Raw genomic sequence first — 144,179 nt, forward strand, 5'->3', positions numbered from 1 at the left:
TCTCTGATAAACTGTTTTTCAACAGAGGGACTTGGCAAAGAGAATAAGGGATTCAGAAAAGCAAGGATATAATTGGTATGGTAATCAAGAAAAGCTGGCTTTATTTGCAGATGATATTATTTTGAATCTGATAAATCCAATAAAGGACACCTCAGTGTTGTGGACCATTTTGAGAAATGTTCAAGTCTTTTTAGATATAAAGTTAATGCACATAAAATGAAGGCTATAGCTGTAAATTATGTACCCACACATGAATTGGTTCAGCAATACCCATATTTATGGGGATACAATAAGATGAAGTATTTAGGTGTATGGATTAAAAAGGCTTATGCTATGGCAGCTAAGGATATATGAGAAGAGGCTAAACAAAACATAATACATAAATTGAGAAACTGGAACTCTTGTTCATTGATATTGATAGTAAGATACAAGCAGTAAAAATTTTTCAGTCCTTCTAGTTTTATATGTAGGTAAGGCATATTTTTATCAACAACTGGAGAACACGTGGACAATAATTAATAACGTATTGAAGGAGTTTATCTGGGAGGGGAACAGAGCAAGGAAAACAGCAAAGTCTAGAAGATTTAGGATCTTTGCTTGGAGGTATTTACATAGGTATTTTTATACCTCAAGTAGCCTCCAAATAATTTTTCCTCAGGTAGACAGCAAATGTTGGAGGTGTGATGGGGAAGAAAGATTTAACTGGGAACATATTTTCTGGGAGTGTAATAAGATGGGCAGACTTTAAAAGATTCCCTTCAGACTACTCATTCTGAGATACTGGGTGAGCAAATTGGTATAACTAAGGAAATGATTTTTTGAGCTATGATGCAGAATCAGAGTTGCCTAGACAAAGTAAGGCCTTGTTGAGTGTACTTATGGTGGCTGCTAGAAAAGCAATTACTAGAAAATGGAAATCAATTAAGTTTAAACCAACTTTACTAGAAGTAGTGACTATAGTAACAGAGATAAAACAACCAGAATTGGGATATTTAGAAAAGGGTAAATTACATAGGAAAAAAATGGGAATTGTGAGAACAATACATGCAGAGGAAGAATGAGGTTTAAAAGAAGGCAAGATTTCAATAAGTTATGTAATGTTTGACTGACAATGACTGGATAGACTATATGCGATGCATAATGTTTGCAACTACAATTATGTCAATGTGGTTTGTGATGTATAATGTTTGCAACTAAAATTATGTCAATATGGTTTGTTTTCATTTATATAAATGCATGATTGCCTATGCCATATGTGACAATTTAAAAAAAAAAGAGTTAAGTGGGATAAGTGTATCCTTCCAATAGAGCAAGGTGGATTACCTGATTTAAACAGATGTTTTACAGTTACACAGTTAAGACTCAAACATATATATATATATATATATATATATATATATATATATATATATATGTGTGTGTGTGTGTATATATATATATATATATATATATATATATATATATAAATATATATATATATATATATATATATATATATATATGGGTCTACTTCATTTGCCCGAACTTCCATTTGCCCGAAACCATTTGACCGAAATGTCATTTGACCGACATTTAATTTGACTTACACTTCATTTGACCAAGTATTATTGGCAAGAAAATGGGATATGCCCCTTTTCTCACTGTAGTGCGACCCTGGAGTTAGAATATATAGTTAGGGGGGGGTGGGGGCACAGCCCCCCACAATGGGGGGTGTGGGGGCGAAGACCCCCACTTAGTTTCATATTATATTGTTTAGTTTTGCTTTAATATTGCTTAGTAAAACAAAAGTAAGTGGGGGGCTTTGCCCCCCACACCCCCCATTTTGGGGGGCTCTGCCCCCCACACCCCCAACTATATATTCTAACTCCAGGGTCGCACTACAGTGGAGAAGGGGGCATATCCCATTTTCTTGCCAATAATACTTGTCAGTCAAATGAAGTGTCGGCCAAATGAAGTGTCGGTCAAAAGAAATTTCGGTCATTTGGTCTTGGGCAAATGGGTGTCGGGCAAATGAAGTAGACCCATATACATATCTATATATATATATATATATATATATATATATATATATATATATATATATAGATAGATAGATAGATAACACACAGGCAGAAGGTTATAATTCAAAATGGAAAGAGATGATGATGAAGCAGGGAGAAATTTCAAGAAATAGAAAAAGAGTGGGATTTTTAATAACAACCATACAGAATATTATATTCATAAAGTAACAAAAGTATTCTAACAACTAAGCCAACACAAGAATGGAGAAAGGAGATTTTGTCCGTAGGGATGACTGTAAGAAGATGTACAGAAAATAGGCAAGAGGGGACTGGAGAAAATGTTAAAGGAGCCAAGGTATTGGGAGCAAATAACTAGAGAGGGAAATGTAATCAAGTGGGATGAGGCCAAGAAGATGCTTGGACTGCAGGCTAGAGACTGCCCTCATTACCAGGGAATGATATTATAGTATATGCAAAGAGAAAGGGATAGGGGAATCTTAAGTGAAAGACCTGGTCTGGTAGAGTTTTAATTGAATCTAGAATAGAAGCTGCTGCTGTTTAAAAAAATGGATAATTAGTAGGGCATATAAAATATTGCATGATAACTATAAGAATCAATCAGAGGAGGTTAGAAAAGATTGGGAAGAGAGACTGGAAAAGCAAGTTACAAGGGAACAATGGGAGGATATATGTATAGCTCCAAATTATACAACAAAGTCCAGAAGGTTTAGGATCTTTTCTTGGAAATGTTTGCATAGATATTTTTATACAACAGGCAGACTTCAAAGAATTTTTCCTCAGGTAGGTAGCAAATGTTGGAGGTGGGATGTGGAAGAAAGAGGTAACTAATAACATATATTTCAGGAAAGTAATGAGTTGGCAGATTTTAAAAATCCTATACACAGTACTCTGTTAGAAATACTGGGGGAGCAAATGGCTGTAACTAAGGAAATTATTCTTTAGAGCTAGGAGACAGGATCTGAATTGCCAGACATAGTAAGGCCTTATTAAGTTTAATTCTGCTGGCTCCCAAAAAGCAATTACTAAAAAATTAAAATCAAACTCTAAACCAACTGTATTTGAACTATTGAATATTATAAAAGAGATAAAAAGAACTTGAAGATGGAGCTTTAGAAAAGGGAAGGATCGAATTAGATAGAAATAAATGGATATTGTCAGAACACTATATGCATAATAATGTTCTAGAGGAGGAGGAGGAGGAGTGAGGTTTAAGGGAAGGTAGGAATGCTGCAATTTATCAGCTGGAGTGCCTTCTGTGTGGAGTCTGCATGTCCTCCCTGCGTTCGAGTGGCGTTCGAAAGACATGCGTAGAATGGGCGTGCCTTAGTTGAAGGTTGGGCGTCGAGCTGGCACCTCGGCACCCGTAAAAAATCTACTGCCAATCATTAGCGGACCGGAGTTCTGCTGTGGCGACCCCTAACCGGGAAAAGCCGAAAGAAGAACATGTAATGTTGGACTGATATAATTACAAAGAAAGAAAGGAAGAGAAGATATGTGATGTATAGTGGATGTAAACAGAAAGAAATGTTAATATGATTTGTTTTCTTTTCTGTTGATGTATGTTTGCCTAGGTCTTAAGTGATAATTTAAAAAAGGTGTATTTTAAGATGGTTTCTGAGGTCTCTTTAAACCAATATAGTCAGTTGCCTGTCTTTTTCCTTAAGCAAGACAGTACAGACGAAATAATTTTGTGTCAAATGGATGCACACGTCACTCAGACGTTAAGAGTGATAGAACCAAATGTTTTAGAAAAACTGAACATTTGAATCTTTTATGAAGGGAGGATAGGACCATCTAGTCACTAAATGGACTTTTTCTAATTGGAAATTTTGCTGCATTACTTTTTTTTAAAGAAAAACATAACAGAACTACAATGAAAGGTTAGGGCTCATTCTATTAGATTGGCACATGCCACTACAATCTTCTACAAAAATGCATTTGCCCCAAGTGTTTGTGATGCTGCAACTTGGATTCATTTACATGTTCTCTAAACATTACAAGCATGATGTCCATCCTAGAAGTGGAGCAGGGTTTGATTCAGCTACCATGCAGGACATACTTTAAACCATCCACCCTTTGATAGTAGCTGAGGATACATTGCTTGGTACTCTTCCAACCACATTATGATTCAGTAAAAAATATGCTTCTGATGAACATAATACAGTTATGTGAGTACAATCATTATAACTAAATGTTTGTTTACAGGATCATTGCTACAGGGTAGGTTTCCTCCCTTCCCCATGCCACAGTCTGCAAACATTATAGGTCTGATGGCTATTTGCATATTGTTATTCCGTACCACTTAAAAATATATTTTTCTGAGTGATTGGTCTGATTTTACTATAATATTATTAAGCTCGACCCCGGGTTTACTACAAACTATTGTTAATTCCGTGCTTATTTTATTAGGAGGCATTTAGTGTTGTAGCACACTCCCAGAGTACAGTTTCTGATAGACACAGATTTAGTGTGTGCTTTCCTGCCTTATCTGAGGCGTTCAAGCTTCCTTAAGTCTTCTCCAAGAGCATCTGTTGATAGCATATGTCTGTATGCCATTTATCAGAATAAAAAAATCACAAAATTTAGTAAGCATGTTTCCTGTCCATAAATGGGCTCACTCCGATACAGAGCCAGATCATGGTCAGATGGGGCCCTAGGCAGGGTAATGGACCCAAGGCCCCCCCAAGAAAAATATCAATATCCCCTTACTTGCCCATCACTCCTCATTTATCATAAAACACTGTTCAAGTCTGTTTGTATGCTGTGCAAAGCTATGAGTCACTTGTCTTGTGTTCCAAAGTATCTTTTCCACCTCCAGACCACAGCAGATGAAAATCAGACCTGTTTGCTCCCTTGTATTCCGGCTCATTATTGCAAACAAGTAATAAGCAGCACATTTTTATCAGAATCATAGCTCTGCCTCTCACTAAGATCACACTTTTACAGTAATAACTATGAAGAACAGTTAATAACTTAAAAGTTTATAAAGTTAGGAATGTCCAAATTCCTGCCATTTAAATTTAGTTCTGCCTGGTCCCAGTTGTCCCTACTCCATAAAACCAATGCTTAATTTGTTTACTCCTATGCATTGCTTCCTTTTTTCATATTCAGTCACTCTCATCTCCTGTAGTAGGCTAGTAGCATATCAGAAGCAGCATCAGTGAGCTAAACAAAAAGGCTATCTGTCACTTGATCGTGGCAAAGCTCAGAGTGTATGAAACTCATTCAGTCAATGAGTTTCCCATCCAGTATTTCCTGACAAAATGAAAACTCCTGCCCTGGCTGTTGTGGGAGTTTCTTTCCTACACCGCCCTAACTTATATAAACCAACTCCTGGTTATACAACACTGGGGAAATGGGAGAAAACAAAGGATGTGGATTTCATTACTTTGCTGAGTTTCATCTGTGGTGACTTCTGCTAGGATAAATAGCCTTACACCCAAACAGAAATTTCCAAGGTAACAACATAACCATGCACATTTATTAGCAAAGGTGGCAGATGTAATTATCCTGTCTCTGACTGCCTATCTTGCAGTAACCTTTTTGGAACTGTGAGATTGCAGTAACAGCAGTCGAATAAGTCACCCAACTGAAAAAATATACAACAGTGACTAAAGATTAGTTTAGTTGTGCGTTTACATTCTATAGCTGATAGGCCTCACCTTCTTTGTACAATAAGCAGGGACAAAGCCAAAAAAAAAATGAGGGACAAAGGCACAAAATCAGAGACATATTTTAAATATATTTTTATAGTGAATTTCCAATGTCCTGAAATGCATCAGGGCATTTAATGAGTGAAGTGCTACCATGCATTATTCCACTTGTCTGAAATGTATTTATTTGGGCTTTTTCTTAATAAAAAGCTTTATAAACATTTTATTAAACCAGTCCCCAAATAACTTTAGGATTCTACCCTGACGAGACAGTAACAAGCTATGGGATGATGCATGGATAGGGAGAAAGAGACAGGGGTGGGACGCTGGAACTCTAAACTTAGTGACAGCATTTGTGTGGTGAACTTAGTGACAGCATTTGTGTGGTGACGCTGATGCAGATGTGGCTGCTTTGATTGTGATTGAACTGCAGAATTCATGAGGCCCACTAGCTAGCATCATACCTCTCAAGTGTATCTCATTAAGAGGAACGTTCCTCATTTTGGGTCTTAAAAAGTCCATGTTCCTCAAAGTTCCACATCAAAAGTGTCTGTCAAACATTCAGTGTCAGGCATTTTTTAACTGATGTCCATAGAAAATAGTACTGAATCATACTAATTTATCATAAGAACATTTTTGTAAGTATAAAGTCACATTTGGTAACCATCCTATGACCTTCCTAGTTGAAGTTGTTAGTAAGCTGGTAGAAAGCGTTTCATATTTTGCCCATTTGTTCCACATTGTGAAAGACAGTGTTCCTCATGCAGGAGATGGAAGGTTGAGAGCTATGGCTAGCATCAGACCCTATGCTTGATGGAACAAAGTGTGAGGTTGCAGTTGTGTGCCTATAAGGATGCTCGAGTGCTGAAAAAGAACTGCCGAAGGACTGATATCTGTCTTTGACTGGCAACCACATTTTAATTCTTGCAACAATGAATCTATTACTTGACTATCTTCTGTTATGGCAAGTGTAGTCACACAACTGTATTTTCTTTCTGTATTTGAATTTCTTATGTTCCACGTTTGTCCACAAATCTGTACATTCTTTCTGTAAACTGCACTGCAATTTAAATGCCAGTTTTTATACCTGTCAGCCATCCTTATGCTTTATATGTATTATGACATATTGAAACTTTTCTTCTTAGGACTCTTGTGAAGGTGTGCATTGTGGAATTTAGTTGTTTGGTTGACACCCTTTTTGTCAAGGCTAAATTGATTAGTACCAATCAAACAGATCTTTCAGACTTCACAAATTATAAAGTTCCTTAAGGTTAGTTGACCTTGGAATTAGTTATAATTAAGTGGAGAGGATCAAAAAATAATAAAGGTTGAAAACTCTTGTTGATTGGCTGCCAGCAGTCAACAAGGCTTTGGTGAACTGGCTGTTAATCAACCATATGATATATGAACATTGCTCATTTGGTCCTTCTTAACTATTAAAACAAAGTAAATATCTTGGACCTTGTTTGACAGATGGATGTAGATATGAAAGGGGTGTAGTAAGGAAAAGAAAGTTTGAAAGCAGTATGGAGGTAAATAAAGAGAAAAACAAACGTCTGTTCATATTTGAACCCCTGATCTTAGTAATATGTTGTTGTTGTGTCTTTTGGCTTTTCCCGGTTAGGGGTCGCCACAGCGGAACTCCGGTCCGCTAATGATTGGCAGTAGATTTTTACATGCCGAGTTGCCAGCCCTGACACACAACCTTCAACGAAGGTACACCCATTCATGCATGTCTCCACACAGAAGACGCTTTTGCTGAGAATCGAACAGGACAACGTCTTACTGTGAGGCGACAACGCTACCACAGCACCACCACCGTAGTTATATGAGTTCACATATGTACCACATTACATTTGCTCATTGGCAATAGGAGACAATTACCTTATCTAGTTTGCCCTTTAAAAGCATTTATATACTGGACAGATAAATGCCCTTTATGTACATTTTACACTTTGCGTCCCTCCGACTCTCTCTTTCTCATCATTTTTCCACCTTTTACACACTCTGTTGAATGCCTGTGGAGATCTCCTCTCCACTACCCACTCCAGTGGTTAATTTTATGGGGTTCATAATCTTTCGTAGGAAGAAGTGCATGTGTCCTAACAGCCTGCTGCCAGTGGCTTCTCATCTTCTCTACGTTTCCTGTTTAGGGTGACCCTTCAAATCTTTCTGACATAATCTTGTACAATCATATTAAGTTCCATGTTTCTTCTGACATCTAGTAAGAAGAGTTCCAATTCGTCTAGTCTCTGGTCATTCCCTTTTTCCTCCATCCCACACATTTCTGGTGACTTTCTTATAGAGTCCTTCCAGAAGTCTGATGTCCTGTCCCTTATATGACCTCCAGAACTGCATTCATTAATCATGATGTAATCTGACTAGAGACTGGTAGAATAGAAGCATCACTTTTTTGTGTCTGGCATCTGTCCACCCTATGGACACCTCTTGTGACTGCACCCGCAGTACAGTACTTTCACTTTGTTTCAAGTGAGATAGCCCAGGTGCAGTCAGCAGTCCAAGATCCTGTCCCTGCTCAGTTGCTATTAATCTTACTCTCTTTCAATCAGTTGATACTTTATAACTGGGTTGTTGAGGACTAACTGCAGTACTTCTCATTTGTCTGTACTACACCTAAGCTGCCATCCTGGCAAGTCTTTCTAAGTCCTTTCCTAGGCTCCCCCACCCCAATCTCAGGCTACTACATCTATTACATCTATATCTATATTATTTATATAGTGGATGATCCTGTTCTCTACAGTACATTGAAGAGTACTAACCCCACTGTACTCTGGTAGTCACTTCCCTTATTTCTGACATCATCCTTATCTCTACAACCCTCTCTATCCTACCTTCCATTTGTGCCTTAGTCCAATCCCTCATTTTTAGTTCTCCCTTCGCATCTGTAGTTTTTCTAGCAACCATTTGTGCAGGACTAAATCAAAGGCCTTGCTGAAGACTAGGCAGACCAAATTTACTAGCGTTCTCTTGCCAAGGTCACCTGTAACCCATCATAAAACTGGATAATTTTCAACTAACACTTCATTTTAACCATGACACCACTTTGTTTGTTGCCCTTCAGGAAATAACCAACCAAGAAATAACCAACAAACAATGACAGTGGTAATCTCCAAACTCAGGACCCCACCCAGTTCGGGTTTGTAAAAGGCAGATCATGTCTTCTAAACCTGATAGACTTCTTTGAAGCAGTCACCAAAGCCATAGATGAGGGTAAGGTGGTTCACACAGCCTATCTAGATCTCGCCAAGGCTTTTGACACCATCCTCCACTCTGGAATTATAGATAAACTCACTAAACTAGGTATCAATCCCTATGTCACAAGATGGGTTGCCAACTGGCTCACTGGCAGAACCCACACTGTGAAAGTAGCAGACTCCAAATCCAGCTTCAGACCAGTGACAAGTGGAGTACCACAGGGTTTAGTCCTGGGTCCTCTCCTGTTTGGTATCTACTTCTCTGAAGTACAGGCCAACACAGAAGGTCTTTGGCTAATGAAGTTCGCAGATGACTGCAAACTAGGAGCCACAATCAAAACTCCAAAAGATGTGGACATCCTACAAAAGGGCCTTGCTGAGACAGATGCCATGGCCTCAAGCTCAATGCCAAAAAGTGCATTGTCATTCCTTTTGGTAAAAACTCAGTACCCATGAACTACCACATAGGTGGTAGTCTACTTAACACTGAAAGTGTGATAAGAGACCTTGGGACACAGGTGGACAGTAGTCTCTCCTTTGATAATCACATCGCCACAGTAGTCAGGAAATCCTTCTATGCAGCACACCTCATCACAAAAGGTTTCTCATCCAGGAAAAAAGAGGTCATTGTTCCCCTCTACTTGTCACTCATTAGACCCATTATAGAGTACAATGCCCCTTTTGGTATGTACCTCACAAGACATCTACAACAACTGGAAAGGCCACAGAAATATCTCACAAAGAGGATTACAGGCCTCAAAGAGATGCCCTATGCAGACCGTCTCAAAAAACTGCACCTTTACTCCGTTGCATATTGCCTACTCAGAGGCGATCTCTGCCTAACACACAAAGCTATGTCAAACCCAGAGCTTTTAGACATGCTCCACTTAAAGAAATCCCAATCCCTACGAGCTACACGCTCTAGGGACCTAAACCTCATCACCACAATAAACAGAACATGCTGGAGGGATAGATTCCTGTCCCAGAGACTTCCCATACTCTGGAACAAACTACCTATCTATATCAAACAAAGCTCCTCATTAGCACTGTTCAAGAAAAATCTTGATGATTGGATGGGAGATAGGAAATTCACCCCGGGGATCACTTCTGTGGCTCTGCTCGACAGTGGCACAGGAAAATAATTTTCTTGGGTGGCGAAAGCCAGGGTACCTTTGGCTAGGCTTATATAGGCCCTAGGGCCAATAGCCTAGTACCTACCTATGAACCTATGAACCTATTTCTCTCTAGGTTTCTAAATGGTGACGTTCATCATTCTCATTGCTGCACTAGTCTTTAGGCTATATGGGCTGTGTGCTTCCAGGACAGAACAACTGTCCAACTTTCAAAAGCTCTGGCTCCATCCCACGCATTCACTCTAACTGCTGATTGATCGGCTCTGTGGAGGGAAATCAGGAGACTGATGCTTACTTCATTGTTTTCTTGCCTCCTCATGAAGAGGCAGCTAAGAGGCTTCACAGGAATAGAAACTGGCCTTTAGCTTTGTTTCTGACAGATAAGTTCCCAGTGGGGAACCCTTTCACACAGAATATTGAACTTTTAAGAAAAAAGGTGGTATTTTTAAATAAAGCTTTTTTAGAAGTATTTCCCCTTTAAGAAACCCAATATCCTTTCTAGTATCAGAAGTTTCCTGTCAGAGACCGCTATTTTTAGCTCTAAGCTAATTTGGAGGCTATTTTTGTAAGAAATTGTATGAGTTGTGCAAACTTTTGGTTATTTTATGAAAAGTTATTTGTGCGAAATATTTTATATGGGTAGGGGGTTTTACGGGGTATGTTGGTGCTTGTGTACCTGCCATTTTGTTCTGTCAGACTGAGTTTTTGAAAAAGGGTTTTTCTGACAGGAATTTAGTGTGCTGCTTATGCATTATTGTGACTGGGAACTGTGCATATGAGTGTAAGTATAAGTGTGCTACTTATGAATACTTTTTGACAACTTACCTTCTGACTGTCTCATTCCAACAAAGCGTACAGCCTTCAATATATCCACCTTGGTTGCAGCCTGGATACTTACCCTACTCCAACTGTTCCATCTCCCACTGTACCTAGAAAGAAAAAATAAATTACCAAACAGCCCTCACTGACACTGCAGGCTCAGTTCATGCCTCAGCTGATGATGGATGAATCTGTAGTCGCCATTAGTCATTCCTCAGATGTCACATACCTCTCTGGCTTCCTGTGGTGTTGTCCTTTCAGCCACTGTAAACCAGGGGTCAGTCACATCTTCAGCTGTTCCACTGTCCAAAATGGGCATGGGAGAACCATCTTTTCTGGGTAAGGGATACACTCCGGGAGATGTTGCTCAGTGTAGCCAGGGAAAGAGACCTCTAAGATGGGTTAGAAGTGCCTTCCCTGAGTTGGTCTTCATTTTAACCTGTAAAGAAAAAAGAAAAGGTAAAACATTGTTCATCTGATGACATGGTGTCTGTTAGAAAAGATTATTTTTCTGCAGTAGTCAGGTAATTGTTACACGCTGTTAATTCAAGTGGCCAGAAATTGTTACTTGAAAATAATGTCAGCAGAGATATTCCTGAGGAAAATAAGTCAGAGGAGTCTGACATAGACAGAGACAGGGCTTCTTCTCTTGCATCACCACTAAGTAAGACATAGGTGATCTCCAAACCCTGAATCTTACCCAATTTGGCTTTGTGAAGGGCAGATCCTGCCTGTTAAATCTGGTGGATTTCTTTGAAAACATGACCAAAGTCATTGATGAGAGCAAATTTGTGCACACAACATACCTCAGCCTGGAAAAGGCTTTTGACACAATCCCACATTCTGGTATTACTGATAAATTTAGCAAACTGAATGTAAACCCCTTCATTGTAAGATGGGTTGCCAACTGGCTCACAAACTGGACACATGCTATCAAAGTGGGTGATTCTACATCAATCAGCAGACCTGTTACCGGTGAGGTGCCACAGGAGTCAGTGCCAGGCCTTATACTGTTTGGTATATACTTCTCAGAAGTTCTGGTCAAAACTAAGGGGGTTGTGGCTGACCAAGTTTGCAGACAACTGCAAACTAGGTGCAATCATTGAATTCCCCAAATGATGTCAGTATACTCCAGGAGGGTCTCATGCAGACCAGCGCCTGATGTCTTAGTCATGGTCTCAAACTGAATGCAAAGAAATGCATCAGCATTCCCTTTGGCACAAACAATGTCCCCTCACACTATCAAATCAACAACAATACCCTAAGTACCCATGAAGTGGTAGGGTCTATATTAAAATCATGAAGTCTGACAATATTGAATACGATATTGTCAACACGAGAATACCAAAAGCACACTACATCGAATGTTTAAACGGAAAATCTCCGTAGGGGTAGATTTCCGTTTACTTCAATGTAGTGCATTCTCGGAGTTGGTATATTCAAGTAGGGGGTGTGGGGGGTGCAAGGGGCTTGCCCCCCTGCCTACACACTATTTAGTTTGTTTGTTTTTAATTTAGTATTTTTTTTTTTTGTTTCAATGCTTTAAGACTTCGATCACTAAAGTTCGATCTTTAGTGAGTCGAAGTTTTAAACCTTCAAGATTATAATATAGACCTGAAGTGGTAAGGGACCTGGGATCACAAGTTAACTGCAACCTTAACTTTGACCACCATGTGTCTACTGTAGTAAGGAAAGCTTTCTACATAGCACACTTGATTAGTGAATGCATCACCTTGAGAGCAAAAGAAGTTGTAACCCCTTATACTCGGCACTTATCCAGCCCATAATTTGGTATAACACCCCATTTGTCATGTACTGTACTAAGCACCTGCAGCAATTAGAGAGACCTCAGAGGTTTCTAACAAAGAAGATCAAGGGACTCCAGCATGTGCCTTACACAGACTGACCAAAGTCCTTGTCAGTATACTCCGTATCATATAGACTTCTTAGGGGAGACTTATGCCTGGCCTACAGAGCAGTCCAAGACCCAAACCTAATGAACTTGCTGCATATCCATAAATCAAATGGGACTAGGGTACCCATTCCAAGGACCTAAATATGGCCTGTGACTTAAATAGGACATGCTGGACGGACAGATTTATCTTCCAGTGACTGCTGCGTCTTTGGAACAGGCAACCAATTCATGTGAAACAGAACACCTCTATGAAACTGTTCAAGAGGAGCAAGGATAAGTGGATGGGGCACCATACATTCTTACTGGGAATAGAGCCCACAAACCTCCTGGACATGGGCATTCATCACTAAATGCAATCTTGGGTATTGACTAACATTTCTATGGTATTACATTGGGATGAAATGGCTAGGCTTAAAATTACCTCTGGGTTGATAGCCTAGTAATCTCCTGTGATCCTATGAACCTTAGCCCAAATCTCTTATTCAGAGGAAACATGGTCTTCACAACCCCCTTTGAAGGAATTCTCATTTCCTCAGACAACAGCCAGGATGAACAAGGTGTTTTTTTATCAGAAAAGTGGTTATTTCCCCTGAAATGAGGAAATACTGTGATATGTTACAAGAGGATATACCTCATTCTACACACATCCCTCCAATTTTGCCAGCCCAAGAGGATGTATTTAACGCAGCTAGTAATTAATAATGTTATCAAAGACAAGTAGGCTTTGCAAAGTTTCTCAAGGCAACAAACATTTGTTTTTCTACCTCCGGTCTGATCCTATGGCCATATCTACATCTTTGCCAGCTAAGAATTGACTATTGGTTTCTTCCAATCCTTCTCCTGTGCACAAAGGAGGAAAGGTATTGGATAGATTTGGCAGGATAATATTTTCTTCTTCTACTTTGTCCTATAGAATACTTAACTATCAATCTCATATGTGGACGTTCTTTCCATTTTGTGCAGTTTGACAGAATTATCTAGCCAACTTCTTACTGAAGGTAATGAGTGTCTGAATTCTATTGCTTCTAACAATAGTACCCCAAAATACTTTGATACCTTTCCTGATGTGGTCTGCTAACTTCCTTTTTGTTTATGTTTTTGGTCACCGGTTTCCTCATTCTCCTGCTTGTCTTCTTGTACGGTGTCTCCACTAATCACTACCATCCCTCTTCATCTTCTTGTATGCCCTCTCTTTTGTCTTTATCACAAACCTTATCTTCCTATGTAGACGTACCAGTGTACTCTTCTTTATTCCTTTCTGCATCTTCCTCAAAACATCATTAATTGCCCTGAGTACACCAAACCTCACCCACTTCTATAGTTTGTTCAGCCCACTTGATTTGCCTCCAGTCACTCACTAATTTTTGACCCACTCCCCAGCACAACACAGGTCACCCCTCTAAAATCCCATACCATTTTTTGCATTTCTTTTTTTTTTTTTTGTACTTTCCCCAGTATAAACCACAGAATAGAAAAAAACACTATTAGTTAATGGTGCCATTGCGTCACTATATGTTACACTGTCTATCTTGTTTAGAACCACACTCAAAATTCTGTCTTTTCACATACAGTCTCATGAGTCATACCAGCCGGATGAAACTGGCTTGATCCAAGACCACATTTACTTCTCTCTTTCTTCCCACTTTAAGGGTTTGGGATCACCCAATCCGCTGTTGCCAGATTTAAACCTTTTTAATTACAACTCTGTTATTATTACCCAGCTACTTTATTCTCTTTCTCCAGTCTCTCATCTTCCACTCTTGTCATATTCAGGGGCTAATACACTATACTGATGCAACACATATGTATGAGCCTGCATATATTTTGTTGTATTCAGTCTGACTTGTGGATGTCTGGACCGTCCTGTTTAGATTAGGTCACTTGCAAAGTTAACTAAGGAACAGATAAAATAAAATACAGCTTCACTGGCAGCACAGATTACTGATAACCAGTCTGCAGACAGCATGTAACACAGACGTTTACTACACACATGCATAAGACCGCATCCAGGGAGACTGCAAGCAGTTCAAAGAACAGTTCTGTACAGCTGCTTCTGCTTCCTCATTTTCAAAAAAAGTTTTGAAATATCCTTTTATGTTCTCATAGACTTCCTGGCAACTGCTGTCAAAATTAGACTGAGTAGCTTTGGATTAACTTTTGCACTTTTGTCCCACTTTGCCATCACAGACTTACTATTCTGCAGAATTTGAAATTTTTAATGGGACATCAGCTTTATGCATACTAACATTTTACTTACTTCATCATAGGAGTTACACCTCTCTTGCAGACCTGTGTGACCTTGTTAGGTCCTTTTGGGCCACTGTAGGATTCTCCTTTGATGGTTACCTCAGAATGAACAAAAAATGTTTACGCAAAATCCATGTAGAAGGATTTTATTAGCAAACCATGTATCATTATCTACATGTAGGTGATTTATATTTTTAGCTGAACCGTCCAGCACAGAAGAACCATTTTAAAAACTATATTGTAAGATGGTAAACTCTATTTGATATACATATGCCTAATATGAGGCAGAAATGGTGAGAACAACAAAAATGGGACAACAGAGTAAACAAAGATGGAAGACATGGATAGTAAAAATAATTGTTATACTGTAATGGTTGTAGGAGAGATATAGTTTGGCATATCACACAGCCATGGTTGCTAATTGTCACACAGCTGAAACCAGAATGCTGATAAGCAGAATTGCTTGAAAATGTTTTGGACAGTACTTTGTGAAAGGTCACTTATGCTTCCTCCTTCTCTCCACTACGCTAACCTTTTTCAAAGTGTTATGACCTCTGAGGTGATATATAACAGTCAAAAATGTGGGTGCAGCTTTAGATTTGGTGAGAGAGAGGGGGAGACCATGACCTCCAAAAGTGACCATTTCATTTGTTTGTTTTGTTTTATTTATTTGTTAACTGGGCAAACCCTTTGGACGCAAATACCCTTTTACAGGGGCAGCACAGGAGTTTGCTTAGAGTCATACTGTAGTCAAAAGGAGGTCAAACCCTGTATCTTTGACTACAGGACACAGTTTGTTAACAGCCCAGAGCCTTGATCCATTGCACTAACTGCAAGTAAGACTTGAGAAAAGCACTTAAACCATCTTGTGATCAACAGTTTAGTGTAGTAAGTAATGTTGTTAAGAAGAATTCAGTTGCGCATTTTTTTCTGTTTTTAATCAAAGCATAGTTTAGCATCTTTTTTAGGTAAACCAATATTCAAATTATTGTAAGCTGTTATTATAACTCAGACCCAGATATCAGATTTATTATGCAGAGTAGTTGGTAATGCATGGGGTACGGTGAGAAGGCAGTGAAGCTGCAGAGAAACAATTTGAACAGTCTATCTGAATTTTTGGAAGAATGGCACTCTAAAATCACTGAAGCATAGAAAAAGGGACATATGCATATGAGTAAAAAAAAATGTTGTACAGAAAAGCAGCAACAAAGATGAACTGAATGTTGTGACTCATTTCCAGATTGTCAGCTGCTTCAAGGAGGAGCACTGATGTTCTTCCACCATACCTCTCACCTGTATGGGACGTCCTTGATTTGGGGCCTTGGCACTTCATTATTTTTGATTTTGTCCAGAATTCTTTGAGCAAAGAAATTGAGAAGTATGTGTTCTACTACACTAAATCCTCTAGAGGTCATTTCTGGAGTACTGCGTGCAGTTTTGGAAGTCCTATTTGCATTTCTGGAGGGGGTCTGTAGAGTGGTAACAAAAGTAAAGTAACCTGGAAGATTCTCATTAAAAATACAGACTGATGTAAACGTGTTTGTTTACTTTAAGGTTTTGCATAGTATGATAATTGTGCATATATTTACATGTGTGTGTGTAAAGAGAGAGATTTGGATATATCAAAATAAATATATTTTTGTGACAGGAGAGTGTTTTGCTTGAAGGAATGTAATATGTCAAATGGATACATTCTAAATCTATTAGGGAGAAAAGGTTAAAAGTGAAATCAGTGACTGACTATTGTGACAGCAGTAAAGTAATAGAATCAAAAAGCAAAATAGTGCAGTGGGAGTCTTAAGTCTGCAGTCATTCACCAGGGGACAGAATCATTCTGTTGTAAGACAAAGAACACACAGGTGTGTGAGAATAATGTGTGGGAGAGTGAAGATAGGGTTTAGGAGATGGGAGCTGATGTACTAAACAGAACAAGAGACTGTTTTTTTTTCCTTAATTATTTTTGTGAGCCATTAAGGTGAGTTTGGGCACTTCAAGACCATATTCTTTGCACATATGCTCCTTTCATGGAAGGTGGTACTGTCAGTTGACAGGTTGGGCACTATTTTGTTGTTCTACTTTACTTGTAGTTTTCCCATCTTCTCGCTATGATGTGTAATAACGTCAGAGTGAAAAGTGTGCATGCAGGTTTTCATGTGATAGGAAAGCTGTGGACATCAACTACCATCTTCCCATAACACCTAAACATCATAAAAGAAAGCATGTTGATATCACCATAAATGAAAAATGCTGATCTCTGCTCAGGTTCTACCACCCTCTTACCCGACCTTGCTTGTACCTGTACTGTTCACTGGATTTCAATTGCTACAGTCATAGAGAGGAGCTCTTCAATTACAGTGGTGATCTGGACCCAGCAGGGTCATTTTTTTTTGTATGCTTATAGGTTTATAGGTTAGGGATACCAGAATGTTAATATATTACGCTTAGTATCTTCACTTACTTTTATTTATTTAATTTTTGCTGATTGGGTTTATTTCACTAGGCCTATATCCTGTGTTCAAGAAAGACCTGAGGTGGTGTTTATACTAAGTAGGTACAAATTGTTTATGATGCCAGGAGATTCCACTTCTCTTTCTGATAAGTGACATGGTATCTTTAACATCCACCTGAGCTCCATCCACTCAGACATGTGGGATATCAGTTTCATTTCACATCTGAAAGAGTATCGAAATCAGAGCAATTAGGACAAAAATATTTATCCCTAATAAAAATACGAAACATAATATTCATTTCGATCAAACATTCGTATATTAATTAAACATAAGCAGCAAAGTCAGTCAATGCTGTTAATTTAATGACAGAATCAGTTACCTTTGTTAAGTAGAATGGCTGCTGTTTTGTAAGAACTGCTTCTGAGCCATTTATAAATGTGCCCTCCACTGAGAAAAGATTTTATGTGTTGTATATGTCTATGAATATGCATGTACATGTCTAACCAACTGTAAGCATGCAGAATAGGCATTTTAAAGCATACGTGAAATAAAACCTAATATTTTTATTTAAATCTTAAACCTGAACTACATATCACTTGTTTTGCATTTTACACCTATCAGTACTCATGGATTTATTTATGCTACTTTATTCCTTGAACACAGCCCTGAAGTTAAATGGATGCTCTTAGATTTCTTCTCTAGGTTTTGTTCTTCTGGTTCACTGATGCTAATAAAAAAATGTAAGCTGGAAAAAAATAGACCATCCATGGTTCAGTTTCTAAATAAAGCCACAGCTGAGGCTAAAAATAGCTACTGAGCTTGGAGAGGCTATCCTGTTTGCATTTAAATTGCCTGCTTGGTTTAACCCAGCAGATAACCTTTTCTGCACATTCTGCAGTTCTATTTTTCCATGTAGGTACACAAGCTAAGTTATTCTAGCTGGTGCCATGTTTAATGAAAATGACATCCTGGAAAATATAAGTAGCCATTTGAGTTTTTATGTACATATTCAAAATTACTGTTTCTAGATTATATAGAGAAATGTTCTATGGATGCTGGGAAAATGCTGTAACTAAAAATGTTTTTTTTCATTAATATACGTTTTATATTAAGGATGGTTAGTTATCAGAAAGTGTGGAATAATCAATAAATCCTGAAATGAAAAAGACTGAATCACTCTCAAGAAGATGTGAATGACTTGTTTTAGCACATTTCCTAATAACTCTGATAGCCTGCTGGAAGATGTACTGCATTCTTAAAATGTGACTTTAATGTTTTCAGAAACCACCCCTGCTGATCATCTGCAAACATAGTGTACTGCACGGCATCCCCTCCCCCGCTAGCAAGTATGGATAACTACTGCTATCATCCCCAAGGCATAATAATAGAAAACATCACTTCTATTTATAGAAGCAGCACAGCTGCTTGCAACAGCATATTCTCCTCCTACAGTGAGTCTTAGAACTACACACCAGTAAGCCAAAATCAAGACTTTTCAGAGAAATACAGTATGATGTGTGTAAGATAAAGGAAGGTGGCATGGCAGGAGCTTCTAAGGTGAAGGGTGCAGGATGATCATTTCTTTTCTACAATAGATAAGGGCAAGGTGGCCTAGGAAAGCTGATATATACATTATTTACATAACTTTTTCTTTACAGTGCTGAATGTTCATTACAGAAAAAATAATTGCAATATTAACAGCAAGCCACTGAGACAGCAGCTCAGTGTAATAAACTCTGAAAAAATCCCCTAGGTTTAAACCTAACAGTGCTCTACAAAAGGTCTGTTAAGTAGTTATTTAACCAAGACCAAGCTTTGAAGCTTTTCATAGAGATGGTGATATAAATGGCAGCTGCAACATTATTCTAGGTTTCACTTGCAGAACATAACATCTACTCGTTCAATTGCCTTTCTTGAGCAGTAAATGAACAGCACAGAAGCATCATTTTAAAAAACAGTATGTGAAGCACAAAAGGGCTTCAGCTAGATCACGGTGTATATGTGTACTCTTTACACAAGCTATGCTAATAACAATGGCCCCAAGTTTGGGCAAGTCAGTATAAAAGTACCTAGTGTGCTTAGTTCTTATATAAAGCATTACTGCTAAGCTTTATCACAGAGGTTAACAAAAGGGGAAAATACACTCTAGCAAAGTCAAAATGGGTGTTATAGAAATATACAAAAGCAAAACAAAAAAGAGGGAGAACCAGTCTTAAAAAATAGATCATTTCCTTCTGTCTCCTTGCCTCTTTAAATGAGTAGCTGAGGTATATCTTAAAAAAATAGTGTATGGATAACATTCTACAGTTAGAATTGCATTTTTGGCAATTTATTTCTTTGCTACAGGAATAGGTCTGACGAATGTATTTCCCAGTCCAAAATGTAACCAGAAGCAACAGAAAGGAGGGCAGCATCTCTCTTGTCTCAGCTGGTCTGAAAGATATGACTTGAGTACATATGTTATCATTGTGTTGTCTTCATAAAAGGTAAGAACAATCTAATTTGTAGTTTTCAAGTAGCTCATGGTCTTCATAAAAATACCAAGATGACAATTTGCTGTCACCCTCACACATGTTCCATTCCTGTCACCTTACATTCCCTAATGTATTTAAACTCAGATGCAGTGTGCAAAGAAGTTCTGTTTTTTTAGTAAATTATCCATAGCCAGATTTAGTGAAGTACATTAAATTCTGTTCATGATGAACAAAAAGGAACACTAATGAATAAAACAAAGTGCATGTGTGTGTGCGCACACGCGTGCATGCATGCATGTGTGTGCGCGCGTGTGTGTGAGTGTGTATATGCGTGTGTGTGCGCGTGTGTGCGTGTGTGTATATACGTGTGTGTGTGCGCGCATGTGTGTATGTGTGTATATGCGTGTGTGTGTGTGTGTGTGTGTGCGTGCGTGTGCGTGTGTGTATATGTATGTGTGTGTGTGTCTGTCTGTATGTGTGTGTGTGTGTGTGTATGTGTGTGTGTGTGTGAATGCGCGTGCGTGTGTGTATATGTATGTGTGTGTGTGTATGTGTGCGTGTGTGTGTGTGTGCGCATGTGTGTATATGCGTTTGTGTGTGTCTGTATGTGTGTGTGTATATGTGTGTGTGTGTGTGTGTGTGTGTGTGCACGTATGTGTGTGTGTGTGTGTGCACGCATGTGTGTATATGTATATGTGTGTTTGTGTGTGTGTGTGTGTGTGCGTGTGCGTGTGTGTATATGTATGTGTGTGTGTGTGTGTGTGTGTGTGTGTGTGTGCGTGCGTGCGTGTGTGTATATGTATGTGTGTGTGTGTGTGTGTTGCTTCATAGTACCTGACATCGCAGTTTGACTCATTGGGGGGGCTCATTTATGGAGTTTGCATGTTCTCATTGAGCTCATTTGCCATGTTCTCTGGTTATTGGCACATTCTATAGATATGTTAGAAGCTGTCTGGGTACTTTGACTTAACCCTAGATGTGCATGTGAGTATGGATGCATGAAAATGCATGTACCCCACTGTCCTCTGTTAGAAAGCTATCCCATCTAGGACTGGTGCTTTGTTTTAGTTGTTTTGCAAGAAATTTCATGTCTTTGTTTCAGTATATGAGGTAATTTGGAGGTTTAATATATGAAGGAGGGTTTCTGAAATGCCTCACATAATGTAAGAGGTATATAATTACTGTAATTCACCAATGGCATTCAGTTAAAAAAACCTTTTAAAAATCTTACATATGCCTCCTTCATTCCAGCTTGAGTTTTTTTTTGGGATACCAAAGGAAGTTGAGTAATAAGTTATTAATTTTCTGTTTAATTTTGACAGGTGGGGGAATTATTAGAGCTTGGCCAATGAATAAGATTTTAGGTAACAGTATCATTTTGATTAAAGTTAGTCTGTTTTCAAATGTGAAGAAGAGTCTGTTCCAACTGTCTATTAAACTAGTAATTGAGTTTATAAGTTATTGGTAATTAGATGTGAATGATTTTTTTATAATTAGATTCAATAATGATACCTAGATATTTAATATGCATGCCCTCCCACTTTATGTCTCTTTTTTATCTAAGTTTCATAGTAACAGTTTTATTCACTAGAAGTGCCTGAATTTTGTTGTGATTGAATTTTAGACCAGAGATGTTTGCAAAGAAGTCTAGATTATGTAATAGGTGATCTACTGAATTGTCAATATCATTAGAAGTTATTAGTAGGTCATCAGCAAACAGTTCTATCTTGGGGGATAATTTGTCTGACACTTTATATCCTTTAATGCTGTTTTGATAAAATCCTATACTTGTCAGGACGAAACCGCTTACCAAGTCTGAAGTGGATTTAATAAATCTTTGTGGTTCTACACTCCATTGACTGTTTATTTGGGCTTTCATCTTGCTTCCAGGAGGTGGTTTTGTGTTTTTCTTGGTTACTTTCCACCTAAGCTATGTTTTTTTCCTGAATTAAGATGGAGTCACTCCCATTTCCGACCCGAGGGACAGCACATGGCTAATTAGCATTAGCCGCTCTCTGGACTGTTAAATTAGCACATGGCTTCCCCAGTGAGACCACTCTCTCCATGCTATGGCCCTCACCAGGGGAAAACTGTATCAGGACAGGGTCTCTAAATAGGTTAGCCTTAAAGTAATGCAGAAAGCTTCCAAGTTAAGGTTTACATGTCACAGTAAGCATTTCAAAATTCAGACCCAGGATCACTGAGATCACAGGTGAAATGATTCATACCTTACGTTTCTTCTGAGTCTGAATGCTTTGACACTTTTTCTGAAATACCAGTTACTGTTCACAAGCTTCTGACATGTTATTTGAGTTTTGTGAAAAAGGGGGTTTAAAAAAAGCTGCTAGGTTGTCCTCAATAAAAGGAAAAAGTACCCAGTTTATGTATATGCATTTGCAATGCATCTTTAACTCAGTTTATACCTGTTTTAACTTAAGTGATGCCTAGAAGACTTGTGTGATTGAAGGGTAAGTCCTATCTAGAAGATATTTAAAATAAGATTAGGACTTTCCTAGTAACTCCAGAGTCAGAGAAAGAAAAGATAAGCTATGTGAAACTTATCCACTGATTCAAATTCTGCATCTATGGCCAGGGTTAGAAGGCAGCCTTTTTTTATAACAGGAATCCTTTTTTTCTCAGAATCTTCTTTTTGTGATCAGCTATTTCATTAAAGTCCTTATGGAAGGGAAAAACAAAATACCCAATCTAAGGAGACATATCAAGAAAACTAGAGATTTAATATTCAGTCCACTCAAATCAGAGCAAATATTCAGCAATGAAACAACTCCTTCATTGTCCCTGCGTTAGCACTTTAAGAAAACACATCTTGTACCCCTTTGCCAACAGATCTCCCACACATCTTGATATTACTATTGTCAAAAGTAAGAATTCTACAGTTCCAAAAAAGGTATTTCTGAGGATTGCTGGTTGGAAGACTTGCTACAAGCAAGGTATGAAATAGTTTTGGCCTGCCTCCATGGCATAGAGGGATAAAGCCCTGACTATGACCCAGATTAACTCAATTTGTTTAGTGGCTCATGTATTGGACGAGATTGCATGGGAGGAAGTGAGTGGAGTGGATTGGTGATGCCAGGTCACCCTTCCTGGGGGATGGGTGGTTGTCCAAATTGCCATAAGGATGACATCTATCATAGGAAAAGGTGCTTTGCAAGCAACAACAATCAGGTTATTTGCTTGGTTCCCTACCAAACCATGTATGTGGTAGCCTTTTGGTGTGCATCCAGGAATGCTCATGCTTTCATGGGAAGACATTGCACATCCTTGCATCTGCAAGCATATGCACAGCCATCAAGAAGGGAGGTTAGAACCAATTCACAGAAACCACTGATGGCTGCCTAAATGATGCCCTGCTGTGACTGGCAATTGCCCTACTAGGGAAAGGTGGGTCTAGTTCATCACAAGGATGGTTGTTAGGCAGTGGGAATAAAAAGACATTTAAGAGAATGAGTTTTTGTTAGTTCCAGCACATGTCCTTTGCCTAAAACCCTTGTAACTACTCTTTTATAGGATATAGTAGCAAAAAGAGACCAGAGGGCAGCCATGGTGGTGCAGTAGTTAGCATTGCCGGCTCACAGCAATAGGTTCTCTGGTTCGATCCTTGGCTGGGGTGCCTTCTATGTGGAGTCTGCATGTCCACCCTGTGGTTGCATGGGTTTCCTCCCACATCCCAAAGACATGCTGTAGGTGAATTGGACACTCTAAATTGGTCCTAGGTGTGAGTGTGTGCATGTGTGTGCCTTCTGTGGAAGGTTGGGTGCCGGGCTGGCAACTCAACACCGTAAAACTCCACTGTCAATCATGAGCAGACAGGTGATCCACTGTGGCAACCCCTAACCGGGAAAAGCCAAAAGAAGAAGAAGAAGAAGTAGCAAAAAGAGACCAGGTTGTTATTCTTGCTTCTTTCTGGTGCCCAAAAAGAAGAATGTAGGCCTGTTCTGGATGTTCTGTATCTCTGCAAGCATTTAGCAGTCTAAAAGTTCACTTTAGATTCTGATTCTACTTACTTCACAGATGTATTGTTTGTTAAACTTGGATCTTAAGGAAGTTGGCTGGCACATTCTAATTTTTACATCTTACCGAGGATTCCCCAGACTTCAGGTGAAAAGGATCACTGCCAGGCCACATTCTTCTCTATGTTCTTTTAGCTTTAGCTCCCATATGTCAACATATGTTTAGCCATTGCCATTGCAGTCTTTGCATTCCTCTCAACTATCCAGAGTTTCACAGAATGACCAGATTTTCCCTCATATTTTTGGTGAGTTCCTCATAAAAGTTGCGTTTTTCTGGCAAACCATTGATGATTGAAGCCACTAAATAATACAATAGATATTTGTGTTTCAGATATCCTTCAGGAAATGTAAGCTAACACAAAACCAGTTAATCTAGCAATTTTCTAAGTTTGTAAGAGTAATATTTAAAATGTGTTCCTATTTTTGGGCCTTTGTCCCCCATAATTTTTGACTTTGTCCAGATTTCTTGTGCTAAGAGATTAAGAGGTATGCAGACATAGGTTAAAGGGTATTCAGGCATACATATATATACCTTGATGATTGTTTTTAAATGCCTTCTTAGACAAACAACTCTAAAGACTTATTTTGTTTGTGGTTGTATCTGCATCATCATACAGCTGAATATGTTTGTCACATGCTCATGCAAATGTATTGAGGCATGAACCTAAACATAAAATGCATTGACTTCTTATTCTTTTCTCATCTGTTTGTCTAGACAGGGTTGTTCACTGGTTCCCAAAGGCATGTAGTTGGGCTGCAGTACTGCTGATATGCCCTCACATGCATCTCTAATTATGCCATCATCAGTGAAACTCATCTATTGTTTAACAAGTGTTGCATGCAATATACTTCAAGCATTACACAGTTTTTAACAAATCTATATTGTAGTGTTCAACCTTGCATGTCCATGCATCTGAACTGTAGTTTTGAATATGACAACACACTATTTATTATGCATCATGTTCTGGTACGGGCAAGACCATATTCCCACTTTCTCTTCTGTCTACTCTTTCATATAAGTAAAATGAGATAGTGCTGCAGGGGATGCTCTTGAGTCTGTGCCTCCCAGCAGGTTCCCAATTTGGATATGTCCCTCTCTGCATAAACAGCAGCACAGTGCCCTTGCTTGCCATGTGTGTGTTACATATGCTTTCAGGACACTTGATGAACATATTTGCGAGTAGACTTGTGATGGCCATGAGTATGATATACACAGACTGGCAATTTTTACTTTTATTCTGTTTATCTTTTAACCGAGTAAGCACACAAGGCCCAGGTTTCTCTTGAAAGGAGTGACTGTAGAATGTCATATGCTTAAATGGATTTTTCAGAGACACAGAGTTTGCAAGTAGGGAATGGGGGAATCAAACCCAGGACTGAAGGATGAAGCTCACTAACATCTCATAGCCTTAAGCCTGTTTACTAAACCACCATACAATGAGCATCCACTACATGGAGGAATAACCCTTATAGTACTCATATACATTTACTTCTGAGCCTGTCATACATTGTATGTACAGAATCATGTATACAACAGATGGCCCTGAGTTTGCCAAGTAATGATACTATGCCATGGAAGGCAAGCAAGAGCTATGCATGCATGCATGCAGGCAAGTGTGTCGGCACACACAGGCACACAAACACACACATACACACACACACACACACACACACACACACACACACACACACACACACACACACATACAGAGCATATGTATGTATGTAGGAACACAGGTAGATTCAGAAGCACAGACAGTCTCTCATATATACAAAACTCTCACACACACACACACACACACACACACACACACACACACACACACACACAAAGGTATGGTCACTTTGTTGACTGTGTACAGATTAGTTGTCTGTTTGTGAACAAATGACTACACTAATGCATAAATAATAGCCTACATAATATATTTTAGCTCATCCCTTTCAGACACATACAGTTTAAATCATTAGAAGATGTGTGTGCGCATGTATGTGCATACTTTCACACACGTATATATTTATATATATATATATATATATATATATATATATATATATACACACACACACACACACACACACACACACACACACACACACACACACACACACACACACACACACACGGGTTCTTGCAACTGCTGATGCAGTTACTAGCATTAATTCTGTTTTTTATTTGTTTTTCAACTTCTTAACCATGACTTTTAAGAGTCGGAGTTAGTGAAAAGAAAAAGGAAATGGTAGCTACAGTAAAAGGTATAAAAAAGCCAGTAATACCATATGGATGTCATGCCATGAACTAGCACACTTGTTTATTACCAAGCTGTCCTGGTACATTAATTTCCCGCTTTGACAAGCTGGGTATTCACTGAGGTCTGTTGATTTTCTAAACCCATTTTCTATTATTGGTTAAAAAGTATGTTCTGTATTTCAGAGTAGAATTGGTGAGTTTTTCATCTTCTGCTGCCAGTAGGGTGACTGCTGATATTGGAGTATTTGGACCAGTCTCCAGTGTACCACATATATAGGTGTATGTGAAGTATTAGCTTTTAAGGTATCGGTGTCTTTAAGGGAGATGCAGCTAATGTGAATGGTGTGTTAACTGACCCTTGCACTGTAAGTCATTCTGAAGTAAAGCTTCTTGACTTTAACAAAAATGTTTCCGCCTCTTATTCATTCATCCTGAAAATGTGCATAACTTACATATGCATGGTAAAATACATAGTGTCAGAATAAGTGGGAAGTATGCTGTCAAAACTAAACTTATTTCACACAAGAAGCTGCATTTTTGTTTTGCTTTAAATTTTTGGCGCTTGAGGCTGTTCTGTGGTTTTACATTTTGCCAGGTAAGTTTGTACAGCATCTCATCCAAATGAAAAAGAAAACCAGTTCTGATTAAAAAAAAAAAATGATAGAAGTCACAGATATAGTCTTTTCATATTTTATATGTTCATAATTTTAACATTAAAATAGCTTTATTCCCAAATCAATCAGTCTTGAATTGCACTCTCACAAATATTATTCCACATTGTAAAGCTCTGCTTAGCCACTGCTCTTCCAGTTGTACTTTGTCAACTTTTGGTTGAAATTGTATTTACTACATGCACCAGCAGATTTGAAATGTCCTTGAAATTTGCAAAAAATTATAAGCTAAGGGTTTAAAGATTTGATCTATATGTCTCTTTGACAATGGACTTACCAAAAACAGAAAATAAACAATGTGTAATGTTGCTTCATGTCACATATGAGGAAGCAAATAAGGTAGTTAACATGTTTAACCTTAAGGAAGAAGATCGAGGAGTATATATCAAGCACACTGTGAGTGAAAGATGAATCTACCACATGTAAGGCATTGCTTCTTTAATAGAAATCAAGGGATTCAGGAGTCATTTCATAGATTCATAGTTCGCTACTTGGTAATAGACTAGTTAGGCCTTTTGATGCCTAGCCACTGTAGTCTCACTGGTACACCAAATTAGTTACTCTCCCTTTCCATCAGGAATGGTGAGGCTTGACATGGGGTAGATATGTTGATTTCCAGTCCATTCATCTAAGTTAGATTTGAACAGTGAGAGATGTGCTTTACATTACAGAAAGTAGGATTTTTTTTCAGATGTGGGGAATTCTTTTGGAGAAATATCTATCATGCCAAGAAGTTACATTTTTGTTGCAATATAGATTTAGGTCCCTTGAGCTTTTATTTATATTACTAACAGTTTTGTTCAGGTGGAGTAGCTCAAGCAGGATTGAATCATTTACGGCTCTATAGGCCAGGCATAGAGCATTGTGTAAGAGTTTGCAGCAAACAGAGAAGAGAGGCAGGGCTTTCTGATACACTGGGTAATGGTGGGGATATATACCTGAGATATTTTATTAAGTTCAAGGGAGGTTGTTTATGCTAGAACACAGCACAAGAGACTGTTGGCATCTACAAATCCAATACATTTGAAACATGCCACAAGAGTACACAAGCTAATTAAAGTAAACATCTGGGCTAGTTTTTGTTGCAAAATTACCAAAGTACAAAACACAAGTTTAAATTAGTGCTGGCACATTGTAATGCAAAAAATAATTAAAACAGTTACCTTCCAGATGTCATAGGACTGTCCTTCAAGTCAAATCAAGTAGCGGTAGCAGAGTTTGAGGCAGAGCAGTTGGGTTACATACCAGCACAGTAGAACAGTTGATGCCTATCTAACTGGTTTTAACACATGGTGTAAGATTGAGTTTGCTAACTTGCATCACTTGTTGACAATAATATAACTGTAAAAATTAAAAATGATCAGGTCAGAGGCATCTTATTAAAAGAAATGTACTTGACACTGCAGTACTGAACAAAGCACTTGTAGATAATTCCCTGTGGTAAACGAAAAAGGAGAAATGACGATCAGTGCAAGTATTGTGGTTGTTGGCTTAAGAAAGCCTGTCAATAAGCAATTAACATAATTTGTCAGCTTTATGGGTGACATAACCATTTTGCAAATATTTGTAAAAGTCAAAATAAAGTGTTGAAGCATGATTTTCATGTATTAGGGCAAAAGAGCACAACAAAATGGAAATGTCTGGGTGCACCATTTAGTTAAATATAGTCAATGCATTGCATACTGTGGACAATGTCAAGTGTTAAAATGAACGATTTTTTGGAACCAGTTGATATTTTGAAACTATTTTTGATAGGCGATATCCCCTACAGTTACTTGATGGTGTTATCTGTAAAGTGTCTTCTAGAAGGAATGATTCTTTTCCTCCCATTTTATGTAAACCTTTACCTATAAAAATACTAGAAATAGAACATTACTAGGTATTTCCATAATGCAATGTGTTACCATTTTCTACAGATAATGCTCAAATTAGAAAGATCTTGGTACATTACTGGCACTTTTCTGATTATGCTAAAGACAAAGTTGGTTTCAGCCCTACGTTCTAGTTCAGAAAGTGTAATAATATTAAACAGACATTAGAGAGAACTAAGACTATCTTGCCTGTTAATAGAGTTAATATTATATCATGCTATGGCTGCTGTGGACGATGTAAATATATCCATGAAGGTACATTTCTAATATGTAGTAACATTCAATATATTTCATGGGGCATTGCGATTGTAATTCAAAAGAGGTGTTTTATTTGGCCACCTGTTCCTCTTGCTCCAGGTTTTATGTGGGAAAAACTGTAAATAAATTAAGTTAAAGAATTTATCATCATGTATATGCCATGAGGAAGAATGATTTTAATAATACTTTGGCAAAACACAAAGCAAGTTGTAAAAATTTTAATAAGTTTACATTCTTTGTGTTGGATAAGGACCATGTTTCAAAAAGGAGTGGTGATTGGAATAATAAGTTACTGTACAGGGAACTTTATTGGCAAATATTTTTGGAAGCAGGTAGAAGTCAAGGTCTTAATTATTTTATTTTGATTTCAAGTGTTTTAGTCAAAAACAGCATGAGGGCAACACAGAATAAAGCCAGAAGCTAACACAAATGCTGTACTGTGACGGATTCACAGCAGAAAAGGAACACAAACTGGATACTTAAAATCACTCACTTTTAATGTAAAACAAAACCAAAATTGTACTCATTTAGCGCTTTCATCCACACTAAGGTGGACTTCATCAGAATGCAATAATAATTTAATTACCCTCTTATATACTACATTTTGGCGCCATAAATTATCATTAAACATTAAATTACTCAATTAAACCACTATTTACATTTAAAGTGAACCTATGCTTTAGTACTGCATTTACCAGTACTTTCCTATATAAACTTGAAAAATACACAGTGCTGTAACTACATGCTTCTATGAAAATTATGCACACCTAAAACATTTCCTCTTCATTTGACTACATGAGCTACATAAATTCATTCAAGATTTTCTAAACAATAATGAGATTATATAAATTCATATCCTAAAGTCAAATATGTCATATTTAATCAATTATGTATATACCTTTGCTTAAATGCATAATAATTAACAGTAAAACTAAAGTAAACATTTAATACACATATTATAAAAATAAAATATGAATAAACGTAACACTCAAATACCATAACACTATTCATAAATTCATACTTATCTATGCAAACACTATTGCTTCAACCTAAATCATATTTAAAAAATGTGCATAATAAGAAAATAAATTTACATGAATATATACACTATTATTATTGTAACTGTAAAATAGGTTTAATAGTGATTAACTCATTTAGTCCAGGCTCAGTAGCTGCATCAGTTAATATCTGCCATTTAATTTCTTGCTGGCCTAAAAGAGCCTTATAATTACCCCCCCCCCATGGCCCTGGACTACCCTGTTCAAGTATAGAGAATTTAAAGACATGAGCTTCACCATGTTTGGCCACATGTCAGTAAAGTGCATTGTTTGTATCATTCCTTCTAATACTGTATAAATGGTCATAGATTCTTTTCTTCAGTTGCCCCTCGATTTTACCTATGTAGTAGCTGGGGCAGGTATATCCACGTTACTATCTGGAATCTCTTCAACTCCAGAACTATGTCAGACAACTATAGGTGAAATGACTGAAGGGTTAGATGTTGTAGTCAATATAAATGATGATCTTCTAATCTGGAGAGCTACAAAGCAAGATCATGACTTGCATCTGTCAAAACTACACAGATTAGGTCAAACAGACTTGACACAGAGCAAACATAAGGGTCAGATTTGTGCAATTTCTCTGAAGTATATGGAAAATATACTAACTTCAGAAGGGCTTTAACCCAATAATGACAAAGTCAAAGTAATTGTAAATAGTTTACGTTTAAGCTCTGCGAATCCAGATTTGGCATTTTGCAGACTACAAGAGCATCAGGAAGGAGAAGGAAATACTCTAAGTGCCTCCATTTTGTTTTTTTTTTTCAGAATTTACTGCTTTCTGCACTTGTTTTTAGTCATTTTTGTAGTTTAACTACATTTATTTAAACTGTATTTGCCGTAATATTGCTACACACTCAAGTGTGCTAGCTTGCACTGCATTTAAAGTGTTTTTTTTTTCTGCTGTTTTAGCTGCTTTTCTGTAAAAAAACTAACAAAAAGCTCTAAGCTTGTTTCCCACCTTTCCGTAACTAGTCTAGTCCAGATACAGATTTGCTGTATCCAGGACTGTTTTGTAAGTTTCTGAGTCCCCCAGATCGTTCTGTGTTGGAGGGAAGCCTTCTAGCTTATCAGTGGGAGTGGTAAGCACTAGGCAGCCTATCTGTTAGAGTGTGCTCAACAATACACTAAGGCTGAAAGTAACTTTGCTACAAATATGCAACATAAATAAGATATAAGATAAAGCTTGCATAAATGTAGAAATAGAGTTTAGCAATATGTGATCAGCATCCATACTAAATGACCGTGGCTTAGAAAATAAGGAATCTGCTGAATGGACATTATTTCCTTATAAACAGGATGTATGCAAGAGCAAAAATCAAAATCTGCTTTTAAAGAAGACTGTGACAATCTGTTTCCTTAAAGACATGTTTTTCTGCATATAAAAATAATGGATACAATATGTTTCCTTAAACAACAGGACATGTTTCTGCATATGACACAATATGTTTCCTTAAACAACAGGACATGTTTCTGCATATAACAATAATGGACACAATGTTTCCTTAAACAACAGGACATGTTTATGACACTGTTACACTCTGTTTCCTTGGCACAAGAACAGATGTTCTTATACAAAAGACAAAAAACAGGATGTTCACACTGTCAGAAAAGCTGAAAAATAATATTATTAAGTCAGCAGTTTGCGTCAGCATCTGCAACAATCAATATTGTTTGTACAGGATGAGCAATTCTGCAAAATAGAATACAAAGAGGAAATGTATATGTATGTGCATGACTAAAATTGTATATAAAGATCTGTATGAATCCAGTTATGTTAGGGGTATTTGTAGAGACACATTTGTCTTGAGGTAAATGTTATATCTCTCACATCATCTGTACTATATGAGAAGTAAAGTGGAACAGTACTTTATGCTGCAATGTTAGTCCATTTGGTTTATTATAAAAAGTTATTTGTTACTGCTCTAAGTTGATGCTGCAAAGTATATTCTCTCATCAGTGTATATTCTGCAAGTTTCTGTATGTAACAGATTGTGTATGCAAATATAACCAGCCAGCAAGACTGAGTGTCTTAAAAAGACTTCAAATCCATCACAGTAAGTAGCACCATATAATTTTTCAATGGCGAGCCAGCCAGGAGTGGTAAGCCCTGCAGAGGGTCACTTCAGTTAAATTGCAGTAACTAACATTTGTACATATGTGTAAATCCTAAACAGAAGTATTCCAGTTTAAGCAGCTTGCAGTAGTAAAGTTTTTTAGACGTCTACATCCGGAGTGAGACTGAAGTTCAAGTCGCAGTGCCATAACTTCTCTAAGAAAAGGTGGATATCTACTAGCACAGTAGTCCGCTGCCTGTTGTGCTTTACCAGCTTCTCAAGTGACTTTGAAAAATTTCCAGCCATCTGCAACAACAGCCCGATCACCTGTTTTCTTGCTCACTGGTAAGACTTTTTTCTGCGTCACATTTTTTTAGTATGGATGCTATCAGGCAGAATTCTAGCAAATGTAAGCCAAGTTTTACTCTTAATGTAGCAGAACAACCAGATAAAATATGGAGTAAATTGCAATGTTGGTATACACAACACATTAGTATGTGTAAAACCTTGTTAGGGCAAGTTGACATACAGACATTATGTAAGTGGATTGTAACATTTGATTGGTATTTGCAAAAAAAAAAGGAAGTATATCATAGTAAATGTTTATTGTGTGATTCAAGAGAAAATGCATTTTGTGTAATATGCCATAAAAAAGTCTTGCATGATATTGCTAAAAAAATAGACTGTGCAGACAGATCTGTTCATGAGAAAGAATTAATTAAGAGTACACAGTTTTCATTATGTCCAGATGTAAAGCAGTTTTGTCCTGTCAGTACATTACTCTCTGAATTACAATAGCAGTCAAATCTGTTATTGACAGAGTTCCCTGTAGATCTTGTAACTCCCTTTAAAAATTATGTACAGGCATGGAATGATGCCACGGCTACACATACAGATGAGGACAGAAACAAAGCTTATGATACATTGACAGAATAATTTAATACATTTTTAAAAGAGAAACAAAGTGAGTTTAAAACGTTCAGAAATGACATCCAAGATCTCTGTCAAAAGTGCATAGGAGCCCTGCAGTCCACAGAGGAATCCAATAACAGGTATCACACATCCCTTAAACACTTACAGGTAGAAATGACAGCCCTTAAACAGCATCTGAAGGAAAAGGAAGAAGAATTAGATGAATTAACAGAGACTAACCTCCAAAATACTATTTTGATATCCCAGCTTAAGGAAGAGTTAAAAAACACAAAACCAGTCCAAATTATAGAACAGGGACAGGGAGCCATTACAGATTTATATACACAGTCTAGATTATTACAGAGTTTACCACAGTGGAATGATAGAAAAGGCATATTTTATAACATGCTTACATTTGAAGAATGGGTGGCATATACAGCAGGATCTGATATTTGGACAGATGCATTACTTAGATGTTTCTGGATTTTCATTCCCAAATGTTTTAAAACTTTAATTCAATTAAAAGAAGATGATTATCAGTTAAACACTAAAGTAGGACGTATGACAGCAGTTTTAATGGCATTTACACAAGGGCATCCTCTCACAGCCAAATTATTAGATAATTTTAAAATTACTATCACAGATAAATTAATGGAACAAAGTGAACATTTTAGACTTGCATTTCAAATCATATATCAAAAAACAGAGACATGGGAAAAAGAGACATACAAAAACAGTTAATACATTGCTTCTTAGAACAAGTTAAAGGGGTTCCAGGGGTTATTAAATGTATCTACGAAGAAAATTCTATACCCTCACTGATTTGGTACAAAAACTAATGAGGGGACGGACTATGGCCGATGATGGGACATTATACTCACACCATATCTTTGCATTTGAAGATAATAGTGAGCATTTGAAGTAATTGGTGAGGTAAAAAAACAGGGGAAGGCAAAGGTGGCATGACCAACCACCAGCAGAAAGAGCTGTGTCAGCACCACCAGCTCCTGCCTCTATGTCTGTAGTACCGGGATCAAGCACAGGTAATGAGCAAAAGGCACCAACATGCTTCTTTTGTAAAAAAAATAGGACATGTTAAGAAAAATTGTGATCATTACAAAGCCTGGCACAAAAAGAAGGAAGAATATGGAGTGTTTCCAAAAAGAGAGCAAACAAATTTACAAGAAAAGTCAGAAAAGCAGGATTATGTACAAAAACCTTACAATATTGGTAAAGACAGTTATAAGAGCTATCAATATACAGGAAAAGGGGAAGTATGCCCGGTAGATTTTCAAACAGTTTCACCTGTAAATCCAAAACATTTGATAGAACAGGCAGAAGGAATAGCTAGGCAACAGTTAAAAAAAGAGATTGAAAAACCTAAATATGTAGATCATTCAGACACAGAGGAAGATGACAAGCAAAAACATGAGGTGTGTCATATTGCATTTTATAATAAAGGAGAGAATGAGTGGATTTCCTTACAATAGGGATGTGCCCCCATACTCTGGTATCTTTCCTGACTACCTTTAAAAAGTGTCGAGATGGACGACCACTGATTGATATTTGGGTAGAGGGGGGTCACTGTGGAAAAATATCTTAATAGACACAGCAGCAGCAGTATCTGTCACAAACAGACAGTTACCAGCAAGTCCTATAAAAAAGGTTTGTATTTCAGCATTTAATGGCACAGGATGCTATGCAGTGAGTAGCCAAAATGTGGACATAAAGTTTAGTCAAGAGGGACAGATATGGAATGGTGCATTTTTAATCCATCCATCTTGCATAAATACCATTATTGGTATGGACATTCTAGGGCCTTTAAGCATAGTAATTGATTTACCTAATAAAATTCTGTGGATGGGAGACAAACAACAAAGAGAGGAAGAGCAAAATACAGGTTGCTATGCAATCTCTCTACCTGACAAACCTGAAAAGCCTACACGCTATTTAAATTCAGACAGTGAGGATGTATGGAAGCATTTACAACAGCAATTCCCAAATCTGTGGTCCAAGGGTCCCAGTGATTGTGGGAAACTAGAAAGCCCAGTAGGGGTAGGAAGTGATCAGGACTATAACCACCTTTTCAAAAACAATATCCTATTCCTAGGGAAACAGAAGAACATATGGAAAAATGTATTGCAGAATGGGAAAAAGAAGGGATTATACAAAAGGGCAACAGTCCTACAAATTCGCCAATCTGGCCAGTTAAGAAAAAATATGGTAGTTATCGTCTTGTTATTGATTTACGGAAGGTTAATCAATATACTACTCCTAGAGCACATTTGATTCCAGGAGTCCCAGAGTTGGCTGCACATATTAAGCCACAAAGTAAGTGGTTTACAGTAATAGATTTAGCAAATGGCTTTTTTGCAGTACCACTCAGGAAAAAAGATTGGCCAAAATTTGCCTTTACATTTAAAAAACAGCAATATGTCATGACAAGGTTACCACAAGGGTTTCAAAACAGTCCAGTTATTTTTCATCAGACAGTAGGATCCATTCTACAACATTTGGAAAAGGATGATTCAGTAATACATTATGCTGACGATATTTTAATTCAGTCAGAAACAGTAGAGGAGTATGTACGGCTTCTTAAGAGAGTTTTTCATACTCTACAGCAAGCAGGGTTTAAGGTTAAAAGTAAAAAAATCCAGTTTATGACACAAAAAGTTAAGTTTCTAGGTACTATTATAAAACCAACAGGAAGGTCTCCTTGCCCTATACGTGTACAAGGCATTTTACAAATGGAAAAGCCACTGACTATAGCAGACTTACATAAATTCATGGGAATCATGAATTACAATAGGGAATTTATAGAGGATTATGCAGCCGTGGCTGCTCCCCTATGCAAAATATTACAGGAACAAAAGAACTCCACCTTTTAGAGTGGGGATCTCATGAAGAGGAGGCATTTTCACAAATAAAAGTAAAACTAGCACAAGCTACAGAATTAATAGCACCCTTAGCAAGGTTACCATTTGTGTTACAAGCAGCAGCAGGGAAAAAAACACTGTCTGTGGTACTACTACAGGAATGGCCACATGGTAGTGACAACAGAATGGAAAAAACATTACGCCCAGTCACTTTCTTTAGCAGGAAGATGACTCCAGTAGAACTGGGCTACCATCCATGTATACAGCAGTTATTAGCCATTTACTAGGGTATTAAACTAACTGAATATTTGACCGTATTTTCCAGCATTATAGTACAAACACCACATCAAGCAGTAAAAGCTCTGATAGACAATTTTGAAATGAATCAAATTATAGATAGTATTAGTCAGGCAGTCTTTGCAAAATGGATGGCACTTTTTGGAATGAAAACTGTTACTATACAGACAGGGGACAAATACTATTTGTCAAACCACATGGGATATGAAGGAAAACAGCATAACTGTTTAGAAAAGATAATGTCACATGAGGTGCAATTTTTAGTATCTGATTTTGATCACTTTAAGCCATCCATCTTTGTGGATGGAGCGCGATATTCGGACCAAGGCAGATACTGGACAGGATTTGCCATAGTTCCAGAGAATCCACAGCTGGGTTCTCCTGAACTAATCAAGTTACCAGGGCATATGTCAGCTCAAAGAGCTGAACTGGAGGCAGTACTGTATGCGCTAAAGTATTACAATCCTATTAACATTTTTTCAGATAGTGCTTATGTAGTAAATTCTTTAAGACTGCATATGGAAACCTGGGTAAGATGAGGATTTGTGGATAGTGTAGGTAAACCATTACAGCATGCTGAAGTATTAAAAGACGTATATAAAGTTATAACAATGTCAAAACAACAAGGACAGTATAGTATCTTAAAAGTAAAAGAACATCAAAAGCCAACCAGTGAAACTTACAGGTTAAATGTGTTAGCTGATACTTTGGCAAAACAAGCAGCCCAAAATGGAAAAGAACTTCCAGAATATGAGTATGCCAGTGTAGAAGTTAGTGTCTTAAAAGAGTTAGATAAAGAGTCAATAGAAAAAGACCTTGTAAATATACAAAAACAACAGGGCTTAAAAGAAGAAACTAATCAATGCAGATTAGTAGGTATACCACCAAAGGAGCACTATGCATACACCACCTCCAAAGGGTTACAGTTGCCATATGTACCATTTCAGTTGGCACGCCAGTTGGTCAAGTTAAATCACCAAATACTGGGCCATATAGGAACTGATAAGTTATGGGCAGTTGTAAAAGAAAAGTATTGGGACCCAAATTTAAAAAAGGTCTGCAAACTGATTATAGAAGAATGTTTAATCTGTCTGCAGGTAAATGCTAAAAGCAAAAGGCCTCAGTTACATCGAGTACAGCCAGCGGATGGGCCATGGTATGCAGTTCAAATAGATTATGCAGGTCCATTACCAACAACAAAGGGAGGTTACAGGTATCTACTAGTAGTAGTGGACGTCTTTTCAAAATGGGTAGAAGCAATTCCTACCAAAACCATGACAGCAAAGGCAACAGCAGAAGCCTAATGGAAAAATATTTTCTGTCATTGGGGATGGCCAAGGGTCATAGAGTCAGACAATGGCCCACAGTTTGTTAGTGATCTCATTAAACAAATGTGTAATTTGTTAGGCATAAGCAAAGGTTTCATGTACCATACCATCCACAATCTAATGGCATTGTAGAACGTGGAAAAGGGCAATACATGGGTACATCATCTGCCTGGTATTTTAATGGGTATTCGAGCAACACCAAACAGCAACACAGGTATTTCCCCGTATGAAATAATGACAGGCCGCAAAATGCCCATACAATTACCATTTGACCCAGATTTACCTAATGGTAGGCCCATGCTAGAAATTAGCAAACATCAGGAATGGCTAAAACAACTTACTAGTATATGTGACTATAATGCAAGGGAGCAAGCGTTCCATTTATGGAAAAAGGTGCCAATATTACCAACTGAAGAAAACCTTCCCTGTGGAACCAAAGTATTGGTAAAAACATTCCAAATGGAAGGACCATGGACTAGCAACTGGCAAGGCCCTTTTGAAGTAGTGGAACAAATTGGATCATTAGTGTACAAAATCAAAGGAAAAAAGAAAAAGAGAACAATGTTGGTACATAAAGATCAACTAAGAATGATCAAAAATAGTGAGCAATGTAAATCTGATTAAATGTATTCTCTTGTAGGTTTCCAACAGAGAAAGCCATAATGAAATTGACATGGTTTAAAGTGCATCCTTTTGGAAATCCAGTTTCAGATGATCAAAGGCAAAATGATTCAACAATGGAATTTCTATTTAAAGGATGTTTTTTTAAATTGATAATAGCTATCATACTATTATTGTATTGCTTAGTATTAAATTATACTTACAACCTGTTAATCAAACTGTAAAGTTACATAAGAGAGAGAGTAAAGAAATGTGGAAAATTAACAAGATTGGTCACCATCTTTTAACACTTTTTTAGCAAGACAATGTTGGTATGCAAAAAGCATGAATGTTTGTAATTGCTGGGTATGTAGTTTAATATCAAAAATAACAGAGGTAATGCCTCTAACACCTATTCCACTAAATTCTCTTAGTAGTTGGAGGGTATTAATAAATGAAACAGGAGACAAAGTCATAAATGTGCAATTACGTAAAGCAAGAGTACAGTTATCTGCGAAAGTACAGGGGATCACATGTTTTCCACAAAATGGAACTGCTCCAGTGGGTAATAGCAATTGTATTCAAACAATTGAAATGATAAATTTTCACAACCACATACCAGTATGTGGAGTATTTTCTCATGGTTTTCCTATTTTAATACCAATTAAGGGTCAGTTAATATTAAGTGACACAGCAGTATTTCATTTTTCACAAAATGATAAAAATGAGTGTAAAACCAATATTACATGTTGGCGAAGTAAAACAGATAAAAACTTTACAGTTGTACATGATAAAACTCCTACTATGGGGCAAGTAAATGGCAGTCTGGTAAATAGCAGTGTTGCTCTATCAGATGGGTTATATTACATCTGTGGTAAATATGCTTATAAATGGTTACCAAAGGGATGGGATGGCACCTGTTATATAGGATTAGTGGTACTAGAAATGCATCATGTAAAAGTTACCAAAAGGAAGCATTAGAAATGCAAAAAAGAAAAGGGATCTATTACCTGTTATTGAAAGTCCAGAAAATCCAGTAGACAAAATTTTGATTATATTAAATTAAAAGATATGGATTTAGGAGATGATATAATCTCTGGAGCAGGTATTTCCCTTGGTATGGGGCTGCAAAATCCACCTGGGAGCTGAGAAAACTATCTAAACTAGTTGAGGTATTGGCAAATGCCACTTTCAATGCAGTCCTTGACATTACTGTCGAAATGACAGCAATACGAACTATGGTTTTGCAAAATCTAATGGCATTAGATTACATATTAGTATCCCAAGGGGGTACATGTGCTTTAATAGGAGAACAATGTTGTACATTTATTCCAGACAAAACAGAATCTGTAAAAGCACATTCAGAAGTGATTGCACAAGTGTCTCAGCATACTAGAAAAAACTGGAATGATGATTGGAGTGAATAGCTTAGTAATCTATTTAAAGAATGGACAGGAAAAATCACTGTATTTTTAATTTCTTTTATTGTTATTGTAATGCTTGGTTGCATATTATTTACATGTATTAAAGTCTGCTTAGCGAAAGCTCGTCAAGTTACTGTTGTTAATTGTCATAATGAAAAAGTATTATCAAATAATGCTGAATTTATTTCCCTAGTTTAAAATAAAACAGAGGGAATTGTTAGAGTGTGCTCAACAATACACTAAGGTTGAAAGTAACTTTACTACAAATATGCAACATAAATAAGGTATAAGATAAAGCTTGCTTAAATGTAGAAATAGAGTTTAGCAATATGTGATCAGCATCCATACTAAATGACCGTGGCTTGGAAAATAAGGAATCTGCTGAATGGACATTATTTCCTCACAAACAGGATGTACGCAAGAGCAAAAATGCAAAATCTGCTTTTAAAGAAGACTGTGACAATCTGTTTCCTTAAAGACATGTTTTTCTGCATATAAAAATAATGGATACAATATGTTTCCTTAAACAACAGGACATGTTTCTGCATATGACACAATATGTTTCCTTAAACAACAGGACATGTTTCTGCATATAAAAATAATGGACACAATGTTTCCTTAAACAACAAGACATGCTTATGACACTGTTACAATCTGTTTCCTTGGCACAAGAACAGATGTTCTTATACAAAAGACAAAAAACAGGATGTTCACACTGTCAGAAATGCTGAAAAATACTATTATTAAGTCAGCAGTTTGCGTCAGCGTCTGCAACAATCAATAGTGTTTCTACAGGATGAGCAATTCTCCAAAATAGAATACAAAGAGGAAATGTATATGTATGTGCATGACTAAAATTGTATATAAAGATCTGTATGAATCCAGTTATGTTAGGGGTATTTGTAGAGATACATTTGTCTCGAGGTGAATGTTATATCTCTCACATCATCTGTACTATGTGAGAAGTAAAGAGGAACAGTACTTTAAGCTGCAACGTTAGTCCATTTGGTTTATTATAAAAAGTTATTTGTTACTGCTCTAAGTTGATGCTGCAAAGTATATTCTCTCATCAGTGTATATTCTGCAAGTTTCTGTATGCAACAGACTGTGAATGCAAATATAACCAGACTTTGATTTTAGCAGAATCCAGCCAACAAGACTGAGTGTCTTAAGAAGACTTCAAATCCATCACAGTAAGCAGCACCGTATAATTTTTCACTATCTACCTCAAGAGGAGTGGTTTCTGGCCAGAAATTGCAGTTTATTGGCCGCTGGGCACTTTTTCCATCCCTTACAACTTTCTGGTTTAAAAGTCTGTGTTTGCACGGGTTGACACGGGTTTGCACACCGCGCAGTGATGTTCAGCTGAGGTAAACTATTACCGGTGCCAGAACGTCTGCTCTTCAATTTTTCCCTTAGAACATGCTTGTTCTTTCACTTCTTGCACTTCAATTAGCTTAATCAACTAGCACTTTAACAGGCTTTAGTAGCATTTATTGTAGCACACTTAGGTGCTATCAGCACTAGCTGTTTCTATGCAGTAACAGCACCAGTACTTATTAGTTATGACCACCCCTCCTGTTATGATTGTAGGGCAATTTTCTGTGCTTTCTCCTGCTAGTCTGGTGCACTTGGGCATTCTGAGGCAGTGTAGTAACTGTCTCATGTACAGACAACCCTCTCCTCTTACCTCCCAACACTCATACATGTGAGAGATGCACTTATATCACTAAATTGGAAGCAGTGCTCCCTCCAGCCATGACTGGACTAGCTGGTCAAGAGGAGAAGGTCCACACTTGCAACTCACTATAGGGAACACACAGCCCTCCAAACCACCAACCATCACAACTCACAGATAGAAACACAAACCATACACCCACCTTTGCGGAGGCTGAAATAAAAATTTACCCAAACAACAGAGACCCCCAAGACAGAAATGCACTCAACCACTACAACACAACACCAACCTCAGAACACATAGCTCAGCACCACAGTGTGCTCCTCAACCTAAGCCTTTAAGGTAGAACACTTTGCTCAATGTACTAATCATGGGAGACTCAATTGTGAGACACATTGATGTCCCACTCACTAGGCTGAGCAAGGAGAAGGTGACAGTCAGTTGTCTATCAGGTGCCAGGATCCACCACATAACACATGCACTCAGGTCATTCCACAACAAGTACAAATATGATTCAGTCATTGTCCATGTGGGTTTGAATGACCTGAGACGTACCTCCCTGGACTACATGCAAAGAGATGTGATGGAGCTCTCGGATTATGTGGCCCAGGCAGGTATGATCCTAGCCCTGAGCACTATTCTACCACCACCCAGAATGATACCACAGTGTGAACAGAAAATGATTGACTTCAACAATTGGCTACATTTCTGGTGTCATTCTAAGGAGAGCCAGTATCTGTCTGCCTGGGATGACATGATGAACAGACCTCAATGCTTTGCCAAAGACAGCCTGCATTTGTCCCCCCTGGGATTCTGGCTACTGGCTAAGTCTCTTGCTACACCTATAGTGCCTTTTTAGACAGTGTTCTAAAGACCAAAATTCCACTGTAACAGCTACAAACAAATGCAATCTGAGGGTCATGCTGCTCAATGCTAGAAGTCTAAATCTCAATATGCACTTGTTTGATGCTCTCCTCAAAATGGAGAATGTCAACATCTGTGCTGTAATGGAGAACTGGTTTAAAGAGGCAGACAGCACCCCTGCACTCCCAGGCTACAACTCATTCCATATCTTCCGGCCCCAGAATATGTCCAGAAACTCCAAAGGTGGTGTTGTCTCCATATTCATAAAGGATACACACACCTCTAGACTGGTAGCCCAGCATAATGCATCCGCGATACTTCAGGTACAATTAACACTGGGTAAGATGGCGATACAAGTCATAGCCTGCTACAGAACCCCAACCATGTTCCTTGACTCTCACTCCAACTTCCAAAGAACTCGAATCTATCAAGGTCCAGCCCAATACTCTCATACTGGGTGACTTCAACTACCCTTCCATCAACTGGGAAAACTATTCTAGTACCAATGTACAGGGCCAATGCTTCCTGGAATTTAGCAATTCCAATGCCCTGGACCAGCTCATTCTGACCCAGACTAGAGGAAGCAATGGCCTCAACCTGGTTATCACCAACATGGGAGACCGTTGCTCCACACCTATAGTCAACTCCTCCCTGGTTAAATATGACCACAAACTGATCACCATGGAAATCACCATCTCTCCTACACCCCCCGCTAAGGTGACCACCCTAAAAAACTTCTCCAAAGCTGACTTTGGGCTCCTAAAAACAGAGGTAGCTACCTTCTCAGCACCCATGCCAATAGACAATAGCTGCATGACTGCCGAATCATACACTAATGTACTGTACGAGCATGTACACAAATGCATGGATCTTGCCATACAAACTGAACAAAGACGCTCTCCTCCAAAAAGGGAAGCCAATCTGGTGGTCTCCAGCCCTCAATAAACTCTACAACAGAAGGAAAAAACTGTTACAGAAAAAAAACAAAGTCACAAGGCTGGAAAAACTCCCTTACCAGACTCAACATAAATTTGAGATCCCTTATCAAATCCTTTAAAGCCAGCTATGAAGGCAAAATTGCAGCTGACACCAAAAACAAGCACAAAGCCTTCTATAGCTATATGAAGAACCTCCAAGGCAATACCAGATTTGCTCCAAGTTATTGTACAATGGTACTTCCTATACTGAGCCAACAGATATAGCCAATGTACTGGCCAACAGATTCAGTGCCAACTTTACACCTCTCCCCCCTAAAGGTCCTATCACAATGCCAGAAGAAAGCCTGGTACCCACCATTTCTGCTGCACAGGTAAAAGCTGCATTGTCCAAAGCCAAGAATACAGCATCCATGGGACCTGATAATATCGCTGGTTGCAGCCTACATGAACTACAAAACGAACTGGCACCACACCTGTGTTCCCTGTTCAGTCACAGCCTTACCTCATGCTTTGTCCCTATCGAATGGTGCACTGCTACTGTCTTCCCTCTCCACATAGGGGAAGCAACTACAGACCCTGGGAACTACCACCCCATTAGCCTGATGAGTCTGGTATGCAAAGCTATGGACTGCATCATCATGGACCTGCTCAACAAAGATATAGGCAATCTCCATACTCTTGACCTCATACAGTTTGGCTTCATCAAGGGGAGATCCTGCCTGCTGAACCTGGCTGACTTCTTTGAGGTAGTCACCAAGGCTGTGGATGAGGGTAAAGCAGTGCTTACAGCCTATCTCAACTTGGCCAAGGCATTTGATATCATTCCCCACTTGGGTATCATTGATAAACTCACCAAACTAGGTATCAGTCCTTATATCACTAGGTGCATTGCAAATTGGCTCGCAGACAGGACCCACAGAGGGAAACTTGTGGATTCCAAATCAGACTGTTGACCAGCCACAAGTGGAGTCCCACAGGGCTTGGTCCTGGGCCCTCTCCTGTTTGACATCTACTTCTCAGAAGTCCAGGCCAACACAGAGGGACTCTGGCTGACCATGTTTACTGATGACTGCAAGTTAGGAGTCATTATCAAATCCCCAAGTGATGCAGACATCCTACAAAAGGGCCTCTCTAAGACCAATGACTGGTGTCATAACCATGGCCTTAAGCTTAATGCCAGAAAATGTGGTATCTTTCCTTTTGGAAAAAGATCAGCTCCTATGAATTACCATGTTGATGGGAGCCCACTAAACACTGAAGGGGTCATAAGAGATCTGGGCACCCAGGTTGACAGCCACTTCACCTTCGACCACCACGTTGCCACTGTAGTCAGAAAGTCCATCTACATGGCACATCTTATAACCAAAGGGTTCACATCCAGAAGGAAAGAGGTCATCATGCTTCTCTACTCATTCCCTCATTAGACCAGTCATCAAATATAACCCCCCCCCCCGTTTGGCATGTACCTGACCAGACATCTACAACAGCTGGAGAGGCCACAAAAGTACCTTACAAAAAGGATCCTAGGCCTTAAACACATGCCCTACATGGACCGACTCAAGAAACTTCAGCTGTTCTCAGTCTCTTACCTTCTACTCAGAGGTGATCTCTGCTAGACTTACAAAGCCATGTGCAACCCAGCCCTACTTGAAATGCTACACCTAAAGAAATCCCAATCCCCCCACACCACATGCTTCAGAGATCACAGCCTCACTACCACAATCAACAGGCCATGCTGGAGGGACAGGTTAATCTCTCAAAGACTGCCCATACTCTGGAATAAGCTTCCCATTCATGTCAAGCAGAGCATCTCGCTGGCTCTCTTCAAGAGAAATCTCAATGAGTGGATGGGTAACTGGACCACTCCAGTTGCCCTACTGGATAGAGGCACTGTGAACTAACATCAGGTGACATGGTGCCAGGGAAATGTTTTTGGGCTAGGCTTGTAAAGGCACCAGGGCCATTAGCCTAGTACACACCTATGAACCTATGAAAAAGTATGATAATTCATCTCTCTAATGCATTTCCCGGTAGGGTACATTATCTTTCCAGATGTAACAGTACCACTCAGGAAGCTATTAAAGCATGTTGTAGTATGGTTTTGATCATGAAGTGAGTTAAAATCTCTGACGTGCTTAAACATCTGTTCACAATGACACCTACACTCAACTTTTGTGACATGAAGCAAGCGATCAACTTTGTAAGTATATACTAGCCAAGAACATCTTGGTGCAGCATATTGCAAGCCAGGGGCTTTGACTTAATGCTCAAATATGCTGTGCTCAAATGTAAAAGATGTCAGCTACAGGTTTTGGTTGTCAAAGTTCCTTGACTATTTCTAGGATAAAATAATTACTTTTGAATATAACCATGAACATCTTCAGAGTATATGCAAGAAATCTTTACACATGGTACCTGCAAGACTTCAAAGGATATTGCTGTCTTTGCAAAATGTAATCTGTATGTTCAGTACAAACCTAGTTTCATGAGTGTAAGACAGATTTGTTTGAGAAAAAAATGTAGTCCTGCGGATTGTTTCTAAATTGCTTATGTTGGCTGAGAAGCTAGGAAATCTTAAAGTTCTTATAAGGGTAGATTTCGAGGTATAGGTACTACATGACATACCAGAATGGCCAGATAATGCCAAGTAGTTACATCTAATCATTCATGTTTATATTCCATATTGAGATGAGCTTTTTTGGCATTCAAGGCTTATTATTCATTAATGGCATTGACATTCCTACTTAGCTGTGGAAAGTAATGTTAATCCATGAGTCACACCTAGGGATGTGTAAGTGCTATAGCTCTCAACTGTACAGATTTCCACAGAATACCTAGATTTTTGCCTCATATTTTTAGTCTGTTCCTCATAAAATTTGTGGTTTTCTGGCAATTCACTGAGGACTGAAGTTGCTATATAATGGCATACATTTGAGTTTCAGACCTCATCTCCTTCAGAAAACGTATGCTAACACAAATACTGCTATTCTAACAACTTTTTTAAGTTTATTAGATCAATATTTAAAATCTTTCCCTAATTTTGGGTCTTTATCCCTCCATTATTTAGGCTTTATCCAGATTTTTTTGTGCTAAGAGGCTGAGAGGTATGATAACTGCTAAGAAAGTAATCATTTTCCTTGAACAGATATAGCAAGTATTAGAGAAATGTACCGCACTCAGCTTAGGTGATACATTATGGAATACTCTTTCTAATGATAAATCATACAATGTAAATGACAAATTATATTGTGCAATAATTCTTTCTTCTGTCATAAGAATGACGGTACAGATTGTTATATTTCTAAGCATGTTATCATGCTGTAACACTCAGTATTTTTTCTTCACAAAATAATACTTCATTTATTACAGAATTTGTAATAAAATCATAAAATCAGGGACAAAACACAGTGGTAGACTGTCTGCACGGGTCTAACTCTTCCTCTAGTTAAGCAATGCTCCATAATACCCTTTTGTTTATTAACACACACAGCAGAGCTATACTTTCTTATCCAGACCTGAAATACACAGTTGTAGCATGTTGGCTGGCATAATTCTCATAGAACACAAGTCTAGCCTAGTTTAATTAGAAATAATGAATTACTTCTACAACAGAAAATCCATTTTGTCACTCATGCTTTTAGTTTTTCATCATGTTATTTCATTTTATTTATTTATTCTGTCATTGTTTTTATAATTGTTTGCTAACTTCTGTGTAATCTATGTAAGTTTGTCTTTGTGGAGCTTTTCTCCCCGGGCCTCCGCTGAAAATGGACATGTATCCAGTCGGACTATCCCGGTAAAAATGCAAAATAAATAAAATAATTTTACCCATGGGATTGCCATATGTGTAGCAGCATGATATGTGTTAAAAGTATTTAAGCTGCTAGCTACTTTCCATTGCAGTTCCCACAAGTCATCTGCATGTGCAGTAATGCATGTTTAGATTCCTTTTGTAATAGCAGGGTTAGTATGTAAGATTCTAATGATAACCAGCTTGTTATCACCAGGTTCTTACATATGAGTCTGGCAGTAATCATATTATCTTTTGGCTTTCTTTTGGAGTGCTTATAAGAGTGTGTCATGTATTACATATATTTTAAGAAAGAGCTCTTCCTGTTACCGTTCTTATATTGCACGTACTAAGTATTCCTCTAAAGGAACCATATAGTGGAAAAATGCAGTCTGACTATTTTTGTGCACACTTGTGTACTGAGAGCCTTGGCTGCTGCTTAATTTCACTTGAGTTTTTGGCCTCCTTGTTTATTTTAAGGATTTATGTTCTATTTTCTCTCCCCTTGACTCTAGAGCAGCATTCTTATCAACTCATTCACAAATGTCAGAAGCATTCTTTCTTCTTTCTCAATGCTTCAGAGAAATTGCAGCTCTTCTTCTCTTAGAGAAGTAAGATGTTCACTGTTATGTTTTAAGAGGACGGACTAAGGCTACGTTCCATTCAGTCTTCTGCATAACTGGAAATTCCAGGCTTTGTAAAAATGTGTCAATATTCTTGTGTGCTGAAGCTATTTTGTAATACTGATTATACCTGCAGCTTATGTGCCATTAAAATAAAATGAATAAGTAAGAAAATGAAAATAAATAATATAATTATAGTTCATTTTTTATTATTTACTAGCAAAACTATGTTTGAGTTATGAAATGACCAATCGGCCATAAGACTGTGCAGTAATTATGCTTTACTACTTCTTTCTTCCCAGAACATTTCCTTCTGTCTCCTTGCCTCTTTACCTGAGTAGCTGAGGTCTAAAAGGTATCTCAAAGCAGAAAAGCTGAAGTTGATGGGAAATGTGTGAGACAAGACAAAGGGAAAGACAATACTTGCACTATGGCTTATCAGAAGAAACATTCTAAAGAGAAATTTAAAGAAAATGCAAGGCGGCGCACATTTTTAAAGCAAGGAAGCTAGCAATTATCTAAATGCAGTGCTTTACTTTTATATTTTAACATTTGTCATTTAAATAAAATGTTTTTAAATGTAAATGAAGTTTTGAAAACACTCTAGCTGTAGTGTAACAATAAGTTTATTTACCTTCTACTCTGTAGCATCATATAGTCTCGAAGCTGTAAGCACAAAGCAGAAGAGTACTGAGGTACATCATCACAGGGGAATTGCTTATTTGTAATTAATTACTTACTTTAATTTATTTAATTTAATTAAATGTATGTATTTATACTTGTTGACGGGGTTAGTCCCATTAAGTCAATGGTCACTTTTCAGGGGAGATCTAAGTTAGTTTTCATACTGACTATGGAAAATTTGGCCAGGGCATCAAGGAGCTTCCCCACTTTTTGGAGGAAGAGAAGTGAGCACTCTGTGTAACTGCCAGGTGGCACCAAGCACTAATGCCATAGTTCTGGAAATTCTGAGATCAAGGAGACTACAGGAGAGATGGAGAGGAGCAGGAGAAATCTTGCTGAAGGGAGGAGAAGGAGATGAAATAATTGCTGCAGAAATAAAAATTGGAGGACTGGAGACACAAATGTTGGTAGATTTGATGAACCATGCAGATCCAAATGAATGATTGGAAGTGTGATTGAATCAGATGGTGGATGGAGTGTTATAGGATGAAGAAACTGAGAGGTCGAAAACAGAAGCAACAAATGGAGAAGAAAAAACAATGGAGGTATTTTCTTCAGGTGGAGTAGTCAGTTTTAAGGATTTACCTCTGCAACAGCGTTGCTTTTGTGTGACAAAAATAAATTATGCAGATGCAGCAGGGCAAGGAAGAATGGACAAAGGAACTGAGAGGGGACAAACATTTGCAGTTTCTCAACAACCACAGAGAGAAAAACAACCTGTGGTAAGAATAAAAAGTAAAAATGCTGGTGTATTGCAAATACATTTTTGTGAATGGTAAGGGAGAATTTTTTAGGCACTGTGGCCAATCCAAAAGCATGTTATTTATGTGGGGATAAAAATCATTTAGTATAAGACTGTAACAAGCAATGGTGTGGCCAATGTGGGAAGATGGACATAACAGCAAAAAAGCTGTAAGGCCTTTTGTAGAAAATTTAAAGAATTTAGATGTTTCTGGTTTGACTGTCCCATATCAGAAAAGGAAAAGAAGAAGAGGAAAGCTCAGAAGAAAGACAAAAAGTAAAAGTAAAAAAATATATATATATATATATATTTGTTGTTTGTCTTTCGGCTTTTCCTGATTAGGGGTCGCCACAGTGGAACTCCAGTCTGCTAATGATTGGCAGTAGATTTTCATGAACACCGAGGTGCCAGCTCAACGTTCAACCTCCAACGAAGGCACGCCCATTTATGCATGTCTTTCGAATGCCCACCCAACCGCAGGGAGGACATGCAGACTCCACACAGAAGGCACTCCCCACACTCAAGCCGAGAATCGAACGGGAGAACCTCTTGTTGTGGGGCAACAACGCTACCGCTGCACCACCGCGGATACAGTATAAATATATATATATATATATATATATATATATATATATATATATATATATATAGGATATAAAAAGTTTACACACCCCTGTTAAAATGCCAGGTTTTTGTGATATAAAAAAAGAGACCACAATAAATCATTTCAAAACTTTTCCCACCTTTAATGTGACCTATAACTTGTACAATTCAATTGAAAAACAAACAAATCTGTTAGGGGAAAAAATATAAAAAAATAAAAAAACGTAGAATACGCTGGTTGCATAAGTGTGCACACCCTTAAATTAATACTTTTTTGTGTGTGCACACCCTTAAACTAATACTTTGTTGAAGCACCTTTTGATTTAATTACAGCATTCAGTCTTCTTAGGTAGGAGTCTATCAGCATGGCACATCTTGACTTGGCAATATTTTCCCACTCTTCCTTGCAAAAGTACTACAAATCTGTCAGATTGCGAGGACATCTCTTGTGCACAGCCCCCTTCAGGACATTCCACAGATTTTCTTTTGGCTCTGGCTGGGCCATTCCAAAACTTTAATTTTCTTCTGGTGAAGCCATTTTTTTTGTTGATTTGGAGGTATGCTTGGGGTCATTGTCGTGTTGAAAGGTGAAATTCCTCTTCATCTTCATCTTTCTAGCAGATGCCTGAAGGTTTTGAGCCAAAAGTGACTGCTATTTGGAACTGTTCATAATCCCCTCCACCAGGACTAAAGCCCCAGTTCCAGCTGAAGAAAAGCAACCCCAAAGCATGATACTGCCACCACCATGCTTCACCGTGGGGATGGTGCCCTTTTGGTGATGTGAAGTGTTATTTTTGTGCCAAACGTACCTTTTGGAATTGTGGCCAAAAAGTTCAACCCTGGTCTCATCAGACCATAACACATTTTCCACATGCTTTTGCTAGACGTGATGTATTGTTTTGTAAATTTTAGCTGGGCCTGGATGTTTTTTCTGTGTAAGAAAAGGCTTCCGTCTTGCAACCCTACCCCATAGTCCAGACATATGGAGAATACGGGAGATTGTTGTCATATGTACTACACAACCAGTACTTGCCAGAAATTCCTGCAGCTCCTTCAGTGTTGCTGTAAGTCTCTTGGCAGCCTCCTTGACCAGTTTTCATCTTGTCTTTTTATCAGTTTTGGAGGGATGTCCAGTTCTTTGCAATGTCAATGTTGCCCCATATTTTCTCCTCTTTTTGATGACTGTCTTCACTGTGTTCCATGGTATATCCAATGCTGTGGAAATGTTTTTGTACCCTTCTTCTGACTGATACCTTTCAACAATAAGATCCCTTTGATGGTTTGTAAGCTCTCTGAGAACCATGGCTTTTGCTGTAGCAGGCAACTGAGTAAATGTCAGGAAAATCCTACTAGGACAGCTGAACTTTATTTGGGGTTAATCAGAGTCTCTTTAATTGATGGCAGGTGTGTACCCAAGAAGACTGAATGCTGTAATTAAATCATAAGGTGCTTCAACAAACTATTAGTTTAAGGGTATGCACACACAACAAAGTATTAGTTTAAGGGTGTGCACACTTATGCAACCACCCTATTGTACGTTTTTTATTTTTTATATTTTTGCCCCTAACAGATTTGTTTGTTTTTCAATTTAATTGTATAGGCTATAGGTCACATTAAAGGTGGGAAAAGTTTTGAAATTATTTATTGTGGTGTCATTTTTTTATATCACAAAAATCCGGCATTTTAACAGGGGTGTGTAAACTTTTTAAATCCACTGTATGTTTCTTCTTTTTGACAGGAAAATAGGACCAACAGTGTTATTCATGGCAGCAGCTTCCTCAGAGGTGGACAGAACATTTTAACCAAACAGGGACATCTTCCCTGTTCCCTCTCCCAAGACCAACAAGACTGGCCCTCCCTTGCCCACTGAGGGGACTCAACAGTGGCAGAAGATGCGGCTAACTCCTTGTCCGCAGTGGCTGTAGGTGCTACACCAGAGGGATCAAGGATAAAAATTTGTTTGTTTTTCAATTGAATTGTACAGTTGTATTGCTTTTATGTAGTAGAGAGCTTGTGTTTGTGTGTGGGGAGGGAGGTGTGTGTATGGAGTAGAAGTGCGAAATTCAAAATCTCCGGTGTGTGAGATTTTGAATTTCGTGGTTCTGAGTTTTCGTGGTTTTAAATTTTCAACTTTATAGCTTCAAAATACTGAATTTCGACATTTCAGCATTTCGAGGATATAAAGTGAATCCGTGTGACATATACAGATGATTTAGTTCAAATAAAAACAAGGGATGGATGAGCGAGATTGTAATAAGGATTGAGCAGCTGTTAAAAAAAGCTAGCCTGCGGTTAAACAAAATGAAGTGTAAGGGATTTTGTGAGATAAAAGAAAATAAATGGAAGATATTTTATAAGAAAGGAAATTAAGATTTTTGGGAGTGACATTTGGTGAGTATGAAAGTGTAATATGGAGAGAGTTACTGAAATAAATGAAAAATTGTTAGTTTGGTGGAAAAATCTTTCTATTTATCATGTCAGAAAAAGACATATATGTTGAATACTTATGTATTAGGAAAATAGTATATTTAGGAGGAATATATATGCTCCCTGCTCATATGGAAAGAGAGTTATTATTTCAGATGCTTTTAGCTTTATTTGGGGCTCAAGGTTGAACTTACTGAGAAGAGGGATAATTTATAATAAAAAAGGAGTTTGGATTAAAAAAAATCCATTGGTGCATTTACCATCTATGCAATTAGTTTTGGGTAATGATAAAGGTAAAAGAAAGAAAAAAATGATAGATGAGATGCTATATGAAAAAAATATGAAAATGTATGGGGAAAAAGAGGGAAAAGAAAAGGAGACATGATGGAAGGAAAAAGAATATGCCAATCAAATGAAATTATTTAAGTTAAAATTAAGTGAGGTTGATGGGAAAAGAAAAGAGTGGTGTAATATAATTTTAGAAAAAAAATATTTTTGATGTACCTATGGAAGGAATTTAAAAAAAAGATGAAAAAAGTGCAGTAAAGGACAGAGGAAAAATTTGGAAATCTTCTTGAAGTAGAGTATATTTTTGTGGAGAATTTTATTAGACAAGTTCCCAGTGAAAAGGAATAGGAAATATAAAGAGATGAAGGAAAGAAAATGTGTTGACTATAGTTAAGAAGAACAACAAAACCTTTTTTGTATCACATAAAGAATAAAGAATTTTGAGAAAAGTTTGAAAATGAATACAGATGGGAAGGATATAAATGTATAAGTATGACTATGATATTATATGGGAAGTATGATAAAGTAAAGAAATGTGATATCAATAAATGAAATAAAGTACTGCCTGTGACAATAAGGCTGTTGTAGAAAAAAGATGTAAAAGTTACTTATACAACAAGCAAAACCAAGAAAACAAGTTCCAGGACCGCAAAATGAAGACAATGATTCGTAAAAAAGGCAGATCCTTTATTCTGTTGCCAAATGATAAAAGTCCAAGGTCAGTAACAGCAAAATCAGACCAGTAACAGCAAAATCAGACAAGCGCTTTCGCTTGGTTAGTACCAAGCTTTTTCAAGTCAGAAACAGTTTCCTTTGGTAAGGCGACTGTTTAAGTACAGGTGTTAGTTAGTCACGTGTTTGATTACAGCTGAGTTTCATTAAAATCAATTAAAAATGTCATAAGCAAATAGCTAGGCAAATAATCAAGATGTGCATTAGCAAAATAGATATCTGCGTTGCTTGTACATAATTACTTGACCAAGTATGTATGGTAATAGAGTTGCAAACTTGGATTGCCCAACAAAAAGAAAAAACCATAATAGAACTGCAAATAAAAATGAATATAAAGTCAGCAATCCTATGTGAAATGAGATAGATGTGGTGCTGTTTTGTCAATCTTAAAAATTAAAATTGTGATACACATAGGTGTCACCTGCTTAATAAATTGTGACAAATGTATGAGATGAGCAAAAAGCAATGTGGGGGGTGATGGGACTATCATAAAACATGCTAAAGTCTGGCCCTTCTAAGCTTCAATACTGAGCCTATGCTAAGTGTGCCGTTTAACCCAGGGGGCCTACCTGCATCTAACCTGAGTTGCCAAACTAGCTCCCTGTATTCCAAAGTAGATTCCCAGTCCCCTCCTCTAATGCTGGGGTTCACTTGTTCAAGGATCATGAAGGACAATTTATAATTGGGACATGTAAGTGAGTGTTTAAAAAAAGCGTTGCTTTCCTTTTTCTTTTCAATGTCGTAAGTGTGTTCGTATAGCCTTTTCCTGAATTCTCTCTCGGTTTTACCTACGTAAAAGGCACCACAGGTGGAGCAGAGCCCAATGTAAACAACCCCTTTTGTTCCACATGAAAAGTGAGAGGGGGATCTAATACAAGTGTGTCTGGATGTTAGATAAATGTGAGATTTGTTTATAATCAGAGGACATTGCTTGCAGGCACCACATTTAAAGGTGCCATTGTTGTTCTGAAGGTTGTTAATAGTTGTAGTAGGTTTTCTCTCGAAGATGTCTTTGAGGTTTTGCCCCCTCTTCCTCACAAAGTTGGGTTTGTCCGGAATGATGTTCCTGAAGTCATCATTACCGGCCAATACAAACCAGTATTTGGATACGGTGTCTTCAATTTGTTCAGAGTTGTCAGAAAAAGTGTAAATAAAATTGCCGTCCATTTCTTTATTCTGTTGTTGCATGAGATTGGGAATCTGCATTTGCGTGCGTCCAAGCAATGGGGGGTATAAGGAGTCCCTTTTGGCAAAGATTTCATCTTTAAGTGAATTGAGCAAGTTCTCAGGATAGCCTCTTTCGGTGAACATGTCATATAAGTTCTGAGCCTCTTCTAGAAAATCGGGAGATCTGCTGCACATTCTTGATGCCCTTATGAGTTGGCCCTTAACTATGCCCTTCTTTTGGTAGAAAGGGTGTTGACTCTCATAGTGTAGTAGGGAGTTCGAAAAAGTGGGTTTCCTGTAGACCTTGGAATGTAATTCCAGAGATAGGGGGTCCCTATAAATAGTAACATCAAGGTAGTGCAGTTCTTCATGGCTAATATTGTGTGTGAAGATCAGGAAATCCGTGGTGCTGTTAATGTGTTTCAAGAAACTGGATAGTTGGTCTTCAGTACCTTTCCAAATGAGGCAGATGTCATCAAGGTATCTACAATAAAAGGTGAGAAACTGTGCCCAAGTCGTGCCAAAAATGTACTCCTGTTCCCATCTGTGCAGTACCACGTTGGCATAGTTGGTGGCACAGGAAGCCCCCATCGCCACTCCTTTTAACTGTTTGAAAAGTTCCCCATTAAAACAAATGTAGTTGTTGTTTAGGACTATGCTCATCATGTCGATGATTGAATTGATGAAGTTGTTGCCCAGATTCGTTTCTTTGGTGAGAAAATCAGTGAACCAGTCTAATCCTGTAGAGTGGGGAATGCTTGAAAAAAGATCTTTGATGTCAATGGTGACCAAAAAGGAGGAGGGGGGGCAGTTGGAAACAGGGAAAAGTTTCAGAAATTCCCATGAGTCTTTGCACACGTGGGTAAGGGCATGGGTGTGTTGTTTTGTGATGTAGTCAATGAACTTGGCAAGAGGCTCAGTCACACCCCCTGCACCCGAAACAATAGGTCTAAAGATCAACGGGCTGATGCCCTTGTGAGTCTTTGGGATTCCGAAAATGACTGGTACAGTTGGTTTGTTAACAAGCAGAAAGTTGTAGAGTTTTTCGTTAATGGATCCCTGTAGCAAGTTGTCATACAAAGAAGATTTAATTTTTGCAAGTGCAATGTTGTATTCATTCCGAGAGATAGGGCAGTATTGGGTGTCATCGTGCAAAACGTGGTGCATGCTAGCCTCATAAGCGGACTCATACATAAGAACCACACCACCACCTTTATCAGGTTTCATGATTCTAATGTGTTCTTCAAATAGTTTGTTGATGTATTTAAAGTCCTCGGTGTTCAGGTTGGTTAAAGGTGGTCTGAGCGGGTTGTCATACATGTTACGCAAGTCCTGTTCAATTAGTTCTTCATATAACTTGAGGAGTGGATGGGTGGGGGGATTAAAAGTACTTTTCCTACACAATCCTGTAGGTTGCCAAATTTGTCCTTTGAAAAAATGTTTAAGGTTGAGTCCTCTAATAAATAACTTAAGATCAACTAGTAACTGAGCCAGATTTGCTCTGTTAGTGGGGACAAAATGGAATCCTTTGGTGAAAAGATTGAAAGCTGTGTCATTAACTACCATGTCTGTATAATTAAAAATAGTGAAATCATGTTTCGTGTGGATAGTACAGTTAGCATGTTTGATGGTAGTGGTATTGGTACTAGGCAGGATAGTATGGCCTATAGATTCAGTGCATGGATTGGTGTCCTTGGAGGGATTAGCTACATCTTGAGTGTGGTTCCCTAGAATTGTTTGTTCGTCCACCTCCACCCAGTCCTCTGTGGCTTTGGTCCCCATGCCCCGGACCTCCCGGGGTGCATGGGAAAATCCTGCTCACGTTGTCTCTTGTCTTTTTCAGCCAAACGCTCACTTCTCCGTGGAGCATGGTGTGTGTCTGGCTGGAAAACATCATCCCCACCATTACCAGGAATACTGGTTGTTCTGATAGTTTTGGAAAATTTGTTGTGACATGGATAAGCTAAGTCATTCCTGTATTCATCTAAATCTCTCTCAAGCTTTCTAATTTTCCGATTCATAATCTTATTACAAAAAGAATCTACATCGTCAAACACCTTATCATATTCATGTTTAACCATAGAGAAATGTTTGTCAGAAATAACCAGCTGGTGCAAGGCATTCAACTCAGTGTTTAAAATGTTAGCTTTGGTCTCATATTCTGAAATCATTAACTTCATGATTTCAATCCCTGCCTTATCAAATATGTCACACATTTGTCTATATTGCGCAGTGCCATGTTTGACAAAGTTAGGAAATTTGAAGAACCGTAGTCCCTTTGGAATACGTTTAACATTGACACATTCATACAAATAATCTATCTCAATTTGGTTACTTCTCAAGCCATACAATTTGTTCTTAAAGTCATCAAAATCACCTTCAATTGAGGTGGAATTCATTGAACGAACAGTACCTTTTTGAAAGTTAAATGGTTTGTTAGCCCAGTCAGTGAAATTGAATTCGTTTGGTTTGTCCTTCCCTCGTTTGGATCTAGTGGGGTTAGAGGACCTGGTACTGGAGGCGTTGTTATGAGCATCCATGTCAGCATTTGTGGTAATGTCCGGGAATGTTGTTTTGCCATGTGGATCCAGTATCTGCGTTTTGTTAGCCTGAGTACCAGCAGAAGATGCAGAGTTGTTAGGAACAGGGTTGGAGTTTCGTTGTGCATGCAGCAGCTCTTTCAGCTCAGCTAGCATGCTGAGAACCTCATTGAATTCTGTACGTGAAACCGGAAGTGAGTTATCAGCGTCTTGAAGCAGGTGCGGTGTAACTGCAGGGTCGAACGTCTCCACTACAGCGGTCATGGTCCAAAGTACCGTCGAAAAAGGATGAAAGCAAAACAAGCAAAACCAAGAAAACAAGTTCCAGGACCGCAAAATGAAGACAATGATTCGTAAAAAAGGCAGATCCTTTATTCTGTTGCCAAATGATAAAAGTCCAAGGTCAGTAACAGCAAAATCAGACCAGTAACAGCAAAATCAGACAAGCGCTTTCGCTTGGTTAGTACCAAGCTTTTTCAAGTCAGAAACAGTTTCCTTTGGTAAGGCGACTGTTTAAGTACAGGTGTTAGTTATACAACAAGAAAATGGAAGAGGTTTATGTATAAGCTAGAATAAGAAGATACTTATGGAAGAAAAGGTGGGAGGCTTAAACAGTAAATATAAAAGAAAAAGAATGAAAGAAACAGAATTGTTTGCTAAGCTTTTTGTGATGATAACTTGTAAATAATTTTAAGCATGAATATAAAAAAAGAGTGCAAATAATTGATTTAAAGATTTTAGAAGTATAAAATGATTGTAAATATTATTAAAGCACACCCTTGTCTTTTTTGTTAAGTGACATGGGATCTTTTACATCTACCTGAGCTATCATTAACTCAAGCATATCAGGGCCTTGGTTTAGCATCTCATCTGAAGAACCAAACAAAACAGGGGTCCTCCAGCTATTAACTACACGAGCGATAAATTGTAATGAAACCAAGAGAAGTTACAACTGGTGTAGAAACAAGCCGGGTACACGGAGCATTTTTTGCATAATTTATATATAGCAGAGAGGGAGATTAGGACAAGCTGAACATCATTGATTGTCAGACTTGATGTGGTCTCCCTTTTTACTTCGGTCCCTAATAATGAGGGGATAAGTATGGTTAAGTCCTACTTAGAGAGGAATAGTGATCATAGTTCACAACATATTGACTTCATCTGCTTCTTGTTAGAGGTGGTGTTGGAACACAACGTTTTTGTCTTTAATGAAATTTATTATTGGCAAACAGCTGGGGTAGCAATGGGAAGCAGCTGTGCCAACAGCTATGCGAATTTAGTGATGGCAGAGTGGGAACATCATAACATACTCAAATATGGAACAGGTGCAGTTTGTTTTTATCGACATTTCATAGATGATCTTTTTTTGGTTTGGAATAAGGGAGAAAGAGAATTATTTCAGTTTTTAGATAAACTTAATACTATTAGTGACGTTTTAAGCTCACCATGAGTTATTCAAGGGTCAGAATGAACTTTTTGGATGTTGAGATAAATAGGAATTCAGAAAGATACCTTTCTACTAGAATATATAGGAAAGATTGCTACTGTCCCTCATATTTGTATAGAGACAGTATGCACCCACAACATATATTCTCTAATATTATTAAAGGACAGGCAATGAGAATTTTTCATCTCTCTTGCAAATTCTTTGAATTTGAACAAGGCTTAGAAAGGTTAAAAAAGGAGTTGACAGGTAGGGGTTACTCCAGACCAGAAGTGGAAGAGACATGTGGAGCTGTATCCTCTGAAAGATCAGGTAGAGCTAGGCCATATTTTTCCAGCATACCAACATATACTTTTTCTAGGTGAAAAAACACCAACATCATATCAATGACTCTATCCTATAACCAAGATGTAAACATGATTCACTGCATTATTCAACATAATTGGCGTATACTACAGGTAGATGAGAAGGTAGGAAATCTAGTAGCATTGAGATGTAGATTTACATACAAGAATAAAAAGACCCTCAAACAGCAGTTATGTTATCCTAGAGCTATTAATAATATAGTTATACTTGGTATCTAAAATCTACGGCCAATTGTAATACCAAAAATTTAGTCTATTTAACTCACTGTGAAAAATGCTTTGCATTCTACGTGGGCAAGACAAATCGATGGCTGAGAGAACGAATTAGGGACCATGGCTACTGTACACATCAGGGGTTAGAATATAATGCATTAGCTAAACACATTAAAAATGAAGGGGATGAGCATTCCTTCTTGTTTCAGGTGTTACAGGTTATACAGGAGAATAATAGGATGGGTGACATAACTAATGAAACTGAGAGATTTGAACTTAAATGGATCCTAAGTTTAGCAGCACATTTAAGACATGGTTTAAATGATTTTATCTCTTTAAAACTTGTACTGAAAACAAGGAAGTTGAAAAGATGAAATCAGTTTTTAAAATGTGTTAGGATTTCAGCTTAAATAGTTAGGCTTATAATGTATTTAATTTAAGCTGTTTTACTTGTAATTGCTTTGTGCTATATATATTTCTTGGGGTATGCATTTTGAATATGTCTGATGAAGCAATGACATAATTACGAAAGTGCTCACATTAAACTATCATTTTTATTTTTATTTTTGGAGTGATTATTGTGTACCCGCCTTGTTTCTACACCAGTTGTCTGCTTTTCTTGTTTCATCTCATCTGAAGAACAGCACACCCAGGAGTGCAGCACCCTCCTATACTGCACTACAGTGTCAGTGCTGTAAAATTAATCCAACTACCTTGTGTGAAAATAGAACTCACAGCCTTCTGCATCAAAGGCACCACATGCTCCAGAGACCTCAACCTCATTACCACAATCAACAGAACATGCTGGAGGGACAGGTTTATAACCCAGAGACTACCCATGCTCTGGAATAGACTTCCCATACATGTCAAGCAGAGCACCTCACTGGCCCTCTTCAACAGAAATCTTGATGAGTGGATGGGAAATAGAAAGTTCACCCAGGGATAACTCCAGTGGCTCTACTTGATACAGGCACTGGGAACTAACATTGGGCGGCATGATGCCAGGGCACTTCTATGGGCTAGGCTTGTAAAGGCTCCAGGGCCATTAGCCTAGTACACACCTATGAACCTACCTGGTAAGCTACTGAGACAGAGCTCTCATATAACTTGATTTACTTTAGTGTTCACAGTACAGAAATTTCTCATTCTGTAATGTGCACATTTACATGCACAATGTATGCACTTCATTATATTGTGAGCTTGTCTTAGTATTCAGTTTGTGCGAATGTTCAGTACACTTTGTATTATTGTATCAAGTAATATCTCTTTATTGGCAATACCACCCTCTTGTCAAGATTAACCTGTTCCAAAACAGCAAAGTAAAACTTTTTTGTATTTTTCACATACAATAGTATGTTTAAACAGTGCATTGTTATTATCTATTCTTAATGGCATACAAATGTTCTTTTATCCTATCACGGAGACACTAAGTGGTCATACCCACGGAAAAACAATCACATCCAAAAAGAACCACAATGAAATCTTCCAGGGGGTTTAACTGTAAATGATAATTATCTTATTTTCATCCTTCTCTAACAGATGTTTAAAGCTAACAACTTTTTTATACACAATCTATGATCGCTCATCTAAAACCTCAACCAAATCTTTATTTCCACTAATAATTTTCCAATTGATTTCTATTAAATGTTGGATACCTAAGGTATCTACTGACATATCCAACTAACACCAAGGAACAAGTTGTTTGTTGGTGTTTTTGTTAATACGACTACTGTTCGTGTATAAAAAAATTATAATTACATTGAGTTAATTAGGATGATAAAATTGAAGTCATTTTATTGGTTGTAATAATATTTAATGTATATAAGGAGTTTGTTTTAAGTTGATTTTGTATGTTTTCTGATGATGTTTTGTGAAAGTGGGTATTAAAAGAAACTATGCTAATCTCATTCCTTCTCATTCCTTCTGAGTTCCTTGCGCTTTTAAGAGTGTTTTTATTTTACTATTGTTTTGGTTTGAGTACACTTTGGCCTCAGTATTAGGTTTGTTTTTTTGTCTTTTCAGATATTTTAATTTGTAATCACAATGTTGATCAGTTCTGAAAATATTCTCTTTTTCCTATCTTTATTGGAAGATATTTACAAATCTGTGTTCCCAAGTAGGTATGCATATCTATCTGTAATCTATCTATCTATCTATCTATCTATCTATCTATCTATCTATATACATGTACAAATTTCATCCATTTTATTTGTTGCTAGTCTTGGCTTTGCTAGTTAATGGTAGAATAATAGTACTGAGATGCAAAGTATAGCATTTCACCATATTGTGAACTTGTCTTAGTATATCATTAATATTGATGTTAGCATACAATATATTACTATATTATTTCAAAATGTAATCTAATCAGTTTGGTACACAGAATATTTAGATAGTTTCACTATATAAAGTATTGTTTCAGTAGCTAGTTTATATAAAGCTTTAGATGTGTCTTTTAGCCAATTTTAATTATTTCGTAATGCAGCAAACGTGTTTAATAAATTGTGTGTATTTTCTTTTAGCATAATCAGTTGAGGACAATATGAACTGTCAATGCACAGATTAAATGGTTTATATAAATTTTACAGTATATAGTTATTCTGTTATGTTAAATGTATAGCTTATTTTCACCATACAGTGTGTGTGTGTGCTTTATAATATATTATTGATGTTATGTCTGTAAATACTTTATAATAATTTTTAGTCTTTAGCAGATGTATTTCAGGAGGTAGAATACACATTTCAATCCACCTTTGTCTGCAGGCTCATTGAGCTTCAAACTTCTTCAACAGAAAGTCGCGCACACACCCTAAGGAATGCCTAAGGGGAGTAAGACACGTTAGTAACATCATAGTGGCAGCAGTATACATTCAAACAAACTGTGAACTTCTTAACTTTCTTTAACATTGCTTCTCTTAGCTTTCTAACATCCAGCATTACAAGTTAGAAATGCCCAAATCTTAGCAGGTAGTGCTCTTGTAAAAAGCTGCAGCTCTAAAAAAAAAAAAAAAAAAAAAAAAAAAAAAGATAAAGGTCACAGTGGCCAACTCACTAATGATGTCTCATGTATCTACACAGCTACACATAGATTTGCCACTTTTTGTTTACTTTGTTAATATAGAGATATTTACAAGAGCTAGTTCTTCCACCTCTCAACCACTGATAAGGCAATATTCTTTGAATGCCTTAGACTTCATGCTACACTCTTTCGCATCAAAAGACGCCTGCAGGTATGGCTTTGTAAAGGATGGATTCACTTGTCAGGGCAGCAGTCCCAAAAGTATGCACAGAGAATCACTTTCCAATAAGTCCACAAAACTCAGTGCTGTGAACAGTTTGGAAGAACTTGTTCTACCCACAGATTCCTCATCTTCAGCAGATCAGATGTCAAATGCTGTATGTTTAGACTCCTGTGAGTAAGCTAATTTCATTTATTATAGTGCAAATCCGGGTCTGCAGCTAACTGTAATTCCACTACCATGCAAGTGATCCAAGAATCTGAATTTGTTGTTTTTTGAGCTAAATGGACTATAAATTAGTTAGAAGACACCACTGCAAAGGTTTCAGAACAGGCTAAGCATGTCATAATGAAATAACACAACAATGTCAGTTTATGACAAAACAATTATAATGAAATAACACAATAGTTTCAGTTTATGACAATACAATTAGTCTTAAATTCATAGAAACATTATGAGATATACAAGAAAACACAGGACTAAACATTTTTGACCTTGACTCCAGGTTGTAATGCTACAATTTTCATTTTTGTGGGATACTAAAACTGTACGGCATATCTAAAAAAGTCTCAATTTACAAAATTCTGGTTTAATTGTTTCGTATTTACAGTAAAACATTGAACAGGGCATTACATAACATATAGAATGAAACCACCTAAGCCTGCACCAACTGAATAATGACTACTAAATTTATTTCCCTAACTGCAAATAATTTAGTGTTTTGTGCAGCAATAAAGAAAAAAAAATAATCAAGTTGCTATTTCCATCTTTCAATATCTTCAGTCAGAAATAGCTTCCAAGTAGAAAACCTTTAGTAAATTAAGGATCATTCCATGAAAACAAACAATTCCTTCGCATTTTATTTTCCTTGCACACCTTGAGTCAAATATAATGTATTTGATTAAATTTCAGTAAATCAGTGAAGCAGGAAATGAGATGGCACTCTTTAAAGTAATCAAAGAAGCTTTGCGTACAATATCTTCAATACACTTTGGAAGACCATGATTTGCTTTAAATCTTGAGTAAAAATTTTGTCTGAGGGCAACAAAAATGTATTATTTTTTCTGCTATATTTTCCCTCAGGAGGATGGACTATTGCCTCATTTGGATAGTGTATTCTATTGCAATAATGACTATGATATGTTAATTGAAGTGTAGATAACCACATCAAAGTAAGAATGTTATTGAAATATTTACAATTTATCCCACCAGGATGCATGTTTATGAGTTTTTTTAAACTAAACATCTATATTTTAAAAACACTTATATATTAATTTTATTAGTATCATCCCCACCCTACTAACAACTTCTCTAAAAAAAAAAATAAAAACTCCTGCAAAAACTAATACCCAGCTCTCTGTCTGTTGTTAACCTCCCAGCAGAATACCTCAAAACTGCAGCTGATGCTTTAGCCTTCCCTATGTCTATTCTTTTAAACAGATCAATACAAGAATCCCAAGTTCCAGTCCATTGGGAAAGTCATACATTATTCCATTCCACAAAGACAGTAACACAGCTGAACTAGCAATCTTTGGGTCTATATTACCACAGCGAAAAACCCTATGTGCGAATACTGCAACATCGACCTCTATACAGCGAACAGCGAAAATCCCGAACGCACTAAACCACGAAAAAAAATATATTGAACTGTCATAGTCGGCCAACTCCACCACCCACTACACACTGCCTACCCAAACAAAATAAATAAACTACATACATACACTAACCAAACCCTACTTCTAACCTAAACTAAAGCACCAAAACCCTACCTCCAACACTACACTAAACCCCTCAAACACAACTATCTATGCACTCTCCTTAACCCCTCCCGAACCCTAAGGTCCGTAACTACCACACACATCCCCTACAGACATGCACCTAAACAAAATAAATAATACACATACATACACTTAAAAAAACCCCTGCACCTAACACTACACTAACTCTTACATACATTACCTATCTATGCACTTACCTTAACCCAAATCCTAACACTAAAGTCCTATCTATCGCACACTTACCTTACGGAGCTATACCACAGACGGGCCAACCAAAAGAAATCAACCTTTCGAAATTCGTGGTTTTGAACGTTCGGGGTTTATGTACTTCATGTAATATGGTTTGATGTCTTCATATTCGCCTAAAGGGATTTTGATCACGTAATAGGAACCCCTATGTTTAGACTTGTATCTATATTGTCCCCACTGTCTAACATTCTGGAAAAAAATATTCATAAGAAACTATTCTACTACCTCTTCCATGAACAATTCCTCAGTCCCATACAACATGGCTTTAACCCTGGGCACAGCACAACCTCTGCCCTACTAATATTCAAAAACTCAACCAGCAAAGTCAAGGACAACAGCAAACTTGTTTCCTCTTTATTCCTTGACTTGTCTAAAGTCTTCAGCACTTTCTCACCTATCAACCTCCTGTAACAAATGACTGCTCTCCAATGGTTTAGTAGCTACTTATCTAACAGACATCAAGCTGTAAAATGGCACAACACTCTCTCTTTCTTGCTAGTTACTGTCAAGTTACCCCAAGGTTATTTTCTTGGCCCTTTTCTCTTTAAAGTTTTCATTAACAATTTATAGTCCTCCTTATAACAGGCCTCCTTAATTCAATATGTGGGTGGTGAATCAACCCCTATTCACTCCACAGACAGCCTAAACCATCTTCAACAAATCACACAAGAAATTTCAATGAATCACAAAAGAGGCTTTTACCTCCACTAAAAAAACGGCTCCTCAATACACAACTACTGTTAAACTCCCAAAAAACTAACTTACTCTTTTTTCTTCCCTAAATCCCACATAAAAAAGAAAACTGACTTTAAAAATATCTCCTTAATTAATATAGTAATACAGGTGTTTAGGGATGTTAATAGATGATAACCTTAAATCTGATCTGCACATACAAAGCACAATTAACAAACTCACCATAAACTAGATATGTCACACCAAGCTAAAAACTTTTTTACAAACACCAGAAAACAACCTTGACAACTACTTACCTTTTATTATCACTCTTCTATGGGGCACCAATCCTCACTAATCTTCAAGCTACACTAAAAACTAAACTAGAACAATTTTACAACAAAATGCAAAATTCCCCATTAACAATCCCTGTACAAACCACCACTGCTCCAACCTAAAACAATTAACTCGGCATGAATTACTCCATCGTGTTACATGTATTCAGTTACTTATGACTCCTGGGATAATTTGTAAATCTTCAAAATATCCAGCAATAAAGGAACTTTCTCCACAACTAGTGTCCCAACAGACCATTATGTTTACATGATAAAAAATACTCTCCGTCTACAAACCTAAGAGATTTGCAGGAAATATCTTGTACTCTAGCTGCACTGCCAGATCCTAGAACTCAATCCCACTTGCCTTGAGGTCCATATATAACCTTCATGCATTTAAATCTACACTAAAAGAATTTCTAGCTGAATCCTGGCTTTGTTCGTGTTCTACACCAGGCTAACTGTTTTCTATACTCTCTTCTAGCTTTAGCAGCTAACTCTGTAAACAAAACTCTAAGCCCTCCACTTAACACAATGTAGGCCTTGTTCATGTACTCCTTTTTTGTACATATTATAAATATTTACTTGCTTTTATATTATTTATCACCATTGGAGCACCTTCCACTCATAATATATATATATATTTATATATATATATATATATATATATATATATATATATATATATATATATATATATATAAATATATATATATATATATATATATATATACATACACACACACACACACACACACACACACACACACACACACACACACACACACAGACACATTATTAGTCTTCACTCTTACCCCCCAATCCTGATGTTATTTAATTTAATATATCTATTATTTTCTTATTACTTCCTTGTCTACAGTCTTCTGTCAGTTTCTCTGCTACATTTTCTGTAACTTCCTGTCTGCATACCATAATTTTCTGACAGTTTCTCAGATTGTCCAGATTAGTGTTGGATGACACAGTGTTTGCTAAAGAAGTTATGATTTTAAAACATATGTTTTTAGACAGACAATACCTATTGACAGTAATTGATGACATCACTATTGAAATTAACAATAAAGGAGCTCTTTCTTTTGCACCCGTTTTTTAAAGCATTAGTTAAAAATACTGAACTATCCCACAGCATTTTTATAAAGCAATCTGTTTCTGTTGACTAATCAAATACACAAAAGATTTTGTATGAAAGGTAGGAGCTTTTAAATGTTTCAGTGGGTTGACCAATAAATAAAGGTCCAAACCCAAGTTCATTTTTAAAGGTGGTTCAAATATAAAGAATAGATCAGAAAATAATAATAAAGGCAACAGTATGAATGAGGCTGTCTAGGAATGTTTTGCTGTGGATCTCATAGGCAACATAAATATATAAATGTTGGTAAGCACATCATGTTACATAAATATTTTGAAATTATATATTCAAAAGCTTTTTTAATTGTAACAAGGAGAGTGTGATTAATATTAATATTAATATTTTAAAGATTACTATTATCTGTTTTTCGGAAAAACAAATTCCCTCAAAATGTCTTTCATAAATCTTGAACTAACTAACTCTATCAAAGCCCTTTTCCACATTGAGATTCATTAACAATTAACATTAATGCTTTTTACAATTTGCTGCATCTTTCTGGATCAATGTACAGTATATTGTATAAAGCCACATTGGTTTGGCTATTCTCTGTAAAATTCTATAGTTTCATAAAAAGTTTGTAGTCATGATTCAAAAGTGAGATGTGTCTATATGTCCCAATGTCTGACAAGTCATTTCTCTCCTTCAGTATGACTACTCACACTGCCCATTACCAAGAGGGGAGTACTTCCTCACCCCAGGAGAATATTAATGAATAGTTGTTTCCATATTTTGAATATCTCTTTTTTTCCATTTCAATCAGGCTATTGTTAGTACCTGCTTTTCCTCCCTGTATTTGGTTTATAATGCTTCACATATTTCATCCTCCTTTATCATAGACATTTATCCCTATCTATCATTTACCTCCAGTTTATGTATTCTTGAATTTTTCATATAACCTCTCATGCATTCCACTATTGCTTCCACTTCTGTATCCTGTTTGTACAAATTATTATAATATGTGACCATTACATTTGCTATTTCCTTCAGGTCTCTTTCAGCCTGTTCAGCATGTTGGTTTCATATCTTAGTAATCATTCTTTCAACTGTTTGTTGCGTTTTGTAATAATAGGATACTTGTTTTGGAATTACTTGCAAAGAGTATACATTTGAGTATATTAGACCTGAATTTATTTTTTAAATTTTCTAACTAACCCATCATTGATTCTTTTACCTCCTTAAACTGCTTATTCCATTCTCTCATTCTATCGCCACTTTTCTACTCCTGTGTTGCCTTAACTAGTACTTCTAGATATTTACTTTGACTATCAACCCATATTTTACATAGTTTTCTGCATAGCTAAATTCCTTTTACCTTGCACATATCCCAGAGCCACACTGTTATTTCAGTGCCATGTGCTATTCCTTCCATAAGTTCCTGTAACCTTTTGCTCTATCTAGTCTTTAAAACTTATATTTTCAGGAGGTACATTGGAAAATGCCGGTACTTTACTTTATAAATCCTCTCCCTCCAGCAGTGAGACCTGAAAGGGAACAGGATCAGATAGTACTATGGAGTGCATTATTTTGCTTGGAACTGACTTCGCATGTTTCTTAGAAACATAGTATCTATCCATTCTAGCCCGATTTTTGTATTTTCCAGAGTAATATGTAAACTCTGTATTTTCCTTTTCCATGGTCTTAATGTCAGCTAATCCAAATATGCTCATTCCCCTTTTCATATACCTGCCTTCTAAAGGGACCCTCACTCATTTTAGTCCTCCTGAAACAACTTCATTTTTAGATATGATATTCCAGTCGCCATCCAGTATCACATTTCCTTGTAAAACAGTCATAAAGTTGCCATTACCTGCCTCATATCCTGTATTTTTGACCTTGGGGGTATATGCACTCTGGGCAGTGATATTTTACCTTGTAGTTGTCTTCCTTTTATCATTGCACATTAACCTTGCTTGTCCCCTTTAGTTCATTCTCTCTTCACTCTGTAACTTTTATCATACGTAACAGGACCTCCCCTTTCCTTCCTCTTTCCAGTCCTGTATAAAATTCTTCCATTCTAGCCTTTTTGGTGAAGCATTTATGTTCTCTTTTTCTAATTCTGTTTCCTGCAGCATTTGTGTATTACTTTTTATTAAATATGTCAGCACTTATTTGATTTCTTTTTATTTGTGTGCCCATTCACATTCCATATATCGACTTTATTCATGGGCATTCTTATTTTTTTACATTACCCTCTATTTTCTTTGCATCTGCTTTATTCCATTATGTGGTTATCCTCTTATTCATTCCTTTCCCTAATAGAAACCTATTCCCTGGCACCTCTAATTTAACTTTTGATTCTACCTAGTTACCTATTTCTTTACAAACATTGTAAAAAACATTATAAACCCCTTTCCCCTTTTCAACCAAAACCATAATTATATAAAATGCCTAGCACTTTCTGTCCTTTCTTTTCATGTGTGCTACAGTTCATGCTAGAATCAGCTATACCCTACTTTCCTTCAATTTCTAATCTTTCCTTGTGCTGCCAGGCCACTCAAAAAATTAATTCCATTTATAAAATATACATACTTTATCTCTTCCATCAAAACTAAATTTCACATTTTTTATTACAGCTTTTTTAAATCCCCTCCATCCACAACCCCTATTTCCCCTTTTTGCATATGGGTTTGGGGTGTCACTTCAACTGTGACAATCATCTAGATCCAAGGATCATGTTGGCATGTGGTTACCTCTGCCATATCTGTTCTTCCTTACGACACACTCACATGAACACTCACACCTATGGCCAATTTAGTGTACCCAATCCATCTATTGCATGTCTTTGGAATTTTAGAGGAAACTGGAGCACCAGGAAGAAACCCATGCAAGTACAGGGAAGACATGCAGAGTCCTCATGAAAGACACCATAGCTGAGAATCAGACTGAAGAACCTCTTGCTGTGAGGTGACAATGCCATCTGCTGCACCACTGTGCTGCCCAACAGCTTTTTTTTAATTATTCTACCTACTTCACCCACGGCATCATCTTCCACTTCTTTAAGTTAGTACTTGTGTCTAATCCCTTCTTTTTGCTAAATTTTCCTTTTTATAACAACAATCTAATTTGTGTTCAACTGTTTCCCTTTACATTTTTCAATCTTTCACCTTTATTTCTTATTTTTTTCCAAATGTCAGCCTTGTTAACTATCCAGACAGTTTGCACAACTCCTGTCCACCTCCTAGTGTCAGTCATTACTGAAGTAGATTCAGGATTCTATCTAACAAGCAATCATGACAGTATTTGGTAATAAACCTACCGCTTACACCTAAAAACTCCACCCTGACTATACACGTAAACATAAGTAAACTCTGTCTCACTGTCATGGAGGGAAACTGTGCTGTAAACTGGAAAAAAATGTAAAGTATAGTTCAGCAACCCAATTAACGGCATTGTTCATTGTAGTATTAGGGAGAATTATAATTTTACCTACAGCAAAATCTGTGTGTTTACTTTAACCTAACATCATCCAAAAAATGCTTAATAAATGCACAATGTACAACCTGCATTTTAACTCCTCCCTCCTTCAGTTTACCACTGGTCCGCTCTATCTACCTACCCTTTGAAAAACTAAACAGCTGGAAATTCATTTGTTACTTACTTTTGTGTCATGCAAATTACTTTATCTGCATTACTATACATACATACATATATTTGAGTATGTGTCTACCTGTTTGAGCCAATATTCATTTTCCCCTGGAGAGCACTCTGCTTTGGCTTGTAAGCACCCCCCCCCCCACACACACACACACTCATCTTCCACTTTCTCTCTTATTCCCTTCTGTTAGCAGATAGTATCCATAATCTGATCAATACTGTGTGTTTGTTAATTTAAACTGAGACCACAGTGGCCTACTGATACAAGGTTATCCTGTTTTTCCACCTGAAAATGGCTAAGAAATGACTTACAGTTTCAGAGCAGTCTTTGGTCAATTGTGATTGTTTCTCAAACACTAACTTGTCTTTGCTTTGGCTCATTAGCAGCAGTACAAAGAACTGCCTGCTCACACCCTTGTTCTCCCCCCCCTTCCCTGTTTATTACCTTAAGACAATCCCAAAGTTAATAAATATTACCTGTGGCAGGCACCATTTTTAAAACTACAATCACCCTTGTCACTATCATATGTTCATTCATCAATTAACTCTGTTACCTGATTGTTTCCAGCCCCCTCATAAGAGCAACTAACAGGGTCTCTACCCGCTTCGCTCCCCACCCTGTCCCCTATTCCCTCCCACCCCCAGTGGTCCCACCTTTATTACACTCACAAACCCCTCCCATCTTTCCAGTAGCCAACCACAGCGCTAACCCAACACTACCTCCTCCATCTTCCCACTACTATCACACCTCCTCAACTAACATGTACAAGCATACCTTACCTATGCTCACTGCATGCACTCTCCTTGCATATCTTACATCCTACCAAAGCTCTATCATTCCCGCACTCAACCACTACCACTGTACTACTACTCACACCAACACTCATCTCTCACCCTCACTCAGCTCCCCTCCCACCAACTCAAGAACCATCCCTATGCACCCCCCACATATTCTACCAACTATATTACTCAAACATAAAGCATCCCTACAACTTAACATAGTAACCCTCCCACCATACCTATTACCCAAAGAGCACAATCATAAAGTTTCCCTTATAAACAAACACATTCAAAAACTGAGAAAACTAATAACCTCATGCATATCAAAACTAGCCCTAAGTGGGGATATCCACCCCAACCCTGGCCCTACTGTCTCCAACCCCAATCCTCATAATCAGACTAGAAACCACAACTACTCCCATATTACAGACAACAGAAAGCCAAATGACTTCCTTCTACTAAGCCTAAATATTAGAAGTATATCCAACAAAGTCCATGAACTCCATGCCACCATAGACTTGTACTCCCCAGATATAGTCATCCTGACAGAAACCTGGCTAAAACCTCATATTACCAGTGAGAAAATACTCCCTACAGGTTATGGCATACTAAGAGTAGACCGGCTAAACAAGAAAGGAGGTGGTGTAGCTATAATATTTAAACAGCATCTAAACATCCAGATCTTAAAATCATCAGCTCCACAAATAGGCAATGAAGAAATAATATATACCAACCTCAAAATAAACCAAAACAAAACCACCAACATAATTGGATGCTACTTCCCACCTGGCCAAAACATCCCTCCACTAGAAAACCTCCTCAGCTGGTCTACCCACCATCTCCCCCAAGAAACTATCATTTTAGGTGATTTCAATATTGACTGGCAATCCTGTTCTGGCAACCATCCAACCCATCATGTAAACCTTCATGGCTTCACCTAACTAGTCCAGTCGCCAACCAGGATAAATAAAAACTCCAGCAAGCAAACTACCCTGGATTGGATACTAGTCCGTAAGAGCCCCCAGTCATATATAACAGGCTGCTTATCAGATAGCCTCAGTGATCACTCCCCAACATTCCTACTGAAAAAATACCTATACCAAGCTAAACCTGTCGTCTACCATCAGATACGTAAAAAAATAAACTTTAACCCACTCACATTCATCTCATCCCTCAAAGAATGTAACTGGCATCCTCTAAAGTACCTCAGTCTTGATGACGCAGTTGCATTTTTTAATACTACCTTCCTGAGCATCCTTAATTACCATGCCCCCATAAGACTTTCCAGAATCAAAGCACAACCCTCCCCATGGCTACAGAAAACCACTAAGTCAGAAATGAACAACAGGGATAAAGCCTGGGAGCACTGGCACAAAACCAAGACCCCCTCAGCTAGACAGAAATTCCTAGAACTATGCAATAGAGTCGAAAAGCTAATAAAACAGGACAAATTCCAATACTACCAGTCTGCACTAGACTCCTCCAAACACAGCCCCAAACAATTCTGGTCCTCCATAAACTCCATCCTCCACCCAGGTAAAGTCAGTACCCCTCCTCCTAACATCCCTCACTCCTCAGAAAATATTGCTACCTCATTCAACACACACTTCACACAAACCATACTATCACTAGCTAAACAACACAACCCCCCTCCCCTTCAACCCACACCTTCAACTACTAATCTCCCCACTGCCTTCTCTTTTTCTCCTGTACCTACCTCCAACATAAAAAAAATCTTAACTAAACTTAAACCCACCAAATTAGCAGCAGACAAACTCCCAAGTGAATACCTACAAATCACAGCTGATGCTCTGGCCTACCCAGTATCCATCTTGATTAACTGATCTCTGTCAGAAAGTTATGTTCCCACACTGTGGAAAGTATCACATATAATTCCCCTCCACAAAGGTGGATCCTCCACAGAACTAACCAATTACCGCCCCATAGCTATTCTCTCTCCACTCTCCAAAATACTAGAGAGATGTATACACTCTCAGGTCTCAGACTACCTCCTTACTAACAACCTCCTTTCCAATACTCAGCATGGTTTCCAACCAAACCATAGCACCACCACTGCCTTACTCTCCTATACTAACACTATCCTTCAGCATAAAAACAATGGCTACCTCTCCTCTGCTACTTTCCTAGATCTATCTAAAGCATTTGACATGGTCCCACACAAACAACTTATCTCTGTCCTCAATAACCTGTCCTTCTCACAATCAGTCACCAACTGGTTTCAGAGTTACCTGTCTGACCGCCAACAATCCGTTGTATGGCAGAATGACATATCTCCCCAACTACCTGTCTCCATAGGGGTTCCTCAAGGATCCATCCTTGGACCCCACTCTTCTCTGTTTTCACAAATAATCTAGCCTCTGCCACCACACATGGCACACTCATACAATACGCAGATGACTCGACCATCATCTGCTCAGCCCAGTCCCTACCCAAACTGCAAAACGTCACACAGGAAGCCTTTTCCTCTGTTGAAACTTGGTTATCCGATGCCCAATTAATACTCAACCCAAACAAAACTAAACTATTCATCTTCCAACCCACCAAACATACTCAAAACAACTCTCACTTTAACATCACAGCAAAAGACAACACCATTATATACCCAACTGAACACACCAAATTGCTAGGAGTGGAAATAGACAATAAACTAAAATTTGACATTCACATATCCATGACCATAAAAAAAGTCCACAAAAAACTAGGAGCATTATACAGAAATAAGCATCTTCTCACCAAAGCAACAAAGATTTCATTAGCAAATTTCCACCTTATCCCCACCCTACTTTATGCCTCTCCAATATATACCAACCTAAGGCAATGCGATCTAAACAAGCTGGAGACCTGCTACAACAAAATTGCCAAATTCGCCACAGGGGCATCCTACCGTAGTCACCACTGTCTCTCACTTGCTGAACTGGGCTGGCTTGAACTCCCTCACCTCCTTCAATGGTATCAACTCTCACTCGCCCACAAACTAGTAAACCATCCACTAAATGTCCCATCCCTCCAGAATCTACTCCAACCCTATCGCACCACCAGACCACTAAGATCCAGCAACAAAAATCACTTGCAGATCACTAAAGCCAATAACGCTGCTGGTGAAGCACTATTCTCTTGCACCATAGCCAAATTATGGAACTCCCTCCCACCCACAATTACTTCCGTACCATCATGCACCCACTTCAAAACTTTACTAAAAGTGCACCTAAAAACATGCTGGCTATGCCCTTGCAACTCCCACTCTAATATCACCTACCCCATCCAACCACTACCTTTCTTTCCACTCCACTAACTACCTTGATTATAGCAAGCTCAGATGCTCATAAGCCACTTTAGTACTTATACAGCAGGAACTTCTTATTTTAACATTTGTTAATGTCTGTTATGTACTTCACAGACAAAGATTCTAGTTGTCTACTAATGTACTATGTTCTTCATCTGTTAATATGTTGTAAGTAATTGCTATGTAAATTGTTAATCGCTATGTAATCCAATGTAACTACTGTCTGTTTATTTTAACTGTGGAGCTTTTCTCCCCGGGCCTCCACTGAAAATGGACCTACGTCCAGTCGGACACTCCCTGTCAACAAATATAAATAAATAATTAATTAATTAAATTTTATATATATATATATATATATATATTTTTATATATATATATATATATATATATATATATATATATATATATATATATATATATATATATACATATATATATATATATATATATATATCACAAACAACATATAAAAAAACTATCCCAGGCCTAATAAAATCACATGAAGCAAGTCTTTTGCCATTTTTGAAAAGTCTGTTTAAAAAGGGAGTCCTATCTCCTACATTCATTCCTTAGTTTCTTCTAAATCTCACAAATGCTCTATTCTAGACAAATCTCTTATTATTTCAGCATAGTCCTTCACTTCCTTTGTTCTGTCAACTATTTTCTTTTGAAAAAGTGGGAAAGGTTTTGTAGGCATCATCTCCATCATGGCCATGTTAGCAATTTTGTATCTGGCACCACGCTGCGGACTGCTTCCCTCACTTCCAACATTGTTTCCAGGTCTTTGCTTCTTTTATTTAAATCTTCAAGTGCCTGCTTCAGCGCCAGGTACATCTTTTATCCCAGTGGATAGAAGACACAAAACACAGATAGATATCATAACTTAAATCAAATTGTCATTTCATAACACTTTTTATTGCAGGAAAAAAATGCATTTTCTTTCCACAGGTTTGCAGTGTTTAGTCATTATCAGCATGCACTCTGTTGTTCCTCAGGATATATGCTGTGTCTTTTTTCCATAGCAATTTACACACTCTTTCCTTTAGAGTGTAAGTCTGGAATTTCACTAAAATATGTCAGGGTTGCTTTTCAGTGTTGTTTCAAGGCATTTTATCGGTGTCCCCCTCTCAGTCTGGATGCATTCCTCTAAACATTTTCCCATAATGATTTTATAAGTGTCCTCTCTTCATGTGTTCTAAAATGGCTGTCAGTGCATATATTCTCCCTTCTGGACCTGTCGTATAGCGTCACAAACTTCTGCATCATTTCTTCCAGCTTCAGATCATTTTCTAATTAATTTTTACTTTTGCCTCTCTCTCTTTGGCTTGTAGTTCTGAAATGGCATCAGGCTGTAATGGCATAGTCTCTTCTATTTATTATAATTTCTTGTTATTATTTGCAATATAGTATGTAAGAGCAACACTGATTTTAAAAATTTCTTGATGCGTCTGATCAATATTTATTTTCAGTTGTAGTCGTAATCTCTTCTTCTGCTGGTTCTTCAATGGTAGATTTGATTTCTTGCCTGCTCACCAGAAAGTCCATCTTTTCTTTTAGCTCTAGAGGATTTTCCTGTTTATTTTTTCCTTCTGCATCATTTTTTATACAACCTTTCAGGAAAATGTATACTATTGTGCAAATAGTTTAAATAAATAATTTCAAGGAGTTACCAGATTTCTATTAATTTTATTGGTAGACTAGCCCAGCGCACAGGTTTTTGCTGCTTACACCTCTACTGCCATATCAGAATTCTAGTTCAGTTTGTGTGAAAAGGTACTTGTGGAGATCCAGGAAGTAATTGCTGCTTGTGACTTCTCCACTTCTTTCCTTCCTGTTCAGAATGACCCCTTCACATCTCCCTGATATGATCTTGTGTACCAATATTATATCCCTCTTGTCTCATCTGGTTTCAAGTGAACAGAGCTCTAGCTCCTCTGGCCTCTTGTCATATTTCTTCTCTTCCATCCCATGTATCTTTCTGATAGCTTTCCTCTGAAGTTTTTGTGCAGCCTGATGTCTTTTTCCTTGTATGGACTACAGAGCTGCATGCAGTACCTAAGACGTCGTAGCCTGACCAGTGCTATGTAGACTGAAAACATTACCTGGTTCCTTCTGAAATCGATCTCCCTGGGGAAACATCCCAATATTTTGTTTATCACCAGTGCCCTCTCACTTTGTTCATGGTGGGCCAGTTCAGATTAAATAATAATAAACAAAATCAACTGTCTTTAATTGCAGTTATGATTTATTTCCATTTAAACATTTTATTCAAGCTTTCAGTTTTACTGCTAATTATTAAAGAGTAAGCAATATAATGTAAATATCTGAAATCTCTGAATGGCAATCAATATTCAAACACATGCAAATATATCATTAATATTTAATGACATATCATAAGCAACATTAAAAAAGTAACAGCTGCATAAACATTTTTGCTTTTAAGAATCAGAGTCATGGTAAAACTTGCAGGCTTAACCCGAATCCTAAAGGCTTTAATGTCAACTTTTAGACATTGGAAACAGCAAAAAAATCTGTTATACTTAATAGATGACTTTATATAATGAAATTTTGCATGGTTAGTAACAAAAAGCATCAGCAACTGTACTCAGTGCTCCTATATTAGTACTCCTTACATTTATTTATTTATTTATCTTTTGTTGACTGGGTTAGTCTCACTAGCCTCTTTTCAGAAAAGACCCGAGGAGGTATTTATACTACTAGGGGAAATTTGGCCAGGGCATCAAGGAACTTACCATACTCGTTATTGTGAGTGGGACCCATTTTGCAAGAGAACTTCCTGTTTCCATTCTCAGAGCAGCTGCAGCCCAGAGAAACTAGGAGGCAGATGGAGAGAGAAGGAGATAGTGGAGTGGTGAGAGAAATGGAGGAGTAAGCAAATATCAAGACTGGAGAATGTGTGCAAGATCTTGAGGAGTTGTTTCAAAGAAATCTGTTTGATAGAGATAAGTCGGCAAATGATGGATGGATAATTACAGCTCACCAGTCAGGAGGGTTGTGGGATGATCTGCTTAAATAAATGGTGATACAGAGTGAGACAGAAAATGGAGACATTTCCTGGGGGGACATTATGTAGAAAATACTAAAGGAAGATGCAGAGATAATCCTGAAGAATAGTAGTGAGATGGAAAAGAAAACATATGCAGAGAAAGTAAAATCAGGCAAAAGGGCAGTAGCAGAAGGGAAGACAGAAGAAAATGAAAAAAAAAAACAGAAGTATGTGGTAAGAATTCAAAGTTAAGAAGGCAAAGAAATGGAGAAGTATGAAACGTGGGACAATTTATTAAAAAGCATTTATTCTTCTTTACAAAGAGACATTTTATGATATTATAATTGACACTGTTTTTTTGAAAGGAAAGTTTTCTTGGAGAATATGAAAAAATAAAGACTGTAACCCATGGAATATTTATGTGATAAAAACATTTAACAGGGAAGCAAAAAGAAAGTTCATGTACAATTTTGAATGGAGGTGTAAAGCAAGACTTTGAAAGGACATTTGAAAATTTTATGTAAAAAGTACTTGACATTGCAAAAGTTGATTATAAAAGGGGGTTATGAACTGATGGATGGGACTGTAATATTGTGTTAAAAATTTAAAGTGAAAAAATATACATACACCAAGCATGATAAACATGTAAGGGAATAGGGGGTGTTGTAAAATACTGGGGACAACCACAAACACAGTGTGTGTGTGTGTGTGTGTGTGTGTGTGTGTGTGTGTGTGTGGAAAAGAAGGAGATTTGATAATTAGCTGCGATAAAAGTAAATGTTATATTTGTGAGGAAATGGGGAATGATGGAAAAAATGCAAATTGAAATGTTATAAATGTAACAAAATTGGACATTTATGGATGGATTGCAAAAATGAAAAGAGTAAGAAAAAAATAAAAAGAAAGAGAAGAAAATAGACAAAGATAAGAAATGTTAGAAGTAGTGGAAATAAAAGAAACATTTGATGAGAAAAAAATAATAAAATAAAGAGGGCACAGAAGAAGGTCCCTAAATAAGTGATGAAGACATAAACTGGAAGGTAGTAAAAGGGGAAAAAGAATTATGTTGGTAAAAGGGTAAAAGACAGAAAAAGAAAAAAAAAGGGATAAGGGCAAAAGAAAAAAGAAAAGAAATAGATGAAAAACAAATATATACTGCTAATGATTGGGGGTTGGTGTAATAGTTTAGGTGTTTGACTCACAAACACAAGGTACAGTGTTTGATTTTCACCTTTGTGAGTATAACTGACTAGGCTTAGAAGGACATTAACAAAATTAGCATAGTAATTAGCTATGAACTTATGAAACCATGGATCTAAGGAAAACGGAATATGAAAATTTTAAAGTGCTTTCTGTAAATGTGAATGGTATTATGAATATAGTAAGAAGGATGGGATTTTGAAGTGGTATAATACATGTGATTTGGATGTAATTATATTGGAAGACACAAGATTTTTAATAAATTAAGAAATATTATAAATTGAGAAACTACAGAGAGAAAAGATAATCTGAAATTTGGGAAATGAGAGATGTTTGGGAATAGCTGTATTCTGTAAAAATGCAGTAAATATATTAGCTGTACCTTTAGCAAAAATGTGAAAATTAACCATTGCAGATTTAAAATGGAAAGAATACATATATAGAATTAAAACATTACATGCTTATATTAATTGTAAAGAAAGGGGAAGCTTATTTCATCAGATTTTAGACTATGTAGTCATAAATATGAATATAATAATAACAGGAAACTTTAATTGCAATTTAAGAGGCAAGTGTGAAAATAAACAAAATGATTTAAGAAAAATGTTAGAAGGTATAAGATGTGGTAAGTTAAAATGTTAGGACAAAAATTCATGGACTTACAAAATAGGTATCATAGACTGAAATACATTATTTTATAGTATCAGAAGATTTAATTATAGGAGAAGGGAAGGTAAATGAAACAGGATTTTCTGATCATTTTGCAATACAGCTAGAGATAAAGGAAAACAAGGAATATGAAAAAATAGGCAAAGGAATAAAAAGGCTAAATGAGAAAGCATGGAATGAAGCAAGAAAGAGATTAGTAATGCAGTTATGGAAAGACCATATTACTATAAGAATATTATACAAAAATGGTCTAAATGATAGATGATATTTAAGGTAAAATATATAAAAAGTTTTTTTTTTACTGTGGCAATATGATGTGAAAAATGTAGAGAAAGAAAAATATAAAAGAACATATAACAATGCATTGGAGGATTTCAAACATAGTAATATAAAGTACTTTGATAAAGAAAATAATTATATGAAAGAAATGAAGAATAAATAAAAAAAAATGATAAATAAGCAAATATGTTTTTATAAGGAAAAAGAGTGAAAGTACTGAGTTACTTAAGCAGATTAGTAAAGGAAGATGATAGTGTAATGAGAGAAATAAAAATGTAAAAGGAGAAATAGAAAGAGCCCAGGAAAATATTATGAATAGTGTAGTATATGTACAAGAAGTGTTTAAAGAAAAAAGAAGGTAATAAAAAAACATGGAAAGTACAAACAAAATAAAGAGTTGGAAAAGGAGATTTCTTTAAATGAGCTAGATATTAGGAAAAGGAAATATAGGTTAGGCTGCACGACCAGATGGAATAGGTTATGAAATGTATAAGAATTTATGGGATTGGCAAGAAAAATGTTTTTAAAGATTTTGAATGAATGGTTAAATGCAGGTTTTATATATAAAGAATTATGTAGCAGAATACTTAAATTAATATGGAAGAAGAAAGGTAGAAGACAATTTAAAAATTAGACCAATAGAATAATAATGATTAAAAGATCTTTATGAAAATACAAAAGAGATTTGAAACTAAAATGGAAAATATTATGGAAGGTAGTATATATATATACATATATATATATATATATATATATATATATATATATATATATATATGGGTTCTGGTCTTATTATCAAAAGTATGTTTCATCAAAATGTACACGATCAAACTCACTTTCGCGAAAGTGCATTTTGTCGAAAATGCACTTTTGCTGAAAGGTAACTAAGCAAACAGTTGTTTGCATGTATATTTAGGTGTACATTAACATGTGCTGTTGATTGTACAACTAAGCAAACTGTTGCTTAGATCACAGTACAGGGGGATAAGGGAATATTAACTTTTCCCCACTGCAGTGCGATCTCGGAGTGAGAATATTAAAGTAGTGGGGTGTGCAGGGGGCTTGCCCCCTTGCATAAACGTAAGTACTGTTTTATTTTTTTTATTTTTTTTGGCTTTTTTTTTTTTGCGAATGTGCATTTTTGATAAAATGCACTTTCACGAAAGTGAGTTTGACCTTGTATGTTTCGATGAAACATACTTTCGATGGATCATCACAGATCCATATATATATATATATATATATATATATTTTTATATATATGTGTGTGTGTGTGTGTGTGGTAAAAAAATGCATTAAAAACAAAGATAAATTTCACTAAGAACGAACTTCGTGACACAAAAGCATTCAAAAAGAATTAGAAGGAAAACACCAGCAACTCTTGTATTATTTAGTGCTTTCGTCTTCTTTAATATCAAGACTTATTCAGAATGACATGTTTCATTAATGAAACAATTTAGTGAATTTAATGAAACATGTCATTCTGAAGAAGTCTTGATATTAAAGAAGATGAAAGTGCTAAATAATACAAGTGTTGCTGGTGTTTTCCTTTTAATTCTTTTTGAATGCTTTTGTGTCACAAAGTTCGTTCTTAATATATATATATATATATATATATATATATATATATATATATATATATATATATAGTATAAAGGGGAAGGGTTGTCAAGAATTATTATTGGTAGAGAAATTGTGAATTATATGAATAGAGAAAAAGGGAAAATCATGATAGAAGACCTTAATAAGGCATTTGATACATTTGGACATGAAATCTTATGGGTAATAATGAAAGAATATAATATAAGTGAGAAAGTTAGGAAATCATGTATGGTAATAATAACGTAAAACACTTGTAAATGGCTGGTTAAGCCAAGAGGTACACATGAACAGTGGTGTAAGACAGGGATGTCCAATGAGTTGTATATTATTATTCATAACTAATGCTGTGTATTAGTTATGAATGTGAAAGTATGTGAAATAAATTACAAAATGAAGGAGGCAGGGTATATAATACCTGAAGGATTAAGAATTAGAGTTATGTTAATATATGCAGATGACATATTAATCACAAGAAAAAATGTGGATAAAAGGAGTAATAATTTGCACAAATTAGTGTCTTGAGGTGATAGGGATGACTTTAAATAAATAGAAAAGTAACAATTTAGGTGATGTAGTAAAGTAGGGGTATATATTTTACAATGAATGAAATTTCTGTGTTAGATGCAAAATCTGAGAATTAAAGATGGATGTAGAATTCAATGGAAAAACAATAGAAGAAATAAAACAAACATACCTTTTCTGGAGAATATATAAATTATCATTCAGAAAAATGACTAATTTGATCAATTCCACCCTGATGGGAAAAAATAGCATACTTAGCAAGTGTATATATGTTGCCAACAGCATTTAAAAAGGAATTATTGCAGATAATTTTTATATTTATATGGGGTTCTAGATTAAACCCAATAAAAAGAGGAGGTTTGTATGTAAATAAAGTGGAAGGAGATTTAGGGTTAATTAACCCAGTGGTATATGCTGTTTCATTAAATTTGTACAAACTATTAAAGTAGATACATGAAAAAGATGAAAAATTAGTAGTAAAATTGCATAAATATAAGTATGATAAATTTTGAGGTATGGTAAAAAAGAGTAAAATAGAAACAGAGAGTATAAATAAAGAAATAAAACAGAACCAAGAAAAAATATTTTGTGGAAAATAAAAATGATATAGGAAAAGTATGGTATAAGAATGTAATGCTAAAACATTAATATGTAAAACCATGCAAAAATTTAACAGATAAAAAATTAAAGTGATAAAAATAAGAAGCAAATGGTATAATTAGAAAGTTGAATGACAGAATTCTTTGTGGAGACTGGTAATAGATAAATTACCAGTAAAAGGAAACAAGCCATATAAAAAGAAAAGTGATAGAATATGTTTACATTGTCAAGAAAAAGAAACTACAGAACATGTGTTTTTGAAATGTAAAAGATTTAGAAATTGTTTTTGTAGAAATAAAAGAAGTGGAAAAAATATACATGGATATGATTAAATATGGATATTATAAAAATAGAAGTAAAGAATATGTTAAAAGAATAGATAAAAAGTTATTTTATGTCATATGGGTTATATAGAATGAAAGAACAAAGGAAATTATGTTTAATGGTAAATGGATTTTAGCAACAATATTAAGTAAAATCAGATGGTAGTTATGGAAAAAGGAGTGTGGTCTAATAGGGATGAAAATTTAGTATGACTAAAGGAAATTATGAATCTCTGCAAATATATTTGTGAGAATGAAAGAGCTAATTAATTTTTAGTTGGCTTCTTCCTTTTACCCCATTGACTGTGAAGTAGTTTTTTTGTGTTCACATTTTGTACGTTGGTCTGCTTTTGGAGGTTTGTGAGTTATATTTCTATATCTATATATTTTTACATTTGTAAATATTTATAAATATGTAAATATGTTGTAAAAAAGAATTATTTTTACATATAAGTAGAGGACTCCTACTCTTTTTAATAGGTGCTATGGGATATTCTACATCTACCTGAGCTATCACTAATTCAAGTATATGGGACCTTGCTTTAAAATTTCATCTGAAAGATGGCACTCTTTGAATTGCAACACTCCCTTATGCAGTGTCAGTAATCAACCTACCCAGTATAGGAATAGAACCTATGGCCTTCCACACCAAAGATGAGCATGCCACCTGTTGCAATAATGTCATTGTTATATCATACCATTGCTTGCATAGTGGCATTAAGCATAACATTCAGAGCTGGCCTTATGCATAGGCAAACTAGGTGACCACTTAGGTCACCATGCTTTAGAAGCTCTCTTTCTACACTTATGTATTTATTTTTAGAGCAAGTCTTCTTTGCTCTAAAAAATAAAGAAATAAATAAAGCACCCATGATAAAAGAAAATGCAATGAGAAGTGACTTCAATGGTTGCATTATCAAGAGAGAGGACTTTAATTTTTTTTTTCATGAGAGAGGGGATTTGGGGAAAATGTAGTAGTTTGGTCTATTTTGGGTTGAGCATGAGTTGTAAGTTATGAAGCCATGTTTCAGTGGCTATTAAAGCTTTCTGAGTATTTTTTCTGGAGGTGTACCATGTTGTCAGATGTGCAAATGAGAATGGAATCATCTGTGTATTGCATTAGGGTGGCCTGTTGTGTGGAAGTATAGAGGGTGTTGGTGAAAATGTTAAAGAGGAGGGGACTAAGGATAGAGCCTTGCGGTACACTGGTGGTGACTGGGAGGTAAGGAGAGAGCATGGAGTGCCATTTTACTGACTGAAACCTATTGGACAGGTAGCTTTAGAACCACAGATGGGTGGGCTAAGAGAGACCTAGTGAGGGCATTTGAAGTAGAAGTTTGCTGTGACAAACTGTGTTGAAGGCTTTAGAAAATCTAGAAATAAGGAAGAGACTAGTTTGCCATTGTGAGGCTTTATTGACAGTATCTATATAGGTTAGAAGGGCAGTGCTACTACTATGGGAAGGACGGAAGCCATGTTGTGAAGGGGATAGGAGTTTCTCCTGCAGGAGATAGTCTAGCAATTGTTTTTGAATATATTTTTAAATATTTTGACAAGGGGAGATAAGCTTGCTATAAGTTTAAAGTTATTAATGTCTGTAGAATTTCCTCCTTTGTGCAGAGGGATAATGTATGACTTTTTCCAGAGAGATGGAGCATGGAATTCCTGGCTTGGCCTATTTATAAGGATTGAGACAGGATAAGCAATTCTATTGTCTACTGTTTTTAGGTACTGACTTGGAAGGTCATCAGCTGAAGAAGAGCATGGTTTAAGTTTGTTTAAGTGTAGTTTTATATAGGATGTGGGCACAGGTTTAAGGGTGAAAATGGATGTTGTGATATGTGGCTGTTGGGCAGGGTTGGGGTTAGATGTTGAGGAATACTTGGCTAAAGATGCTATACTATCTATAAATAAAGAGTTGGACTGTATTGCAGTTTCAATTGGTGAGTTACTGGGAGAGGAGTTTGGGTTGAATTTTTGAACAGGATGTAAGATTTCTTTAATGGATGTTCAAATTTTTTTACGGTTGTGTTTAGTATTATTCTTTGTAACTCATACCTCATGCTCAACCCAAAAAAGGACCAAATTACTACCTTTTTCTCCAAATCCCTCTCTTATGGAAAAGCAAAATTTAATGTTCTAGTTCTTCATGATACAACCATTGAAGTCGCTTGTCATTGAATTTTCTTTCGCCACAGGTTGTATTTAGTATTATTATAGTATGGGTTTTTTAAATGTATTTGCTTTTTAGTATGATTGCAAAGCATTCTGAAGTTTTCAAGATATTGAGGTGTTTTATATTTTTACCATTCTTTCCATGCTTTTTATCAATCCTGCATTACCATTTTACTATTTTTGGATAGCCAAATAGCATTATCTGTTTTCAGTCTCTTCCTTCTATGAGATGCAAGGGTATTTAGGATAACTAGAAAAGTTGTAATGAATTCAATTACAACATCAACTAAGGGGTGGGTTTTTAAGACGTTCCAGTTAATAGATGATAGTGTAGTAATGAATATTTCAGGATTAAACTTGGAAAGGTTACATGTTGCTTTATAAATATGCTGTTTAACTGGATGTATGAAATGTCTTGTATAAACTGGGAGATGATCACTGTGAGAGTCTGACATTGTACCGGTGATGACGTATTTGCTAGGGTCTGATATTAGGATCCAATCTAATATAGAATTTGATGTCTTGCTATAATGTGTGGGCCTACTAATTATTTGTATGAAACAATATAAGTTCATGCTAGATGTGGGAGGAGTTAGAGTTCATGTATAACCAAATGACATTCACATCACCTAGTAACATTTTTCCATGTGGAAATGTTATGGATATACAATTTACGATATCTTCCAGTATAGCTGTATTGTCACCAGGAGGGATATAAAAGACAGTAACACATATTTGTTTATAATTGTTTATTTTGAGGAAAGTTATAAGAAACTCTGCTGAACTGAATTTTGGTATTGTTTTTTTGTAAGTGGAAATGTGGTAGGTATTGGGAAATATTAGAGCAATACCACCACCTCTCCTCTTTATATGGCATTACAAATGATATTATAGCCAGGAGGTATAACTTCGGAGTAATTTACACAAGGTTTAAGCCAAGTTTCAGTTACAGAGAGAACATCAGACTTATAGGTTCATAGGTTTATAGGTGTGTACTAGGCTAATGGCCCTGGAGCCTTTACAAGCCTAGCCCATAGGCTTACCCTGGCATTGTGCCACCCGACCTTAATTCCTAGTACCTGTGTCGAATAGAGCCACTGGAGTGATCCCCGGGGTGAATTTTTTTATTTCCCATCCACTCATCAAGATTCCTCTTGAAGACGGCCAGTGAGGTGCTCTGCTTGACATGTATGGGAAATCTGTTCCATAGCATGGGCAGTCTCTGGATTATGAACCTATCCCTCCAGCATGTTCTGTTGATTGTGGTAATGAGGTTGAGGTCTCTGGACCGTGTGGTGTGGAGGGAATGGGATTTCTTTATATGTAGTATTTCTAACAGAGCTGGGTCAGACATGGCTTTGTAAGTCAAGCAGAGATCGCCTCTAAGTAGGTGATATGAGACAGAGAATAGTTTGAGTTTTTTGAGTCTGTCTATATAGGACAAGTATTTAAGGCCTAAGATCCTCTTTGTGAGGTACTTTTGTGGTCTCTCCAGTTGTTGCAGGTGTCTAGTGAGGTACATGCCAAATGGGGCATTGTACTTAATGATTGGCCTAATAAGGGAAGAGTAGAGGGAGACAATGACCTCTTTCTTCCTGGATGTAAAACCCTTAGTACTGAGATGTGCCACATAGAAGGACTTTCTGACCACAGTGGCAATGTGGTGGTCAAAAGAGAGGTTGCTGTCAACCTGTGTTCCTATACGTCTTATAATGCCTTCTATGTTCAGTGGACTACCACCAATGTGGTAATTCAAGGGAACGAGGTTTTTCCCAAGGGGGGATGACGACACATTTCTTGGCACTGAGCTTAAGGCCATGGTTCTTGCACCAGTTGTTGGTCTCATTGAGGCCTTTCTGTAGGATGTGAGCATCACTTGGGGAGTTAATAATAGCACCCAACTTGCAATCATCTGCAAACTTTGTCAGCCAGAGTCCCTTTGTGTTGGCCTAGACTTCAGAGAAGTAGATACCAAATAGGAGAGAACCCAGGACCGAACCTTGTGGGACTCCACTCATGACTGGTCAGCAGTCTGACTTGGAGTCAGCTACTTTCACATTGTGGGGTCTATCTGTGAGCCAGTTTGCAACCCACTTAGTGATATAAGGGTTGATGCCTAGCTTAGTAAGTTTTTGTATGATTCCTGAGTGGGGAATGGTATCAAAGGCCTTGGCCAGATCAAGGTAGGCTGTATGAATCACCTTGCCTTCATCCATAGCTCTGTTGACTGACTCAAAGAAGTCAACCAAGTTGAGCAGGCATGATCTACCCTTCACAAAACCAAACTGTGTAGGATCCAGAGTTTGGAGATTCCCTGTATCCTTGTTTATTAGGTACATGATGATGCGTTCCATAGCTTTGCATATCAAACTCGTCAGGCTAATGTGGTGCTAGTTCCCAGGGTCTGTAGTCACTCCTACCTTGTGGAGAGGGATGACTGTAGCAGTGCACCATTCGGTAGGGACAAAGCTTGAGGTGAGGCTGTGATTGAACAGGGCACACAGGTGAGGTGCGAGTTCACTCTGTAGTTCATGTAGAACACAGCCAGGGATATTGTTAGGTCCCATAGAAGCTGTATTCTTGGCCTTGGACACTGCTGTTTTAACCTGTGCAGCAGTAATACTAGGTGCCTGGCAATCTACTGGTATTGTGATTGGTCCTTTGGGGGGAGAGAGGGGTAAAGTTGACATTGACTCTGTCGGCCAGTATATTGGCAATATCTGTTGACTCGGTATAGGAGGTACCATTGTGCAGTAGCTCAGAGCAAATCTGGATATTGCTGTGGAGATTCTTTACATAACTATAGAAGGCCTTATGGTTGTCTTTCCTATCTGCTGCAATTCTGTTTTCATAGCTAGCTTTAGAGGATTTGATGAGGGATCTCAGCCTTTTGTTGAGGCTGATAAGGGAGTTTTTCCAGTCTTGGGACTTCACCTTATTCCGCATCAGTTTCCTCCTTCTGTTGAGAGTTTTTTTATGGCAGGAGACTACCAGATTGGCTTCCTTTTTTTTTTGAGGAGAGTGTCTTGGTTCTGTGGGTATGGCGAGATCCATGCATTTGTGTACGTGTTCGTACAGTGCATTGGTGTATGATTTGGTGGTTATGCAACTATTCTCCATTTGCATGGTTGTCGTGAAATTAGCCACCTCTGTTTTTAGGAGTCCAAAATTTGCTTTGGAGAAGTCTTTCATGGTGGTTACCTTTGTGTGTGTGTGTGGGGGGGGGGGGGGGTTGGATTTCCAAGGTGATTAGTTTGTGGCCAGATCTAACCAGGGAGGAGTTGACTATTGGTGTAGAGCAATGGTTGCCCATGTTAGTTATGATCAGGTCAAGGATGTTGCTACCTCTAGTGGGGGTAAAAACTAGCTGGTCAAGGGCATTGGAATTAATGAATTCCAGAAAGTGTTGGGCAAGCATATTGGTACATGAGTAGTTTTCCCAGTTAATGGAGGGGTAGTTGAAGTCACCCAGCATGAGAGTGTTAGGTTGGACCCTAATATTCTCCAGGGAGGTTAGGAACGTGGAGTGTGAGTCTTGGGACATGGTTGAGGACCTATAGCAGGCTACGACCTGAATTGCTGTCTTACTCAATGTTAGCTGCACCTGAAGTATCTCAGATCTGTTATGTTGGGCTACCAGTCTGGAGGTGTGCACATCTTTAATGAATATGGAAACACCACCACCTTTGCAGCTTTGGTCCAAGTTCTGGGGCCAAAAGGTGTGGAATGAGTTCTAGCCTGGTAGTGCAGGGGTGCTTTTTGCTGTCATGAACCAGGTCTCTGTTACAGCACAAATGTCAATGTTCTCCATTTCATGGAGTACTTCGAGCAAATGCATTTTGAGATTTAGACTTCTAGCGTTGAGCAGCATGACCCTCAGATTGCATTTGTTTGTAGCTATTATGGTGGTAATTGGGTCTTTGGAACACTGCCTAAAAAAGGCACTATAGGGGTGGCAAGAGCCTTAGCCAGTATCCGGAAGCTCAGGGGTGACAGATGCAGGCCATCTCTGGCAAAGCATCAAGGTCTGTCAATCATGTCATCCCAGGCAGACAGATATTGGATCCCCTTAGAATGACACCAGAAACTTAGCCAATTGTTGAAATCAATAATTTTCTGCTTCTACTGTGGTATCATTCTGGGTGATGGTAGGATGCTGCTCAGGGCTAGAGTCATACCCACCTGGGCTACATAATCTGAGAGCTCTTCCATGTCTCTTTTCATGTAGTCCAGGGAGGTATGTCTTAGGTCATTCACACCCACATGTACAATGACAGAGCCATATTTGTACCTGTTGTTGAGGAACATGAGTGCGTGCATAATATGGCAGATCCTGGCACCTGACAGGCAGCTGACTGTTACTTTCTCCTTATTCAGCCTAGTGCGTGAGACATCAGTGTGCCTCATTATCGAGTTATCTATGACTAGTGTGTTGGGCATGCTGTTTTGCCTTAGGGGCTTTGGTTGAGTGGCACACTGTTTAGGAGAGGTATATCTCTCATGAATAGTGCTGTGTTGTGGTCGAGTGTGTTTCTGTCGTGGGGGTCTTTGCTGTTTGGGTAGATTTTTATTGAGAGCCTCAGCGAAGGTGGGTGTGTGGTTTGTGCTTTTATGTGAAGACAGTGCTGGTGTGTGTTCTAGAGGGCTATGTGTTCCATGTGGTGTGGTGCATGTGTTGACCTTCTCCTCTTGACCAGCTATTCTGGTCTTGGCTGGAGAGTGCGTGGCTTCCAATTTGGATATATAAATGCATCTCTCGCAAGTCTGAGTGTTGGAAGGTAAGAGGAGAGGGTTGTCAGTGTACATGAGGCAGTTGCTAAATTGCCTCAGGATGCCCAAGTTCACCAGGTTAATAGGAGAAAGCACAGGGTACTGACCTTTAGACATTCCTGGTAGGGGTGGGCATTAATAAAAGGTACTGGAGCTGTTTCTTTGTAGAATATTTAGTGCTGGTAACACTTTTGCATGCTACAATAATTGCTACAAGAAGTCTAGTAGAGTGCTAAACTAATAAGCTAGTAAAAGTACAGGAGAGGAGAGAACTAGCAGATCTAAGGGAAAAATTGAAGAGCAGACTTTGGCACTGGTCAGAAGCTTACAAAGTCCTGGATACAGCAAATCTGTATCTGGACTAGACTAGTTACAGGAAAGGTGAGAAACAAGCACAGATGTGGGCTTTTAAACCTGAAAGTTGAAAGAGATGGAAAAAAACTGCCCAAAAGGTCAATAAACTACAATTTCTGGGCCAGAAACCACTCCTCTTGTGGTAGATAGGCTACCTAGTGATTACCACACCCACTGATAAGCTAGAAGGCTTCCCTCCAACACAGAAAGGCTTGGGGAGGTCAGAAGCTTACCAACAGTCCTGGATACAGCAAATCTGTATCTGGACTAGACTAGTTACAGGGAAGGCAGGAAACAAGTGGAAATGCAGACTTTTAAACCAGAAAGTTGGTAATCCAGGCTTGTAGTTCAGCAATTCATTTCTTATACTTCTAAAATTTATTGCAGCAAACATTAGATCCCCTGGGTTGGGGATTGGGTTTTGGTGGGTTACAGAAGTGTGTGGGAGAGAGTTATCTTTGTTTTCATTGTAATAGGTGGGCCAGGATTAGGGTGTATATCTCCTCTTAGAAGGATTTTAGTATATTGGGGAATTGTGTATACTTGTTTTATGGAGACGATTCTTGTACTTAATTTTGTTTTGGTTTGAGCTGAAGTGCAATTAATCGCCTATATTTGGAATAAAGGTGGGAGTCAATATTAAATAGGTTTGGCGCAATGTGTGGAGAGTTTAAAGAGGAAGTATGGATAGGTGGTTGGGACAGAGTTGTAGAGATGTTGCAATATATTATTGAGTCAGGGTAGGATGAAAGATGGCACAGTAGGTGGATAAGAATAGAGGATAAGCTGAATATTAGCATAACTAAATACAATAATTTGTATTTTTTAGATATCAGGTAGTGGTGAAATAGCAACAAAGAGGGAAACAAGAAGTTGCAGGACAATAGGAGATTCAGTGATGGTGGATTCTGAAAGTTGGAAGAGGATAGATAAGGAGAGAATTACTTTCTATAAAGGAAGAGAGGTAAGTTGTCCTAGTATCTTTTCTTGAATGTAAGGATTAGAGGGGTATTAAAGGCTAGAGTATAATAATGTAGTCAAACTAAGAAGAAATGAGGGTTTATTTGAGAAAAGAAAAATATACAATCTAGAATGGATAGGTACTATTAGGGAGGGTTGTGAGTATAAATGGATATAGTGCAAAGCAGTATGGGAGGGAGAAAGAAAGTTGGAAATGGGGCTAAAAATTAAATAGAGATAAGGAAGAAACAGAAGTATGTGTATAAAAGTAGTAAGGTCATTTGGGGACAGTTTCAGAATAACAGTCCAAAGTGAAATGTGTATCTAAGAAGAATAATATTAGAGTAAGAGGGCACAGATGGGAATTGGGAGTAGGGTAGTAGAGCAAAGTGAAGCTGAGCTGGTTTCCCACCCTCAGTCAATTTATAATGGAGAGCAATCAGTTTATATCCAGAACAATTCAATTAACAAAGAGATGCAAGTAAAATAGGTTGTCTGTCATTTCTTGAGGTTAAATAACTGGCATATGCAGAAAAGTATAAAGCAAAAGGGGGCAGTGGCCAGCTTAGAGTGCACAGAATATTTCTCAGAGACTTTCAATCACAAAGCAGGTATGTATTTAACTGATTCAAATTAATAGGCAGGAAGGTTCTTCACGATGATTTGTTTATATTATTCTACCCAAAATGCCCTGATGGGCAAAGATATTAATATAATTTATAATTACCTTTTTCCAGCTTTCTTCCCATCATACTCTCTGGTGTGGGTTCTTTTGTCATATCTTAAATAAAGTGCAATAAGTATTTTCTTCTACTGATGTAAACTAGTAGTTACATTAGAGTTTTGTTTAACTACAGGATTTGCTTGGTTCCTCAAGTTATTCTCTTTCTGTCATATTCTTCAGTTTTTTTCACTATGAAACCATAAAGTAACAGTGTTGTCAAATTACCAAAAGCTCAACAGGCTTATGGTGCGAGGGGAAATGAAGCAGCTGTAGATTATAGTGCAGAATAAAATTGCTGTGGATTCTAACAGACCCAGTAGGTTTATGATTCTCAAATGAGTGGGAAAGATTGAGTAACAAATGCCTTGCTATATGATTTTATTCTTTTGGCAAAAATCTTAAAAAGTGAAGAGAAAAACTTATAAGGGAACGTATAACAAATTCCTAAAGAAAGTAACTGAAGAGTAAACTAAATAGGACAGGAATGTCACAGAGGGGAAAATAGCTAAGTCATGCTTTTTCATCTATGGCAATGTAAGGATCATTTTTGTAGGAAAGAAAATGTTGTCTGGGACAAGGAGATGTGGGGAGCGTGCAGCTATCCTTTAAGTGAGTAACTGTGTAATGAATGAATGAATTAAAAAACTATCATGTTCCCATACCATGAGTCCTTGCTGAGGCTCTGACTTAATTCTCCTTTAAGGCCAAACCACTGTCTTTCACTGCCCTTGGCCAACAGTCACTATGGGAAGAAACAAAGCCCAGTGCCCATAATGCAATAAGCTTCTTCCGGTGGGAAGACCATTAAAAACAGCCTACAAATTTTACTTCCCATAAGAAGAGGCAGCACTTGCCACAATACTAGAATATGGCCGTGTTCTTATAATAATTACTTCCTGGTGGTATGGAAGAATACTGAGGTACAGTATGCTCATTTAATTTTGTACCAGTAGTTTCCAAGTTGTCTCCAAATGAAAGGAAACTGTCACTGGATGACCAGTACTTTCTTGTTTTAGGATTCTAGCCTATCCATGAACCTGGGTTGTCAGTTTGGCACACGCATGCGCACACACACACACACACACACACACACACACACACACACACACACACACACACACACACACAAATCCCTGAACAAAGGTTAGTCAGACTGTTCTTTTTTCTTTCAGTTTAATGTACATTCATAGATAATGTATGATGTTCATAATATCATTTCTGAAAAGAACAATTCACTGTACGTTATTTGCATTTTAATTTGTTGAATATGCATTCTGGTCTGTACTATACATACTCTGTTTCCCCATATGACATGTAAGTACAGTACATGCTAGAGATAATTTACTGCACTTGAGTATATGCTTTGCTATACAACATAGACATTGCCCTGTTTAATGCATGTGTTTTATTATAGTTTTTTTGTACTATATAGCCTGTATTGTCAATTATATCACTAATATTCTGTCATTAAAGCTGTCCACTATGTATTGCTGGTAACAGTATTTACAGTTAACAAAAAACATACACTAAGAATTGATAATAGCCACTTCAACACAGCAATGCAGTTTGCATGGAATGTAACGTTTGCATGGAGTGTTAACAGTAATACTGTAAGTAGTTAACAATTCACCATCTACAGGAACTCTCTAAGTAGTCACTACTATTTGTATTTTACTACTGATCATCAGCATTTTTAGAATTTACAGGGACTATAAACCACCTACTCTTTGTAATATTCAGAAAGTTTCAATCAATGCAATTTTTGTTGTCATGATTAATTGCAATTTATGTGTTCAAAATTACTTGAAGTATTTCTAAGCAGCCCCATCTATAATTTTCAAGAATAGTAAACTAAGAGTTATTAGGTTTTATGAAATGTATGGTTACTACTGTTAGATGAAACAATTATACATTTATATTTTTCTACAATATACATTTAATAGCACTGTGTCCAGATGTATAGAATTCAGCATTACATTTTGAGGTTCCAGAAGTATTTTATGTATGCCATATTAGCATTGCATTGCCTGCATTTGTCTCGGGGCATGAGGTATTCTAGGAAGGATAGACCCATGGGGAAGAAGTGAATCAACAGAAGGAGAGAAGAAAGAAGGAGGATAGTGGTGAAGAAGCTGAATCTGCACAGAATATGTGTATACCTGCTCTTTTTTTGGACAAACTTTTAATTCGCATTATTTTATTTACAGTAGGGAATGGAGAGGAAGAAGATGGAATATACTCAGAAAAAATACTAAAAATGAATCCGTCAGGCAAACATTTTTGATGTGCAAACAGAATTAAATAGCTACAAAATGTATCATCCGTAAAATTATGTCTTTAAATTATAAAACCTCAAGAGTATAAATCACTCTAATGTTAATGTAAGACAAACGTATAAAAGTTTTAAAAGGCATAACTAAAGCTATGCCAGACAAGTAGACATGTCTATTATGAAATCAGTTATTAAACATATAAAATAATGGCTGACAGAATTATTATTCTGTCAAATAACTGTATATAAAAGATAATCCAATATAGGTACATCATTTCATTAAAGGTTACATAACATTAACATGTACAAGAATAAATAAATGCAGTAAACAACAGGGTCACATAGAATCTGCCAACAATATGGACAGCAACACCAATAAGGATTTTTGGAAAGAAGGGAATGTTCAGCCAGTGAAAGTTTATCAGAGGCAAGGCAATCCAAGCAGGACTTGGTCAGCAGTAATATCTGCACCGAGAAAGAACTTTCAGTACAAAAAGAAATGGAAAAAGAAAAACTTTGCAAAATAAATTGTCAAGGTATTGTTAATACTGCTTTTGTAATTGTGAATCTATCTAGCCTTGTATTGTCCGATGAAATGTGCAATGTACTGAAAATGGTTGGAATTTTGTTCCCTGAAAAAGGGCTGATAAGTGTGACACCATTAATTGTTTGAGGGCTTATGTTAGAAAGTTGAATTTGAAGTTGTTATTTCCTAACAATGCAGCTGATTCTAAGATGTTCTATAGGCCAAGCGTGTATAACCCCCCCCCCCTCTAATAAAAGAATTAGAGGTGTTTCAAATGGTTTGTGAGCAGCAAATCATTGAGATGTTTGATAATAAGCCCAAGTTTAAATTTTTCAATCTTAGTTGGACTCAGAGGAAGTCATTATATGATCTATTAAATAATGATGCTGTTTTGGTCACTAAAGCTGACAAAGGAAATGCTTTGGTAATTCCAAATAAGAATGATTATGTTACTGAAATGGAAAATATGTTATCTGATGTGTCTTTTTACAAAAATATAGTCTTTGCAGAAGTAAAAAAATGTTTTTCTTTCATTGATGGCCAAATAGAAGAGCATTTTTTAACTGGGCGCATAACTGATGATATCAGAAAGTTTTTGTACGTTCATTCTCCTAAAATGAGTCGTATCTTTGGTTTGCCCAAGATACATAAAAACTTAGACAAACCACCTATGCGCCCTATTGTTGCCAATAATGGCAGCAAGACTGAGGCCTTGGCTATTTTTGTGGATAGGCATTTACAAAAAGTAGCCACTATGGGTTCATCTTATATAAAAGATTCATTTGAATTCAAGAATTTATTGAGTAATTTAGTAGTGGAAGACAAAGATATTTGTTACCCTGGATGTAAAATCATCGTATACCATCATTCCTAATGATGAGGGTATGGAGGTAGTTAGGCTTGAAACCTTGAATTCTAAGAAGTTTTCTTCCAATATGTTTGGTTTCCTTATGGAGATGTTAGACATTATTCTCAATTTCAATTTTTTTGCGTTTAATGATAAGTTGTTTAGACAAGTAAATGGAGTGGCGATGAGTGGCGCTATGGCCCCTAGCTACTCCAATATTTTTATGCATGAATGGGAAAAGTGTCATGTGTTTGAAAGCATTTATATGAAATACATAGTATTTTTAAGTGTTTTATTGATGATGCTTTTTTAATTTGGAGGAGTGATTTAAAATTATTGGAAGAATTCTTGATTTATCTCAATAATGTTTGTTCTTTTTTTAAATTTACTTCCGTTTATGATGTGGTGACTATTAATTTTTTAGATCTCAATATTACCAAGGTGAATGGGAAATTGGTAACAGCTATTCATAAGAAAGAAGTCCAAAACAATTATTTTTTGCACTATGATAGTATGCACCCAAAAAACTAAAACAAATATTGTTAAAGGTCAATTGACTAGAGTGCATCACTTAACTGATGAAGATCATGCATTTAATAAAGAGTGCATGAGTTTATGTGAGAAATTTATCAGCAGAGGGTATCCTAAAAATGATGTAGAACTTTGCTTTAAAGAAATTGTCAGCAATAGAAGTGGTAGGGTAGTAGTACCAAAAAATAATGTTACAAAAGATTTTAAAACTTCTATGCAAGTTACTAACAGCGTTGATGCTCATACTATAAAAAATATTATAAAGGACAACTGGAAATTTTTAAAGTGCAGTACTGAAGTGGGTAAAAAGGTGGGGGATGTCTCTGTTTTTGTGCAGAAAAAAGGTAAAAGTTTCAAAAACTTATTTCAGATAAGTTAAACAGTAAAGTTTTGAAATGTAATAACCCGGGAATGTGCAAATGCTTAATGTGCAATTTATGTGATTTGTTGTTGACTGAGGTCAACGACATCAAAGTAGGCACTACATGGGTGCATATAAAGGGCAGATACACTTGCAAATCAAGATTTGTAGTGTATTTGATTGTCTGCATGTCATGTACTGCATTTTATGTGGGGCGAACAACAAGAGAATTAAATAAAAGAATGTATGAGCACAGGTATGCTGTAAGTGTGCAAGATGACAAAATGCTTTAAGTAAGCATTATAAGGACAACAAATGCAAAATAAATTTCAAGGTTTGTGTTTTGGATGAAGTTTTGGATGCTGATAAGAAATTTGATGCAGAAGAAGAGTTGAGCTGGAAGGAATATGAATGGCAAGTGAAACTGAATGCTTGCCATCCACCTGATTTGAATGATAGGAAGGAGTTTACTGCTTTCCTTAAAAGGAAAAAATTATGTCATGTGACATCATAAATCATGTGTATTTAATGAGTGTTTTTTGTAACACATTATACAGTCTGAAGAAGTCCTTGGTGGATGAAAGCGCTTACTGTGAATGTGTTGAATTAAAAGTTGTTGTCATTATTTTTGGCTCTGGTTTGGTTTAATTTTATTAAATTATAAAACCTCAAGAGTATACGTCACTCTAATGTTAATGTAAGACAAACGTATAAAAGTTTAAAAAGGCATAACTAAAGCTATGCCAGACAAGTAGACATGTCTATTATGAAATCAGTTATTAAACAAATAAAATAATGGCTGACAGAATTATTGTTCTGTCAAATAACTGTATATAAAAGATTGTCCAATATAGGTACATCATTTCATTAAAGGTTACATAACATTAACATGTACAAGAATAAATAAATTCAGTAAAGGACAGGGTCACATAGACTCTACCTCATTTCAAAAATGAAAAAAAGATGAATGTCTGCAGTTATACCTATCTGTATATATCTACAGCATGTTAAAATAATGTTAACTATTATATTAAATAATAATATTCTTGACATCTACCCTGCAATAGTTATGTGGTAATAAGTATTGAAAACACCTGGTTTTCCAGATTCAGGTTACCTAATGAAGCACATATCTGTTTTTATATGGTGATGTACCATATATAATCTTATATTTTAACTACTTTTAAATTCTGTTTTATCTCTAGATTCAGTGAAAGCCATGCGTATTTCCAAAGGAACACAACACATTTTCTGGCCATTAAATAAGTGATATCCAGGGAACCCTGCTGGAATTTCAAAATACTAATTGGTGTTCTAATATTAAAATAATAATCAGCAATGTGTTGCAAAAACTTATTTGAGAAGCTTGATTTATTTTGGCCAAAAACTAATCAGAACCAGACATGTAGCAAAAGCATGAACTGAATCACCATTGGCTGCATTTTGATACCTCCTATGATCTTCACTGACTCCTTCAACCATGACTAAATATTACCAGACTGTAGAAGGCCCTGTAAAAATTCCACCATTCATTAATGATTAAGACTGAATTGATTAAGAGTGCTCCTTCTTGGAGAAGATAAGACAAACTACATCATTGCCTATGCCACACATTGAAGAATATTTTCTCTATTTGGTCTGGATTTTTGGGGGAGCTGCAAAAAGTATAAAAAACAAACCCTCTGCACCATTCAAAGCTATATGTTCAGCATATCAGAGCATTGTTATGCCATATTAGAAAATTATTTATTTCCACACTAGATAGGGTTAGTAAAATGGGGCAAGTTAAAATCAACAATTTATAAAGGAAATGAAATGCTTTCAGATTGCATTCTCTCTAAAATAAAGTGGCAGAAAAAGGAAGTTGTTAATGCTTTAAGGAAGAAATTAATAGTTTACTACCATGTAAGGTAAGACTATTTTGATAAAATGGTGTGCATTAGAATGCTTTCCCCAGTGAGCTACTTATGTAATAGAGCAAGGATCACAATAACAAAAAATAAGGGTAGCTATTCTACAATACAACTCCAAATGCAGAACATTAATCCAACTTCTGTTGTACATGGAAAAGGACCTAAATGTTTGGTCTGGGTCCCTCTCTCAGTCATATGAAATAAGACAATTTATTCTGTAATTTTTGAAAAAAATGTATATTCCAAGGAGGATAGTGACTTTTAAAATGAGAGATTACAAGTGGCATCAATTCGAGAATGACTTAAGCCTAGTCTCTGGTAAGAAAATGAACCACTCCATCATGGCTGTAAGATGTTAATTAAAAATCCTTTATTCAAATAAAAATCCTTGTGTCTCAAATGAATGTAAAAAATGCTGGTAAATGGTAAAACTCCAAACTCTAAGAAATACTTGGAAGAAGGCATAGCCGAAAGCGCTTATCTTTGAAAGAATTTCTTGGAGTTTGGAGTTTTACCGTTTACCAGCATTTTTTTACATTCATTTGAGACACAAGGATTTTAATTTGAATAAAGGATTTTTAATTAACGTCTTACAGCCACGGTGGAGTGGTTCATTTTCTTACCAGTTGCATATTTTCTTACCTCTTCTTTGGTATCTACAAGGTACTTTTAGCATTAAGCCTAGTCTCTAGTTGATAATTCAATTGCTGCATGGTATTAAGCATAGTTCAGGCTGTTTTTAAATAAAGCATTGTCTGATTTATCCTCCCTTAAAATTTCAGATTGCAATAGATCACAAAGGATGCAGCATCGCACCTTAACAATAGCTTTATATCTTTACAGTTGTACAGCTAAAAAAAGTAATTCCTCTGTAGAGAGAGAGTCATTTAACAGTCAGCATGTTTGTCTCTGAGGCCAAAAAATCTAAACAGTTAATTCTAATCTTGTACCCAAATCTTGTGTAGTTATGTAGTACTACCTCTGGCTTGCTTACACAGAGGCAGTGCATCCATCTGCCGTGCTAGTCATGCAAGCTAAACAATTAGTGTAGATCAGTGATGCATTGGCCAAGGTGTGGCAGGTCAGCTATCTACCAGAAACCTCATCATCAGTAAAGGACAAACTAGTGTACCTCCATGACCCTGCAGCAGACTACAAGAGAGAATGTGTTCAAAATTACTTGAGCTGACTGATGTCTGACATAATGTGGGTGTGTGCAGGATCACCCCCACTTTTTGTGGGGAGTGTAGCGATCTGCACCTCAAATGAACCTCACTGCATACCCCAAAGAAGCAGTTATAATCATGGCTGTGAGACCTCTGTGGTACCAGTTTATGTTCTAGACCTGAATAGTAGCAAACAGTGGCATTAGGGCATCAACATTCATTACCGGACTAAAAGTTACTCCACAACAGGATGGAAACATGACAACAATAAATGGTGAAAGGTAGCTATCGAGCTTACTTAATGACAGCCTAAAAGAATCACACTGATAGAGAAAATATCTAGTATTACTGCTGGTAATGAATGCAAATATAAGGTATTTCCAATTAGACAGGACAGTGGACTAATGCCATTTCTGACAGTCATAGTGGGCAGCCAAGTAGAATATGAAAGGCCACCAGTAGCTGTTGCCATGTGTACTTAGCCTTTCCATCTGCTAGCTAACTTGCCCCTACAACAATAAATTTTTCCATGCTCCACATTCCTGATGTAGATGGAAATGACTGAAATGGAAGAAGTGCTGTCAGCTACTGTAGATTCTTTTTATTATGGTAGTAAATATTGATACATTATTTTAAGTAACTGCAGAGCCTCAGACATTTTGATAAATCTGTACATTTAAATCCCAAATGTAAATCTTTGCTCGGTTTATTTATTTGATAACTTCTAGAAAATAAAGGAATATACAACAAGAAAACAAGAAGCTTCTGTTACATGGAAGCTTGCATAAATGCATTGAAGTAAATGTTAATGCATTTAATGTACATTTGAAAGTTAGTACAGCTTACATGTTTTGCAACTGATACTAAACTGTGAAGCACATGCCTGGGTTCCTGAAAGTCAATGCCATGTTGCAGCAATACTAATACTTAACAGCTGATTCATCATAAGACTGAAAGATGATGCGCTAAGATTTTCCTTCTAGCCCAATAAGATGCATGAAGTGACTTACTGTCTTCAGGCATAAATGATCATCACAAATTATTACACATGTATGCAGCATGTGCAGTGGGTGTTGTGAGGCTCTTGTATTCTTTATGCATTAGATATGTGCTGCGGAACTGGCATAATCTGCAAGACAAGATATATTTCATATAAGAGCTCATGCATCACCCCCTTTGCCTGTTCAATAAATCTTACTCATCTAAAAGTATTTTAATTTACATTCGGCATTCTGCATTTTGCAAAGTACCATTTTAATAATAAACATGCTACATTATATTTTAGTGTTGAAGAGTCAATACAATGTACGTGACATATTACACAAGTGCAATGAAAAAAATGCCTCATCAGACTTTGTAATTATTTAAATCTCAGTATGCTCATGAGAATTCAGGATTGTTTCAAAAAGAACATTGTAGTAAAGAATCCAGCAAAATAATCCCATTCATTGACAATCTCCTCCTTTTTTTAATTGTGTTGATTTTTTTAAAAAGTAAACTAGTCATATGAAATTAGGAAAAATGGTAGACGAATTCTACTAAGTACACTAAGAAACTGTCATTTTCTTTTTTTTTTCTAAATAATCATTAAATCAGAAAGATATAAAAGTAAAGGCGGTAGCATACTATTCCTGTGATTTGTTTAACAAATCAGCTGATAAGCAGAAATAAGAAAAATGGGTGTACCCAGAAATAATACATTTAAAATCTGCAGCAAGTAAAGAAAGACTGTTTTCTACAAGATGGTCTCACAGCCCATTAATTCAGTTTGCATGCTTACATAGCAGAATGTTTGCATCCTCATAAAATACAATGAATATTTTTAAATAAAAAAATCTAATAAAGTGGAAAAAATCTATGTTGTCCTCTCTAGCAGACATGTCTCCTGGGGTGATTGGTCGTTACCCCAGCAACCTTTGCAAATGGCAGCTGACGTCAAGAAGGTAGGAAAAATACCACTGAGAGCAGGAACTGCCATGCATAATAGATAATTCTTAGAATCCTTGCTTGAATATGCATGAAAGTGACACAACAAAGAGCACAGGGGGTCCGTCATTTCACAAAGAGACCCAGCTAGAGGTAAAATTAGTTCTTTGACTGAACAGTTTAAGGTTTAAGCATTTAGTTTCCATTAAGTACAATAATTCTGGTTATTTTCATTGAAATGTATCGATCTTTCATTTTTATGAAAAAAATATTTAGAATTTGAGCAATTACATTGCACAGAAATTAAATAAACAGACTTCAGACAATTAAATTTATCTAGGTTCTATACAAAATGTTAAGATGGTGTGCAGGTCTTGGAATACTGACCAAATATCTGGACAATATAGGGTTAACTTCCAGTAGTGCCATATACTCAACTCTCTGACCACAGTAAATCATGTGAATAATTATATTGGCTGGAAGTTCAAGCAATGGGTTACAAATATATAAAGATTCAGCCTCACAGTGTCTCACCCTCCCAACTTCCAGTTGCGTATACCATGATCCTAAAGATGCGACATAATCTCCCATCTTTCAGCTGATACTTGCAGACAATGACTTTATTCAGTATAACTAATATTAAAATATATGTATAAAACAGCTATTCACTGTTGCAGATCTTTTTTTCTTTCGAAAGAGCAAGACCGAGGAAAATAAGATACGATATCAAAATGAAATTAATCTTTGTGAAAGAATTGCAAAATACATCTTCTGGCTACAAAGAGAACATGCACATATAAATCTGTACATCAAAAGCAGTTTAGGCATATTCTTGCTTTAAGTGATTGTATTTAGAGCCATCATATTTAGTAAGACATACATACTCATTTTGGTGAGGTGTTGCTTTACAGACAACTCATGATATTTTGCTGGCTAGTAGGCAGTCACCATGCAATTTTCTGTTATGCCTCTCTAAAAGTATCCTGGTATTGCTTTGTGGTGTGTGTGTGTGTGTGTGTGTGTGTGTGTGTGTGTGTGTGTGCGTGTGTGTGTGTGTGTGTGTGTGTGTGTGTGTGTGTGCAGTAGAAATACTGGCAGTCTGCTTAAGTTATACTGTTTAGAAATATGACATTTTCACTAATGGAATGATAAAGTTGGTTAAACCATAATAGTTTTTTTAAGATGATTCTATACAATTTGATATGTAGTACCGTACCTGTCACTTTGCACCCTGTTTTATATATGTATATCAAGGATTTTTTGACACATCAAACCAAGGGCGCATTGTATATTTCCTTCATTGGCCACTGCGATTCAATACTTTTATTCTGTGTCTAGATGGAGCTGCTCGACTGGATATCAGTCACTCATTTACAGTCACGAGATGTGGTGAACAGCATGTAAGGTTTCCTAAGGACAGCAAATGAACCACAGTGACACAGTTTTTCTGAGGACATAGCTCAATCTTCGGTAAATTAAATGCTAAGGTCTCAACAGGATTTTTACAGCTTTTAAATGCATTTTTCTAACATTAAAATGTAGGAGCAATTTTCAAACAAATACTGGAAAACAAGGAATTTAAGAAGTGTATTTTAGGTTACGGTACATTTATCTTTTGCGTTTGTTTATATTATTCTATAATGCAATGCATATTACCATTGTGCTTTCCAGAATTCTTCACTGAATATCTCTTTCGTAAATGAATCTGATCTCAGCTATAATTAGAAACCAAAATAAATCTTAGATTATGAACATTAAAAAAATCTATATAAATGGGACACATCATTGCTTTTGCAAATGTATCTGATTTTCAAAACATGAGAATAGGTGTGCATTATCTTATATCACTGATTTAAATATGCAAGGTTTTCAACCTCAGTATCATGTACAGACAAATGTGGGAGGTTGATTTAGACCACCTTAATAAAAGCATCTAGTATTAGTCATTCACATTTAAAACAGAAAATATTCTCACATAAAGCATGATAATTTAATTATGTCAAGATAGCAACAAATTGTAATGTACAAAAGCTCCAACCAGAGCAGGGCTTTTGTTAATGTGTTTGAAATAAAAGACCAAAAATGCATTGTCAGTTTTTGTTTCCAATGTATAATATCAGTTCTTAAAGTTACTGGGTGGTATTCATGATGAAATATCCCAACACTGTGTACAAGTAACACTGAATAACTGTGATGTGCAATGGGTAAGAACAGATATCATAATAAAGGATGCAAAGTGAATATCACACTGACTTTAATCAAAATGGGGAAACCTGATCTTTGCTGACTCCCATGTTATGCAGTTACATTTGCAAGATCATGGAACTGTGGGTATAAGGATATTCCTCCTTACTCCCAAAATCATGGAACTGTGGGTATAAGGATATTCCTCCTTACTCCCAAAATCATGGAACTGTGGGTATAAGGATATTCCTCCTTACTCCCAAAATCATGGAACTGTGGGTATAAGGATATTCCTCCTTACAACTGAGATCGTGGAACTGTGGGTATAAGGATATTCCTCCTTACAACTGAGATCGTGGAACTGTGGGTATAAGGATATTCCTCCTTACTCCCAAAATCATGGAACTGTGGGTATAAGGATATTCCTCCTTACAACTGAGATCGTGGAACTGTGGGTATAAGGATATTCCTCCTTACAACTGAGATCGTGGAACTGTGGGTATAAGGATATTCCTCCTTACTCCCAAAATCATGGAACTGTGGGTATAAGGATATTCCTCCTTACTCCCAAAATCATGGAACTGTGGGTATAAGGATATTCCTCCTTACAACTGAGATCGTGGAACTGTGGGTATAAGGATATTCCTCCTTACTCCCAAAATCATGGAACTGTGGGTATAAGGATATTCCTCCTTATTACCAAGCTCATGGAACTGTGGGTATAAGGATATTCCTCCTTACTATCAAGATCATGGAACTGTGGGTATAAGGATATTCCTCCTTACAACTGAGATTGTGGAACTGTGGGTATAAGGATATTCCTCCTTACTCCCAAAATCATGGAACTGTGGGTATAAGGATATTCCTCCTTACTATCAAGCTCATGGAACTGTGGATATAAGGATATTCCTCCTTACAACTGAGATCGTGGAACTGTGGGTATAAGGATATTCCTCCTTACTCCCAAAATCATGGAACTATGGGTATAAGGATATTCCTCCTTACTATCAAGCTCATGGAACTGTGGATATAAGGATATTCCTCCTTACAACTGAGATCGTGGAACTGTGGGTATAAGGATATTCCTCCTTACTCCCAAAATCATGGAACTGTGGGTATAAGGATATTCCTCCTTATTACCAAGCTCATGGAACTATGGGTATAAGGATAGTCCTCCTTACTATCAAGCTCATGGAACTGTGGATATAAGGATATTCCTCCTTACAACTGAGATCGTGGAACTGTGGATAGAAGGATATTCCTCCTTACTACCAAGCTCATGGAACGGTGGGTGTAAGGATATTCCTCCTTACTACCAAGATCATGGAACTGTGGATAGAAGGATATTCCTCCTTACTACCAAGATCATGGAACTGTGGGTATAAGGATATTCCTCCTTTCTACAGAGTCTGCTCAGTCTCAGAATTCGTGTATTTAGAGGGGGAGTGGTATGGACTAGCAGGGGGATTGCTTCCCCACAACATCACTCTGTGTGCATTTGTTATTTAGTAAGCTTTCTGAATAGCTGATTTAACTACTTAGTTATTTACAGTGTAGTATTTCATACTTCATTATTTAGCCATAGATCCAATTGTGACATAAAAATGAATCAAAATCATTGTAAAAACTAGATGTAAAGTAAAAAGCAGCAATGTACTACACAAGAAACTTTAAAGTGTAGTACAAACAAATAGCACTCAATGCTTTGAAAGGAATTTTAAGAATGGGATTAGTACTATAGGACTGAAAAAAGGGAGGCCACATATAATGCTACAGGGAAGCAAAATGTCTGAGACATGTAAGATAGAGAATCAAGTACTATAAAGCATCAACATTCAGGATACCAGAAGGAGACAGTGCACCAGTGGGCTGGATTCTCAGACAATGGGGCAGTGCTGCACTTCAGCAATGATGAAAGCAAATCACAGCTCAATCTACAACCAGTACTGCCTAATTTAATAAAAACACAGTACTCTGAACACTGCAGACTGTAACAAAAATAGAGCAATTAGGAGATACTGCTTCAACAGAAATCAGGTTCCAAGACACAAACATCACTGTACCTAATGTGCTGTAACATAAATCCAGGACTTATACAGGGGAGTACTGGGAAGCAATAATTATGTAAAAGTGATTTGAATATAGTTAGAAATTTACAGAAGTATGCAAAAAGTGCTGTATACTCCTGAGCAAAAATAACCATCCATATAACTCGCAATTCTAAAGTGTGTGTGTGTGTGTGTGTGTGTGTGTGTGTGTGTGTGTGTGTGTGTGTGTGTGTGTGTGTGTGTGCTGAGTGATAAACTAAATATTTTGTCATGTGACTGTGTGGTACGGATAAACTACCATGGCAGGGCTAGCTATCCGGTGCTGTAAACATTGGCTGTAGATGATTGTCACTTTTGAAGTGACACTCCAACCCCCTGTGCAAAAATGGGAAAAAGGGGTTGAGGATGGTTGGATGGATGTCTCAGGAACACACTACATGGTGAGTGGTGATGACATTCATCAGAAAGCACATTCCTTACTCCTGAAGTACAAGCACTGGTATTTAGAAAGATTAGCACCAGTGGCAAGCCCTTTGTATCACTGGGTGTAACCATTTCTGATTCAGAAACACAGCCTCAAACAGGTGCAGCACTGCAGTGGACTGTCTTTGAGCCGTACTAAAAATGCTAACAAGGCATTTCAGGTGAGCAGCCTATGCAAATTAGCCATGTGCTCTCCCACTATGGCAATACCAGTGTAAGTCAAGTCTGCCAAGAGTTTGTGATCACCTATTGTTTCAGTTGGTGAGATCATGGCAGAGGTAAGTGTTAGGATGTTTAGTGAACAGGCTGTGGTACTGGGAGAGTGAATGTGTGTATAGTTTTGTGTGTGTATGTGTGTGTGTGTGTGTGTGTGTGTGTGTGTGTGTGTGTGTGTGTGTGTGTGTGTGTGTGTGTGTATGTATGTGTGTGTGTGTGTATGTATGTGTGTGTGTGTGTATGTATGTGTGTGTGTGTGTGTGTGTGTGTGTGTGTGTGTGTGTGTGTGTGTGTGTGTGTGTGTGTGTGTGTGTGTGTGTGTGTGTGTGTGTGTGTGTGTGTGTGTTAGTACATGTGACGGGCTATCATTCCTCTATAATGCCCTAGACTAATGAGCAAATCTTGCAATATTCGGGAGGAGGAACTACACACTGGTGAAAGTGCTTTATAACTATAAAGGCAGTTGAAAGTTAATAGAACAACAGTTTTGAAGAATGAAAAATGTATGGGAGGTGAGGAACACTAGAAACTAGGAATATTTTTTACATATTACCCTAAGCTCACTTAATTAACATTAAGTTAATAGAGCAACAGGTCTTGTATCATGATCACATTATGGAATAATAAGATGAATAAAACTCTAATGTCTGACATTAGTGACTGACTCTAATCATCAATGATATATCAGGGGCAAGAAACAAATAAGAGGCTACGTCAGGGACTTTCTATAAACTTAGAGGAAGATACAAGGTAAGGCAGTTTGTGTGTGTGTGTGTGTGTGTGTGTGTGTGTGTGTGTGTGTGTGTGTGTGTGCATATGAGTGGTAGAGTGAATGGGTGTGATTATGCTAGCGCAGTGAATTGGCCACTGGTGGTGATTGCCACAGGAAAGTGCTGATTCGCACTTGTGACAATTTTGTGCACTGGTAGTGAGGTCTTTCCTCACTCTGGCTAATGTGTTTCTGAATCTAATTGTTAACTATTGTGGAAACCACCTCTTTTTGTCACAGCTCTTACTGCTGCCACCAGTGATAGGATTCTGAGTCAGAGTACAGATATTTTGTTTGTCATTCAAGCAGGCTGCCACATGTTTCATTCAGCCATTTTTGCTGTATTTTTAGTTTGGATTACTCATTCCATTCATTTCGGTGGAATGAAGTAATTGCATAAGTTATCTACTGGACAGGGCTTCATGACAGTTATGTAGATTTTTATGATTCTTTCTCCTTAAGTGGCTCCACTTCTGTGTTTAGCTTTACTCAGTGGCGGCTGGTGACTTCAAATTAAAGGAGGGCTGCAGGAGACAGCTGAATGGGTGGGGCCAATGGGAAGGGGTGTGGCCAACTAGAAAGGTGTGGAGCTATGCTCAAAACCACAACAACTGGAACTTTAATTAAATACGCTGCCCTGGGTGCCAAACAGTCATTACGAGAGCCCAATCAAGACAAAATGAAGTGTCGAAGAAAAAAATATTTCAATGCATTGGCTACATGACAACTTACTTAATATCCAGATGGAAACAGGTTGTGAGGCATGAAAAAAATAAATTACTTTTTAAATATATTACTGGAATGCTAGTCAAAATCAAGTATAAAAAACAAGCAGCACTCAACTCAAACCACTACTCCTTGCACTGCAGTTCTAATTATAAATTTATATTCAGCTTTATAACATGCTGAAAGTAGCAATCTCTGTGATACCCCCACTTGTAAAAAATGTTTCTTATCCAAAAAAGACCTGCTGCCTGACACAACTATCTACTTGTTTCATGGGGAAGACATGATCAAAGTAAAAAATGAACAGCAAACAAGAAACAAGCTCAAGATAAATTGCTTAAAGGATTCCTGCACAAGTTATGGACCACACATGATAGATTGGCATTCTGTTTATTTTACGGGTAAGCTTGCAAAGATGACTGCAAGTCTCCAACAAAAGATGACTGCAAGTCTCCAATAAATGTAACGAGCTTCTGAAAATACTGTAATCCTGTCCTTTTATTACAAATACTGTCATATGCATTTCAATACCCAAGGCTTATACATTATCTAGTTATGTAAATATTCTCAAATATTCACTGCATGGCAACAACGAAAAGGCTTTCAATGCTGGTAATTCTTTAACAGTATGCTTATTAAAGCTTACTTGCATCTTACAATCTCTGGCAAGCTTACCTGATGCTCATTAAATCATTGCTACTTAAACAGAGCAACAGGGCACTGTGACAGCATGCATTTCCTGAATAATAAGAAGCATAAATCAACAGTATAAAAATCTGACAGAAAACCAGAACATTCTGCAAAATCAAGGACAGATGAAAAGCCACGGTCGTACTTGTGGTCTACCTTGGATAGGGGAATACTCTGCACACTTACACTGCATAACTGCTCCTTGCCTTCCTTGGACACATCCAGAGCCACTACAATGGGGAGCGGGGTGCAACAAGTATGTCATAATTTGAAATGTCTCTGGCTGACAGTGATGGCTCTGACACTCATACCTCTCAACTTCAGAGCAAGAAATCTGGACAAAGCCATACATAGAACTAGAAGTGGGACACAGGCCCAAAAATAAGGACAATTTTTAAATATTACTCTTATTAACTTAGATAATAGAACAGCAGTAGATTTTGCATTAGTATGAATTTTCCGAAGGGTATAAAATCTGAAACTCAAATGTCTGCCAATATTTTCTAGCTTCAATCTTTAATGACTTGCCACTAATTTGCCAGAAAACCACAATTTTATGAAAAACAGACCAAAAATGTGATGCAAAAATATAAAGTTGCCACACAATACAGCTGGGAACCTGTCAAAAAAGGGACACCTTTTTAATATTAACACTGTTAACTTGAGCAGCTAACAAAATAAGAGCATCTACATGCATTTCTGAAATAAACGTAATCTATAACTCTGATCATTACAGTTATATATAATTGTAAACCCTCCACATTTTCTTCCAAAATTGCCATTTTGGAGGAGGGATTATTAGGGAAGAGCAATATTTTGAGCCAAAATTGGGGTCAATTGAGAGATTTGGATATTCCTAATTCTACAAAGCAATTTGCACATAACTCTCAACCTCTTAATGCAGGAAATCTGGACAAGGCCAAATATATTGGGGGAACATACAAACACTACTAAAAATTACTCTTGTATAAACTTAAGACAGTTGATAGAATAACAGGTCTTGCATTAGCATGCATTTTTCTGAAGGTTATGACGTCTGAAACTCAATGTCTGTCATTTAGTGACTTCATTCCTAAATGATTTGCTAGAAAACCACAAATTTTATGAGTAACAAACCAAAAATAAGAAGCAAGTATCTATTCATTCTGCAAAAATATGGACAACTAAGAGGTATAGTTCAACCGGGGCTGTCTGAGTTTGCTACCCTCCCCCCCCCTCATAAAATCATGGTCGAATGGAGCCTCCCCCCTGCAGCCATTCCAACGTCCCATTCCTTGGTTATTTTGCCCCATTTACCATAAACACTGTAATGTGCATACTGCTTTACTTCTGTGATGATTTATATTTCATTTGAAAGTTTTATTTTGCATTTTACACACAAACCCTAATAGATATCTGTTAAACAAAGCAATGCAGTCTCACAATGAAAATAGACTTAGCATTAAAACTTCTCTGCCCTTGAAACTCACATGCATTGAAACAGCATTGAAACCCGCATTCAAAGAAAATACATTTTGCCAGTGGCAGATAAAGATTAACTCTGGGCTGTTTTCAAAATCATAGGCCCCTTGAACATGAAACATACACATGCTCCTTGATACACCTTCCTGACTGTATTACATTATATTCCTTGTACAATACAGTACAGTTGTTAAAAGGCATTTTAAATTTATTGTTTTGAACATTTTTCCAGTAAACAATGAAACAAAATGCATGCACCAATGACAAAACTGCCCAGTTCATAACATTTCCATCATAAAACGTCTACTCAACCTTCTATAGTCCACCAGTATCAGTAAATATGCACAATCTCTGAAGTAGTAAAATCCACATTAAAGAAATCTGTAACTAATAAAGAGGTTGCTGCTAGCAAACAACTTTATATGTCATTGTTTCATCAACAAATAAAGTGCCTGTTGCCCTTGAAGAATAAATTGCCTATGTTGCATGCATTAAAAAAATGATAAGCTAGTAATACCACAATAGGGAATGGATAGCAAACTGATAACAGGTTCATAGTTACTAGGTATCTTTGCCAAAAAGGACTGCAGCATCTACTCCCTTTACAACACAGTATAGTATCAGCAATGCATCTGCCTACTGTAGGAGTAGAACCCACAGCCTTCTGCATCAAAAGCAAGCATACTACCTGTTGTGCTATTAACAATCAAGCAGACTTAGCATAAGCAACACTAAACTTTTGTTCCCCTGCAGCTCTCAGCTCCTTGTAAAATCTACTCGACACTCAGCTGTATCTTTGAACTTTGCAGCACAAGATATCTGGAAAAAGCCACAATTTATTGGGGGGGGACAAAAGGCCAAAAACCAGGGACACATTTTAAACATTGCTTGTATAATGTTGGAAAGTTGCTAGAATAAAATGCTGTGTTACCACCATACATTTCACTGCCACGTCTTGAACCCAGGGGACCCTGTGCAAAACAGTCAGAGAAACATACCACTATGCCAAATCAGATGAAACAAAGGAAGACAAACTTAAATGGCTACTATTTAGTGAATTCAGTTCTCACCATAGCTGTCAACCTCTTAGCAAAACACACCTGAAAAAAGCCAATAATGTGGAAATACAGCTGCCAAACATATTCAGTGAATTCAGTTCTCACCATAGCTCTCAACCTTGGCACAAAATACCTGGACGAGGCCAATAATGGGGGAATACAGTCCCAAAAATATGGGAAATTTCAAATATCCATGTTATAAACTTAGACAATTGCTAGAATAAAAGGTTTTGTTTTACCATGTACTTTCTGAAGAATATGAAGTCTGAAATTCAAATGCCGTTATTTTTAAACATTTGTTAACCAGGAAACTAGTCTGACTTGGAACAAAACAAAGCCAATTTTCAGTAGAGCAGGGAGAAACACTCCAGACACATCTTTGTAAGGGATGGGAGGACATGTAGACTCCACACAGAAGGCACCCCAGCCAAGAATCAAACCAGAGAACCTGTAGCTGTCAGGCAACAATGCTACCAGTGCACCACTGCACTATAAACCTTTGCAAGGAAATATGAAGATACAGAAACCACAGATTTTATGACGAACAGAACAAATATGAGGCAAAAATCTGCAATTTTTTACAAATAGTGGTGGGTAGGGAATTCAGGTCCTTGCCTCCTGCACCCAAGGTGCAGGGTTCAAGCCTGAGTATTTCTACCCACCACTATGTGTTAACAAGGGCATTTCACACACGCACACACACACACACACACACACACACCCTTTGGTTTGAACAGGACCATGAGATGTGCTTAAATGTGATATTTCCACTAACGGAGCTGTCACTGCCTTGCCGATTAAATATATACACAGGAGCTGCCTTTCACACACACACCTTATCTGTCAACGGGTCCGGAAAGCAAACCAGGTCCAACTCCATTGTCTTGAAGCAGCAAAACCTGCGCTCGACTTAACGCTTCCCTGCAGGAGCTCCTGAACTCAACTTACCTCACTCCTGATTGGTCCTGCACTCAAATCCCTGCTTAACTCTCTCCTGATTGGTCCTGTCTGTGGCTCAAGCAGTCCGGAGCTCCTCTCTTCTGTGCGATCGTCTACCGCATGGCATCTTGGGCATCTGCAGGGCACAAAATACCTTATCTGGACTGCTAACTGAGGCAGTCAGAGTTCGCAGAGATTCCTGGGCATCTGCAGGGCAGTCCGCGCATGCACGGCAGTTCTGGTACTTGGTAAAAAAAGAAAAAAATATATTTTTTAAAGTTTATGTTTTATGTTCAGTATTTCTTTTATTTCTAGGTGGAAGGGCTGCAGTCCTGCAGACTGATAGCATGAGCCGCCCCTGGCTTTACTCTTTTTTTAATATTCTCATGCAGTTTTATTGTATTAGTTTAGTAGTGCAGTGAGGTTATGGTCATTATAATTTATGTTTTCTTAGTTAATCTAATTTTATTAACGTAGATTTTTAGATTCTGGTCTGTTTTGTCTATAATCCTTGTTTCTAACTCTCTGGTTGTTGTAATTTTTTTGTTTTAACTTTAAACATTTTGTTCTTATTTTGGCAAATATCAGTTCTGTAGAGTTGATTTATATGGTTGCATTACTACTTTCTCAGCCCTGGCTAGAACTTAGGTTGCTACCTGAATGTGAGTGATGTCTGCTGGATGAGCTCTTCTTATGACTACGTCCAGGGTCACGACCCAGTGACCTACCATGTCTGGGTGTGGACACTGCAATCACTGACGGAGCAGTGGATGTTGTGTCACTATGGGAGCAGGATCTTGCACAGTCACATCTGCTAACACCAGAAGATGTAGTGGCTCTCCAGCCACATGGATGCTCACCCTCCCCCAACAGACATTCCATCACAGACACTGCACAATCTAGTATGTCATTCATCCTGTCTAAGGAGTCACCCACACAGTTCAGGGAGTCATGCATTTCAGAATGCATTACGTGCATGATTCCTAAACCATGTGGGGAGTCACAGATGTCAGAATGCACAACATTTAGTACTTCCACTGTCTCCTCTGAGGCTCTGGTGGAGCATGTCTGTGCCTCCACTATGGCCCTACATATACGTCTGGTGGCACCTAATGACAAGCATCAGGAGGAGGGTGGACAGCAGGCATCCTCTGAGCACCTCTACCATCCCTCCTGTGTGGCACCTTGCCCTCACGATGGATACAGTGAGAAACAACCAGTTCTACAACCTGAGTAGCCACACTACACTGGTCAACTGTGTCACCCTCAACCTGTCCTGTTTTAGAGGTCTCCATTTCATGGGTATGTGTAGGCATATTGACTGCATCAGAAATAAATGCAGGAACTGTGGAAGCCACAACCTCAGAGTCAGCCTGACCCATTGTATCCCCAGACTGTGCCTCTTCATTGCCACCATCATCATCAGAGGCTACTGATACTCTGAGATCAGATGGTAAGAGTTCCACAATGCATCTGTGAGGATCACCTATGATAGCAAGCAATAAACAGTACAAACAGAGAAACAGAGAACACAATTGATCAAAACTTTTTCTTATATGAAAGGTATGTTAAATTATAATAGATACTAGAGCAACACAAATTTTATTCTCAGTTCGAACTGATACTACTTTAAATACAGTAATAACAATAACTAAATGTGTGCTTACCATGTGCAGGTGGTCTTGCAGCCTACAGTTCAGATGTACCTGTATGTAAGGAAGGGAAAGGAAAGAAGGCTGTTACAATGCAAATTAAATAATAAACAGAGAACAAACCTCTTTATACATGCAGATTAAGAATTTTCTCATACAAAAATCTACTGACCTGTCGAATCCTCCCTAACACACTCCTTTAGATCACTATTACTTTGTCATCTGACTAACAGTTATCATTAGATCTACATATAAAAAGCATATAAGATATATGCATATGAAGGTATAGCAGTGACAGTTGTATTTTGATACCTGGAAGTTCTGCTTGAGAGACTCTGACTTTGTCATTCACATCAGTACCAACATCAATGATTCTGTGTGAACCCTCTGCTGAGCTATCTGTAACTCTGACAGTGGACAAGAACAACTCTGTTTCAGTTACTGGTGATTCAGTAGCAGGACCACTTCCCACAGCCACCCTATGGTGGGTAGACGTTATCATATCACTTGCCCTGTATTGTATCTGGGAATAACTTATCCCAAGCCCTCCAACAGCATTTATGTCATCAATCACCTGCTGCCATATCGTATCTCAGGCAGCATGGTCACCTCTACCTCTTCCTAAGATAACAGCTCCATGGTGACCTAAGGCCTGGATAATAACCTCATTTTCTGCATCAGTAAATGGTAGCTTGTGGGGTACAGGTTTCATCTTGGGTGTCATATCCCTGTATGAGATAAAACAAAAAATAGACAAGAAATGCCTATGAACTCAATTATTTATGAATGTATGCATCCATCATGCACACAGCAATTTAAAAGGTAATGTTCCTTATGACTACACACAAGTTAGGACACCCACAACAATATTCTTAATGAAATAACAGCAATAATATATAAAAGTTCCATAATGCAGAGAAAAGGTTGTTGTAAATGTGTAATAAATCACAGAATTAAGAATAATGATTCAAAATGTACAAGCAGAAATGCACAAAACTGGTATAGTGCTATTTCCACTGGTGTGGAGGGCAGTCAAACATATGTAAAAATGGGTCTGCTTCAGTAGACTGAAATTCCACTAACCCAACTTTCAAAAGACAGAGACAAAAAACCTAAAACTCCAGAAGACTGACCACTGAGAACATCAACAGATCACTATAGGTAAGTAACCACTTGGCCAGCATGTTGACCTTTGCCCCTTACCTCCATGGTACTGTGATCTTGGAGTTGGTATATTTAGTTGGGGGGTAGGGGGGGCTAAGCCCTCCACATGGATAGGTTTTCTTTGCTTTGGTTTTAGTGTGTTTGTGGGGTTGGGCAAGCGGTTACATACCCATAGTGATCTGTCAGTGGTCCGAGATGTCAGTCTTCTGGAGTTTCAGGTTTTTCATCTCAGTCTTTTGAAAGTCGGGTAAGTAAGATTTCAGCCTACTGAAGCAGATGTGTAAAATACCTGACCTTGCTAGGAAGTTATATTACACTCATCTGCAATAACTATTCAAATTACAGTAAAACAAAACCTACAAAATATACATCTGATAGCATTCTGTAGCAAATTTTTGTAATGTGGGCATAACTGATATACATGGACTGTGCCAAAAGTAAAGGCTAAAGAAAAAGTAGAAAGGTAAATAAATTGATTGTATTGGGCATTGCAATTCTTCTTTAATGTTACACTAAAATCAGTATGTAAGAAATACCATTAAGTCTTAACAAGAAAGCAGTGTGGATACGTTGATAATTCTGTAAAAAGATCTGTGTATTTAGCAGTATAGAGTTCTCCAGATTCAATTAATCTCCCCTATAATATAAGTACATTAGCTACATGATTATCTTTTTATAGTGCAGAATACAGAGTCAGCCCTGTGTGCACTGTGAGCATAGCATTCCTGAATATTACAATATGTACTAAGTGCAGGGAAGGAAAATATAGTGTAAGGAGCTACAGTACGTAATGCACTTGCCCTAGAATACAAGGATGAAAACTGAGAAGTGTTACTTGCTAGTGGATTGCAGGTGTCTAGGATTAGTCTGACTGTGGGAACAGTCAGTTTTTACAGTCTCCCCTCTTTTATGTACACTTAATAAGGGTGTGTTAGGGAGAAGAGATTTACCAAAATGTCTGAAAGTAAATTGACTGTTAGTAGAGTAACGTTCCTAACATTTTAATGCTATTTTCAGAAAAGTTCTTGTCCACTGTCCGCGTTACAGATAGCTCAGCAGAGGGTTCACAAAAAATCCTTGATGTTGGTACTGATGTGGATGTCAAACTAAGAGTGTCTCAAGCAGAACTTTCAGGTATGCAAAATACAGCTGTCACTGCTATACATTTATATGCATATATCTTATATTTTTGTTATATGTAGAGCTAATGATAACTGTTAGTCAGATGACAAAGTAATAAAGAGGTAAAGGGGTGTGTTGGGGAGGATTCGACAGGTCAGTAGATTTTTTTATGAGAAAATTCTTAATCTGCACATGTAAAGAGGATTGTTCTCTGTTTATTGTTTAATTTGCATTGTAACAACTGTCTTTCCTTTCCCTTCCTTACATACAGGGACATCTGGATTGTAGGCTGCAAGACCACCTGCACATTGTAAGCACACATTTAGTTATTGATATTACTGTATATAAGGTAGTATCAGTTCTAACTGAGAATTTTTCTGTTTCAGTTACTGGTGATTTAGTAGCAGGGCCACTTCCCACAGCCACCCTATGGTGGGTATAGGTTACCATATCACTTGCCCTATATTGTATCTGGGAATAACTTCTCCCAAGCCCTCCAACAGCATTTATGTCATCAATCACCTGCTGCCATATCCTCTCTCAGGCAGCTCCGTCACCTCTACCTCTTACTAAGATAACAGCTCCATAGTGACTTAAGGCCTGGATAATAGCCTCATTTTCTGCATCAGTAAATGGTAGCTTTTGGGGTACAAGTTTCTTCTTGGGTGTCATATCCCTGTATGAGATGAAACAAAAAAATAGACAAGAAATGACTATGAACTCAATTATTTATGAATGTATGTATCCATCATGCACACAGCAATTTAAAAGGTAATGCCTCCTATGATTACACACGTTAGGACACCCGCAACAATATTCTTAATGAAATAACAGCAATAATATATAAAAGTTCCATAATGCAGAGAACATGTTGTTGTAAATGTGTAATACATCACAGCATTAAGAGTAATCATTCAAAATGTACAAGTAGAAATGCACAAAAGTATTATAGTGCTATTTCCACTGGTGTGGAGGGCAGTCAAACATATGTAAAAATGGGTCTGCTTCAGTAGACTGAAATTCCACTAACCCGACTTTCAAAAGACAGAGACAAAAAACCTGAAACTCCAGAAGACTGACCACTCAGAACACCAACAGATCACTACTGGTAAGTAACCACTTGGCCAGCATGTTGACCTTTGCCCCTTACCTCCTTGGTAGTGTGATCTTGGAGTTGGTATATTTAGTTGGGGGGTGGGAGGCAAAGCCCTCCACATGGGTAGGTTTTCTTTGCTTTGGTTTTAGTGTGTTTGTGGGGTTGGGCAAGCAGTTATTTACCCATAGTGATCTGTCGGTGTTCTGAGAGGTCAGTCTTCTGGAGTTTCAGGTTTTTCATCTTATTCTTGTGAAAGTCGGGTAAGTAGGATTTCAGTCTTCTCAAGCAGATGTGTAAAATACCTGACCTTGCTAGGAAGTTATACTACCCTCATCTGCAGTAACTATTCAAATTCCAGTAAAACACCTACAAAATATGCATCCGATAGTGTTCTGTAGCAACGTTTTATAATGTGGACATAACTGATATTCATGGGCTGTGCCAAAAGTAAAGGCTAAAGAAAAAGCAGTGAGGTAAATAAATTGTTTGTATTGGGCATTGCAATTCTTCTTTAATGTTACACTAAAATCAGTATATAAGAAATAGCAATAAGTCTTAGCAAGAAAGCAATGTGGATAAGTAGATAATTCTCTAAAAAGATCTGTGTATTTAGCAGTATAGAGCTCTCTGGATTCATCTAGTCTCCCCTATGATATAAATACATTAGCTACATGATTACCTTTTTATAGTGCAGAATACAGAGTCCGCCCTGTCAGCACTGTGAGCATGTAGATGAGGTGTTTAATCATTAGCATTCCTGAATACTACAATATGTACTAAGTGAAGGAAAGGTAAATATGGTATAAGGAGCTACAGTATGTAATGCACATGCCCTAGAATACAAGTGTGAGTATTGAGAAGTGTTACTTGCTAGTGGCTTACAGGTGTCTAGGATTAGTCTGATTGTGGGATCAGTCAGCTTTTACAGTCTCCCCTCTTTTATGTACACTTAATAAGGGTGTGTTAGGGAGAAGAGACTTACCAAAAAGTCTGAAAGTAAATTGACTGAGTTAGTAGAGCAACATTCCTAACATTTAAATGCTGTTTTAATGACCACAGTTACTGCCACTTACTAAGAAAAGTTGTGTATATTTAAGGGAGTACATTCAGCAATGATACAGATGGTATATGCAATAAAAATAAGATAGCATCGCTGTTAGCAAAGCATAGAAAATGAATGATGTATCACAAAAAAAGAGAGGAATACACCTGCAATGTTTGCACTCTTTGTTTAAGATTGCGTGAGTACATGGTTATCCTAACTGTTGGCAATACCTCAGACATCCAGACATTTACTGGCAAATGAGAAAGGACAATTTTCATAGCTTGTTTCTATTGCACTTTCAATGTGATTTGATACAATGTCACCTTTTAAGTACATCTAAACACTTTTTCTCTTTGCTAATATATGTCTTTTATGTAGCAAATATGGGAAATAATCTGAAATTATTTTTCTTAATACCTTGGTTTGATGGTTCAAATCCATATAGGTTACTGCTGCAAGATAACAAAGTTGAGGAAATATCAGAAATCTACATTTAAAGTACTTCTATCAAAATGTGTCCTTTTTTCCCCTTATCTTTTGTGTGCCATTTCAGTTGTACTCCGTTAACTGGCAGTGGTCAGTAGCAGTGAATGGCAGTTCACTTCTCAAGATAAAAACTACCAAACTAAATTTGGAATGCCATCAACAACACAAGTGAGAATGGAATTGTTACACTTTCCTCAGGCCTCTGGACAGTACTGAGTAAAGAAACTCATGCTGTCACATACAGATCTGTGTGGCATAAGGTGTAAATGTAGTAAACGTAAAGAAACAGTACAGGTGATGCCAGGTTCAAAACCTGTTTACAGATCATTTTACTGAGGGAGGTCATAATAAATATTGACATCATTTTGGTGTATGAATACATTGAGGTAGGAAACTCAGGTAGTATTAGTGTTGAGTAAATCATACAGACAGATATGTAATTTGAAATGATGTCACTATTAAGTTTGTGTGCTGTGTTAAAAAATTAAAGCATTTCCACTCTTCTCTGACCCCTTTTCCATTCCCATGGCATTACCTAAAGATGTAATATTGTGAGACATAAATGATATTAGTCATGGAGATGGGAGAAGGCTGTCAGTGTAATACACTAGTAGCTCTGCCCATTGTTAGATATACACTTTGATTCATTTCATGTTCATTTAAATAATCTTAATTTTTGTATTTTTTTAATATTGCCTTCTTCATTTACATGCCACTTGGTAGTGCACAATCAAGTTTCACAGCTTAAGGAAAAAAAGTGAAACATTTCATTTGGCTTGCCTTCAGTAGCACAAAGCAGCCTGGCATGAGTGCATGTCTATCAGCACCCTGAATAGTAATGACTGCAGAGAATGCACATGACGGATGTCCAACTATGTGGCACAAGGTGTAAATGAAGTGAATTGAGAGAAATAAGACAGAGGCTGCAGTGTTCAAATCCTGTTTAGACATCACATTTCAATTAGTCTCAAAACATATTTTTTGAAATTTGTTATCTGTATTTGCACTCTGCTTGGCAGTGCATAAGCAGGATTCACCACTGAAGGAAAACATTGAAAAATTTAGTTTAGGCTGCCTTATGTAGCACAAATAAACCTGGCATCATTGAGCGGCTTTCCGCACTTCAAGTAATAATGACTGCATAAAATACACCTGTTATCTACCAGTGTCTGTCAAACAAGCTGTAAATACATTGACTGTGAAGAAAGCACAGATTTGCTGTGTGGTTCAAATCATTAGTAAATATAGTTTTGTTAATGGTGTCAGCTGCAAAGACAGATACACATTTTGTACAATGATTTACACACCCTAAGTCTGTGTGATAAATAAATCCAAGGTGGAAAGCCAAACCAAGACAGACTACTGTTCAGAAAGTCTAATTCTTTAATACGAAACCATAAAAAACAATGAAAACACAAGCACTTTCGCTCGGTCTGTGCCGAGCTCTATCAAGTGAACATCCAAAGTGCTGCAAGGCTTTATATACACTGAAGTTAATTGTTAATTAATCAATTAAAAAATTAAAGCTTAAAAATGCTGAAGTTGATAAATTGTTAAAAAAGCTTCTTTGTTAAAAGTTAAACCTGATGCATTATAATAAATATATACAGTAAATATTAAAACTGAAATGTAAAATAATCAAAAGAAACTGTAGGCAGTGCATTTAGCAATAAGTTAAAATAAATCATTTATCATATTTCACTTAAAGATTTTTTATCAGCAATGAATGAGCTTCTCATAATCGAGCCTTTCTTAGCTTGAGGACACTGTTTATGTTGATGTTGTCATTTAATCCAGGGTGTCTGCCTGCATCTAGTTTAAGTTGCCATATAAGTTCCTTGTATTCAAGGGTCGTCTCCCAGTCACCTCCCCTAGCATCCGGGGTAACTTGCTCCAACACTATGAATTTAAGATCTATCTCAGGGCAAGTGAGTGAATGCTTATAGAATGCGTTAGACTCCCTTTGTTTGCTTAGATCGTAAAAATGTTTGTAGAGTCTTTTCCTAAATGGCCTCTCGGTTTTGCCAACATAGAAGCTTGAGCAGGTGGTGCAAAAACCTAGATAGACAGCCCCTTTACTCCCACAGGTGTAGTGATGATATGATTTAATGTTAAAATTCCTAGAGGGAATGTAAAGTGTTGGAGCATTAATAATGGCATGGCATTGATTACAGGACCTACATTTGAAAGTGCCTAGTCGTGTATTAGTTATTAGCCTGGAAATTAGGTTTTCTTTCAAATAGTTCCTTGAAATTAATGTCCCTCTTTCTTACAAATTTAGGGTGTGGTAGGAGGGCATCTTTGAATTCTTCGTGAAAGGTCAGTACAGGCCAGTGCCTCCTGATGATCTCCTCAATATCAGCGGAGTTGCTGGAATAGGTGTAGATAAAGTTATTCCGGAAGGTGTCAGATGTCGCTGTTGTGTTAGTTGTGACAGAAGGTTGCCCTATACCAAGAAGTGGTGGAAATGTTGTTTCTCTGTTATCAATCACTTCCTTAGCTAAGGAGGTGATAAGGGAGAGAGGGTATCCCCTGTCTGCAAACATGGACTGCAAAAAAATGTATTTCATCCAAAAAATCAACAGTGGAGCTGCACATCCTAGAGGCTCTAATGAACTGGCCCTTAACAATGCCTTTTTTCTGATAAAATGGGTGTGCACTTTGAAAATGCAGAAAAGAATTAGAAAAAGTAGGTTTCCTGTAAAGTTTGGAAAGGAATGTTGAATTGTTATAATCTTTATATAAAGTCACGTCAAGATAGTGAAGTTCGTGCTTGTTAATGTTGTGAGTGAACACCAAGAAGGGGGTAGTGGAATTGATGTAACTAAAAAAATCCACAAACTGATTGAGGGTCCCATTCCATAAAATACAGATGTCGTCTAGGTATCTTCTATAATGAGTTAAATGTTGAACCCAAGTAGAAGAAAAAATGAACATACGTTCCCATCTGTGCAAAACAGCGTTGGCATAAAAAGAAGCGCATGAGGCACCCATGGCCACTCCTTTCCTTTGTCTAAAAAGCTCACCATTAAAGAATATAAAATTGTTCTGTAATAAAATTTCCATAAACTCCACTAGAAGGCCAGTCACCTTATTGTTGAGATTAGTTTCAGTGGTTAAGAAATCGTTAAACCACTCGAGCCCTGTTGGGTGGGGTATACTAGGAAACAGGTCTTTGATGTCTATAGTTATCATAAGGAGTTCAGATGAGAAAAAGGAAGGTTGAATGTCTCTGAGAAAATCCCAGGAGTCTTTGCAGACATGATCTAAAAGTGGGATGAGTTGCTTAGTAACATGGTCAATGAATTTACCTAAGGGTTCAGTGATGCTTCCTGCCCCTGAAACAATAGGCCTAAATCTCAAGGGGTCCAAGCCTTTGTGAATTTTCAGAATCCCGAAAATTACTGGTATTTTGGGTTTCTCAACATGCAGATAGTTAAACAATTTTTCATTTATAGCTCCTTGGAGCAAATGGTCAGTAAGCGTATATTTGATTTTGGAAAAGGCTATGTTAACTTCATTTCTAGATACAATTTCATATTGTTCACTGTCCTGTAACATGTCGTGGATGTAAATGTCATAGCTGGAATTATACATCAGGATAACCCCACCACCCTTGTCTGGTTTCATGACCCTGATGTTTTCTTTTTTCAAATGGTTAATAAACCAGATTTCATATTCATTTAAGTTAACTAACTGTGGTTGTATTCCTTGGGAATGTAAAGTTCTAAAATCTTTTTCAACTAGTTGTTCAAAAAGTTTAATTAAGGGGTGCACAGGTGGGTTGAAAGTGCTGGTTCTACAGAGCCCTGTATTGGTATAGGGCTGCCCTTTAAAGTAATGTGCTAGATTTAAATTTCTAGCAAAGAGTTTTAGTTCAACTAAAATGTGGGATATATTACAGGAGCATGCGGGGACAAACTGGAAACCCCTAGTGAATAGGTCAAAAGTCAAATATGTTATTTGCAAATCAGTATAATTGTATATAATGAAGTTGTCTTTTTTAACTATGGAACAATTGTGGCCTGCAGTGTTGGAAAAGTTGTAGTGTAGAAGTGCCATTTCAGGGACAATCGGGATGTCATTTAACCATGTTTGTTGCTCCACATGTGAGGGGATTGTTTCTGTCCCCATGCCCCCGTCCTGCCGGGGGGATGCTGAAAATCCTGATGGGAATTCTTTCTACCTTTCTCAGCTAACCTCTCACTCCTACGGGGGGGGGGGTTCATGAGTAGCTCTAGAATAGAAATCAGCCCCCTTGTTTTGGTTGTTTTGATTGTCCTGTTTATGTTCCCACCGGGTCCTATTAGGAGAGGGGTAAGCTGTTCCTTCTCTATATTCAGCTAAATCCCTGTCTAACTTACGTATCTTTCGGTTAAGTATTTTTGTACAGAATTGATCGACTTCATTAAAAACATTATCATAATCAAACTTCACAGTTAAAAAGTTATTGTCAGTAACAAGGGAGTTGTTTAAAACATTTAACTCGTTTATAAGAGTATCAGCCTTCGCTTCATACTCTGAAATCATCACATTTAAAACCTCCAGTCCAGCTCTGTCAAAAATTTCACACAGTTTTTTATAATATAAAGTCCCCGGTTGAACATTATTAGGGAACTTATAAAAACGCAAACCCTTCGGTATGCGTTTCACATTAACACACTCCCTTAAATACTCAATCTCGAGTTGATTGCTTTTATACGCGTAGAGTTTTTTTTTTAGTTCGCCAAAATCATTCTCTATGATGTTGTAGTTATTAGAGGACACAGTACCTTGGTTGAATGTAAATTGCCGACCTGCCCAGGTGGTGAAATTGAAGTCCTTGGGCTGTTTCTCAGGTCTGCTGGCCTTCGAACGAGCTGTGCCTTCACTGTGCTCATTATTAGGTACCCTTTGTGTGCTGGGATTAATTGGAAATAAGGAGTGTAAACCACTGTTAGTTCCATTTGCACCAGTCGGTGGAGATTTCCTCTTAGCTTCAATAGCGTGTTGTTGGTTCCCAGGTAGAGGGATACTGCTGCCGTTGTTTTCTTTTACGAGGTTGATGAGTTGCGTTAACAACAAAACTACCTGGTTGAACTCTGTACGAGTCACCGGGACGTATTAAAGAATTAGACTTTCTGAACAGTAGTCTGTCTTGGTTTGGCTTTCCACCTTGGATTTATTTATTTTTTATTGGTCCTGTTCGTGCTTTTCTGGATTCCTGTTTGATAAATGCTGAATATCTTAACTATAGTCTTTGTGACTTGCTATTACCATTGTGCTGTATTAGTAAAATTATCTCTACTTCTTGCTAATGATAACATTTGCTATGCATGATGACAAAAATAGTTTCTAAAGTGTGAGAACAGATATTTAAGCAGAGGATGAATGTTACCTTTACCTGAACTGGTTATGTGATGTAACACAAGTCATGATGTTACAAGCCAATGATGAAATTAGTATCATATTTATTTTGCACTTTCATTTAGAATTTCATATAATTTGTTACTTTGTTGCCATTTTCATTTGTATGCTGGTGAGCATTGAGCAAATACATTTCACTGCCAAAGGAAAAAAATGTGAACATTTTAATTTGGGTTGCCTTCTGTAGCACACACATGCCTGGCAATGGTGCGAGGACATCAGCAGCCTGGGTAGTACTTAGTGAATAAATCCCACATCTCAGATAGTTATCTCTGTGGTACAAGGTTTAATTGAATAGGATTGAGAGAAATAAGACAGCTGATGCAGGTTTTGAATACAGATAATTATTAATTTTACAGAGATTGTATGAATACATATTTGCACACACTTTTTATCACTGCATTGTGTAAAACCCAACTATACTCAATATTGCTAAGAGCATGTGAACTGTATATGTCCACTTTCACATTATTTTTCATACTGTTCTAATGTTGCAAGATGTTGAAAGATGATGTGAGAAGGATGAATGTGCCACTGCAATGCAATCCACTTCCTGCTCTGATCATTGTAAGATATACTCATTGATTGAATTCATTTTACTCTCACCCTTTTTCTCTCTTATATATATATATTGTAATGTCTTTTGGATTTGTTCTGTGATTGGCAGTGTGCAAACACAGTTCACTTTCTAAGGAAAAAAGTGAAAAATGTAGTCTAGGCTGTCTTGTGTAATGCAAATAAGCCTAGCAATGATGCACTTTTGTCAGCACTCTGGACAGTACTGAGTGGAGAAATTCCACCTTTTACTTAGCTATGTCTGTAGCACAGGGTGTAAGTGCAGTGACTTTAGATAAAGAATACAGCTTAAAGATACTTTTACAAAAGGTGTCAGAATCCCATTTATCACAATATTCTGATTAGGAATGCAAAACTAAAGACAAACAAGAATGAAAAACATGTTTATTACAAGCAATGTATCAGTGATGCTTGCATAACTAAACTTTTCTATTTAGCATATATAATTAATGCTTCACATATACTGTAATCTCAAGCTAATGTGTGTACAATTTCTTAATCATGACAATGATGATATTTAATTTAAAATCCACTTGCATATGCATGATGGGCACAATAGGTTTGTTATAATCATCATGATTCATCACATATGCTATGTGTTTAGGGCAGTATGTCTTATGAAGTAGGTACTTAACATACCCCAATCTGTATTACTCAGGTCATGCAACTCTATCCATTAGAAATATATTTACAAACAGAAATACTGTCTTTTACAAAGAAATGTATTCCAGACATTACTAAAAGTTTCACAGATACAGGCTTCTTCAAAATATATCTCAATTCATTCTGAAGTTATCATATATTTAATTATCATCCTTAAAATGAAGTTATCCTGGGGCAATGACAATTAATAAGTTAAGTTTCAGTTTTTGCATTTTCTTATCCCATGTGTTCAATTCTGAGCTGATAAAACACAATTTTAGCAGTGTGTAAGTCCCAACATCAAAATATGTCATAATTCATTCTATTTATCATTATAAATACCAAGGATTACAAGATAAGCCATCTTATAAGTCAAATAAGCCAAATCTTATTGCCATGTTTCACACCTTTAGCATTATTTGATCTAAGTACTGCCAATGTGTATGCCAAGGAATCCATATGCTTACAGTTGCACAAATGCAATTGGCAAGGCTGTGTGTCCTTGCACACAACCTGCTCATACACATGAGATCTGAACTAGGATCCAATGCAGACATATACTATTAGCTTGACTTCTGCAGACATGGCTGGTGATAGAGAAAAAGTTGCTAAATTTAGAGCACAAAGGTGGGGTGCTGAGGAATCCAGGATTTTTGTGGCATCCCTCATGAAGCACTACTATCACTCAGAATGATGCCACAGTACAAGGACAAAATGATTGACTTCAACAATTGGCTAAGCTTCTGGTGCCATCCTAGAGGGATCCAGTATCTGTCTGCCTGGGATGACATGGTCGACAGACCATGATGCTTTGCCAAAGATGGCCTGCACCTGTCACCCCTGGGATTCCGGATACTGGCTAAGGTTCTTGCTGCCCCTATAGTGCCTTTTTTAGGCAAGGTTCAAATGACAAATTCACCACCATAACAGGAACAGGCAAGCAAAAACTGAGGGTGATGCTACTCAATGCTAGAAGTCTAAATCTCAAAATGCACTCACTCGAGGCACTCCTTAAAATGGAGAACTTCAATATCTGTGCAGTGACTGAGACCTGGTTCAAGGCTCCAGGGAGCAACCCTGCACTACCAGGCTATAACTCATACCACACTTTTCGGCCATGTAACCTGGACCGGAACACCAAAGGCGGAGGTGTGTCCATATTCATTAAGGATATCCACACCTCCAGGCTAGTTGCTCAGCATAATGCAGCTGAGGTTATCCAAGTGCAACTAACTCTGGGCAAAACTGCAATCCAAATTGTAGCTTGCTACAGATCACCCACCATGCCCCAGGATTCCCACTCCTCTTTTCTTGATGTACTGGAAAATATTAGGGTTCAACCAAACACCCTAATAATGGGCGATTTCAACTACCCCACCATTAACTGGAAAAACTACTCATGTACCAACTCCTTCACTCAACGCTTTCTGGAATTCATAAACTCCAATGCCCTGGATCAACTTATCCACACCCCCACCAGGGGCAACAATATCCTAGATCTAGTCATTACCCACATGAGTGACTGGTGTTCCACACCTGAAGTCAACGCCTCATTGGTCCGATCCAACCATAAGCTAATTACCCTAGATATCCACATCCTGCCCCCACCCCCCATTAAAGAAACCATGGTAAAAAAATTCTTTAAAGCCAACTTCATGCTTTTTAAGACAGAAGTGGTGAACTTCATGACACCCATGCAGATGGACAATACAGTTACAACTACTAAATCCTACACAATTGCACTTTATAAGCACTTACATGAGTGCATGGATTGTGCTATCCCAAACAAAACCAAGACACTATCCTCCAAAAAACGAAGCCAATCTGGTGGTCCCCTGCCATAAACAAACTGTACAACAGAAGGAAGAAACTGTTGCAAAAGAGAGTAAAATCCCATGAGTGGAGGAGCTCCCTGGTCAGCCTCAGTAAGAAGCTGTGATCCCTGATAAAATCCTCCAAAGCTAGTTACGAAAACAAAATCTCCACTGATTCTAAAGACAACCACAAAGCATTCTATAGCTATGTCAAGAATTTCAATGGCAACACTCAGATCTGCTCTGAGTTACAGCACAATGGCACTAAATATACAGAACCAACTGATATTGCCAACATCCTGGCAGATAGGTTCAGTGCTAACTTTACCCCCCTCTCACTCCCTAAAGAGCCCATCTCTATACCAGAAGAATGCAAAGTTCCTGTAATCATGGCTGCACAGGTAAAAACCACACTCTCCAAAGCCAAGAACACAGCATCCATGGGACCAGACAACATCCCAGTCTGCGTTCTACACAAACTACAGAACGAACTGGCACCCCACCTAAGTACCATGTTCAATCATAGCTTCACCTCAGGCTTTGTGCCTGCTGAATGGCACACAGTGATGGTTATCCTACTCCATAAGGGAGGAGCCACCATGGACCCCAGGATCTACCACCCCATTAGCCTGATGAGCCTGGTCTGCAAGGCCATGGAACGTATCATCATGGAACTTATAAACAAAGACATTGGTAATCTCCAAACTCTAGACTCCACTCAATTCAGGTTTGTAAAAGGCAGATCATGTCTCCTAAACCTGATAGACTTCTTTGAAGCAGTCACCAAAGCTGTAGACAAGGGTAAGGTGGTTCAAACAGCCTATCTAGATCTTGCCAAGGCTTTCAACACCATCCCTCACTCTGGAATTATAGATAAACTCACTAAACTAGGTATAAATCCCTATGTCACAAGATGGGCTGCCAACTGGATCACTGACAGAACCCACACTGTGAAAGTAGCAGACTCCAAATCCTACTTCAGACCAGTGACAAGTGAAGTACCCCAGGGTTCAGTCCTGGGTCCTCTCCTGTTTGGTATCTACTTCTCTGAAGTACAGGCTAACACAGAAGGTCTTTGGCTAATGAAGCTTGCAGATGACTGCAAACTAGGAGCCATAATCAAAACTCCTAACGATGTGGACATCCTACAAAAGGGCCTCACTGAGACAGATGCCTGGTGTCAAAGCCATGGCCTCAAGCTCAATGCCAAAAAGTGCATTGTCATCCCCTTTGGTAAAAACTCTGTGCCCATGAACTACAACATAGGTGGTAGTATACTTAACACTGAAAGTGTGATAAGAGACCTTGGGACACAGGTGGACAGTAGTCTCTCCTTTGATAATCACATCGCCACAGTAGTCAGGAAATCCTTCTACATGGCACACCTCATCACAAAAGGTTTCTCATCCAGAAAAAAAGAGGACATTGTTCCCCTCTACTCATCACTCATTAGACCCATTATAGAGTCAACGCCCCTTTTGGTATGTACCTCACAAGACATCTACAACAACTGGAAAGGCCGCAGAAATACCTCATAAAGAGGATTACCAGTCTCAAACAGATGTTCTACGCAGACCGTCTCAAAAAACTCCAGCTTTACTCCATCGCATATCACCTACTCAGAGGTGATCTCTCTGCCTAACATGCAAAGCTATGTCAAACCCAGAGCTGTTGGACATGCTCCACTTAAAGAAATCCCAATCCCTCTGAGCTACAAGCTCTAGGGACCTAAACCTTGTCAACACAATAAAGAGAACATGCCAGAGGGATAGATTCCTGTCCCAGAGACTTCCCATACTCTGGAATAAACTGCCTATCTATATCAAACAAAGCTCCTCATTAGCACTCTTCAAGAAAAATCTTGATGATTGGATGGGAAATAGGAAATTCACCCCGGGGATCACTCTGTGGCTCTGCTCGACAGTGGCACAGGAAAATAATTTTCTTGGGTGGCAAAAGCCAGGGTACCTTTTTGGCTGGGCTTGTATAGGCCCCAGGGCTGATAGCCTAGTACCTTCCTATGAACCTATGAACAGCTGTAGTTGCTGCAGCAGGATTATACCAGGTCTCAGTATCAGGCTGAGAGTGTGAATACCTTGGCCAAGGCTGTCTCCAGTGCAACTGGCATTCCACTCACTGGGAAACAATGTTGTCTCCACTATAGTAACCTGAAAAAGAGCAAGCTGGACCTCTTAAGCTGATGGGAGGATGAATCTAGAACTGTAAACACCCCTCAATTATGTAAGTATACTGAATCCTAACCTGTCTAGGATATGGAATTAATTATCCAGCCAGTTAATAGTTATTCCTTATGCTTTTGTATATATTTTTCTTTTTGTACTTTACAGTTGCAGAGGAAATGGCAGCAAACCAAGAGGCACACTCATAGAAAGTAACTTGCCTCGAGAGGCATGGAGTAAGTATGCCTCAAGTCCAAATTTGGGCCAGATAACTATTTCCAGTCCCTCACTCACTAGCATATTGAGCAGGCATACATCATTCTGTTAAATGTGTTTTCTTTTCTTCTGTAGAAATCCAAGGATTCTCAGAATAAGTGCTAATTATTTGTTATAAGCAGTACGATACCACTATTTACATGTGTATATATTTAAAGGGTTATGCTCGTCACCTGGTCTTGGTAACATTGTTACCAAGCATTACTGTTTTAAGTTGGATTATTATTATGATTTTACTGACCATTTAACTCATATTATTGAAACTATTGTGTAATTATCACTGTTTTAAAGGAAAATACTGTGCTTTATCAGCTGCATTCCTACTGCTGTATTTTAAAAATTAATACCGAGCAATTAACAGCGAACTAATTTAACTGTTCACTATATGCTTAAACTGGGATGTAATGTAATTCCTTATAGTTTGCATAGTATAATATGCTATAGTATAATAATACCTTGTACTATATATTCTGTTGTAGATAGACTGTCCTATGTTACAGTGATGGCTCACCTAGGCCAAGATGGATATTGTACATTAATCTTGGTTGAGCACTGTATGTATGCCTAGATGCTTGTTGCATTTGTTTGAACATATTTTTAGTGTCAAATTACTGCTTAGGGTTTTTAATTTAACTTATTAACTGTAGTGATATTAGGCTGCGTTCCATACCTCTCAACTTCTTAGAGCAAGAAATCTGGACAAAGCCATTAATAATGAGTGGGGGGTACAAAGGCCCAAAAATAGGGACACTCTTTAAATATTGTTCTTATAAACGTAGACAATTGATAGAATAACAAGTCCTGAATTAGCATGAATGTTCTGAAGGGTATGAAGTCTGAAACTCAAATGTCTGTCATTATTTTCTGAATTTAACGCTCAATGATTTGCCAGAAAACCTCAATTTTATGAGAGAATAATCTGGACATTCTGCGAAAATCTGTACAGTTGAGAGGTATGTAGTGCTACCTATTTCTATTCCACTCCTTTCTTATATTGCATCAATTATAAATACAGTCCTACCTCCTCTAGCACTCCCCTTGTCAGCTTTTCCTAATTTTTTTTATTTCCATTTACAGTTGTCAACTAATACAAACACTGTGAGGCATTCCTACAGCAGTCTTCTACCAGCAAGCTGCGTCTGCAAACATCTGTGTCTGGTTTACTTAAAGTAATGGAACATTACAGTGTATGTTAATGCTTTAACCCTTCTATGATTGTAAATTTCACTAGAATATATTCAGGGAGTGCACACTACTTGTAACCCCCAACCCCACCAGAGATCTCTCTAAACCCAATACTTTCTAGTTTGGAATCATTGTTTTATTCAGTCTTCTCCTTCACAATACACTTGTCCATATTTCTCCCACTCCATACTCACTCCTGGCATAAGGTTTCTATTTCTCTAAGAATTCCTAGTCTACAAAATTATCACCTGCATAGACACTTTTCACAATACCTGGTAGTCTAAGTGACTGATTGTTCCTTGCTGTGCAGTCATAGAACTTGGATCTGCTATCTCTGTTCCGCTCTCGCTATGCTCAAGCTTCACTCCACTCCTCTACCCTGCCCCATTCCCTCCTGCCCCCAAATCACTCAAATTTATTCTATATCTAACCACTCACACTTATCTATCAATCACCACCTACACAATTTTCAGTTATAAAGTAGCTCACATTTTCATACTAACCTTAACAACATCATCCATTACCATACATATATTAACCTCTAACCTATCCCTACCCTTTTTACCATTACAAATGCTATCAATACATTATATATTATATTACTAGCTCTGCTAACAACTGCTGCTCACTTAACAAATTACCATTTACAAATAGTCTCCCATCACAGTTTTCACAGAACTACATCTACCTTTTCTCCACACCTAACTGACTACTCCATCTTAATATCTCCATCCATCTTAAATATAACAGAACTCTATCACACCTCATACAGACTATACCATATTAAACCAAACCCAAAAGAACACCCTTTTTAAGTTTCATAAGCATATATCAGTATTCATCTAGACACTAGTAACCATAGCTACTAAACTTAGTATAAGTGGAGACATTCACCCAAATCCAGGCCCCCAGAATACCTCCTCACCACCCTGTCAAATACAAGATATAACCAGTCTCTCACGAAAAGACTCCAAAATACAAATCTTAAATCTAAACCTGTGAAGCATAGTCAACAAAGTTCAAGAAGTGCATGCCACCCTATCCCATTATAACCCTGATATTGCTGTTTTAGCAGGAACCTGGTTTAAAGCACACATTACTGACAGTGAAATTACACCACCTGGTTACAACATTATTAGAGCAGACAGGAAGGTAAAACGAGGTGGAAGGGTAGCCATCTTATTTAAGAGCAGTCTCACACTTTTTCCACAAAGCCTAGACATAGATAACCTCGAAAACATAGAAATCCTACCTACTAAACTTCAACTTAACCAAAACAAATTCATATCCATTATAGCTACCTATCTCCCACCTGGAAATAGCATCTCCACTGTAGAGCACATCATCCAGTCTATATCAAATTCCATAGCCCAAGAAACTATCATTATGGGTGACTTTAATATGGACTGGATAACTTGTAATTCACTTAACCCCAGCAATCATATCAACCTCTATGACTTCACACAACTCATTCAAGCTCCTACACAGATAGCACAGATAGATAAAAACTCCAACCATCAATCTATACTGGATTGGACACTAACCAACAAACCTCAGAATTATCAGATTAGTGGCTGCTTACCTGACAGCCTTAGTGACCATATGCCAACCTATCTATTGAGAAAAAATATAAATACTGTCAAGCTCACCACCTTCCGCCAAATCCACAGTAAAAAAAAAACTTTGACCCCCCCAAGACCTAATCAGTACCCTAAAAAAATATAACAGGTCTCTACTAAAAAGCCCCTTGATGCTGCAGAAGATTATTTCAATAGTACCTTCCTTGAAATTCTAAACAAATTGGCCCTCCCAGGTCAATTTGTATTAAAGCCACATACACACCATGGCTAACTAATGACACCAGAATACTCCTTAGGAAAAGAGACAAAGCTTGGCAAACATGGCTCACTTGTAAAACCCAAATCAACCACATCACATTCCAGCAAATTAGAAACAAGGCTAAACGCCAAATCAGTCTAGATAAAAAGAACTTGTACTATATCCCGCAACAGAAACACCAGCATAACCCCCCCAAAATTTTGAAATACCTTCAATGCCGTTCTCCACCCAGGACATTCTACTACCCCTTCCCCCAACTTACCACACTCTCCTACCACCGTTGCAGAAGAATTCAATAAATACTTCACTGAAAGTGTACTATCTCTAATTAACAGTAATTCCACAGAACAATCACTAGCCTTCAGATCTCTCAATATTAATTCCAACTCCTTCTCCTTTCAGCCTGTTCCCACAGCTACCACTAAGAAACTACTGAAAAAGCTCAAACCCTCTTCAATAGCAGCTGAAAAGTTACCAGTTGAATATTTAAAACTAGCAGCTGAAGCCATATCTTATCCAGTGTCAATCTTTAATAGGTCCATAGCAGACAACCATGTCCCAGCAATATGGAAAATCGCACACATTATCCCATTACACAAAGGCAGAAATTCCACAGAGCTGACCAACTACAGACCAATTACTATTCTCTCCCCATTATCTAAACTCCTTGAAAGCTGCATCCACTCCCAACTGATTCATTATCTTACCTTCAACATGCTAGCAACATGTCAACATAGTTTTAGGCCCCATCATAGTACCACAACTGCACTCTTCAGTTTCACCACTACCATCAGCCAACTCAGAAACAAAGGTAAAATAATCTCTGCTGTCTTTCTAGACATGTCCAAGGCCTTTGATATAGTCTCCCACCCCAAACTATTAAATACACTGTCCAAATTGAACCTCAGCCCCTCTGCACTTCAATGGTTCTGAAGCTTTCTACAGGACCATCAACAATCTGTAAAATGACTTAATGCTCTATTCCCCCCTCTTCCCGTCACACTAAGAGTACCTCAAGGCTCAGTTCCTGGGCCACTACTCTTCACTATTTTTACAAACAACCTCCATAATGCTACCCCACTAGCTTCAACTATCCAATATGCAGATGACACAACACTTATACGTGCCTCTAATAACCTGCAACACCTCCATGATATAACCCAAAAATCATTCTCAGAAACCGAGCTATGGCTCTCTAGCCACCAGCTCATACTCAACCCCAATAAAACAAAATTCACGATCTTCCAACCTACAAGATCTTCTCCCCCCCCCCCCCAGCACCTTCTATAGTACAGCTAGGAATAATACTAAAATTAATGCTGATTCAAAAACAAAAGTACTCAGTGTAATAATAGATAACCTAAGATTTGACTTACATACAGCACAAACAATTAAGAAAGAAATAAAAATTATCTAACACCTCTAGGGTTCCCATTGCTAGAACCCATCTTCTATCAACACTTCTGTATGCTTCCCCAATTCCCACCAACCTTAAAAAGACAGATTTAATTAAACTTGAAACATGCTATAATAAAATAGCTAAATTTGCAACTAACTGCCCACATCATACCCATCACTGTCACTCCTTAAAAAAAAACTCTCCTGGTTAGAACTCCCACAACTTCTATCCTACAAACAATTAACCTTAGCACACAAACTAGTATATCAACCTGAAAAAAACCCTGCCCTTCTAAATATTCTCCAGCCCCATACCACAAATAGAGTCTTCACGCAACAAATAAATCTCTACTACAAGTTTCCAAATCCACTAATGCAGCAGGGGACTCGCTATTTTCTCATCATATAGCAACAAGGTGAAATTCACGACCTCACAGCATCAGAACCACCACAAATACCAACCAATTTAAAAAAGATTCTTAAAATTGATCTTAATAACACCTGCTTTGTTCCTGTACTACTTCTGGCTAACTAGTTTTAATAACTTCTGTTCATGCTTTTTTTGGTTGCGTGACCACCTCATAATCTATGCTCTCTCTCATGTCTAGATATACTCTAACCTCATCTTTTCTATCCAATTTCCCTCCTATAAACCCTTCCTCAGCTTACTTTGAGAAATTACAATGTCTACACTATAATAAGGAATTATATCAGATGATTTTATAATACAAATATCATCTATAATAGCATAGAATGCCATTTCTGGTGTACTGTATGTATTGTATGTTTTTTGTATAATTTCTTGTATAAGTTTTGTATAATTTCTTATATAGGTTTTTGTATACTCTTTGTATGTGGAGCTTTTCTCCCTGGGTCTCAGCTGAAAATGGGCCTTATCCCAGTCGGGCTTTCCCGGTAAACAAATGTAAAATAAATAAATGCATGCCTTCTCCAATAGTTCTTGCTGCTTGCATTAGGCAATGAGAAAAGCAGCTTAACTGTCTGGTTTCAAAACCCAGATGCAGCAATTAGCTTTTATTACAGCACAGTATTTCTAAAATATTAACAGAAATAATGAATGTAAGGAACAATTCAGTTAAGGTAAGTGCAATTATTACACTTGAATGCATATATCCTATATGGCATATGGAAATAAAGGCTGCTATTTCTTATATCCAAGCAGTGAGTATTTTTTATTTTATGACACATTAATGCCTTCCAATTATATCTGGATGTGTCAAAGATGTACAATAGTCAGTTATCATGTTTGTTTATGTATTGCAAAAACGTACTGAAAAATAAAATAATGTGATGCCATGGATCTAATTCTCTCTGTTTTTTGTCTCCCCCCCCACCCTGTCCCTGTTTTTTTTTTTTTTTTGTAGTTTTATGATTTCTTAACATTCTGCTGTTTGCATACCTTGCTACTGAAAACAAAATGACCAACAGCAAACAACGACTGACCATGATGGTTTGGCCTGCCATACCTGCATAAATGGCAGCACAGACACCCAGCACTTTCATTTTCTACCTGCTCTACCTACATCAGGTAGATCTGCCCTGGCTGCTGATGCAGCGATACCATTTGAGAGCAGTACAAGAGGAAGTGGTGATTTTGTCACCTGGCAGGAGCTGACAGGGCTGGTGGAGGATATAATGGAGCAGGGCCTTAGCGCCCAAATCGGCAAGGTTAAAAGGCCCTGCATCAAATTGCAAAAATGATGTCACATCCAGCATTGACCCAGCTAGCTGAAACAGGAGACAGTGATGACAGTTCTGAGGGTGAGGACTAGATTCTTTCTCAAGTTATACGTTGGAACACCTCTGATGTCCTCTGCCTATCCCATTCATGGTGTCACCCAACCTTTGTGTCTCCTTTCTGTCTAGTATTTCCTGTATGTCTGTGTCTGCCACCTAACTTACTTTATCAACTTGATCCTAACATTTCTAAGTCCCTTCCCCAATATTCCTCTCTGTATAGAAAAATACAGAAAATGGGCACCTGTCCCACAAAAAATGATGTCACATACATAGCTTTCCATTTCACTTCTGTGTCTTAGTGACATACTTATTTTGGTCTAATTGGCTATACAACATTATTCTGTTGTTGTGACCTATCCCTGGTGTGGTGACTCTCCAAAGGCATGAAATTATTTATACAATTCTACATTTATGTTCTGAAGAAGTGGATAGCTATGGTGCTGTCCCACCACCCTCCTGAAAATGTATGTATTCTTTTCCCTATGTCCTGCTCTCTGCTTCCATCCCCTTTTTCACCACTGTCCTATCAACCCTTCTTTCACATGTGTAATCTGGTCAAAAAATAGAATCACACAAAGCACACATGGCGAGAAATGGCCAATGGAAAACTTTTTGTCCTCAGCATTTGTGCGGAAGTTGGCATAGCGCACCAATGCTGAGTGATAGTGAACACTGTTTTATTTTCTATGGCAAAAGCTGAAGATTTTAATTTCCAGTTACTTTCAGGCAAATATACTTACATCCACTGCACTATGGTAATATAGAGTAAAGGCAGACTAAACACAGTACTGTAAAACAGTTACTGTAATAGTTCTTAGGCTGCTGGATGTAATGAACTAGAAGTTCCTGTGTGGTATGTTGAGATAATTCCCCTGTCCATAGACTGATATTTTTGATACTGTCGTGGGTTTGATTACAGCAGTACATTTCATATTCCTGTCATATAGTTGACTGCAAACATTTGTATTTTTACTCCATTCACAACATTTCATTAACATACCATTTGAATAATGCAGCAAGACATCAGTTGCAAAAACATTGCAGCCCCACCAGGGTGACTTAGTAAGTAAACATTGCTCTGCTTATGTGATAATGTTGGTTGCTCTCTCCTACCCCTTCTTTCTCCCTATAACAAGCACTTTGTTGCACAGAGCATGGCAACTTAATAATAAGTTAATAAGTAAGAGTAGCACACTTTACAGATGGTCCTACATGTCCCACAAAATATATTGCTGCTCTTCCTCTCTCCATCTGTCTCTGTCTCTCTCTGGTCACCTCTTCTGCTTCATTAAGTTGTCACTGTACTTTAGCTGTGTTATTTGAGTGGTGCAAAGTAGTAATTCCTTTGTGGTGTGATGAGAAAATGCTCACATAGATGGATTTTTTATTACTTTCAAGGGTTGTAATCTAGGCATTAGGTAAGTGTTACTGACTGTTTTACAACACTATTGTACTTGTAGCTTTTGGCTTCTTTTTCTGTCATGAACTACTTTGTCCCTGCCTCCTTCTCCTCTGTTTAGGCATCTTCTCCCTTTTCTGTCATTAATCTTTCACCTCTGCATTTGTGCAATGCATGGGGCTGTGCACCAACTGCAGCTGAGGCTAAATGGAAGTACATAGCTCATGGCAAAATCTTGTGAGTTTTTGTCTTTGGCTGCATTATTCTGGTGCCCTATGTAATGCTGTGCTTAGCTATGTATATTCCATTTGATCTACTTTTCAACAAGCTGAAGAGTTGGATGTACAGTTTACAGTTGTCAAGAGGGTAATGAAGATGAGTACATGCATTCTCATTTTCTGCAATCTGCTGTCACATAGGAATTTTGTGAAGTAAGAGTTTCTTTATGCTATATATATATATATATATATATATATATATATATATATGTATATATATATATATATATATATATGTATATATATATATATATATATATATATATATATATATATATATATATATATATATATATATATATATATATATATATATATAGGTTTACTATCATATTACCATATGTAACATTTCCAAGCACCAGATAAACGAACACGGGTACTGTACATACCAAAAAGCTGACTATACAAAAGATTGTGCAATGATAACATCAGCTGCACTGTATAATTCGTACATATGCGTTCCGCAATTCTGTACACAAACAAGTGCAGATCGAAATAGTATAAAGCGTCCTAGCAATGCAAACTAGAGTGCAATATAACAAAAAATGACCGAAATAGTCTTTATGTAACTGCCGGTATCCTAGGATTGTCAGCAACTGTACTGGTGGCTCGTGACTAATACATTCAAGAAATATATGTGTAAAGCATACCTAACATGCAGGCATGACATTTACTAGAGTACAACAGCAATACAGTTTCATAACTGCAAACGGCCTCACCATACATCCGAGTAAGGCAAATGGACTTGGATTAGTGTAAGTATACCTGACATAGTTAGCCATCCCTTGTTCTTCTGCAGAGTGTCCACAGAAATGCATGTATGTATGAACGTATGTTATAAATGTGTTAATTCTCATTCCTCGTACCTTAGCCCCCATCCATACGTATTGATGTGACGGCAGCGTCAATGCTGATTGGTGCACAGCTGAATTAAACATTTAACTGTATGTCATGGAGGTAAATTTAATTGGCCAGTACATTTGCTTCACCCTTGCTACACTGCTGTAATGCTACCAACAGTATATCGCTGATAGTACTGTGTATAGTGGACTGGTAAGGTTACATGCCTATTTTTGACTCAGTTATATTTTTTCATGTTAAAAGGCTACAAATGTGGCATTATTGTTATTTACAGAGTAAAATGGATGCAGATACTGAGGTGTATATACCGGGTGCAGTTGGTGTTGCCTATGAAACCATTAAATCACAGAAAGGAAAGGATGTGTTATGTGTGGAAGGATACTGTTATTACTTGGAAAAGATACAGGAGTGTAAAATATATTGGTGTTGTGTACGTAAGGCTCAGCATAGATGCAAAGGATGTTGTATAACAGAGTTAACTGTAGATGTACACAAGCTATTGAAGTGCAATGGACATTTCCATGCACCAGATATTATGAAAGTGGAGGAATGTAAGGTGTGTGCTACTATAAAGAGAAGGGCAGAGTCCTCGGTTGAGGATCCATGTAAAATTGTGTCTGAAGTACTTGCTAGTATTTCAACATGTGTGGTGAACAACTTACCCAATACAGTAGCATTGAAACAGACTGTGAACAGAGTACGTCAAAAGAAACGTAAAAGCATGTTCACTGACATCCAGACACTGAAAGATCTGAGACATGAACATTTGCTGATAAAAAACGGTGAATTTATTGTTGAGCATACAGATGTAGAGGAAGCTAGGTATGCTGCAGTGTTACTGACTACTGAAAGGAATCTACGCATGTTGTGTGACTCTGAGTAGATATTGGTGGATGGAATGTTTCCAATTAGTACAACGGAATGCAAACAAGTGTACAGCATACATTGCTGTTTACAAATACATGAAACAAAACGCACAGTACCAGCTGTCTTTGGCATTATGCCTAGTAAGTGTGAGAAATGCTATGACCACTTCTGGGAAGGGGTTCTATGGTTATGCAATCAATTTGGTTTATCCTTTGCACCCCACATTGTTCTATGTGATTTTGAAAAGGGCGCCCTAAACTCTATTAGATGGCATTTACAGGATAGTACAGCCAAAGGCTGCTGGTTCCATCTATGCCAGATAGTGTGGCGTCAGGTACAGAAATTACACCTGTCGTCTGAATTTGGTAGTAGTATGCGATTTGCATTGCTGTGCAAACAAATCCCCACCCTAGCTTTTGTACACCCAGATAAAGTACTTAGCACAATGCTTGACATTGAACAGGACATGCCTGACAAAGGGATACTGTTATGCACACTCTTTAAGGAGAACTACATCATTGGAAGGTCCAGGAGATATAGTATGGTGGTAGCGACAGCTGAGAGACTCCCTCCCCTCTTTGATGTTTCCTTCTGGAACCAGTAGGACACTTACTCACTGGGCTATCCCAGAAGTCAGAATGCTGTGGAAGGATGGCATAGGTGACTTAGGAGCCTGTTAGGTAAACAAAAGCTGCACATGCTCAATGTGTTGCATGCACTATAACTAGAGCAGAAACCATCTGGAGGACTTATGTAGCAGGATAATAAGTTGTTTGCCATCCTCTCCAAAATGCAGAAGGTTGATGGATAAGGAGGCTGCATCTGCAAAGTTATTAGCCTGCAGAGAAACATTTACTGACGGGTTTGGTTGAATTAGTTGCACAGCATTGCTCCCTTTGAACAGTACTGTCCACTGCCAGGGTGTTATTTGCTGTCACTATGGTATTGCTTGACTTTCCCTACTATTTGTATGTAAAATGTAAAAAAAAAAAAAAAAATTGGACTTATGTGCTTGTTTGATGCTTTTTGGGGAAAGACTTGTTTCACTGCAGTCTCTACTTGGAGTTATGCTAGCCTAATCTTCCATGATGGACAGTATTTTAATGTACTGTGCACGTGTAATGTGGACATCTACTGGCTCGTGCACTTGCAATATACATGCTGAAGTAGGTCGTTGCTCTGCAGCAACTTGCAGCAGTTTAGGACATTCGGTTACTGAAGATGCATGTTACAGACATGGCAATGTAATATTTACATGGCCCGGGTCGAGTCCTGGAATGATGCTGTATGCAGCTGGTGATGCCCTGTCTGTACGTACTTGTTGAAGGTGTTAACGTCAAGCAGAGTGTCAGTAATGCCTACTTAAAACATTGGGCCGGATTCACGAAGGCTTGCACGGAGTCTAAGAGTAGTGTAAGACTCCATGCAGCCTTCGCGATCCAGGAACAGCCCAAAGTCCGTGTAAGAGTCAAGCTAAAACGGCTCTTACACGGAGTGGGCGTGGATAAGCTAATCACCTCACTTGCAGCCGAATAGCATGCAAATGAGGATGATTAGCGATCCAGGAAGCCCAGAACAGCCCGTGTAAGAGCCGTTTTAGCTTCAGAAATGTACTCAGTTGACAACTGAGTAAGTTTCTGCAAAAACTGCAATGGAGCCATGTCAGCTCCAAATAAAGGGTGCATATGTGTCAGGCAGCATGCCAATGGCCAAATATGTGGCCATTGGCAAGGTAACCTGATGCAAATATATGAAAAATATAATTTTTTTTTTCGGCAATTGCCGATGTTTAAACCCAGCGCAGCCCCGCGCAAACGGGCTGCGCTGCATAGAACATAAAAACAAAGGTTTTAAACCCACAAATGTGGGTTTTATGCAATACATGGAATGTCAATGCAGGGACCAGCAGACCAAAACCAACATGGCCACCGTGTAGTGGTTGCTAAGGGGGGGAAGCTGAGTCTAAGAGATGTAACTAAGCATTAGTAGGCAATCTGATGCAAATGAGTGTAAGGATACTGAATTCCACTGTCACATAGCAAATGAGCACATTCTGAGTAGTGTAAGAGTTACAGAAGGGGGAGGAACAGAGTAGGAGATAGGTGACATCACAGGGGGGAATGGTAGAAAGAAATGCAGTTCATTGGAGGTTAGAGTTACATGACAGATGTCAGACAGATATCATGGAAAGAGGTGTGCCACTAAGTAAGCATGAGAAAGTCAAGAAATGAAAGGTGTACACTGTTGCCTACACCAAAGTTTCTTGCTGGATGTGTATGTGCACGTGTGCGCGCCACGAAGCGTGAGTAAGGCAGTGTGCGCACGTGTAAGGCAGACTGAGCATGTGGGAGCGTGTTGGGAGATGTTTAACACCATTTGCTTGGGCGTGCACGCGTTTTAAACCGAATAAGCAGATTCTGAACTGTGTAAGTATGTGCGCGCGCGTGTAAGCCACTGTGAGCGTGTTTCTGCTGGTTTGCACATGGCTGCTCCCTGAGGAAACAGAAAGGAAAAAGGAAGCAACAGATGTAGTAGGAAGTTAGCAGGGAATACTGCTGGAGCTAGCAGGTGAAAACAATTAGATGCAGGCAATTACACAGGCAGAATAGTAGCCCAGCCCAGCACTTAAAACTCTGCAAACAGCAGTGCAGAATGTTTCTCTCAAGAGACACTGCAAGACAGGAGTAAGCTAATAGAAGTGAAAACTGAAAAAGCTTCACTCAGAGCAGAAATGTTAGGGGCTGCCATAGCTGTCATAATGAGATATAGGCGACTTGCTGAGGGTGGTGACAATGCAGATGGTGCCAGACAACCCACAGTGAGGAGACGGAGAAGAGTGTACAGGCCCAGGGTCACCTACCACGGGTTACATGAGCTGGAGATAGTAGAGCGCTATAGAGTGGACAGAGACCTCCTGCAGCAAATAGTGGAGCTGTGCAGGCCACGCCTCACACACAGAACCAACAGAGGGGAACCCATCCCAGTGGAAACCAAGGTATGTGTTGGCCTAAGAATACTAGCAACAGGTACCTTCCAGAGACCAACTGGTGATATGATGGGGATATCACAGGCATCAGCCTCCAGGGTACTGCACCAGTTCCTGGATGCCATGTCAGCACATGTCGGTGATCATGTATATTTCCCCAATGCCCATGAGGTATTGGCCAGCAATATGCATCTCTTCCAGCAAATAGCAGAATACCCTGAGGTACTGGGTGCAATAGACTGCACGCACATATGCATCAAAGCACCAGCCGGTGAGCGGGGTAGGGCATACATCAACCGCAAGGGCTTCCCCTCCATCAACTGCCAGGTCATGTGTGATGCCCAGGGCATAATAATGAATGTGTGTGCAGGCTGTCCTGGGAGCTACCACGATTCCCACATCTGGAATTTGACGCAGCTGTACCAGACATTTGCCAGTGGGGACATCCCGCACGGACACCTAGTGGGGGATGCAGGTTATGCACTGGAGCTGTGGCTGATGACACCCATCAGAAACGCACACACACCTGAACAGGAACGCCATAATGAGGCACACGCACAAACACGTAATGTAATAGAGCGTGTGTTTGGGCTGCTCAAGTCATGGTTCCGGTGTCTGGACACATCTGGTGGAGCCTTGCAGTACACACCAACTACATGTACCCAAATTGTCATGGTATGTGCTATGCTACATAATATGATCTTGCGAAAACAGCTGCAGCAGGACCAGCATAGGGCCGGGCCAAACAGCCCCCCACCATTGCCAAGGCCATCACAGGCAGAGCGTGACTCGGAGGAGGAACAACCTGAGCCTGCCCCAGTAGGCAGAAGGAGGCGTGCCCAGTATGCCCTGGCCTTGGCAAAGAGGCAACGCATAGCACATACACTGGCTCAGTAGGAACCCTGGGAATGATACCCCTCTCTGACTCACTCATATAGTTTCAGGGATGCCTAACATGACACAACCTGCTCTCAAACATGTACAGGGAAGTGTAATATGCGCATCCGACAGAGACAGCCCTGCAGCACCACCTGAGGCATGAATGCTATGTGTTAAGTAATGTAACACCATGTACTATATGCACACCTGAGGACCCTGACTAACATCCTACCCTCACCAAGCATCATGCCACAACATGACAATGAGATGATCAAGTGCAACAATTGACTGAAGTATCGCAGTTAGTCAAAGGGGATCCAATGTGTGCCAGTCTGGGATGACATGCTGAGCATGACATGATGCACCACCTGCTAGGACCAGCGTGCACCTATCAGTGCAGGCCGTATGGATACTGGCAAAGGCTGTTGTCACCCACAGTGTGCCCTGAATCGGTAAGGCTCAAAACACAAACCTATCTCCATAGGTATCAGAAGGGATAAGAATAAGATAAGGGATAAGTTGAAACAGCAAGATGCATGCAGTCTAAACTCACCCAGTATGGAGAATGTTGATATCTCGGCTGTAACAGAAAACTGAGGCAAGGCTCACAACAGCACCCTAACACTACCAGGTTACACCTCATACTGTGCTGTACAGCCTCAAAACTTGGAACAAGCTACAAAAGGAGGGTGACTAGCAAGAATTGTCAAGGATAACCACACCCCCATGTCGGTACCACAACAAAAAGCAGCATGGACTAGCAATGCTCAAGTAACAGTGGCTAAAACTGCCCCTCAGTTTATAGCCTGCTACAGACTACTGTCCCAACACCAGGAACTGCATCCGGCCTATGCTGGAATACATGAATATATCAAGTCCTCCAAACCACATTATATTGGGTGACTGCAAATACCCAGACATAGACTGGGAGCATTATACTAGCTCCAACAGTGTAGGACAAAAGTTCATAGAATCCATAAACCAAAATGCCCAGGAACAACGTACCACTCCCACAAGAGGGGTAAGCATACTGGATGTGATAATCAGCAACATGGGTACTGGATGGCAAGATGAGAAGTGTATTGCTCACTGGTAAAACCAGACCATAGAGTAATCACACTGGATATCCAAATCCTGACCACAGTCCCTGGCCAGAAAACCACAGTGGAAAACATGTGTTAAGCAATATTTGCACTCCTCCAAACTGATGTGGAATCCATTAAAGGTCCTGCAGGTGCAAAATATGGGCCACACCTCAGAACCTGTAATACAGCCATTCCATGAACACTGCCAGGAATGCTTGGATTATGCGGTCCTAAATTAAAACAAGACACAATGCCATACATAGAAATCTGGCATGGTGGACACCAGCCATAACCAAACCATGCAAGAGAATGAGGAAGCTACTACATGATAGAGCAAACATAAACAATGAAGTAATCACTGATCAGTAGTATGGCAATAAAATCTGTCCACACATACAATCCACTAAGGCCAGCCACAACAAGTGGAATCTGTGAATCCTGAGGCAATGTTACACCTGCTCCAAGTACACAGACAACCCCCAACTCCACCCAAGAAATACAAATATATGTGAGAGATGCAACCATCTATCCAAACTGGAGGCTGAGCTCCCTCAACTCAGTACTCCCAAAACAAGTCAGGAGGAGAAGGTAACCACACACACCACAAACACAGTCCCACATAGACCTATTACAACTGCAAACCAAACACATAAACACAGAAAAACATTCCCGGAGGCACAAATTACAAACACAGCACACCAACAGAGGCCTCTAAAGCAGACACCCAATCAAACAACCTCCAAACATAGCACATGCAACACATAGTACACAAAGCTGGTGTGCCAGTCACAGGCCAGAAGGAGAAACAACATGCCTGATACAGTTGTAATAGGTGACTCCATAGTCAGACACACTGCTGTCCCGCACACCAGACTGAACAAGGGAAAGGGTACAGTAAGCTGCCTGTAGGCTGCCACAATATGCCACATAACAGAAGCATGTAGGTCACTCCAAAGCAAGTAGAAATATGATGCAGTCATAGTCCATGTTGGTGTGAATGACCTGAGATGTACCGCCCTAGACTACATGAAAAGAGACATAGATGAGCTATCTGATTATGTAGTCCAGGCCGGTATGACACTCACCATTTGCAGCATCCTACCCTTACCAAGAATAATGCCACAGTACAA

Source organism: Protopterus annectens, chromosome 4.part1, assembly GCF_019279795.1.
Source record: "Protopterus annectens isolate FY-2018-M chromosome 4.part1, PAN1.0, whole genome shotgun sequence".
NCBI classification, from domain to species: domain Eukaryota; kingdom Metazoa; phylum Chordata; order Ceratodontiformes; family Protopteridae; genus Protopterus; species Protopterus annectens.